This window comes from Vigna angularis, chromosome 11 (genome assembly GCF_016808095.1).
Source record: "Vigna angularis cultivar LongXiaoDou No.4 chromosome 11, ASM1680809v1, whole genome shotgun sequence".
Classification (NCBI taxonomy): Eukaryota; Viridiplantae; Streptophyta; class Magnoliopsida; order Fabales; family Fabaceae; genus Vigna; species Vigna angularis.
In genome coordinates, this window is record NC_068980.1 from 621,063 (window position 1) to 740,138 (window position 119,076).

The 119,076-nt window shown below is 34.1% G+C and overlaps 20 protein-coding genes across 30 annotated transcripts; 9 read left to right on the forward strand and 11 right to left on the reverse strand.

Annotated features, from left to right (window-relative positions):
- The first annotated feature begins 2,760 nt into the window (after positions 1 to 2,760).
- On the forward strand, positions 2,761 to 4,695 carry LOC108333183 (amino acid transporter AVT6E). Its single transcript, XM_017568548.2, has one exon. The coding sequence runs from the start codon at positions 2,920 to 2,922 to the stop codon at positions 4,471 to 4,473; it is 1,554 nt and encodes a 517-aa protein (XP_017424037.1). The 5' UTR covers positions 2,761 to 2,919; the 3' UTR covers positions 4,474 to 4,695.
- A 3,706-nt stretch (positions 4,696 to 8,401) lies between these two features.
- On the forward strand, positions 8,402 to 9,949 carry LOC108334407 (uncharacterized). Its single transcript, XM_017570240.2, has one exon. It carries the CDS (start codon positions 8,989 to 8,991, stop codon positions 9,583 to 9,585), a length of 597 nt encoding a protein of 198 aa, XP_017425729.1. The 5' UTR covers positions 8,402 to 8,988; the 3' UTR covers positions 9,586 to 9,949.
- On the reverse strand, positions 9,921 to 13,012 carry LOC108334405 (protein NUCLEAR FUSION DEFECTIVE 4). Its single transcript, XM_017570239.2, has 3 exons — positions 12,422 to 13,012; positions 11,082 to 11,980; positions 9,921 to 10,566 (listed from the first exon to the last, which is right to left on the reverse strand). The coding sequence occupies exons 1-3, from the start codon at positions 12,749 to 12,751 to the stop codon at positions 10,101 to 10,103; spliced, it is 1,695 nt and encodes a 564-aa protein (XP_017425728.1). The 5' UTR covers positions 12,752 to 13,012; the 3' UTR covers positions 9,921 to 10,100.
- A 3,722-nt stretch (positions 13,013 to 16,734) lies between these two features.
- Positions 16,735 to 17,451, reverse strand: LOC128194737 (uncharacterized). The gene has a single exon (XM_052870750.1). It carries the CDS (start codon positions 17,449 to 17,451, stop codon positions 16,735 to 16,737), a length of 717 nt encoding a protein of 238 aa, XP_052726710.1.
- Positions 17,452 to 18,680: 1,229 nt separating this feature from the next.
- On the reverse strand, positions 18,681 to 20,481 carry LOC128194738 (uncharacterized mitochondrial protein AtMg00810-like). Its single transcript, XM_052870751.1, has 3 exons — positions 20,478 to 20,481; positions 19,447 to 20,031; positions 18,681 to 18,769 (listed from the first exon to the last, which is right to left on the reverse strand). Exons 1-3 carry the CDS (start codon positions 20,479 to 20,481, stop codon positions 18,681 to 18,683), a joined length of 678 nt encoding a protein of 225 aa, XP_052726711.1.
- A 1,455-nt stretch (positions 20,482 to 21,936) lies between these two features.
- On the reverse strand, positions 21,937 to 25,700 carry LOC108332418 (uncharacterized). 4 transcript variants are annotated; one of them, XM_017567676.2, is made up of 7 exons: positions 25,530 to 25,700; positions 25,288 to 25,384; positions 24,987 to 25,111; positions 24,737 to 24,833; positions 23,148 to 23,257; positions 22,584 to 22,658; positions 21,937 to 22,500 (listed from the first exon to the last, which is right to left on the reverse strand). In XM_017567676.2, exons 2-7 carry the CDS (start codon positions 25,355 to 25,357, stop codon positions 22,450 to 22,452), a joined length of 528 nt encoding a protein of 175 aa, XP_017423165.1. In that variant the 5' UTR covers positions 25,358 to 25,384; positions 25,530 to 25,700; the 3' UTR covers positions 21,937 to 22,449. The 4 variants fall into 4 exon arrangements, with proteins under 4 accessions (XP_017423165.1, XP_052726550.1, XP_017423163.1 ...); XM_052870590.1 differs by having other exon boundaries at positions 25,288 to 25,422; XM_017567674.2 differs by having other exon boundaries at positions 25,288 to 25,427; positions 25,530 to 25,699.
- A 798-nt stretch (positions 25,701 to 26,498) lies between these two features.
- LOC108333060 (NADH dehydrogenase [ubiquinone] flavoprotein 2, mitochondrial) lies at positions 26,499 to 30,179 on the reverse strand. Its single transcript, XM_017568388.2, has 10 exons — positions 30,010 to 30,179; positions 29,877 to 29,909; positions 29,725 to 29,790; positions 28,610 to 28,726; positions 27,989 to 28,066; positions 27,795 to 27,900; positions 27,623 to 27,669; positions 27,150 to 27,227; positions 26,974 to 27,039; positions 26,499 to 26,881 (listed from the first exon to the last, which is right to left on the reverse strand). The coding sequence occupies exons 1-10, from the start codon at positions 30,064 to 30,066 to the stop codon at positions 26,774 to 26,776; spliced, it is 756 nt and encodes a 251-aa protein (XP_017423877.1). The 5' UTR covers positions 30,067 to 30,179; the 3' UTR covers positions 26,499 to 26,773.
- Positions 30,180 to 30,849: 670 nt separating this feature from the next.
- On the forward strand, positions 30,850 to 31,964 carry LOC108332983 (codeine O-demethylase-like). 2 transcript variants are annotated; one of them, XM_052870593.1, is made up of 3 exons: positions 30,850 to 31,050; positions 31,133 to 31,380; positions 31,515 to 31,964. In XM_052870593.1, the coding sequence occupies exons 2-3, from the start codon at positions 31,208 to 31,210 to the stop codon at positions 31,873 to 31,875; spliced, it is 534 nt and encodes a 177-aa protein (XP_052726553.1). In that variant the 5' UTR covers positions 30,850 to 31,050; positions 31,133 to 31,207; the 3' UTR covers positions 31,876 to 31,964. The 2 variants fall into 2 exon arrangements, with proteins under 2 accessions (XP_052726553.1, XP_052726552.1); XM_052870592.1 differs by having other exon boundaries at positions 30,850 to 31,380.
- A 1,283-nt stretch (positions 31,965 to 33,247) lies between these two features.
- Positions 33,248 to 39,866, forward strand: LOC108332500 (formamidopyrimidine-DNA glycosylase). Of its 5 annotated transcripts, XM_017567795.2 has the most exons (11): positions 33,248 to 33,612; positions 33,966 to 34,017; positions 35,187 to 35,244; positions 35,456 to 35,524; positions 35,618 to 35,743; positions 36,456 to 36,506; positions 38,061 to 38,138; positions 38,225 to 38,324; positions 38,393 to 38,479; positions 39,105 to 39,139; positions 39,233 to 39,866. In XM_017567795.2, the coding sequence occupies exons 1-11, from the start codon at positions 33,384 to 33,386 to the stop codon at positions 39,623 to 39,625; spliced, it is 1,278 nt and encodes a 425-aa protein (XP_017423284.1). In that variant the 5' UTR covers positions 33,248 to 33,383; the 3' UTR covers positions 39,626 to 39,866. The 5 variants fall into 5 exon arrangements, with proteins under 5 accessions (XP_017423284.1, XP_052726555.1, XP_017423282.1 ...); XM_017567793.2 differs by lacking the exon at positions 38,393 to 38,479 and having other exon boundaries at positions 33,250 to 33,612; XM_017567791.2 differs by lacking the exon at positions 38,225 to 38,324 and having other exon boundaries at positions 33,251 to 33,612; positions 38,377 to 38,479.
- A 1,462-nt stretch (positions 39,867 to 41,328) lies between these two features.
- On the reverse strand, positions 41,329 to 45,793 carry LOC108333267 (zinc finger BED domain-containing protein DAYSLEEPER). Its single transcript, XM_017568663.2, has 2 exons — positions 45,686 to 45,793; positions 41,329 to 43,576 (listed from the first exon to the last, which is right to left on the reverse strand). Exon 2 carries the CDS (start codon positions 43,554 to 43,556, stop codon positions 41,580 to 41,582), a length of 1,977 nt encoding a protein of 658 aa, XP_017424152.1. The 5' UTR covers positions 43,557 to 43,576; positions 45,686 to 45,793; the 3' UTR covers positions 41,329 to 41,579.
- Positions 45,794 to 57,493: 11,700 nt separating this feature from the next.
- On the forward strand, positions 57,494 to 62,048 carry LOC108334001 (PX domain-containing protein EREX). The gene is made up of 9 exons (XM_017569556.2): positions 57,494 to 57,881; positions 57,971 to 58,069; positions 58,161 to 58,247; positions 58,347 to 58,455; positions 58,615 to 59,261; positions 60,356 to 60,520; positions 60,605 to 60,847; positions 61,096 to 61,311; positions 61,667 to 62,048. The coding sequence occupies exons 1-9, from the start codon at positions 57,573 to 57,575 to the stop codon at positions 61,922 to 61,924; spliced, it is 2,133 nt and encodes a 710-aa protein (XP_017425045.1). The 5' UTR covers positions 57,494 to 57,572; the 3' UTR covers positions 61,925 to 62,048.
- A 44-nt stretch (positions 62,049 to 62,092) lies between these two features.
- On the reverse strand, positions 62,093 to 65,775 carry LOC108334002 (signal recognition particle 54 kDa protein 2-like). Its single transcript, XM_017569557.2, has 9 exons — positions 65,420 to 65,775; positions 65,210 to 65,309; positions 64,949 to 65,102; positions 63,979 to 64,129; positions 63,757 to 63,905; positions 63,276 to 63,376; positions 63,002 to 63,159; positions 62,768 to 62,882; positions 62,093 to 62,656 (listed from the first exon to the last, which is right to left on the reverse strand). The coding sequence occupies exons 1-9, from the start codon at positions 65,648 to 65,650 to the stop codon at positions 62,319 to 62,321; spliced, it is 1,497 nt and encodes a 498-aa protein (XP_017425046.1). The 5' UTR covers positions 65,651 to 65,775; the 3' UTR covers positions 62,093 to 62,318.
- Positions 65,776 to 66,198: 423 nt separating this feature from the next.
- LOC108333668 (uncharacterized) lies at positions 66,199 to 66,811 on the forward strand. Its single transcript, XM_017569143.2, has 2 exons — positions 66,199 to 66,419; positions 66,509 to 66,811. The coding sequence occupies exons 1-2, from the start codon at positions 66,234 to 66,236 to the stop codon at positions 66,692 to 66,694; spliced, it is 372 nt and encodes a 123-aa protein (XP_017424632.1). The 5' UTR covers positions 66,199 to 66,233; the 3' UTR covers positions 66,695 to 66,811.
- Positions 66,812 to 68,289: 1,478 nt separating this feature from the next.
- Positions 68,290 to 75,335, reverse strand: LOC108334425 (uncharacterized). The gene is made up of 11 exons (XM_017570264.2): positions 74,848 to 75,335; positions 74,547 to 74,615; positions 73,500 to 73,592; positions 73,151 to 73,272; positions 71,642 to 71,837; positions 71,146 to 71,321; positions 70,494 to 70,623; positions 69,747 to 69,907; positions 69,567 to 69,655; positions 69,226 to 69,343; positions 68,290 to 68,569 (listed from the first exon to the last, which is right to left on the reverse strand). The coding sequence occupies exons 1-11, from the start codon at positions 75,118 to 75,120 to the stop codon at positions 68,524 to 68,526; spliced, it is 1,473 nt and encodes a 490-aa protein (XP_017425753.1). The 5' UTR covers positions 75,121 to 75,335; the 3' UTR covers positions 68,290 to 68,523.
- A 2,717-nt stretch (positions 75,336 to 78,052) lies between these two features.
- Positions 78,053 to 80,574, reverse strand: LOC108333045 (uncharacterized). 2 transcript variants are annotated; one of them, XM_017568366.2, is made up of 6 exons: positions 80,112 to 80,574; positions 79,906 to 80,032; positions 79,445 to 79,668; positions 78,969 to 79,142; positions 78,375 to 78,469; positions 78,053 to 78,290 (listed from the first exon to the last, which is right to left on the reverse strand). In XM_017568366.2, the coding sequence occupies exons 1-5, from the start codon at positions 80,271 to 80,273 to the stop codon at positions 78,383 to 78,385; spliced, it is 774 nt and encodes a 257-aa protein (XP_017423855.1). In that variant the 5' UTR covers positions 80,274 to 80,574; the 3' UTR covers positions 78,053 to 78,290; positions 78,375 to 78,382. The 2 variants fall into 2 exon arrangements, with proteins under 2 accessions (XP_017423855.1, XP_017423854.1); XM_017568365.2 differs by having other exon boundaries at positions 78,053 to 78,273; positions 80,112 to 80,567.
- Positions 80,575 to 86,653: 6,079 nt separating this feature from the next.
- LOC108333818 (pre-mRNA-processing-splicing factor 8A) lies at positions 86,654 to 98,717 on the forward strand. The gene is made up of 26 exons (XM_017569275.1): positions 86,654 to 87,150; positions 87,792 to 87,915; positions 88,035 to 88,127; positions 88,275 to 88,665; positions 88,926 to 89,406; positions 89,537 to 90,327; positions 90,445 to 90,530; positions 91,255 to 91,437; positions 91,575 to 91,889; positions 91,981 to 92,285; positions 92,357 to 92,811; positions 92,901 to 93,027; positions 93,385 to 93,626; positions 93,698 to 93,821; positions 93,917 to 94,106; positions 94,226 to 94,333; positions 94,484 to 94,737; positions 94,859 to 95,475; positions 95,551 to 95,657; positions 95,874 to 96,128; positions 96,216 to 96,689; positions 96,832 to 96,993; positions 97,136 to 97,333; positions 97,413 to 97,691; positions 97,854 to 98,096; positions 98,227 to 98,717. Exons 1-26 carry the CDS (start codon positions 86,879 to 86,881, stop codon positions 98,419 to 98,421), a joined length of 7,071 nt encoding a protein of 2,356 aa, XP_017424764.1. The 5' UTR covers positions 86,654 to 86,878; the 3' UTR covers positions 98,422 to 98,717.
- Positions 98,718 to 99,150: 433 nt separating this feature from the next.
- On the reverse strand, positions 99,151 to 102,117 carry LOC108334401 (PTI1-like tyrosine-protein kinase At3g15890). Its single transcript, XM_017570230.2, has 4 exons — positions 101,718 to 102,117; positions 101,138 to 101,285; positions 100,137 to 100,399; positions 99,151 to 100,056 (listed from the first exon to the last, which is right to left on the reverse strand). Exons 1-4 carry the CDS (start codon positions 101,759 to 101,761, stop codon positions 99,408 to 99,410), a joined length of 1,104 nt encoding a protein of 367 aa, XP_017425719.1. The 5' UTR covers positions 101,762 to 102,117; the 3' UTR covers positions 99,151 to 99,407.
- A 3,361-nt stretch (positions 102,118 to 105,478) lies between these two features.
- On the reverse strand, positions 105,479 to 107,009 carry LOC108333395 (protein TOO MANY MOUTHS). Its single transcript, XM_017568828.2, has one exon. The coding sequence runs from the start codon at positions 107,007 to 107,009 to the stop codon at positions 105,504 to 105,506; it is 1,506 nt and encodes a 501-aa protein (XP_017424317.1). The 3' UTR covers positions 105,479 to 105,503.
- LOC108333367 (SNF1-related protein kinase regulatory subunit gamma-like PV42a) lies at positions 106,619 to 109,800 on the forward strand. 2 transcript variants are annotated; one of them, XM_052870577.1, is made up of 4 exons: positions 106,619 to 107,017; positions 108,110 to 108,577; positions 108,730 to 109,084; positions 109,206 to 109,800. In XM_052870577.1, exons 2-4 carry the CDS (start codon positions 108,126 to 108,128, stop codon positions 109,554 to 109,556), a joined length of 1,158 nt encoding a protein of 385 aa, XP_052726537.1. In that variant the 5' UTR covers positions 106,619 to 107,017; positions 108,110 to 108,125; the 3' UTR covers positions 109,557 to 109,800. The 2 variants fall into 2 exon arrangements, with proteins under 2 accessions (XP_052726537.1, XP_017424278.2); XM_017568789.2 differs by lacking the exon at positions 106,619 to 107,017 and having other exon boundaries at positions 107,987 to 108,577.
- A 4,504-nt stretch (positions 109,801 to 114,304) lies between these two features.
- On the forward strand, positions 114,305 to 115,442 carry LOC108333780 (pseudo histidine-containing phosphotransfer protein 6). The gene is made up of 5 exons (XM_017569253.2): positions 114,305 to 114,546; positions 114,683 to 114,813; positions 114,907 to 115,050; positions 115,206 to 115,278; positions 115,370 to 115,442. Exons 1-5 carry the CDS (start codon positions 114,478 to 114,480, stop codon positions 115,424 to 115,426), a joined length of 474 nt encoding a protein of 157 aa, XP_017424742.1. The 5' UTR covers positions 114,305 to 114,477; the 3' UTR covers positions 115,427 to 115,442.
- Positions 115,443 to 119,076: the final 3,634 nt, after the last annotated feature.

Here is a 119,076-nt window from a genome sequence, read left to right on the forward strand (position 1 = left end):
GACGGTGCGGCGTGACAGAGCGATGGTGCGGCGAGAGCGTAGCCGGTGGAGCAGCGATGGCGACACTGTGGGAGGCGCGACTCAGGCATGATCTCGCCTTCGTTGGCGGCGAGGCGCGGCGAGGTGCGGCAAGGACGTTCTGCAGCGTCGCCTCCGCGAGGGACTCCGGCTTCTCCGATTGCGACGACGAGGTTGAGGCGTGATCTGGTCAGAGTTCTTCATTGCACAACTCCGGGAGAGTTTCTCTTCCTCTTCTGCCATGGAACGTGCTCACGGTGCTATGGAGAGATTTTATTTCCTTCCTTTTCTCCATTCTGGTTCGTAGCGTGGTGGTCTTGCGGCGTGAAGCAGAGGAGAGTCGCGAACTGGGAATTTTGGAAATTTGGGGTTTGCTGAGTTAGGAAAATTTTGGTTGTTCCTCTGTTCTTTCTTGCAGGTCTTGGATTTATGTGGTTGAGTTTGGGGTTTGAATAAAGTTTTGTTGTTTGATTCTCAAGTTCTTGTTTATGTGAAATTGGGAAATTTTTGAATTGAGATTGGGTAACCGTTGTTCGTGTTCACAGCCACTGCTGCAAGGACCACCGCAACGACCACGTGCTTTGCTTCGAGTAAAACTGCTTTGCTTCCAGTAAAACTACGAAAAACAAAATAAGTTAAGAACCCTAATATGATTTTAGAAACCAAAACTGGCGATCACTTAAAAGAAAAGCAATGTGGAAAACAGTAACAAGGGAAGTGACATACGTGGTCTCGCTCTTTGCATATAAAAAAAACTTAACGTGGTTTAATTTCAAGAACTAAATATAAGTTTTATTAAGAGGACTAAAATGAATAAATGTTGAAGAGGAACGAAAATTAAACTCACGTAGGACTAAAAGTCCATTTAACTTTTATATATTTAGGAAAGGTGAACACATATTATATATGTGAATTTTTTGTGTGTGTTGTAGCTAGTATATATATAAAAAAGTAAATGATAGAAAGGTAAAATAATATATTTAAAATAATAAATATATAATTATTTTTATTTATATATTACTTATTTTATTCATTTCTATTCATGGTAAGATTTTTTGGTCTCAAAACTTTACAGTTATTTATGTGGTTTTTCATTAAATTTATCTTTGCATCTAAAATTAATTAGGTTGATGTGTAAGTGTTTCAGGTAACATTTGTAACATCTCATTCTTAATAGTATAATACTAGTAAAATAAAACGTTACATAGATGATAATAGAACAATTATATAAAACTAAAGCTTCCACAAGGACCATATCTATACTTACAGAACTATCTTACTTCTCATCTGTAACACTTTCACCTGTTGCTGAGGCAACTGAAAAGAACGTCTCGATAAGTTCACACCATTTAGGTGATCATCGCAAAAGAGAAACATACACAGAGACAAACAACACAAAAACAAAGATAAACTAGTGTACAAATAAAGCATCATATAATAATTTGGTTTAACAATTTACAACATTCAAGAATGACCAATTCATACAACCACAAAACCACTAAACTCACTTATCCAGATATGATGCTGATATAGACTACTGAAGGCATTGCACTCATGGTAGTATTTATACTCTACAAAGTCATAAACAAGGGTAACTCGACCTACTACCCATGAGGTTAATCTTTCACTCGTAAAACCCAAAGGGCTAGGGTGAATACCTCATTCCATTCTCTCAGCCACCCCATTCAACTCTACACGAGTTAATGATTGGTAGAATATCAGGATTACCCTCTTACTGTAGCTTCTCTATCAAGCATCGGCCACAACTCACTTAAATATAGAATCTCTCCTTGATATTCTTATCATAACACATTTTTCTCATTCTCATATCACATTTCACATATATACAAAGTACTCAGAATCCAACAATAGCAAGAAAACATGTTAATATAACTCATAAACCAATAAACTAAAAAGACACTTTAAAATCACAACTTTGAAAGAATTGATGTCAAAGATGTAGAGTTGAAACCAGAGAGTTTCACAACCTAACTTTGAATGTTTCCACAACCTGTGGATTTATCTTGAGAGAAACAAATTGAAAACCAGCAAGTTCAACAATTGAGTTGTGACTTTTTCCACAACTTTGGATTTATTTTAGGAGTGAAAAATCAAAATCAGAGAAGAGCACAAGCACATTGTGGATTTTTCCATGAGCAATGGAATTTTCAGAGCAGTTACTAACCTCTCATAGATACACTTCAATCTAGACTTGGACACTTTCCCCACACATTCTATTGATCCTTAGGATCTCCTATGCACCGAGCAACATTGAAAAACATTCTCCAATAAAAATCATAAAAATTGTCACATTTCAATTAATCTCACCATGCCCACGCTTCAATCAGATGATGCTCGCAGCTCTAAAGCTCAAGGATCTACTGTCCCATGTTAGGGGTGGCGGAGGAAGACGGACACCCTGATTCTGAATTTGTCGTCAGTTAAATATAGATGATTGCATCATATACTATTGAAATTGGTCAAAGTTATGAATCTGTCAAGTGTTTTGAAAAATTCACGGTTTTTTATAAAATGCTTATATGAATATTTGAATAAACGTAAAATACAAAAAAAAAAATTAAGTGGATATAATTTTTCATTGCTCAGAAAGTATAAACTAAAAACGTTTAGATTATCGATTTCAAATAGTTTAATTAGTAATATTACGCGTATAGAAGAATAAAATTATACAAGTATAAAGATTAGTTCAGTGGAGCACATAAAAAAGAAAAAAAAAAGTTAGGAGAAAGTGAAGGAGTGGTGGCGGAAAGAAAAGAGGTTTGTTTGGGAAGCAAAAGAATAGCCGCGACTTCCGTTTTGACATGTTATTCGGTAGAAGGTGGTGACGGAGAATTGAAGGGAATATCCATTGACCCAGAGATCTAGTTTCACCCGTTCTTTATGCACAACCACAACCAAAGATTTTTTGGTTTTGTTTTTCTATCTGGTCAGATGTGTAGATTCTTCTTCCTCGACGCCATTATTATTCTTTTTCATCTCCGAAAGTGCGGAATCATGTCTGACAGCAACCAATGTTCTTCTTCATCCATTAGCTCCAGTTTAGAATTGCAGAACAAGTCCTTAAAATCTGTAGACGGTACTGATTTTGACGAATATGATTTTGAACTGGAACCTGAAATCGAAGACGAGGATGAAGATTTCGAAACGAGCATCGATAATTACTCCTTTATTATTGAAGGGACCAACAAAGGCTCTGGGATACCTGGGGCTGTTTTCAATTTAACAACCACGGTTATTGGGGCAGGGATCATGGCCCTCCCTGCCACTATGAAAGTTCTAGGATTGATTTTGGGGATTATTTTGATAATTCTTATGGGAATTTTGTCTGAAATTAGCTTGGAACTGTTGGTGAGGTTTTCTGTTTTGTGTAAGGCATCGTCCTATGGGGAGGTTGTTCAGCATGCAATGGGAAAGCCTGTGAGGATTTTGTCTGAAATCTGCATTATTTTGAACAATGCCGGTGTTTTGGTGGTATACTTGATAATCATGGGGGATGTTATGTCTGGTTCCTCTCACCATATGGGGGTTTTTGATCAGTTAATGGGGAATGGGGCGTGGGATCAAAGGAAGATTGTGGTTTTAGTTGTCATGGTGGTTTTCCTTGCTCCCCTTTGTTCACTTGACAAGATTGATTCATTGAGCTTGACCTCGGCTGCCTCCGTGGCTCTTGCTGTTTTGTTTGTCGTTGTTGCTTTTACGGTTGCTTTCATCAAGCTCGTGGAAGGACGGATTGATTCTCCCAGATTGGCTCCTGATCTTAGCTCCAAAACTGCAATTTTGGATTTTCTTGTTGCGATACCCATCATGACCAATGCATATGTTTGCCAGTTTAATGTGCCGCCTATATATAATGAGCTTAAACAACGGTCTCCTCAGAAGATGAACACGGTTGGGAGGTACACAACAGTTTTGTGCATCCTAGTTTATGCTTCCACTTCCATATCGGGTTACCTTCTCTTTGGGAAAGACACAGAGGCTGATGTACTGACTAATTTTGATAAGGATCTTGGAATTCGGTATAGCTCGGTCTTGAACTATATTGTCCGGATTGGCTACATTCTTCATTTGATACTTGTTTTCCCTGTTATTCATTTTTCACTGCGCCAAACAGTGGACGCATCATTGTTTGGGGGATCACCTCCTCTTTCAGAAAGTAAGAAGAGATCTTTGGGGTTGACTGCGGCTCTGTTGGTCCTCATATATATTGGGTCTACTATGATTCCAAACATCTGGACAGCTTTTAAGTTCACTGGGGCAACCACGGCTGTTTCATTGGGTTTTATATTTCCTTCTCTTGTTTCTTTGAGACTAAAACATCTGGGAGATCTAAGCTACGGAGAATGGGTTTTGTCATGGTTGATGTTGGTATTAGCTGTGACTGTTAGCATAGTAGGAGTTGTTAGCAATGTTTATAGCCTTCAGAGTAAGTCTTAATTAGCCACACAACTTCATAATATGGGAAAAGTACTTTTGCCCCCGCTATGATATATAGGGTATGAGATGCACATAAACATAAGACTTAGGCTTTTGTTATTTTGTAGTGATTTGGGGGAGATGGTTTGAGAGAGATGATTTGAGTGAATTTGAGGGTAATATTTTTGTTATTTTTTTGAGTGAATTTGTAAGTAACTGAGGGTGAATTTGAAAGTAAAGTTTATGAGAATTAGTGTAGGATTTGATTGATGTGATAGATAAAAAAATTTGTTTAATTGATAGAAATTAAAGATTACCAAAATACCCATAGTTTTTAATGTAATATAAAATGATAATTGTTAATGGTATATTTAATTGTAAAAAGATTTATAAAAAGTAAAAAATTAACATTAATTTTTAAAATTAATTTTAATATTATTTTAATAAAATAATAATAATAATATATTATTATTATTATTATTGTTATTATTATTAATTCATCCCTTCTAAATATTACATTCCAACATTTTTATATAAGGGTAAAACTGACAATGAGAATAAATCTGTGTAAATTTTCGCATATGAGAGAAGATTGGAAAACTTGTTCATCCTGCAAATCAGCGGTTTTCCTCGCTTGCAAATCTTTTAAAACGAACATGCGTATAATTTCAAATTCGTCTTCGTTGATCAATGGTAACAGTAAATTCTATCAAAACGAACACAATATTAAGAATGATATAAAAACATATCACACAAAAAAAAAATATCTTATCAATCTATTTTATTTGTATATAAATCTATATTTATCTCATTTTATGTCAAACTTTTGTGTATATCTTAACAAAACTAATATTTTAATTAAAAAAAATATAATAATGAAACTCGAACTCAATCATATAAGAAATATAAGAAATTAATGTTATTATATATTGAAAACCTTAAGATAATAATTAATAAATTTTCATCTTTATAATATTTTATTTTCTTAAAATCATATTTGGAATTCTAACATCATTATCAATTTTTCACTCGTTTAATTTCAATTAAAGTTTTTGCAACTGGACAAAAGAAATAAGATGGTGAGAAAAACTTGTGATTACTATTGAATATCGATGACACATCTGATAGAATAAGATATTGAGTAGAAGTTGTGATTGGTTAGCATACGAATTTCGATAGCACATCTAGTCTTCTCTTTTAAGTGCAGTAACATGGTCTGTATCTTTATACCATTAATGTTGTGACAGAGCATCACTGGTTAAACATGTTTTCAAAGACCACTTCGTATTTCTGACACCGCGTAACTCACATGGTCCACATTTTACACTCTTCAATACATCACGCTAAGGTCATGGTTTCATCGTAGAAAACGAAATTTAGAATAAACAATACAAAGTAATACAAGACACACTTTTGAGTTTAGTAAATTATGCATAATAGATCAATGATTTCACTATAAATAAATTTATTAATCTTTTTATTCATATATTACTCATTTTATTTATTTTTATTCATTGTGAGATTTCATGGTTTCCAAAGTTCTACTCTCATTTATGTGGTTTTTCATTAAATTTATCTTTGCATCTAAAATTAATTAGGTTGATACGCAGCAGTGTTTTAGATTATGTTTAATCCCTTGTTTAGTGAGATCTAATCCTTCATTAATTAATTTATACCTTTGCATTTAATTCCTGCACCGTTTTCGCTTTTGTTTGTTTCACCACCTTCAAATTCAACCATTTTTTATATGATAATAAATACTGTGATTATTTATGTTGGGATCTAACCATATATTACTATAATAAAATGTTTCCTCACTTTTATAATAACTATTCCAAATATTATGTTTATGATAATTTTGTATTGATGGAGAGTGCAGAGCATAAAATAACTAAATTTTTTAATAAGAAAATCATAAAAATCTAACTAAAAGGAGAAAAAATTATCATATTATTTGGATTTATTTATTTTATTATTATTTATATTATTGTTATTATTTAACACTAATCACATGGGAACAGTGCTGCGATATTTAAATTGTGCTCGTGAACTTGTAATTGCATGGATCCAAAATATAATCGATAGAAGCATGTTCTTTTCGTAAAGGCAAAATAAAGACAACACAACCATTGGATAGTGTCTGAATCATATATATAAAAACAAAACAAAACAATTCCATTAACTTATAAAATATTATGTAATTGAACAATAGTAAAAGAACCAATAAATATTTTTTCTAAGAAAACTCAACTCGAATTTATCGATAACATCAAATGTTATTTTTTATAAAATAAAACCATTTTAAATTCTGTAACCATCATGATTATTTACAATAAAAAAAATTATATTTTAACACATAATTTTTTATATTTATTTAGCATTATTTATTTTAATTTATACTTTTTTTAAAATATAAAAATTTATTTTTTGATACGGGTTAAATGAATATAAAAATGTGTCCATCATTTTACTCATATATTATAACCATTTTACAATACATATTTTCTGTTCATGGGAGACAGAAAAGAGATAAAAAAAATATATTGTAACTATTCTGAGATGGTAAGAAGAAATGAAGCTACATGACAAGTCGCACAAAAACTGAAGCTACAGATCACGCAATATTAATTGTGCAACTTACAAAATACTCATAAATTAGAGGCTATTTTGATTGCCATGCCTGTTAAAATCAAAGTCAATACAACATACAAGTCAATTTCAACGTTGATAATTATTTTCAAAACTCTTTCACTTTTTTTTATATTTTTAAGTGTTTCAAGAAAAAAAAACTATTGCCTTTTATTTTAAATATTTACTTTTTTTTAGTAAGAGTATGTCAATTAGTTTAATTTTTTTAAATAATTCAAGCATCTTTAAAGTACAAAAAAACCGGTGGAAAAAGACATTAGTTTTTTTTTAAATGATCTTATAAATAACAAAAATTGGAGTATTAATTTTGGGCGTAGCGCTTGGGACAAGGTTCATATGAAGAAAATCATTACTTTCTTTTTCGTAGTTGAAAAGTCACCTCAGACTTTTGATTAATTTGTATGTTCTTTCTTTTTAAAAATTTGAATAAAAAATGTACTAAAAACAAAAAAATATAAGATATAAAGTAATAGATAATGTTAGGGGTTGGAAGGTATACAAGAGAAAGAAGAAAATATACAGAAGAAGGACACCAAACGGTGGAAGGCGGAAAGAGGTCGAGACGAATGGTGAAAGGATATAAAGAAGAAGAAGAAGGGCATCGAACGGTGAAAGGCGAGAAGAAAAATCGAGCCAAACGGATGAAGGCGGTGAGGGCTCAAGCCGAACAATGAAAAAAGATAAAGAATTAAAGTCAATCAGTTGAAGAATCATAGACGGAAAATAATTATAGTAAATATAGTTATATCATAGAAAAACATTTGGTATAAAATAATTATAGTAAATAGAACTATATTCTAAAAATATTGAGTATAAGATAAGTACACTAAATAAAGCTATATTCTATAAAAATATTTGGTATAAGATAATTACAGTGAATAGAATCATATTCTAAGATAATATTTAATATAAATAGAGATAGATTATGAGAGTTATACTTTTGATTATTGAATTTATTGAGAGACGATTACATTCCTGAGAAATAGGTTATGCTATCTTTATTTACTTTTATTTATTTTTTTACTTTTATTTATTCAAAGAATTATGTGATCGTTAACAAGAGAAATTCATTTTTTAATTATATTTTCTGGCTACTGTGATAGTGGTTAATTAGGTTTCCTCTTATCCTAACAAAAACTCTTCACCCCTTAAACCCCGGTGTTGATTGAGATCAATGTACAATCTTAAATCCACGAGCTTTTGCTGCAAAAGAATAATAATTCAATGTTTTGGTTTCAGTTTAACCGAAGTTCAAATCTACAAAACGCATAGTTTGAAACCTCTTATTCCCAACTCTGCCATGAACAAAGTACATCAAAACGAGCTGTGGGTCGTTAATTGGTCGTCGACATCGTCGAAGCCATGATTGTCGGCACAAGTTGTCCCCATGAAAACCCTTTGGTCTCACCCTTCAAAGTCTGATGAGTGATGACGCTTTGGCCTTATTCAAGGGGAAACAGTGAACATGGCTTACATGCCCCACATGGCCACATACTATTACTGTCTCAACATTCAACACCAAAGCTTTTATTTTTACAAAAAGCACAGCCATCACCTCCTTCCAAAGTCCAAAGTCACCCCTTAGATTTCTTACCTTCTTTTCCATCTCTACTTTTTTTTATCTTATTTTTGAAACATTTACTATTATCATATTAAGTATAAACTCCATTGAAGATAAGATTTTTACCTACTTTTTACCATGTAAACTCGGCCTTTTTTTTTATTATTATTTCTAGTGAATTATGAAGGATTAATCTCACCAGTAATCTGGTGGGTTTACCATCTTTGGCTTCTACTGTATGTATAAATATGAATGGTGGACGGAAGTGATGCATACTATACAGAATCGTGATCCACGAGTTCTTTTGAACTGAGTAGTGAAGAGAGATGGATTGGTTTTCGTGGCTTTCCAAAACTGGGCTTGAGCCATCTCTGGTGTACGAGTATGGCCTTACTTTTGCTCACAACGAGCTTGAAGAAGATGACATGTTTTACTTCAACCATGAGTTTCTCCAAAGCATGGGCATCTCCATAGCAAAGCACAGACTAGAGATCCTGAAGCACGCTAGAAAAGAGAAGGGAAAGAGCCCGCGCGCGGTGGCAAAGCTCGTGGTGGCAATCAAGCGGACAAAGAGGAACTTGGCTAACTATGTGAGGACGCTGATGCACAAAGAAGAATCATCATCAGCACTTGTTGTGGTGCCACCACCAAGGTCTAGTAATGGTTTAGGGACACGGTGGAAGATTGCTACGATGAAGAGGAGAAAAAAGTTGGTGGTGGCCAAGCAAGAGCCACTCTTTCTAACAAATGGAAGTCCCACAGTGGTTCCAGCTCATCCTGTTCTTGATGGTTTTTCCAGTCCTGTGGTGTATCATTTCCAGAAGGATAAGATGGATGGTGATGATGATGGAGATGGGTACTGGTCTGCTGCTGTTGAAGAGATCAAGTGGGATACCATGTTTCAGGATCTAAAGCCTAACTGAAGTTTTCTCTTTTCTTTAGAGAGTTGACTTGAAGGTTCTTTCCCTGAGAGATTTGAGTGTTTTGCTTCTTCCAGATCAGGGTAAGTTTTGCACCCTGTCTGTTCTATAGTGTTCAGCTACTCTCTTTTTCTTGTACTGTTATATATGTTCATGTCCTTTAGATTTGGTAGGGGAAAAGATGCATCCGTTTGAGTCACCTTGAGCAGAGAAATATTGAGGTAGAAATTTAGCTAGGTTGTTATACAGCAAGAAGTATATAACTTGTATTTTGAATCATAAGCAGTTGGGCATTAGTCTGCCTGACTTTACTTTAGGCACTGTATTACTCAAATGATGAAATCAAATTCAGGACTCATATATCTAATTTCTTTAGTAATTTCTTTTTATTATCTTTTTCCAATATCAATCAAGTAAACGGTGGGCTCATAAATTTTTAAGAACAACATATCAAAGTCATAAATATGCTTTGGATAGTTCCTACATATATTACTAGGCAGATCATTTTGTGTCCACCCTCAGTGACCTGAATTCTGAGATAGACGAAATGAACCTCCAGCATACAACATTTTATACACTGGTCGCATTCTAATTGTCAAAATAATACTCAAGATGGTACCAAGTCCACAGACACCAGCCAAAACCAGAAAAGTCAACCTGAAGCAATCTGCACCATAGCAGGTGGAGTTTCCTTGCTTTGCAGCTTCTGTATCGTACACGTTGCCCGCAAGAAAAACAGAGAAAATAAGGGCACCAATTGGATTGCCTAGCATCATGAAGCTACTTATAACACCGAAGTGTTTCAGACCAAAAATCTCTGAGACAGTTGGAGCCATTATAGAACATTGAACCCCGTAGCAGATACCAAGTAGAGCAGTTGCAGCATAAAGAGTGCCGTTCAGAGCAGAAGCATAAAATAAAAATGCTACGATCATGATTATTTGTGCACATGTCATCCAAAATGTTCGAGGTAGTGCTATCAACCTGTCATGATAACAACCTCATGAGTATAAGCTCAAAGCCCGAACCAAGTACAAGACAGTCACAAGTTCACAGCTATCACAACACAATTCAAATTTTGCTATAACATGATAACAAATTCACGATTCAGTTCACAAGGAAGAAAAGATTGAGGGGCAAGTCCTTACACAACTAGAAAACTACTTCGATGGGGACTGTTGGAAATAATCCAAGTATTAATCTGTCTAACGTTGGATAAAAATGACAACATTACACATCATATACAAAAAAAATATCATAAATCCAATGTCTTGGACGTTTTTAAATTAAAAGTGGTGTGAATTCCTTGTATAAGTTGGATTTAGATCATATATATAATCTCTTTCCAAGGAAGGCTCTCAAAAATAGATTGTATGAGAGTCGATCACCAGCTTAGACTACACAAGATCACCATACACTAACAGAAATATACGATATGAAAAGAACTCACTCTAGAGAAAAATTGTTGAGAATAATCCAACTATGAATAAATATAGTACCTGACAAAGTATTCAGAAACAACACCAGCGCCAAGGCGGCCAATAAATATGCAGAAGCTGAAGACTGACAATAATATGGTTGTATCTTCTACACCTAAAGCAACTCCAATTTGAGCCAAATTATTGAGAACCGTTACTCCTGAGCCAGCCCCAAGAAAATAAGCAAACCAGCAAAGCCAAAAGTCTGCTTTGATGAAAGCTTCACGGAACTTGAAATCATCTCCCCTCTTTGGTCTCCTTTTCTGTATCACTGCTCCCTGTCCTTCTGCAATGAGCATCTCAACATCCGAGACATCACCCCTTTCATGAAAACTTTCAAGAATAGCAGCTGATGAAGACGGTGTTAGCAATGGACTTGTCTGCGTTGAAATGTCACTCTCCGATGCCAAATTATCTGAAGAACCAACCAGTGAAACGTTGCACTTGGAATTAGAAGGAAATAGTGTCATTTTTATAGGAATTGCAAGGGGAGCTACCAGAAGTAAAACCATTATGGCAACCAAGAAGTAGGTTAGAGCATCATTTATAGAGACCACGTCACTCACAATTGTGGTGACAACAAGATAGGAAGCAAGTAAAACACTTGCAGCTTGGACAAAAATAAAATGCACATGCACTGAAGAGTCTTCACCAGAAGGAGTGCAAGGCCGAATGAAGAACATCATTAATAAACATACAGCAGGAAGTCCGACAGCAAGGAACAAAAGCAATTTAGAAGCAGACCCTTTCAGCACCAAGCTATATATTAAGGTGTATACTTCAGCACTAATTCCTCCATAACCATTAAGAATGCCAGAGATGGTGCCTCTACTGAGAGGAAAGTTTCTCATGTTGGTGACAAACACAGCTGTTCCAAACCATGCACTGCTGTTAGCGGCAACACATAGGGCAAGGCATATCTGTTAAGTCATCTTATAATCCGGATTTGGACCTAACTCAATCCTAAAAACTCTCACAAAGAGAAAAGTCCCTCACTTATATATACCATTTTGATCATATAATTACTGATCATATAATTAACAGATATTTTGGCTAGTTACATGATCAAAACAACGATTTTAAGCGAGGGGAAGTTATTAGTGTACGAGTCAAGTCCAAACCCAAATTGTAAGAAGTCATAGAGAAAAAAAAAGAGGTCAGAAAGTAATACACTCAACAGAAGGTGAAGTGGTAGGAAAGTTAGCAAAAGAAAACACACATATAAGTGGGTTTTTCACAATATTACTTATCTCATGACCAGTGATATATATTTTATTTGTCCATTTTTGTATTATCGAGAAAAAATTGACCAAATGTGTGAGAAAACCCATGTATGTGTGTGGAATGGAATGAGGAACTACCAGGATATAAGGGAGTTGGGAAACAGTTTGTGTAACAGTAAGGAAGATAAGGCCATAACCAAAGAAACAAAGGAGAGAACCAAGGAGAAGAAAAGCCCAAGGAGGGAAGTTGTTGGAGGCAATGCCTGGAAGCAGAGCCACGCTCTCCCCAACATCATTGGCCACTCCGAGAATAGTGATCTGTTGCTGGTTGAGAGACAAAACAGATTTGAGGGCAGAAGAATAGAGAGGGAAGTTGAATGGGTTTCCAACTGCTATTTGAATCCACACTGCAGATGCAAGACCCACCCATGGAGGTCTGCTCCCAGCTTTCACAACCAACTTCACCATTCTTTTTGAAAATGATTATCAGAACACTGAGTGTTGGGTAGGATTATATAAAGTTCCACAGGCAGAAAGGTTCGAACTTGGAAGATGACACTTACAGAATTTTATGTTTGGTTCCGACCCACCACCTTGTTTTCTGTGATTCCCATCAATGAAATCATGAAAGGTGAGAATGTAATTACTATCATAAAAAGTTTGTCCCTTTCATCACCTTCTCGTGAATCGACCTTCTTCATCTGTCAGTGAAACCAAACTGTCCAAACCTAATTGTCTCTATGGATTCACTTATGTTCTAACTTTGCTCTTCTGATTAAAACTAATAGCTAATGATTAAAGTTTTTTTTCACTAAAAAAATTCAATTTTTAGAAATATTTTGGTTATTAGAAAAAATATTTTTTATATTTATAAAAAAACAAAATTAAGAATAAAATAATAAATGTATAATTAACCTCAGTTATATGATTTAAAAAATAAAAAAACACAGCAGCTAAGTAACTATTAGTTCTATAAATATAAGTTTGCAAACTAAAATTTACTCATAACATTTAATGAGAATGATAATAAGTAGGAGTACTGAAAAGCATATAAATATAATAATTGAATTAAACTTTTCTTAATAAGTAGTTTCAATTGAATAATATAATCTATTTCGTATATAGCTTCATTAAATATGTAAAGTTTTTTCACGTGATATTTTTACGACAAAATAATTAATTAAATTTGAATCGTGCATACGATTTTAGTTTTAAAATATTTTAAATACTGATTATTAAAATCAAAAAACTGTTCATCTTTTATATCTATCTATATATATAATTCAAATTAATAATATTATTATCTCTTATTTTTAGTCAGTTTATTATTATATCTTATTTTATATATTTTGAGCTTAGTCCATATTACTTTTATTATAAATAAAAGATCTTATTTGTATATTTAAGGGAGGTTAATCTCAAATATAGTTTTTCATTATATTCAACATGGTATCTAGAGCCTAAGATTCTTTTGAGAAAAAAGTTTCTTGTGTCTCTGCCAATACATCCGTCGCTGTCGGCGATGGCGCCATATACTTGTCGTTGTCAATGATGCCATCGTCTACCGTTGTCATTATTCGAGTTCTAGTTTCGACCGATGATCACATGGTTTTGATTGTCTCGGCCAAGCAACCATCATGCCATCAATGACGCCTTCATCGAAGTTCCTACACGCTCTTAACGCCTTTTAAAGTTATGGATCTACTACTCTTTTTTCCGTCATGCATGGTGGCACGTTTCATAGTGGAGCGTCGAGGTGTCTTGATTGGAGAATCTTGAATTTTTTAAGATTTCTCTCTCCTATTCATCCATGTCTTCTTCCACGGTTGTCTCTTCTAACTTCTCTTTTGTCACCATTGTGTTTGATCCGTCCAATATATGTTTTTTTTTCCTATGAAAAAGATGGTTTTTTTGTTAATTTATTTATAATCGTAGTGGCTCTCCAACAATTACCTCTTTATCCACTAGTGACATTCCTCAACGGCGATTTGCAATAAGAGATTTACATGAAGCAACCTCTTAAATTTGTTGCTCAGGAGGGGTTTTTTGGGTTGGTATTTCGTCTTCTATGTCGTCTTTCAAATCATTAACAATTTGGTGTCACTTTATTACAAAAGCAGATATTTTTACTAAAACTTGATGAATTATATTAGTAACAAGCTTGGTAGATTTGTATGTACTAACTTGAGGGAGAGTATTAGATATATTATCTTTATTTTTTATCTTTAGTCACTTTGTTATTGTTTCTTATTTGTATATTTTAGGTTTAGTTCATATTACTTCTATTATAAATAAATGACCTTATCTTAATATTCAACACAAGAGATATTAATTCCAAATATAGTTTTTCACTATATTAAACACTTAGAAGTACTTAATACATATTTAATTATTGCACATCGTATTTCACAAAGCCTATTATGGAAAATTTGATACCAGAATAAAACTTCTGCCAAAGATTCTTCTATAATTTTAAATTATTATATTGCATATTTCTGAAGAGTTTTCAGTCTTTTGGAGCATATATTAGCCATTTGATCTATGCCATATGGTGGGTTTAAATAAAGGGTTACGTATTCAGAAATATAATAAATTGAGGAGCATAATCACAAAGAAAGACTCAATCACGCGGTAAAATATATTTAACATACTCAATTAAGCATTAGGTCATACTTATTTATTTTAAATATTATAATGTCTATACAAGTATACACAAAGATACTAGAACCTTAAATTCTCTTCTCAATTTTTGTATATTTATATAATTTTATATCACCGTGAGTTGTATTAAGATTTTTTTAATCTCATCTTTTTAATATTGAGAAAATACGAGTACTCCTAAAAACAACTGTAATAATTTAATTTTAATGTATTTATCTAGATAACTACATAATCTAGTTCACATATTACTTTACGTCTGAATATAAAAAAAATTAATAATAATTTTCACGTTGTGTATAAATAATTTTTAATTTTCTTCATAACAAGCCAACACTGTTTTAGATAGCAACATGCAAATTATCTTCACCATTTTAGCAATATTACTTTTGTTTGTATTCAGATTTTATGATAGAATTTTATTGTACTTTAATTAGGTATTAAAAAAAGATATTTAATATAATATTATTTGACAAAAATTAAGATTTTTTTCCGGTACAAAATAATCTAAGATTATTTTTAAGTGATAAACTAATAAGGAGAAATTTTAAGCTAACGTGATTAAATTTAAATATTTATTTATATTTAATCTTAAATATAACAACATTATAATAATTGTTAAAAATATTAAATTAATAATTTTATTTTAGTAATTAAATAATATATAAATAAATATTTCTTTACCTATTCATATTTCTCTTGAAGTTAAACCATCTTACTTTCCAATTTATTTTCTTTTCTTACTCTTCACTTGTTATTTCCCAATTCAAACACAACATTAGGAATAAAATTCATGATTGTGATAGGTTTAAAAAATTATTTTATAATAATTCAATATTAGAATATTAAAATAAATATACGAAAAATTATATTATTTATGTAGAAAATAATTAACTCAAAATATTAAAAAATAAATTATTGAATGAAAAAGTGAAATAAAATATATTATTATTTTATTTATATTAAATAATAAATAGATTACTTAACTGTATTGTATGACTAAACAATGTAGTTATTTTAATTTTAAATATTTGTTGTATTGATTATATTAATTAAAATTTTGTACTTTTAGAAAGAAAATAATAAAAGCATTCTCAACCTTTTATATACACCTAAAAAGAGAGAAAATAAAATTAAGAATAAATTTATGAGATAAATGGTATTATATAAGACGACAAAAATAGAATGAAAAAAAAAAGTGTTAAATAAGTTTATATGAAATGGAGGTGTATATATGTTGTTAATTATAACTAATAACCATAATAACTAAAAACAATAACGGTTACGAATATTAGAATTTAAAATTAATCCAATATTTTTACATAAATTAAAATTAGATAAAGGCATATTCGTTAAAAACATATTTAAAACAAAAATAGTTGTTTCTAGCCCTGTTCTTGGGACAGATAGATGACTCCAAACCAAAGCATGAAAATGTTCATGCTTGCTAGAATGGGAAACATATATAAAGTAGTCATATAGATGAAGACAAAAATCTTATTTAAAAAACAATCTATTTGTATAATTGCATATTCATGAAATTGCAGACGCGTTATTGTTTATATTTAAATACAAATGTATATTATAGATATAAATAAATATGTGAGACGAGATTAGTCATACATTCCTAATCCATTTTCTTTCTTTCTATCTCTCCAATTACGACTCATTAGTTTTTATTTTCATTCCTGTATGTTCCCGAAAAGAAAAAGGAAACTGCAACAGTTATTGTTGTTGAAAGAAAACCTAGAGTATTTACACACAAGTGTATTTTCCGAAAATGAAAAAGAGTATTATTGTTTATTATTGAGAATTGATTGGTCTTGGGCTTTGGACATGAGGGAGAGCCGAGTGGGCCTGGGCTGAAATGCTACACGGCGATGCAAGTAGTGTGACGACGGTCTAATCAGAGTCGTCAAGGCTCTCCGGACAATCTCCCCGTCCACTCCTCCAATCCTCCTCACCACCGAATTCTTCATCGCAGATCTCAGAAGGTTCAGTTTTCTACCGCTTAGCGGCATCGTTTGCTGCTGCCGCGGTTGCTGTTGTTGCTGCTGCTCCTGTTGCTGTCGCTGCTCCTGTTGCTGCTGCTGCCGCTGCTCCTGTTGCTGCCGCTGCTGCTGCCGCTGCTCCTGTTGCTGCCGCTGCTGCTGCCTCTCCGCTAACTGTTTGTGGTACGCGCATCGGAACGACCCAGGATGCATGGTTGGAGAACACATGCACTTCCTCTTCTCGCTCTCAGTGTTCGACGACGAGGACGCCGCCTCCTTCTTCGTCTGACTCGTCGTCGTCACCGTCATTGAGCGCCGCACTGGAGACTCCGCTCTCTGCTCCACTGCCAAGAATCTCACCGATGACGATGATGAAGATGATGGAAGGTTGCGCTGCACTCTAGCGTTCGCGGAGGAGTATGTTCCAGGAGAGAAATTCGTCGCCGACGTGGACGCAAACGCTGAGGAGTACGAGCGCGGTGACGTTTGAGTTCTTGAAGAAGGAGAAACCATTGACATTGTTTAAGCAGTGTAGAGAGAGAATGCCGAGTGAGAAAGAGAATAAAGTAGTTTTTGTTTAGAAGTTTGTTAGAGACGGTTTGCTAGGAAATTCTTTAGCACTGTGAGTGGTTACGCTAACTGAAACAAGTCCACTGAGGTTTATATAGGGAGATGACAAATGGGTAAAACAGTAATTTCAAATCCATTTTCCGTTTTTCTTACCATGTATATTTTTTTTATGACTATGATATCTTAACCAATTTTTACAATCAATTATGTGAATATTTTATTAGTATTTATATTTAAAACAGACTAATTATAAAATTATAAAAAAAATTGTTAAAAAAAAAATTTCTTTTTTATATATATAGAATTTTGTATCTTACTTATAAAAACTTCAATCCAATTCCATTTACACCAACATACACTGGTGCCAGTTGCTATTATGTGGTATACAATAATATATTATTATAAATAAAGAAATAAAAATTATGATTTGTGTTTCACGGTGGCTAGAGTTAAAGCGCTGTTGACACTCTAAAATGCAAAATTTAATAAAAAAGAGAAAACCGTCGGAGAATGTTACAATTATATAAAACTGATTTTTTTTTTTAAAATGAAAAAACTGTAGAAATGAGAAAATCAAGAAATAAATGAAGCAGTGATTTGATTTGTGGTCGTGTGGTGTGACAGAGACAGCAAACTAGTATAATTTTTCACAAACATTGGGCGGCCGTTCGCTTTTTTGTTAAGATTTCAGAATGTTGTGGGCTGCAAAAATTAAGAACAAAATAAACAACACACAATGTAATGAATAGAAGAATAGTTAAAAAAACTCAATCAGAATTAATATCTTATGATAAATTAATATAAAATTTATATTACACTCATTTAAACCGGTCATCAACATAAGTCATTAGACTTTTATAGTATGAGTAAAACAAAAGTTCAATTTACATAAAATATTACTTAATTAAAAACTTTAGAAAAATAAATTTATTGTAAAGATAATCAACATAAACATGCATATACATGTAATGATAAGATATTGTTTGGATCAAGTTTTTATGAATTTATTTTTAGTATCATTCTAAAATGTTTTTTATATTAATCAAGGTGTGTTATGGGTATATAAATTTATATTATTTTTTATTTATCTAAAACTTTTTGTTTGTATCTTAATATTTATAAGTGTTATGTTCATATCATCCCAATGTTTAAAAAGAAATATTATCGATTATATTAGTTTATACATGTTCTACAAAATCCACCCACCTCATGCTCTTGGAGAACTTTTTTATGTTCGTAGAATTAGAAGGACCGGAGAAGATGTAGCCTAGACACAAAGTTGGAAAACACCAATAAATAATACAGTGGATGCATATCAAAACAACTTTAATATTTTAAGTTATAATAGTTATTTTTATGTAATTAATCTTTTCTAAACATGCACTAGATTTGACCTTTGTTATGAGAAAAGAAAGGATAGGAATTGTATTTCTTATTCCATAAGAAGAGAGTACAATTTTACATATATATAATTGTTTGAAACAATATATAAACGGAATATAAATATAAAAATAGAATATAAATATATGAAGATAAATGCACAGATATGAACGGAAAATAAATTAAATCCAATATCCCCTCAAGCTGCAGCATATATATCCTTAATGTTCAGCTTGGACAACAAAGATTGAAATTGTGCTGGATGCAAAGCTTTAGTATGAATGTCTGCAAGTTGTGCTGAAGTAGGAATGGACAGGAGCTTAATTACACCAGCTTGAACTTTACCTCTTATGAGATGACAATCAATTTCAATATGCTTTGTTCTTTCATGCATGGCTGGATTTTGTGCAATTTGTATAGCAGATTGATTGTCACAAAACAGAAAAACTGGTTGTGGTAGAGGTTGTTTCAAATCATGGAGCAAATACAGAAGCCATTGAATTTCACATGTTGTGGAAGCTAAAGCTCTATATTCTGCTTCGGTTGATGATCTAGATATAGTACCTTGCTTCTTGGATTTCCAGCTAATTAATGATGCACCATAGAACACATTAAAACCAGTCACAGACCTTCTAGTGTCAGGGCAAGCAGCCCAATCAGAATCACTAAAAGCCTTGAGAGCATGTTCTGTGTTGGAGGGAAAGAATAATCCTTGTCCTGGATTGTTCTTGATATATCTCAGGATTCTTATTGCTGCTGCATAGTGATTTTCCAAAGGATTGGAAAGAAATTGACTGAGAGTACTAACAGCGAAACATAAATCTGGTCTTGTGTTGGTTAGATATAGTAACCTGCCAAGAAGTCTTCTATAGGCCTGCACATCTGAATAGGGTTTCCCTTCTGTCTTGGAAAATTTTGTGTCTGGCTGTATAGGAGTAGAAACAGGTTGACACCCCAACAATCCTGCATCTTCTAGTAACTCTAGAGCATACTTCCTTTGTGACAAATTAATGCCCTGTTGAGATCTTGCAATTTCTAAGCCCAGAAAATACTTGAGTTGGCCTAAGTCTTTAATCTTGAACTTTGCATTCAACAGAGCCTTCACAGTTTGGATTTCCTGGATGTCATCACCTGCCAAAACTATATCATCTACATAAACAAGTAAGATGGTAATATGAGCAGAATCACTTTTGACAAAAAAGTGAATAATCTGATTTTGATTGTGTGTAGCCCAAAGAAAGTAAAGTAGTTGTCAACTTGTAATTCCATTGTCTAGAGGCTTGTTTGAGTCCATATAAAGACTTCAACAACTTGCAAACTTGTCCTGATTTTTCAGATTTATAACCAAGAGGAAGAGACATGTATACTTCTTCATCTAGATCCCCATGTAAAAAGGCATTAGTTACATCTAGTTGATGTAAATACCAATGTTTGGAAGCTGCTAAAGTTAGAACCAATCTTACTGTTGTGAGTTTGACAACAGGTGAAAAAGTCTCAAAGTAATCTAAACCTTGTTGTTGTGTGTAGCCTTTGGCTACAAGCCTCGCCTTGTATCGTTCAATACTCCCATCAGCATGCCTCTTTATTTTGTATACCCATTTACATCCGATAGGTTGCTTTCCATTAGGTAGATCAGTCAAAACCCAAGTTTTGGTATTTTCTAAAGCTGCAATTTCTTGATCCATGGCATTTCTCCAACAATCATGTTTGATGACTTGGTTATAGGTTTTAGGTTCACTAACTTGGTTATAACTATAATATTTTAAGTTATAATAGTTATTTTTATGTAATTAATCTTTTCTAAACATGCACTAGATTTGACCTTTGAATATTAAAACGAAGGAGAGAGGATCAATTCATCTTCTTCGATGTTTCAGCATACATAAGCATTTTCGATAACAATCAATGATTATAATGTTTTATCTCATGCTTAAACTCAATTTGGATAAGTTTCTATATATAATTATAAAAAAAATTATGAATTAAAATGGATTTGTGTACGTGTTAAATTTAAAAATTCAAATATATATATATATATATATATATATATATATATATATATATATATATATATATATATATATATATATATATATATATATATATATATATATATATAATTTTTCTCTCTTACAAATATAGAAGAAAAACTCATCCAAACGAGATGAATATTGCATTTAGAGAGAAAATGGTACTATCTTTCCCAAGGCTTTTAAAAATTTCGATAGTGTTTTTATTTCTCTGTAATACATTAAAAAAATATATTTCCCCTTTTTTTTTAATTACAAAATAAAATTTCGAAGATAACTTCCTTTACTACATTCTCAAGTATATCGTTATTAAAAAAAGAAAAAGAAAATGTGTCTTAAAATGCAAAAGTAGTGATAAGTAAGAGCTAAAAAACGCTTTAAAAAGATAAAAGAACCACACAAAAGAATTACAGAAAAAAAAAATACAAAGATGTTTTTAATTTGAAATCTAAGCACATTTTAGAGATGCTTAAAGTTGCATTCCAAAAACTGCTTCCAGGAATCCCATCCATTTTGACTTTACCAAAAGCACTTTTGTCATGTCTCGCTTATCAAAAATGCAATTTCAATGTACTAACCAATAACGTTTACTCGTGGAACTTGTTAATGACATGATCGATTATTTATCCACCAACAACTGAAATCAAGCTTCCGTTTAGTTAGGATCAAGTTTTCCCGACATCAAAGTTTATGTACTTGGATGAGATTTTTCTATGGATTGATCATTGAGTTCTACAAATGAACCAATTAATTGCCATGGCATTACAAGAACATTTTGCAAGTCATTTAGTTTTCCAATACAAAAAGAAAAAAGGAAGAAATTTCTATACCCTTTTAAGTGAGAATACAATTGATTAAGATGCAAAAATTTATTTATAAATACACAATGTTAATCCTCTCAATGCATGCCAACCCTTTATTGTGGCCTCCTATATGAGTTTCCCCTTGGACAAAGCAACACTACTTTTCTGCAGATAGCTGATATTTCTTATATATTTTCTCTTTTATAAGGGTAAATGAATATTAATACATAAAGGGTACTGTACTTTTATAGAGTATCCAAATACTCCGTGAAAATTATCTTGTTTGGATGACAATCAAATCAGACTAGTATCACAAATCATGATGAAAATCACAATGTTCTAATCTAACACAGCAACAATCTTCATGCTGCTTTTGTGCGGAAGAGACAATTCCTTACTGCTGAGATTATAACACAGAAAGAAACTTGAACTTGGCAATTTCAGCAACAGTTGAAACTTCAAATAGGATAGAATTACCTAACTCTGAATCTAGGAGACTAAAATATTGCAAAAAAAACTGTCAAGGAACGTGAAAAACTGAATCAACCTCGAGCTTTTCAAATTCGCTCCAAAACAGGTAGTGGCTGAAAGGCAACGGCATTACAAGAATCCCAAGAAGAAAAGGATAAAGGTACTGTGCACTTTTCATTTCCACATGAAATATATTACAAGAATCTTATGAATAGAGTTTGCAGTTTTATCTTTCACCAGGACAGGGAAAACTGAAGCAAGTTTCAATCAACAGGGACTTCAACATCCATTTTTAGGTCATATTGACCAAGAACCTGTGACAAATTAAAATTAAAAATTAAATCAAACATAGCAGTCATCCAAAGTACAGAGGAAATACATAAGAAAATGAACAGACCTTGATGAAGTCATCCAAGGTCAAGTAGGAGTCTTTTGTGTATCCTGCTTCTTTTAGAACTTGACTGAGAGCTTCCTGCAAATCGAACAGAGAACAAAATTAGCCAAACTCCAGTTAAATTAGCCAAGCACAACTGAAAAGGTATATGGAGAAAAAAAATAGATTTTGTTAAATTGAATGCAATTAACTTATAGCATATAGGAAATACAAAAGGCAGAAACAAACTGTATCTTTCAAAAACTATAGAAATCTGTTGGTTACCATTTTAGCCATTAGCTTCCCCTTTAGAGAACTTGCAAAAGAGATGAGATCAAGGAATAAAAACTATGTAACTCAACAACCCAAATTATATAGTGACGAACTTCCAGTTGTACCAATAATGAATAATGAATATACTAATCCTATGAAACTGTATGATACTAAACTCAGACTTCAACATATCAAATTTGAAATAGGGATGCCAAACCAGTAACAAATGAAGACATACTTGGTTATTTAGCAACTAGTAGGAAAGCTACTTCATCATTAAACAACACATGGAAGTGAACAGATTGTTGGTGATACCTCTCTCTGGTCATCGGACATGAATGAACCTGACAAATCTTTTAGCACTTCCAATATATCTTTGAAAGACACCTTTCCATTACGATCTGAATCAAAGACTTTGAAAATAACTGCAAAAAGAAAGAAACTATAAGTACAATGAAGGTAGAAAAATATATTATTGTAATTTATTAAGAAAAAAATTATCAATTCCCCTGCCTACAAAGTATTCCCTCTTCAAATGATGAAAATCATTGAATAATTCAATACATTGTCGCAGCTATCAGCTCTTACAAATATATTTAACAAAAACTGTGAAGACTATGCATAGGTGTTGAAGTCATCTAAGACAGGGTTGGATCCTACTAAAAAGATACTACTTATATCATAAGTTCTAACTAATATGACTACACTTGAAAAATGGAAAATTTTATACGTTTCATTTATAAATGAATTCTTTTGCATGATGATCTCTACTTGTGTTTCATTCTATCTTAAAATCATGTGAAAGATGAAGGAGGGTGAGTCTTGAAGAAAAAAGGGAAGTTGTTGCCCTTGATCTATAGAAGTCGGGTTCCAAATCCAAGAAACAGTGTCTATGCTTGTGAGGTGACATCTACCCACCTCAATCCCCATCAAGCAGGAGCATTGTACACCGGACCACCCTTTTATTTGTGCGATGCAGAGACATCTAGTTCATTCAAATGCAAAACCTGAATCTCTTGAAGAATAATTCTGAATCAATGGAATGAGAACAACTTGACAAGTATGATCTACGTATAAAAAAACAGAGAAAATTCAGAATTGCTATGTGTTCATGTTTTTATCCTACTGACCACCCTAACATTCACTTCTCCTTTCTGTAGGATACCTATAGATACTATTAACCAAGCCTCGGGAATCCTAATAAAGATCGGTGTACAACAGTCCCTAATATAGGATTCTTGTGGCAAATTGATTAAAATCAATGACCATAGTTGGTTATGATTGGTCAGCATTAATAACTGCAAGACTGGGAGTTGTATTAATATAATAGAACATACTCAGTTGGTTGGTGATACTAATTAATAGGTTGGAGGTTATCCTTAGCTCTTCATCAAAAATGAATTTAACCAACATCGCATTCAATTGGAGTCGATAAAGTTAGATAGGTCTGCCCAAAATTTGCATAACGCGTATGGCAGCAAGTTTTCCCTCTCAACCATATTCAGGTGCTTATAAGTGAGCAGTCCAAACCTTTTCTACCTGAAATATGAAATTTAGAAACCTGCTATGTGTGGCAGACAAGAGAGTGTCACATTATTCCGTACACAACTTCGAATTTGTCCATAACTGAGCCGTCTATGGAACTGTGAGTGGAACTCCAAGAATTTAGGAGTGCGCTAAGCAACAGAAAATGTCATCTTCACTATTGAACATCCCAAAAATTCAATTAGGTCTTCCCTTCAGACCAAGGTTAGAACTTAGGAAACTCCGGTGAACAGCGAGAATGCAAAAACAATCCCTAAATTAATGGACATCTTCTAACTCACGAAGTTAAACTATAATTCGTAAAAACAACAACATCGGAGAGCATTGAATAACTGATGTACGATGTAATTAAAACGTACGCTCTATTTTTTGTTGTGCATTAGCTTTGGCACTGAATGCAGATAAGAAGGCCACAAAGTCTTTAAAATTCAAACCGTCAACCATCTTGAGCAGCCTCTGCAAACAAGCACAAAGTCCATCAACAATGGGAAAACAGATCACACGCCACACTTTAGCATGTGGTGATGGGAAAAGAAAGTACAAAAACCACGAAACAAATAAGAATAAATGTTTGGGTCGAAATGGCCATAAAGCGAAAAAACTGAGCACCTGAGAAAGCGGATTCATGGCAAACTCAGGGACGGATAAGAACTCATCCGCCGAAATAAATCCCTTGGCATTGCGGTCAAGTTGACAAAATCTTTGATACAACGACACAATTTCCTGCTGGGAAACTGAGTTTGAAACCCAATTTCAGATCTTAATTAATGTAAAAAAAAGGACAGTAATAAAGGGACAACGAGAGAGAGAGAGAGAGAGAGAGAGAGAGAGAGAGAGAGAGAGAGAGAGAGAGAGAGAGAGAGAGAGAGAGAGAGAGAGAGAGAGAGAGAGAGAGAGAGAGAGGAACTACATAAATTATTGCAGTGTTCTTGAACTTCCTCGATGTCATACTGAGTTAACATAGATGATGCAGTCCCCATCACTAGTTTTGGGATTCAAACCAAAATCTGCAGAACCATCTATTATTACTCACCTAACCACTGGACTGGACTGGAGAATAGCAAACATCAAATGATATTTTCACTGCATATAGTAGAACAAGAAATGAAAAAGAAAATACAAAATTTACAACAAAGGGAGAAGATAGAAAACCTTAAGAGCAGAGATGAAATGGTTGTTGGGCTGGATTGAACAGACACGTATCTAGCTGGCCCAGGCACGCTTCAGACCACCTGCGAATATATACACGTGTATTGCCTAGTCATCATCGACTATACCGAACGCACCAATGCCCTGTTGCGTTGCGATGCTACCCGCAGACCAGTGACCGTCTACCTTTTCACATCTATCTCTAATTAATTCTTTTCTAACTCAATTTAATAAAAAGACATAAACATTATTAAGACATTAGCTCTAAAATTAACTATATCTTTTACATAATCAATAATAACATAAATATATGTAAATATTAATAAAACACATACAATATAATCGAGTAGTGTATATATTTTTAGTACAATTTTCCTCATGATTGTACAAAAAATTTAACACAATTTTTTTTATATATTTTCTAAATTTTTAATTCCTTATTTTTCATACTTCACATATCTCACCTTAAAACAAACAAATCATTAGGAAATTTTCAACTAAAATGTTTTTTAACAGAATAAATTTAAATTTCAATTCATAAAGCATCGGTAAAGCTTGACAAAATCAGATTTATCCTCTTTCCCAAAATATTCTTCAATGCTCGATCTTTAACTTTCAGCTGTCCACAACACACGATAACAACAACGGAATTGTGACAGCGTCATCCGAGAAATCCAATGAACCAAATCCATGTATTATTCAACATTTGTTGGCAGTCATTCGTGAGTGTTAAAACCTAGCAAGAAGAATGGTGCACGTAGGTTCGCTTGGTGCCCCTTCGGACTTCCTCTAATTGTCAAAATTTGATATTAATTAAACAATAAAGTTCATTTTTCAACCTATCCTCCAGGGCATCGGAGTAACCTTCGCATTTCGTCGTTATCAAGAAAGTGAATGTTACATTAAACACGATAGTTCTTACCCCCACTATTGTTGATAAGCCCATCCCACACACCCACATGGGTAATAATGTCCTAACGAGATTCACTTCTTAACATCGGAATCTCAAATTTCATTCATGATGATTAATGTACAGAGTACAGAAAAAGCATAGCATAGATACGCTCGGAAAGTAATAAACAATCAAGAATCTGATGGCGTTTATGACACTTTTTTTAGCGTAAGCCATCCAGGCAGGTTGCTAATACAAAAATTGGTTGAGCATCTAACAATCTGACAATGTTTCATTTAAGGCAAGCTCGAAAACGTGCAAGCCATACATTATTGAAGGCAAAACGTATCACACTTCAGCAGGCATCCAGGTCACGGCAGGGAGGAGGCTTGGGCTCACCTAACAAAGTAGTATTCCCTCCTTCAGGTCCACTCCTAATCCGTAGGGGATTTTGCGTGCCGTGCTGAAAAAAAAGAAACCAGATTCATAATTTAACAAGGTATAAGTTTCTAAAACAAGGGCAGTGTTAAAATAGATCTTAGTCAATGGCCTTACCGGTGGCTTCTCACCCTTTCTCAGCTTTTCTACTATCTCAACTACTTTCTCTGGGGTTACATCTTCCTGTAATTGGCATCAATATGACATGTTAAAGAGTGTTTCAGAAGCACATAGTACCACGTCACCCCTCCCCTGGAAAAAAATATATATAGAAAAAAGGAGGAAAGACGGACATAGTAATTATATGTGTATCCCTCTGATCCATTTGAATAATCGGCCACTGTAATCATAGGAGCATTCACACAGCATCCCTGCACAACACCAATAAAGTCCGATAGTTCACCATTGGTTGGCCAACAAAATTACCCAAGAATATCAAGTGATCCCCACATTCAGTAAATACAGAAGACAGGTGTGCATCTCTTCCTCATCTTGAATTTTACTTTACTCTAAAAAAACAAAAGCTTTATACCACATTAGGTTATTCTCTTTTTCTGCTCTCATGCTAACAATGCAAGGATTTTTTCAGGATAACTTAATATTACTGGAAAAAGGTCAAACACTACTTTATAAATTCATGATGGCTATCATACACACATTGAAAATCATGACAACACTGTTAGCCAAACAGTCCAGTTTTGTATTTAATGTAATTTCTTCCTCTAAATACAACAAACTTGATAATAATACAAACTCTAAGACTCACCATGCATTCCATTTCTCCAACAGAAAACAAACCGTCTGGTGTTACTTCTGCAAATCAGAGGTGAAAGGAATCTATTTATCAGAAAATGCATATGGTTCCCATTTGCCACAAATAAGATACAATACAATAACAGCCAACAGATAATGGGAGAAATTAAGACAGGTGAACTAACCATTGCGCTTCACTCCCAAGTGTTTCAATAAGGCTTCTTCAATTCCTCGCGAACCGCGTATCATACAAGGTGTCGTTCCACAAACCAACAGATGGTACTTCCCAACCTGCAAGCAAGTTGGTCCAGCTTAGCTTTGGCCTGTATTGATGTGGATTAGGAAAACTAAAAATCATTAAAGCATAATATGATTTCACCTTGGCTCGATTGAACATGGAGTAAAATGTAGCAACCTCATAGACCCGTATAGGAGGAACCTCTATAATATTTGCTACCTAAATAATCCAAAACACTAACTGTTAATAAAGAATAACATAACTTGCTGTATTAGAAAGAAAATTAAACTACAGATTGCCAACATTATGTAAATATGGGACTTTCACTGAATCAACGGTGTCAAGTGACAAGAAGCTACAACTATAACTCAATCAAATAATGATGAGTATTTACATAGAAGAATGATATTTGAGCATAGATTTTAGGCATAGCATGTATGTCAACCACCAGAATGATATTTGAGCAAAAGAATGTACAATACAAAATATATCAAAGGCTTCACTCTGACAATTTTAACAATAATTTCAATAGGATTATCATTAATGTAAATTTATTTTTTGCCCTGTTGCAAGAATTTCAAGACTTCATGGGAACTATTACGGGTCTTATTCTACTTAACACTTACTAGGCACTATTTACTGAGCACAATAACACCTTTTCCATCCAACAGGGTACAGGAACTTCTTAGAGAACCAGATATAGTTCTTTGATATGTTTCTACATGTTCTAAGAATAATACATCAAGCAGGAGACCAACATACCGCATTCATTGCAGAAACAGGGAGCCAACCGCCATGCTGCTGCTGAGCAAGATCCAAAAGAGGAATCACTGCAGATTGCTTATAGTTGGAAGGATAGTGAGATAAAATCTCCGTAACCTGTAATTAGCACATGCTAAAACCTTTAAATGTTTATATTATTATGGGCCAGGTACCAAAAAGGATCATACATGTATCTTCATAGTTAACTAAAGATCCACAACTCTTGGAAATATTATGATAATGAACCAACCAATAAGGCATTGAATCGTATAACTCTACACGTACTCAGACTCAGAAAATGTAATTCTGCAATAGGGAATTGAATCACATCACTCAACACCAAGGTTGTCGAGTTGAGATTTGAATCATGAAGTGCTGAGCCAATTTTTGAATCGTGAATTGTAATTTTGTATAAAATCATAATATTAATGTATAACGAAAAATTACATCAAATATATCATAGAAATGGTACATGATGTTCAGTGTAATGATGTAAACAATTTTAACTAGAAATAGATGAAAAGAACGTAAGAAGATGTCTAACAAAAAAACTATTAGTGATACATATAATTTTGTCAAGTCTTTATCTTAGATGAAAGAAACAAAATCATTAAATAGCTAAATAGAGTGATTGACAAAAAAGGTGAACAATAATATAGTATAAGTTCATAAGTGTTCTTTCAAATACCTTTTCATTTAAAATTTAAGCTCAGAATTTATTTTTATTTTTTTTCATAATTGATGAGAAAGTAAAAACATATGAATCATTGAACTGTGTAAATCATGTCGACGTTGCGAAAATACATAGATTTATTCATGCTTCGTAAGATAATCATTCAAAATTCATCTTGGGATACAATGAAGTAGTTAAACAAAATGTATCAAACTGTAAGATTTGAATTGTGAATAGTAAGATTCTGAAAACCATCGCCTACACTCTTGAAAAAAGTATAAAGCGTCAAATTAATACACAACCAAGAAAGTTTGAAAAGAAAAGACACATATAATCTTCAGCAGTGCCTGTCACTATATTTTCTGTATTCTGATGGCGAACTATATAACGATAAATTATCCAAAACCATAATACGGACATTTAAAGTGCAATGAAACATTACCTTTGCTTTGTTGGGTTCGGTGAATTCCCATGGAAGGTTAGGGTTGTTGTCCGGTGAGTCAAGGTGCTATGTCAATCAAAAGTGGATATAATAAGAATCAAAATTACAAAACGGAAACTGAGAGAATTGAAGCGAAAACGAATAGCACTTACGTAGTTCAGAGCGGTTGAGAAAGCCCTCGAAGGCTGAGAAAGGGGAACCAAAAAAATAAAAATTAAAAACAAACACAAAGACGGAAATCGGAAAACAAAGTGAGAAAAATGAAAGAGGAAACCGACGGAAAACCTGACGGAAAATGTGACGGATCTCGTTGAAGCGATTCGCGGCTAAGCGTGCCAGCATGTTGGAGGAGCTGCTTGGAGCAGATCGCAGAGAGAGAGAGAGAGAGAGAGAGCGTGCCGGATAGAGAAATTAGAGAGACAGGGCGCGTGCCAGACAGAGAAATTAGAGAATGTCAAGTGAGGGGTGAAGTGTAAGAGAACATGGAAAGGTGGCACCATCCTAGCCGTTGGATCACATCAATAGATAATGTACACGTCAATGGATCGGATTTTGTTTGGGCCTTGTGGATCACTGGAGATACAAACATCTTAAGTGAAAGGGTGTTTCTTCTTGCACCCCTCACAGACTTCAGAAAATTTTTGATACGGGAATTAGGATGGGATAAGTGTTTCAGAAAGTAAAATTCGGGTGCAAGAAGAAACATATAAAGTGAAATTGGAATTCCCTCATTTTGATATATCTTTTTATTTTCAAACTCAAATAAATATAATTATTTTAACTTAATGTATTAATTTTATTTACATATTAAACTATTTCATAAGTTAGTATTTGAGTTTTAACATATCAAATAGTCTAGATATCTTGAATGTCATCCTAAAATGTTTATTAATACATAAAAGAGATTTAATTCATTTACGTCAAAATAATTATATTTGTTTATTTTCGAAGTTTGAAAATCAAATTATATACAAATTCAATTTTCTACCAAAGTTTAACGAGTTAAAAACATATTTCTAACAGTAATAATAATATTTAAATAAATATTATTAACTGATCGGGTAATATAATTAATATTGGTGATGAATGTAATCACTGTCTTCTTTGTCGGAAACACTAGTTCTTCTGAAATTATCACAATAGGGATGAAATTTTTCCACCTTATATGTTCGTAGAGATGTTAATTATACACAAATCGTGCCTTCAACGTTATGTTCACCACCCATCATTGATTTTGGGCTCGTATCTTCATCAACACCATTAACTAAAGAAAAAGAAGAGCTGCAAAAGCTAAGATCAGCTCTCTCCTCATGGGGATGCTTCCAGGTATGTACTTGACGATTTTATTTCAATTTGTAAATTTGTAGATACCACTTTCACAAGCATACCCTATGAGCTTTTTTGGAAGGCAATAAACCATGGCACATCAAGCACACTTTTGGACAAGGTTTGTGAAGTTGCAAGGGAATTTTTTAAGCAGCCAATGGAACAAAAGAAGATAATTTCAAAAGGGGTGAAAGAATTTGAAGGGTATGGTGCGGATCCAGTTCCCGAAGAAGGTCAGTTTTTAGATTGGTCAGATTGTTTGTGCCTTGATGTATACCCTGAAAATAGAAGGAAGTCAAGTTTGTGGCCAGAAAATCCATCATCTTTTAGGTAAACTGAAACTACTACTTCACTGATGAGTGAGGACTTCTTAAATCTTAATGCTAATTATGCAGACAAATGTTCAAACGGTTGGCAGGTGACATGTTTGTGTTAGCTAAGATTTGTAACACTCTTTTTCGCAGGAAAATTGTGGAAGAATACACAGCAAAGCTAAGAGAGGCAACAAATCTTATTTCTAGAGCTATTGCTAAGTCATTAGATTTAGAAGAAAATTGCTTCTTGAATCAATTTCGTGAACAAGCACTACTGCAAGTGAGGTTCAACTACTATTCCTGCTGTGCACAACCTGATATTGTGCTCGGGCTTAAACCCCATGCAGATGGATCAGGGTACACCATTATACTGCAAGATGACGTTGAGGGCCTCCATGTCCACCGTAAGGATAAGTGGTTCACAGTTCCCACAATTTCTCATGCCCTGTTTGTATTGATGGGTGATCAAACGGAGGTATGTGTTAGTAACGGTGTTTTGTACATCGACTAAAGATAATTATAGAATTGAGTTAAGGTTAAAGTATAATTTATCATACATACACTCAAATTATAGTCTATTCAGTGAAAACCTCACCTGAGTTTCGAACATAACATTTACTAAATTACCTCAAAATCTGTGAACATTTTCATTATTCAATTGATGTTACAACTTAACAAAACAACGATGAATCAAGTTCTTTTTTTTTTTCTTTCTGTATTTCAGATTGTGGTGTACCCATCCAATTTAAAAATTGTTACATTTTACTTAACTCCGAAACATGGCATGGCAGTGGATATGAGGAGCAATATAGGGGATAATAGTGATATTTTTGATATAGCAGAAAAACCGATGTTGACATCCGTGGAAGGATGTCATCTCCGTTTAAAGATTACGTTTTTTATTTTAGGGTTTTATTTCAAGGCTTATTCGAATACGAGGAAGCACGACACATACTGCATCACTTCACGCACTACACCACGAGAACGACATTGCATCACGAGAGGGAGACTGCTTGATAATTCTTTCCACCACCACCAACATTTGCAACTTGTAGTATCTCACAATGACGAAAGAAAGAGAGGAAGAAATATAATGTTAAAATGAAAGAAAAATATTTTAGTCAGGTTATTAGTAAAATAGGTTGTGAATGGATAAAATTAAAAAATAATAATTCTAAAAATAAAATTTTATTGAAGGACAAAATAGTAAAGGGAAGGTGGAGGGAGAAAGGTGTGGTGGTGGAGGAAGCAACACCCTAGACAATAAAACTAGCAAAAGCCTTTTACTACATGAACGGGCCGGCCCAAATTTTAATGGGAATGCAGGTCCAGACCAGATTTCGTTATTCCAATCCAGTTCAAATGAGATGATCTTAGGCGGTAGTTTTTTCTTGATCTTTCATATGTTTATTTTTGTGTTTATATATATATATATATATATATATATATATATATATATATATATGGTTTGCTTGTATCAAATTTTAGTTGATAAAAAAATTTCTATTAATAAAAAAAGACATACTTTAAATTCAGAAATATTTTAACAATTTTTAATTTTAATTTAAAATAAAAAATAAAAAGAAATCAGAAATTATTTAAATATTTTAAACCTTAAAACTTAGAATCTATAATATAATATGATATATTTTTCAAATAAAATTTGGTATAGGTTACATAGTTTAGCAAATTCCTGTATATATTTTATTTTTATTATTAGTATTATTTATCGGTTTTGAATTATAGAATTTAGAAGTTTTCTTTTAAAAAAAATGGTTACGGACTTGAAAGTCACCGGATTTTACAATTTTAAAAGAGCAAAAATCGGAATTTTCTTTATATGAGGTGCAGGAGTAATATATGGAGGTGTAGGAAGAAGCTTCCATCTGAGGCGTCCCCAACAAAGCCCTGCAGCCCAAAACAAAAACTCGAATTGAAAAGTGGGAGTTTGAGGTGAAGAAAGAGACCGGAAAAGAACGCGGGAAAACGGCATTGTTAGTGAGAGAGAGACACAGAGCAATGCCGGAGCTTCCAGAGGTAGAGGCGGCGAGGAGGGCCGTCGAGGAAAACTGCGTCGGCAAGAAGATAACGAAATGCATTGTCGCCGATGATTCCAAAGTCATCGACGCCGTTTCTCGCTCGGACTTCGAAGCTTCCGTTCTCGGCAAGCTCATCGTCGCTGCTCACCGGAAGGGAAAGAACATGTGGCTTCAGCTTGATTCCCCTCCTTTTCCTTCCTTCCAATTCGGTCCTCTCTCTCTCAAACCCTAACTTTGTTCTTCTCTCTTTTCGTTTTAACTCAAAACGTGAATCACGAGAAACTGTACTTTTTTTACAGTTTTCTTTTCTGCTTAGCTCGCATTACGTCTTGGCGTGGTTCTTGCATTTTTGGTGATGCATGTTAACCATACCTGTGCATGCAGCTAACGGTTTAAGCGTTTACGACAGTCGGTAACAATGTCACAAAAAACACGATAAAAGGTTCTAAAATGAAACGGTTGTAAGACGAAATATAAGAGGAGACACAAGGGATGGCTAGGTCTATTACTAAATTTATAGCTACAATTTGTTGTTACTTATGAGTTTCTGTCTCTATCTCAGGCATGGCTGGTGCTATATACATTAAAGGAGTCGCAGTAACAAAGTACAAAAGGTAAGGCCTATGGGGTATGGTTAAGTAATCTTTATTTGGCTATACTGATAAGTTATGCCGAAGTTTCACTAAAGTTTGCGTAGAATCTTTTATTAGCTTGCATTTGTTAGTTGGCAATAACGGTTTCTTACACACCCACACACTGATGCTGTTGACATATCATGACTTTCTTACCACAAATTCTGCATCCTTCTTTTACTAGGGTTTTAAAATAGGATATGTGTCGAGAAACTAACCTTGTTCCGACGCAAGGTAGGAGCAGGTTTAATGAACTGTTTATCACAGTAAACAGTTGAGAATTTGAATCTCGTAGAGTGTGAGTTGAATCTACCTTGCCTTGTCATTGTTTTTGTAAGTGTTTCACAGGCCGAATAAAAACAAATTTACCTCGAGATTCGGTTAGTTCCTCATAAACGGCTTTATCAATATCTTTAATCATTGTACTATTATTTTATTATCTGTTGGACTATTGACCCAACCCAATAACTTAAACGCTGGCCTAAGTATGGTCCAATAAAACCATTTAACCTGATTCACTATTGTTGTTGTGGTGGACCGAACAGTCTTGAATGCTAACCGTTCGGTATCTACTATATACCATACATGATACTTTTAGGATTCCAAATGTGAGTTTTTGTCTCTTGTTGAGTAAGAATAACCCATCAGAAACTTTGGTAAGATTTTACATTAAAAGATTGTAATTCGTACTATTTTTTATTTATTTTTTGACATTGACTTTATATTCCATACGTCAACAAAATGTGCAAAACTGCTTCGGATTTGTATGTATCAGTAGATGCCAACATGATATGTTATGCAAGAGTATTGAGGAGAGTTCTGTCTTATTGATAAAACCAGAACTGTTTCAGGGTGCTACAAGATCCTAACTGTATGAAAACTACAGGAGAAGCACAATGGGAAAGAAAACAGTTCTAGGCACCTTCAAATTCTCACTCCCCACCATATACTGCACACATCTGAATAATCCTTTTGCCAATTTTGCTAACTCAGTAGTTAGTTACATGGAAGACTCCTCATTTTCTATTTTATAATTCTACTCTTTTTCAAAGATATGCCTTACTATTTCGGTGTTTCTATTATTTATTGACTTATATTGTTGCAATAAATTTGGCACATATTCTGAATATAAACATGCATGTGACATGTAGGTCAGCTGTGAAGGATGAGGATGAGTGGCCCTCAAAATATTCAAAATTCTTCATTGAGGTAGGAGATGTAACCCCATTGATTAGTGGAATGCTTGAATTATTTGACCTTTTTGTCCTGTAACCTTTTATGATTCCATCCATTGACTTCGTTTGGTGACAAATTAAAATTCATTTTGTTGTGGATTCATAAGATTTGTGAAACATTAGATTCAAAGAAATTTATCTCTTACAAATATCATTATTAATCGTATTAAATCACATTTATGCAGCTAGATGATGGATTAGAGTTGTCTTTCACTGACAAGAGGCGATTTGCTAAAGTTCGTCTTCTTGAAGATGTATTGTGACTCTACTTGCCAACTATCAACCATTTTTATTTTTCTAGTAAATAACTTTTCTATTGATTGTATTTTTGTTTCCTGTGATGTTAGCCAACATCAGTGCCACCCGTATCTGAGCTTGGTCCTGATGCTCTTTTTGAACAAATGACACTTGAGAAGTTTACAGAGTCTTTGCACAAGAGGAAAACTGAAATCAAAGCTTTATTACTTGATCAAGTATTAAATTATTCCTTTATTATTTCCCATACATTGTATTTCACTCATCTTTTAATTTGTTTATTATTTGAATATATCATTCTTTTTCTGTATGTGAGTGCACTTTCCTTTTTGTATAGTTTTTGCATTTTTGTGTGCGGACTTATGTTTTCTGCTTGAGAAGTCAAGATTTGGTGTTCTTCAATCAAGTTCGTTGGGACACCTGAATTTATTGATAACTTGTGCTTGAGCATAAGTCAATATTCTATTGATGAGACAAATGGGACAGGTCAAATGGTAAGAAAAGATGCAGAGTTCATAAATTAATTATTTGTACTTTGCATGCATAAAAAAATTATTTAAATGAATTAATCATGCTAATTTGTGGTGTGGTTGAGTATTTTTTAGAGAAAAAAGGTTATGCGTTGGTAATGTGAGATAGTTTTACACAATCATCCAATCGTAATCTGTCATGTACAGTGAGTTGTTTACTTTTACAATAATGTTATTAGTCAAACCAACTGTGATTTGTGATTAAATGGTAGTGTAACATTGTTCTACACATCAGTGCATGAGAACCGAACTTTCTTTTTCTAATTCCGCACATTATATATATATAAAGATAATTTCCTTCTTCTCATGGTTTCAGTGCACAAGAATTTGATATATATTTTTTACATCTGACTGTATCATGACAATAATTATTAAAGATCCGAAATTTCAATCTTTCCAGAGGTATATTTCAGGTATTGGAAATTGGGTGGCTGATGAAGTGCTGTACCAAGTAAGTACTGTTAACTGACACAGGTAATAAATAAGATTTTCTGAAACTGAAATAGTGCTTTTTATTCACAAATTGTAAAACTGAACTACAGCAATTTAAAGAAATTTGCAGAAGCAAAAATACTACCCACATCCCGTGAAACTTGGGTGGTTTCCTAAAAATAAGGAGCTAACCGTTAGCATCCTTTATCTCAATAGAAACAGTCAACATGACCTAAATTTATGGAATCAGAAAATTAAAACAATTTAAATGCAAAACAGAATTTTAAATAACTACTAACAAGTACAACCTTCATTTTCTAAATGATTTTGAATGTTTGATGTTTCCATTTATATTTAGTGGAAGATGCTAGATTTTAAATGTAACCACAGTTTATTTATGGCTTATTAAACTTTTGGTTTAATATTCATCTCAATTTAGTCTTTTTATCAGTAATACATGGTCCTGTCGTGGATAGGGATAAAGCCTTGATCACTTCAATTTTAAGAAATGATTCTAATGATTGTAAACTTTACTTTTTAAAAGAATAATACCGTTTTCCTACTCAACTATTTATACAAGATGATCAATATGCTCTTCACACAAATCTGGCTTGATCTCATGGTTTGTACAGGGTTCTTATTAGTCCCTGTCTGTATGCATGTCATGATGTTCTCAAGTGCAGAGGGGAAATAAGGCATAATTTTAGTTTGTACATATATTCTGGAAGGGATGCCTACACAGTTTTTTTTTTTTGGTATGAAGTTTTCTTTTTAGCTATATGTGTGGGAGTATGTGTGGGAGTATGTATGTGTGTGTGTATGTGTGGGAGTATGTATGTGTGTATGTGTTAGGGATTCTGAAAAGAATTCCTAACCAATTCTATCTCTACTCAAACACCACAGTCAAGAATGGGAAAAGAAAGAAGAGTATGATTGGTATTCACAACAAAAGAATCAAGATTACACTGTATCTCAGGAACTTAACCTCCTTCACCTGGTGCTAAGACCGGTCTACACATACAAACTACTCAACTCCCCCCTGAAACATTAAAGGGTCCTAATATATAGGCCTTTTCCTGCCCCCTCACTTAACTGATTAGCAGTTAAGTGTTCTGTTTCCCTTTTCTTCTTTCCTACACTCTCTAAGTCCTAACAGTATGTGTGTGTGTTTATGCATATGTCATGGAGACATTTGTAATGGGAAACCTCCAAATAGTAATAGTTGCCACATAGATTTTTCATAAAGAAATTCGATGTAAGCTTGCCAATTCTTGAGGATGAATGATGTTTGGTTAGAATATAAAATGATGTTTTAAACTCATATGTATGGTTATGTAGAATTGAAACTGATCTAGATGAAATTAAGCTGCTCTCAAGTATTATTTTGTACTAGATTATTTTCTCTCTTTGCATTGTATATCATGAGCTTCAAAATGATTTTGAACTTGCATTTCATAGGATTTAGTATATGCTCTAACACCGTATTTTAATCAGCAGTTACTATATTAGCTCTTACCTTGGATAGAAATGGAATTATAAAACTTAGTTAAATATTATTTTCCCTTATTTCCAGGCAAAAATTCATCCACAGCAGGCAGCTTCTAGCCTGTCTGATGCAAGCTGCTCAACTTTGTACAAATGCATTAAAGAGGTGGGGATCCTGATTTCTCTTGATATGATTCTAGTTTACAGTACATCTGTACTTAATAAAAAAAGCATAGAGGATAAAACCTGTAGGTTATTCGTTTGGCTGTTGAAGTTGATGCTGACTGTAGCCGTTTTCCTCTCGAATGGTTATTTCATTTTCGATGGGGAAAAAAGCCTGGAAAAATAAGTGGTGAGAATACTTCTCTAATATGTATTAGTTGACATATAGTTGCTTTTTACAGGTCATTGAAAAAGCAGTTGAGGTTGGAGCAGATAGTAGTCAGTATCCTAACAGTTGGATATTTCATTCACGGGAAAAGAAGCCTGAAAAGGCTTTTGTTGATGGTTTGCTTCCTCACTTTGTTATAAAAATAATCATTTTTTGGTGCTACATGAATAGTAGCCGATCTTCACAAGATTTCTTACTGCATATATTTCTTACTTCCTCACTTTATTGGTTAATGTAATTTACTTTTATTGATTGGTACCCGACTCCTAGGCTTGTTTTCCATTTCTGATGAGATTGCCTATAGCTATAAGTTCTTTCATGCATTTTCATATTTGTCAACGGTCATATCCTGAGCATTTTACTATGGAGGGTACTATTAGAATATTGATATTAAGTTATTGATCTCTTCAAATTTGAAAGTTGAAAGCGTCTCCAATGCATCATATAATCCTCTACTTTTAAACTGACTGAGTTATCCTGTTAAGTCAATTATTTTAACTTTATTTTAATTCATATTTTTGGAAATTGGCTATTACTCTTAATTTTTATTCACCAGTTCTTCTGTTCTATCAATGCAAAACATATTTATCTATAATCAGTTTCTTCGATCCTTTTCACTAACTCGATATATTTTCTTCTGCTTACATATTGGATGAGTGTTTTTTGCTTACTGACCAAGAATAATAATTTAAAACTAAGTTTTTTGTCATCTTAACATTTATAATTTTTCATGTGATACAGGGAAAAAAATTGACTTCATCACTGCTGGTGGTAGGGTATGTCGTTTTGACCATTTCCAATTTGTCATTTCTTTTATTTTTATCATTATATTATGTGTATTTCTGATCTAAACATGATGTTTCCTTTAGACAACTGCTTACGTGCCAGAGTTGCAAAAGCTTAGTGGATCTATCGATGTAAAAGAAACTGGTAAGACTAAAAGGCAAGCTTCAAAGAAAGTAAGTACAGCTGATGACACTGAGAAACCAACAGATAGTAAAGAAGGGGATCTCGGAAGTGTCAAATCAAAGAAGGGGGCAAAAGCTGGAGCTAAAGGCAGGAAGCCTGCTAAAAAGAAAAAACCCGAGGAAAGTGATGAAGACAATGACAGTGATTCTGGTACGGATTGTGATACTGATCAAGTTGTAAAGAAGAATCCAGGCAACGTGACTAATAGGAAACAAGTTGGGGAAGAGAAGCTATCAAAGAAAAGAGTTCAAAGCAATCAAACTGGTAGGAGTTCGAAAAGGAAAGCTAAGTAGTATGTATGGGGGTTAGTGTTGTATTCTGCTGTGTTCACACAACATAAGGATGGTTTATTATGTGCCTGCAACTTAGGTTTGCTGTTTATACGTTGTGTTTATGATCTGTTGGTCTGTTTCTGCTTCACATATATTTAATATCCCATGTAGACCAATGGAAGGCATTAATAGGATGCCTTCAGTTTTTGTGACTATTGTTAATGCCCACTTATACAAAGCTTGGAGATATTTATGTTTTGAATCATGATGTATTTTCTTGGACGTCCATTGTTATAGTTTGTCAATGAGGTCAAAATGAGTTAGCTTCCTAGGGTTTTGGTCGGATGCCTGGAAGAGAGTCAGGTTTTCGTGACTGCTATATTATTGATAGATTCTGTGTGCGTACCTGGAAGCAATCGAGTTAGTTGAGTTATTGATAGATATTATAACATGGTTAAATATGGCACTTGTAAGTCTTTTGAGAGTCTGATTAGTTTTGCATGCTTTAAACCTGGTGGTTACGACTATGGTTGCACCGGAGACTAGATTCAATCCAGTGTTAGTGGAGAGTAGCATTCTTTTTGTGAATTAATGTATCTCAGGAGGAATAATTTTAATTATGTTCATTCATGCGATTTCCACTTCTTCAGTTTGTAACATTCTTTAAGGAACAGTTTTTTACGAATTAAAATTTTAAAAAGACCTAGTTTAAAATAAGTTTATTCGCAAGCATAATTTAGCTCATTAGATAATTGTTTTATATTAAAATTCGATTGATTTAATTTAGTTCGCAACTTTTAAGCATCTTTTCTCACAAATATGAGTCTCAAAATAACTTGAAATCTTGATTATGTTATTAATAATCTGTTCAATTAGTAATAATCCATTATTATACTCTTATTTTTTTTTTCACGTATTTTAAAATAAATTTATTATAAAGGCAGTATGATCAGTTCTCAAGTGTTAGGACGGTATCCTCCATTATTCGAATATTTAAAAACCCCAAATTTTAAAGCAAGATTTATTTGATTTTAATCATGTCTCCTTTTTTATTTTTCTATTCATGATTTTACTCACTTTTTTCTTGTAGTTTTAGCCTTCATATTTAAGAACATCTACAATTTTGACCAATCTTTAATTTCAGTTGCGTTTTATTTTTTATATTTTACATTTAACTAAAATCATTTCTTTTATCTCTTAAACGAATACAATAGATATTGGATTTAAATAGTCTAATAAAATAAGAGATTAATGTACCCAAAATTGATTATTTAAATAATTTATGAATTTTCTAAAACACAAAAACTAACATGGGGAAAATAATAGAAAGACCGAAATTCAGAATAAAACATTAAAAGAAGACATTATAATTTAGCATATTAATACATTGGATATTTAATAACTGACTGCTTAGTAGCCAAATATTTCCTCTCATACAGTAATACATGTTTATTCACCAATTACTTGGTCGTTAATCAGATATAAATTATGGTATGTTTACATGGATTCATATTTTCGTTCTTTTTCCCTGATGTAACTATATAATGTTAGTTAAGAAATTGTTTAAATTTATATACAAATAGATAAGAATTTTGTATTAGACTATATAACACAACAATGCTATTTACAGAGATTCATTATACCATTATTCACATGCATTCTATCGTTAACTTTCCAATCAAGAAAAGTATAAAGATAATATTTCAACATTGGTGTGATGACAAACTTCTTTCTCCATGGGGTTCATATATATTCAAAGGAAAAATAAAAGCAAACATTCCTGGTTTGGTTGAACCTGTAATACAATTTATATCTTGCTTGGCCAAATAATTAGAACAAAGCTAACTCTATATGCTATAAACATGTAACAAAACGGACAACTGATAAGAAAACTAATTGCCCTGAATTACAGTACTAAAAAATTCAATACCTAAAAGCTAGTTGAGAATCTATCCCTAAACGAGGAAAGCTATACCTAACACTCAACTTTGACAAGTGCATTAGGAACACTGATGGGTAATGATTTATACTGGAACCAGTCCTTGGTACAAATAAGGGCCTCAAGAGTCAAGGAATCTAATGAACTCCGGTAGTTATCCATTTTTCTAATTTCTGTATCAAAAACAGCATCTGACGAGAGGGTGGATACTGGCACACACAAAATATCTGATGCTAGTCTAGACAATGTTGGGTACTTCAATCCGTTTATTCTCCACCAGCTCAGAACATCAAATTCTTGTACTCTTGTCTCAAGAGGCTCTTCAAGATACTCATCCAATTCAGACTTATATTGCTGGTTACATGTTAGATCAGATATATAAAATTCGATGTCAGACAGTCCATCATCACCCGTAAAAAGAGATGCATCAAATGCCCCTTCTTCAAATGACTCAGTCTTTATCATAGTCTCATTCCCTTCATTATCATTTGTTGCTGTAAAAGGAAGCACTTGTATGATATTATATTCAAGGAACAGTTCATTAAGACCCTCCTCAACAAATCTTGTCCAGTACTCAGCATTCTCACCAAATATCTTAGCGAAGGTGGACTCCACGAATTTCATTTTATATCTTGGATCCATGGCTACAGCAGCAGCCAGGATGATGCAGCTTTCTCTCCAATATTGATCAAAATTCTTTTGCAAAGGCATAATCAAACACCTGCAGAAAGGATCCTGGCTTAAGGCTGCACAAGTCAACACCACCTGAAGTTTTGACACTTCAAGAAAAAATACATTTGCAGTTGGGTACGGTTGAACAGTTAAAATGTTAGCTGCATCATACAAGTAATTCAAATATCTACATAGAGTTTCCACATGCTTCCAGTCATCCATTGTTAAAGTCATTCTGAAATCAGGATCAAAGGCGTCAAAGCAAACAAAAACTTCCTTTAATTTGCAAGCAGCTACAAGCATATGGTAAATTGTGTCCCATTTATTTTGGTCATCGATAACAAGATCCATTGTACTAGGGACTTGAAGTTGTTGCCTCAGCTTCAAAAAATTTGCTTCATTTGATTTAGAAGATTTCACATACTTCACACTCTCGCGAACTTTATTAATTGTTTCTCTCATAGCTGATAACGCATCTAATGCAAGGCGGCTAAGTACACGAGCATAACAGTTCTGGCTTAAAAACTGACCATTGAGAATCACAGGGTTATTAACAGAGAGGAGACTTCTCAGATTTCCCATCAAAGTCTCAGTGGAGAAGAATTTATCAAGTGCAAGAGTAAATAGCCGACCCTTTAAATGCCAATTGCTCAGGCATTTCACTATAGCTTGATTTAAGGAACCGTCAGAATCAGGAAATGGTACCGTGAATACATTAAGAATAGGATGATGTAAGTTCCAATCACCATCAATGAAGTGACCTCGAAGAAAAACGTAGGCTGATGTTTGGTTTGAAGTCCATAAGTCCAAGGTGAGGTTGACTCGTCCAGGAATCCCATCAATAAGATTCAACAGGTTTTGCTTCTCTCTGAGGTACATAGCAACACAATCCCCTTGAATAGCATTAAGGCTCAGTGGATTGAACTGGGGTTGCAGCGCCCTTACAAAATCAATGAAACCTTGGTGTTCTACGATATGAAGTGGATAGTCATGTAAAATAATCATTTTGGCCATCTTACTGTTGCAACGCTCCTGATCAAATGAGATAGCAGCAATGTAAGGTTTTGCCCTTACTCGTTTCTTAGGTGGATCTGCATCAGTTTTGGAACATGGAATTTTTTTATTTTTCTGACAGATTCCCAGAGCAATGTGTCTCTTGAGATGACTGGTGCCAGATTGTTTTGAATCTTTGAGATAAGCAAATGACTTTTGGCATCTTTTACAGTAAGCCCTGGCACATCCAGGTCCATCAGTTTTCACAGTGAAGTGCTCCCAAACAGTAGATTTCTTTCTCCTCCTACTATTTTGATGTGTTTCTGACTCAAGGATATTTAACTCCATGACAGGACCGCAGGTTGAATCTAAAAAACAAATTAAAAGTAAAGCATTACAAGAGAGTAATCAAAATGTGGTAGAACTCGAACCAGCACTACATCACTTTTGTGTTAAGGAAAGCAGACAAGTGTATAATTCACGTGTAGTAATAGTAATATATACGTCAAAATGGAGAAGCACATAGAGAGGGTAACAAAACAAAAGAAGCCAGTGGTCTTCAGCATAGTTTCTCATTTAAAATTTTGGTTCCTAACAGTTATCGATCAATACCAAACAAGGTTATCAAATTGGATTCAAAGAGGAAATCACCAAGATAATTTTTTAATCCTGAATCATAACTTGTATTAAAATTATAAGACTCAGAAACAATGAAAAAATAACTTGAAGATATAGTGTTGAATGTAATAATTGTATACTAGAAATAGATAAAAACACCTTAACCACAAGTCTAACAACAAAACTATTAGTTATATATGAGTGAAGCCTCTATTTGGGAAGAGAATTAAAGCAAAGCAATGAAGCATCCAAATAGATTGCATACCGAGAGAAGAAGTGAAAAATAATATAGTGAAATAATCAAATACGAAACGATCAGTTGGGCTCCTTCAGTTCTTTTTCATTTAACAATATATGCTTCTATGACTTCTTAATTCTTTTATGAGAGGGAAAGACAAGTAAAAAATAAAAGAACATAATGAATCGTTGAATCATTTGATTTATAACATTGATACAAAATCTTCCTGTTTCATTAATTTATAGTAAAATTCACACTCGTTTTAAATCATGTTATGATATGAATTGATAACTTGCTAATTCGCATCAAATTGTATGATTCTGATGATGATCCCAAACATCTGATCCATAGAGCTCTGGAAGAGCAATAGTGCAAAGGAATAGCACATACTGGGATGACCCCTAGTTTAAATTTAAAAAGTATAATGCAAACTAAATAATTCATACTATGTATATAAATATTAAATAGTCAAAGAAAATCCAAAATTAAATAAATTCATGATTTTTAATAAGTCACTATCCACACACAATTACCATCATCTTAGAAGCGTTAAGAACACGGTAATGAAGTGAAAAAACGAGAGACAATGGTGAATTGAATAGGAAAAGAACTGAAAAAATTAAATACATTAAATACATATTGGCATATGTAAACATTTGAGTCTAAGAGAAGACGAAAGAACAGAACATAGGTTGTAAAAATTAACGAATATGTAAATTCCTAAAGAACGATATCAGAATGTTTCTGAAGAAACAAATGCATTAGGAAATGAGGTAAATATCAGAATTTTACCAAAAGTAAATCCTAAACAACGTTGTTATAGGGGTACAAAAACTGGGTTTTTGAAGCCTATATCATATTAGTGCTGCCATGGCGCAGAAAAATTCTGTTATTGCAGCCACTTTTTCAAAACACTCCACTGTTTGAGTCTTGGTAACGTCTTACGGCTGATTTACATCACTATATACACTATATATTTGAATAATTAATTTTAACTCTTCGTGTCCTCTTCCAAAAGGCTGTGTCGGAAGAGTAATGGTTGGTAAGCACCAAATTAACATGTCATTTTTTTTCTATCACATCATATTACATATCAGTTACTCTTGTATCTGAAAACTACTGATATACCCCAATTTGTTTCCTAAAATAACTATTATAAAATGCTACAACTTGAAAAACAAATTTGCCAAGGTACCATGTAGCTTGCTAACATACTCTTATCACAAACAAGTGGAGTACACAACAAATTATAGTGAACGTGTGATGAAAGATGAAGGATGCACGCCAATGGAGGGTCAGCAATGACTTCAACAAAACCTAATAATTTCGATTACCCATATAAAACCATAGGTGAAAACAACTCTTTCCACCAAATGCCATGCATTTTTTTAACACACATGGAATGGTTACTTGGGACAAGAAGATCCTACGAAGAGAAACAAACAAAGGTAACCATACACAGACCCGTCGAGGACGAAACCAATGGGAGACACCCAAAAACGAATTCAATCACAGTCACGCTAAAGGTAGTGCATTTATCGTCTTGAAGAAGAAAAACAACAAAAAGAGGAACAGGGACACACAAATATATGTGAAAGGCGTAGATATATAGAGAAAGAACCTTTCTTTCTGCGGCTGCGAAGGTAACAGTGAGAGAAGGCTTGAGCGTTGGCAACGAAAGATGGAGTGCAATGCAATGGAATGGAAGCGCCACTTCCTACTGAGTCTCAAGCAATGCCAATAACCCAATTAAGGGTTTCAAATGCATAATATTATACAACTTTCATTTTATTGACATGTGCTTTTTCTACTTTGTAAATAAAAACCATAAAAGATTTTGTGAGAGATTTCAATATCTTTGCGTGCAAAAAAATCCTAAATCTGAAAACAAACTATATGATTTATTTTATTCATAATTTTTGTGTCTGTTTTAACTGATTTTTTTATTTTTAAAATTACATTTTGATATATTTTTAAAAATCATCGGTAACTAAAAAAATCTAAAATATATTTGCAATTTTAGGTATAATTTAATTTACACTTATAACTATAAATTTTGGTTACATAAAAAATACTTATGTTATATGTTTTACTTTAGAGATGCTAATAAATTCTTGAGTAGAAAGGAAGAAATCTTATTTGTATTGTATATAAGTATAATATGAAAAACATATTTATACAACTATAAAGTATTTTGAAAATTTTATAAGAATCTAAATGCACGTCTTTCGTTAGATATTTAAAATGTAAAAAGAAAAAAATTATAAGTCTGTGAAAATTAGTGACAAAATATAGTTAAATATATATCATTACAAAGTTTTCCACGGACTTTGTCTCCAAAATATACCAGTTAAATGATTATTTGAATAACATTTTAATTTTGAAAACGTTTAGGGTTAAAAGATTAAAACCAGAACAGTATATGTTTTAAAAAATTTCCAGTGGAAATAATGCGGCTAAAAGTGGAAAAAGATAAATACATTAAACAACTAAATAAATTACTAATTTTAAAACGAAAATACTATATTAAAATATTTGATAACCGTTAATAAAACGAGTTGTGGGATAATCATAAAAGAATAATTTCTTCTCACTAAAAGTAATTATTAGTTATTGTTTTAGTCTTTAGATTATAATACGATTTTAAAATTTATATTTATATGAAATATTGTTCTTACTAAGTTCTTATAGAGTCCTCGTTTCTCACCTTTGCAATTATCGTCTTCCTTCCTTGACTCTTGCAGTCTCCCCATTCCTCCTCTTACTATTGTGTAATGTGGAATTTTTACATCACGTGAATTTCACTTCGATTTGCAAAATCGCAAGGGTGAAAGGAGAGAGACGGAGACCGTGGAGGGAAAAGGCCATGAAAGAGAATGAAAAATAATGAGAAAAGGAAGAAAGAGACACACATGTCGACAATCTAAAAACTATATGTACAATAAAAAAAAGGCTAGCATAACTCACCATTTGATAGGATAAAAAGGTTTAAATATTTTTTTTTCTATTTTCGTTAATGTTTCGACTGAGTCGGTGAGGACCCTGTTAAAACATACAAACTTACTTGTCGAAGACGGGCGGGTGGACGGCGAAGATGCATGAACCGGGCGGACACTGCTGAATCCCACAGACCGAAGCAAGCTGAACTGGCAGACGGTACAAAGATGGACGGACGCTGCTCCACACTCCAAACCGGGCGGACGCCCTCCTACTCCAGACGCTGCTCCATGCTCCAAGTCGGGCGGACGTCCTCCTACTCCAGGCGCTGCTCCATGCTCCAAGCCGGCCGGACGTCCTCCTACTCCAGGCGTTGCTCCGTGCTCCAAGCCGAGGGGCCGGGTACCTGCCAAAGGCACTCCGACGCTCAAGTCAGTAATATGACAGAGCAGTTTGTGATGCATGGATGCATCGTAAGGAAAAGTTGTTCAGAACTCATACCTGAGACCTTTATTTATAATGATCGTAATGGGCTTTTACCATTAATGGGCCTGATGAAGGCCCCTTTTACCTTTAGTGGGTCTGATAACGGCCCAAGTATGAACGGTTGGGAGGATGATCGGCCAGGGATGTCAACTTGTGCGGGCGACCATCTGACTTTGCTGACCGGTGACACTGGACGCTCGGTCCTTTTGCGTACCTGGGCGGACGGTCGAATCAAGTCTGGCAAACCTTGGAGGGTCGCCCGGTCTATTGAGCGACCGGGCAGCGATAACTTTGACGCTCATTCTTGGCGCTCGGCAGTGGACGTTCGGTCTTCACTGTGACTAGGGAAGGGGTGCGACCTTGGACGAACGCTCGGTCTTGTTTGTGACTTGGGGGGCGGGCGGCTTTGGACGAACGCTCGGTCTTGTTCGTGACCTGGGGGGCGGGCGGCCTGTGGTTGTCCGTACATCGCCCGGTCCTGCTGGTACATAAGTCCCCCGATCCCGAGCATAATTTTATTATGCGTAGGGGTATTGTAGATGGCCCATCATGCTGAACACTCGGTCTTGGCGCTCGGCATGGACGAACGCGTGATCCTTGATTCTGACCTGGGCGAACGGTCTTGGATAGACGCTCTGGTTGTCTTTTCGTACGGCGTCCGGTCCTATTGGTACATAAGTGATGACAAACTCCTAGCTAAGGGTCCAATCACAAGAAGCATGGCCAAACAAATTCAAGAAGGATTAAAATCATTTCCAAAAGAAGGAGCTAAACTCTTATTTACTTGGGCTATCATGAAGTATTTCTAGACCTTGTATTAAGGGTCAAGTAGTATAGGGTATATTTTTAGGCCTTGTATAATGGGCCAAGTATTGTATGGTTTGTAATATTAGCTTAAAAGAGTGTGTCCCACCATGGGACATGATGGCCACATGGCAAGCTCTTAGTGAAGACACTTCTTAAAAAGGAAGTGGCCATGTGTCACTTTCCAAGTGGAGAAACTCTTCCTAAAGTGGATTGCCACATGTCACTCTAAGAGTGGAAAGCTTTTGCAAAAGTGGATTGTCACATGGCACTTTAAGAGTGGAGGAACTTTGCAAAAGTGGATTACCACATGAGTGGAGAAGACTTTACAAAAGTGGATTGCCACATGGCACTCTAAGAGTGGAGAAACTTTGTAAAAGAGGATTGCCACATGTCTCTTTAAGAGTGGATAGTTTTTAGGGTTTCTTGTCTACTTTGGAGACACCTTTCTCTATAAATAGAAGGGTCTCCTTCCTTGTAAAATCACTTGATGAATTTGAATGTTATTATGCCAAAATGTGTGTAAACATATCTTGTCTCAAGTCAAGGCTAGAGCATCCCATGAGGTCCCTCTAACCACCCTTCTCTAGAGTTGGCCTAACCTCTCCGGAGATCCATCAAACACCTCCATCCTACCACAAATACTCACCAAAATTGTGAGCCCACCACCATATCCATCGCTTCCGCACAAATTCCACCTCCATAGCTTCATCTTCGTGCTTTGGCCCAACCTAGCTCGAGGAGGACGCTATCATTTGGTATCAAGAGCTTTGGGTCTACAAGAGCTAAGTATCTTGGTCCTTTACCTATCTTTGTGTATTTCTTGTTGTTATTGTGTTGTTCTTTATTGTCTTCCATTGTTTACATCCATATTGTTGGAGAAATTGGAAGAGAAAATGAAGAATAGAGAGTCTGTTATTATTAAACTGAAGAGTAATGTTGCTTATATACAGTGTGCATAGAATATAACCGTAAAGCAACAGACAAAATGATGAAAGTGCAAGCTATTAAAGTTGTTTGACTTGACTTTCTCAATACTCCCCTTCAAGACAAACTCACAGCACTGGTCCTAACTCCAATTTCCTTTCTTAGCCACTCAAACCTGTTAATCTTCACTGCCTTCGTAAAAATATCAGCTAGCTGGGCTTCAGTGTTGCAGTAGGTCAAGGCTATTCTTCCTTTGTTTACCATATCTCTGAGAAAGTGATATCTCACCTCAATGTACTTGCTTCTACCATGGCTCACAGGGTTTTTTGAGAGATTGATTGCAGAAACGTTGTCTATCTTCAACAGCAGAGGTGTTGTTACTGGAATCATCAACTCCTTCAATATTTCTTCCAACCAAACCCCCTGACAAGCTGCATAGCTACCCGCTATGTACTCTGCTTCACAGCTGGACAGAGCCACCACGGGTTGTTTCTTCGAACACCACGAAATGGGAGAACCATTCAGCATAAACAAATAGCCTGATGTGCTCTTCCTTTCAACACAGTCTCCACCATGATCTGAATCAGTAAACCCAATGAGTTTTAGACTTCCTCCATCAGTGTTGTGCTTCCCGAATGGAAATAATATGCCAAAATCTGCAGTGCCCTTGACATATCTCAACAGTCTTTTCGCTGCAAGCATATGCGTCTTCTTTGGCCTTCTCATGAATCTGCTTATCAACCCTACGCTGTATGAGAGATCTGGTCTACTATTACACAAAAAACGTAGTGAACCTACAATCTGCTTAAACAATGTCTCTTCTGAATCAGCTTCGTTCTCATCATCAACTAGTTTCAGGTTCACCTCCATTGGACTTCGTGTTGGGTTGCACACAGACATGTTGAATCGTTCCAGCAACTCCTTGACATACTTCCTCTGATGCAAGATCATACCCGCCTCAGTATAAGTGAACTCCATGCCCAAAAAGTAGCTCAGTTTTCCCAGATCTGTCATCTCAAATTCTAGCTGCATAACCTTCTTCAACTCATTTATGTGTGTAAGGTTTGATCCAGTGATGAGCAGATCATCTACATACAGGCAGATGATAATCAATTCTTCTCCTTTACCTCTTCTTACGTACACACCATGCTCAACAATACATCTAGTGAAGTCGAGCTTCACCAGAAACGAGTCTATTGTTAAACTCTTTGGCAAGTGCACCAAATCGTTCAAGTAATAAACCGTGGTAAGACCAGGTATCGTTTTCCCAAGAGACTCGTAATACTAAAAAATTGTGCGATTAACAACTCATATACACTCAATAACAACTCATCATTTAAGAATATGTGCAAAAAGATAAATTCACAAGTAATTACAAGGTTGGACTTTGGTATTGAAGGCACTTGGAAATGGAAAAGACTAGAAATGGTAGGAAATGACATTGTTAAGGTTAGTTTTCACCAATGCACTCTTGTTTATAACCAATTTCATCTCCTCTCTATCAATTTACTAAAGTCAATCCACTAAAACACTCTAGCCCTAATCCCTTAGGTGAAAGAGCCTAGGTTTTCCTTATCAAACTCCAATCCCTTGGACAATCTAGCAAGCAAACCCGCATTAAGAACTAGGATCTAAGACAACATGTGAATCATATCCCATCCCTGGCTCAATGACCCACAAGGACTCTTGTTTCAGTTCAAGATTTCATATCCCATCCCTGGCTCAATGAAACCCCAAAATCAAGTCATGAACGTCCCCATTACATGCAAGCTTTAAGATCAGAAACAAGAATACTAGTAATAGATAGAAAAGGCATTTATAAATACGAAACAATCATTCATTACACAAGATTTCATAGGCTACATCTAACCCTAACAAGATGAATCTGGTTCTCCATTTCCATGGAGAACCCTAAAGCTTACAAACATGGAAGATGGAAGAAGAAGGAGACCCAAAGGAAGAGGAGGAGATGTTCCCACAAGCTCCTCACGCCCTCCATGAGCTCTAGACGTGAAATCGCGCCTCCAAAGAACCAAAGACCCAAACCCCTTCGCGTTTCTGGGTTAAATAAGCTGGATCTGACACATCAGCAAAAGTCGCGCTCGGGCGCCCTCTCAGTCGCGCTCGGGCGCCCTCTCAGTCGCGCCCCGACGCGAGCCTCTCGGAAAAAGTCGCGCCTGGGCGCCCCATTTCTCACGCCCGGGCGCAAGCTTCTTGCAAAAAGTCGCGCCCGGGCGCGACCAGCACACAAAACTGGCACCTGGTCACTTTTCTGTGCAAAAACTGGCCCTGGTGCAGTCGCGCTTGGGCGCCCCTCAGCTAGGGGGGGCCCGGGCCTGACTTTTCAGCACTGCATCATTTTCACTTTTTCTGTAGATCTGCTCGCTTCTAGTGGTTGGTTCAGCCTTAGACATTGTTGGAGAGTCTTCCAAGCTCATTTTTAGCTACAAAATAAGGGATTATTGATGAAAGTACATCAAAGTAGCCAAAAACACAATTATTTAGAAAATAAGACAAAACAAGAGGATTAAGCAAGTTATAAGTAAGAAACGAGTTGATTTTGCCATTAAAATGATGCTTAAAATATGGTATAATTTAGCATTATCATCTATGCGCTTGTTCCAAGCCCTAGGGGCTTGCCTCAGTCCATATAACGCTTTCCTCAGCCTGTATACACGATGTTCCTTTCCTTTGCTAATGAATCCTGGTGGTTGCTGGATATACACCTCTTCCTCCAACGGACCATGCAGGAAGGCAGACTTCACATCTAGTTGAAACAGTGACCAACACATTGCACATGCCACTGCTATCACTAGTCGAATGGTTTCCATTCGTGCCACCGGAGCAAATACCTCAGTGAAATCCAGTCCCTGCCTCTGGAGAAAACCCTTAGCCACAAGTCTGGCCTTATATTTTGAAACCGATCCATCAGGCTTCAGTTTTCGTTTGAACACCCATTTTACTCCAATACTCTTCTTCCCAACAGGGAGATCAACAAGCTGCCAGGTTTGATTCTTCTCTATGGATTCGATTTCTTCCATCATAGCGTTCCGCCACACAGCTTCCTTCAACGCCTCCGATTCGTTTATGGGTTCTGCCCCAGCCAGCAAAGCCATGTGCACCAAATCCCCTTCATCGCCTATCTGTGCGTCTGAGTAGATCTCACAATCGTCAAACCTCTGCGGTTGCACTCGCTGCCTTCTTGGTCTATCAGATTCATCACATTGATCATGATGCCTGTCCTCCGACATTGTTGTTGATTCCACTGCGATAGGGTTGTCCTCACCTTCCGCCATTCTGGCTTTCACCAAGCTGATACGCTTGTGATTCCAGTCCCAGCATCTGTCTTCCATGATCACCACATCTCTACTCAGAGTGACTCTCTCTTCAATTGGATCAAAGAGTTTATACGCGCCAGTGGGATGATATCCGATGAGCACCATAACTCTGCTCTTATCCTCCAACTTAGATCTCTTCTGATCTGGGACATGCATATACGCAAGTGATCCGAACACCTTCAAATACCCAACTGTCGGTTTCTCACCGCTCCACACTTCAAGTGGCACTTTACCCTCTAGTTTCTTCGTGGGACACCTGTTGAGAAGGTGAACAGCTGTAGAGACTGCCTCTCCCCATAGCTTCCGTGGCAGTGATTTCTCCTTCAACATGCTTCTTGCCATGTTAAAGATTGTTCGATTCCTCCTCTCAGCAAGCCCATTATGCTGAGGAGTGTATGGGGCAGTGACCTCATGTGTAATTCCATTCAACTGACAGTGACTTTCAAAAGTCGTAGACGTGTATTCTCCTCCACCATCTGTTCTCAGTATCTTCAATAGCTGTCCGCTTTCCCTTTCAACATGTGTCTTGAAGCGTATGAATGTTTCAAGTGCATCACTCTTCGCCTTGAGTAAGTAAACCCAAATCATTCTGCTAAATTCGTCGACAAACGTGATGAAATACCTGTTCCCAGCAATTGTAGGCACTTCAATTGGACCACAAATGTCAGAATATACAACTCCCAAGCAGGCCTTTGCTCTCATCTTCAATTCCGCTTTGAAGGGCTTTCGTGTCTGTTTCCCAGCAATGCATGTTTCACACTCTCTTCTTGGTAATGCAATCTTGGGCAAACCATGAACCATTTCTTTCACGTTGAGTTGTTGTAGGCTCTTAAAGTTCAGATGGCCAAATCTTAAGTGCCACAACCAGCTTTCCTCATCGACTTTCATAGAAACCATGCACTCAGAACTTTCAACTGCTTCTAGGCTGACTTGAAAGGTTCTGTTCTTGGAGATCTTGCATCTCAAGATCAGATTCTTATCATTATCAAAGAGTTCGACTTTGTCATTCTCCATCACTACCTTGAACCCCTTTTGGATCAATTGTCCAACACTTAGGAGATTGCACCTCATGTCTGGAACAAACAGCACACCTGTGATCACAGCATGCGATCCATTCTTCCTCCTAATCACAACATCTCCCATGCCTTCAACTCTCAAGGTACTATCATCAGCGAACTTGACTTTACTTTTCTTCGAGTCATCAAAGTTGATCAGCCAGTCCAGATGACATGTCATATGGTTCGAGCACCCAGAATCAAGATACCACATGTCGTTTTGAGAGTTGGAGCCTTCACCTGACGTTGTCACCATCAGAGTTAGAGGTTCTGAATCTGAATCCTCTTGAGCGACATTTGCTTCCTTAGACTGATATTGCTTTTGTTTCCCTTCATCTGCATGGCACTCTGATGCAAAATGCCCGTACTTGTTACAGTTGAAACATTTTATGTTTCTTTTATCCCTTTTTGAATGATGGCTTTTCTCTTCCTTTCCACCTTTCTCCATTGACGTAGACCCATTCTCAGTCTTGTCTTTATCAAACTTCCAATTCCCCTTTGATCGTTTCCCTTTCCACTTCTTGGTTTTCTTCTTTTCATCATGCTTGGAGTGGTGCACTTTCAGCGCCTGTTCATCGTTCTTGGCTGGGTTTCTGTCAGCCATTCTCATTTCATGGGCTTCCAGCGAGCTTTGAAGCTCTTCAACCTTCATCTTTGAGAGATCCTTCGACTCTTCTATCGCAACCACAATATAGTCGAACTTCCGTGGCAGCGATCTCATGATCTTCTCCATAATCATCAGATCATTGATAACTTCCCCACACCCTTTCATATGGTTCGTGAGAGTGAGTACCTTATTGAAGTATTCGCCAACCCTGCCGCTGTCCTCCATCTGCAGTAACTCATACTGTCTTCTAAGGGTTTGAAGCTTCACTTTCTTGATCTTCTCCCCTCCTGTGTGACAACGTACAAGTGTACTCCAGGCTTCTCTGGCAGTACTGGCATTCTGAATCTTCTCAAAGTGGGCATCATCAACGCACTGGTGAATGATGAAGAGAGCCTTGTTATCCTTCTTTTTGAACGCAGCTTTCTGTCCTTCAGTTGCACCCTCGCTGGGCTCACGGTCATCACCTTCAATAACGTCGCTCACGTCTTGAAACTTGAACAACACCCTCATCTGTGTGCTCCATCTCGTCCAGTTCTTATCCGTGAGGATTGGAAGGTTTGCAGTGGAAAGATCACTCCCCGCCATTCTTCTTGCTTCAAGATCCAACAAACCCTACACACGCTGTGTTCTTGGTTTTCTTGAGACGCAACCTTAGGCTCCCACGTAACCTCGCTCTGGATACCAATTCTGTTGGAGAAATTGGAAGAGAAAATGAAGAATAAAGAGTCTGTTATTATTAAACTGAAGAGTAATGTTGCTTATATACAGTGTGCATAGAATATAACCGTAAAGCAACAGACAAAATGATGAAAGTGCAAGCTATTAAAGTTGTTTGACTTGACTTTCTCAATACATATATGTTATTTTTATGGTTCTAGTTTGTTCTTTTGCGGAACCATTCGGTTTTTACCACTAAGTTTCCATATACATGTGTTGTGGCGTGCTTTTATTTTTTTTTGAGTCTTTCTTCATATATTTGGTTCTGTTTTAATGTCATTTTTGGGTTATTTTTTATTTTTAATTCCATCCATGTTGTCTAGAGTCATGTGTAGTCATTTTTATGTCATTTTCTCTTAGTTCGGGCTTTGCAAAAATCATAAAAAAATATGTCCCATTGGGATTTCGAAATTACAGTATATACATCCATTTGAGTGCTTTTTTATTTCATATTTGAGTTCATGCTTGTCATTAGATCATTGTCAAGTTCTTAGAGTTAAGTTTCTCTTGTGTTTCTTTGAGTTTCATGCTCTATTTTTGATTCTAGTAAGATTTCTTCCATTTTTTTTCTTTGAGTCATGAACTTTGAGCTACCCAAACAAATTGTCCAGATCTAATTTGTGTTGAAAAACAAAAGTGTAGACAAAAGTAAAAAGCCAAAGTAAAAAAAAAAAAAAGTAAAAGTACAAGCAAAAGCAAAAGTGAAAAAAAAAAGTTACTTTGACTTGAGACTTTGACATGAGACTTTACCATGACACTTGGAGATGATACTTGGACATAATACCTTGACATGACAAGTGACACACAATTCATTTATTTTCTCAAATCATTTCAATGTTTCATAAAGTGTTAAACCTTTGGGGTTGATTTAGGTGTAATTTTTTAACTGGATTATGAAGTTAGATGAATAAATTTGTTTGTTCTTTTGATTTTTGTTGTGATTTTGTTTTATCTGTCTTTTGCTTATTAATCAAGTAAAAATAATGAATTTTAAAGTTAGCACGATATTAAATCTATTGTCAATAATATGAGTATAATATGAGTATAAGAGTTTTCAATTTTAATTGATAACTTAATTTAATTAAAGTTATAAAATTTCATATGATTAAATGATTTTTTTTTCAATAATTAAAAATGTATTTTGATTAGAGATAAAAAAGTAGATAACAAAAATAAAAACTAAATAAGTATTTAAACTTAAAAAAAGTTCAATAGAATTAGACGACAAAAACTCTATCCATACATTTTTCAAATATAGATTCAATCAAAACAAAATTTTAGATAAAAACTAAAGGAATATTTAAACTTAAAAGAAAAGTTAATACAATTAGGAAAGAATAAAAATATAATTAATCCTGTATAAAAATATAAAAAACACATTTTTTTTCCTTCAATTCAGCTGATAGAATTATAGAATTATAAATTACAAAATAAAAATATAAAAAATTGAAAAATTAGAAAAATAGAAAATTGTAAAATATTAAAGTTATAAAGATGTAAAATTATAACGTTTTAAAATCATAAAAATGTAATTTCAATGTCTATTGTAAAATAAGATATTTTATAATAACATTTAAAAACAGATAATTTAATATATAAAAAAAAACATATTAATTAGGGATGACAATGGGTCGGGTCGGAGCACAGATAGTGTCTACACACAACTCAACCCGACAAAAAAAAATTCATTCGCTATCCGACCCGCTATCCGCACGGATACCTGCTTAATTTTTTTATTTATTTTTTGGGTAGCATATATGTGCGGGTACGGATAGTCTAATACACGTACCCGACCCATTTATAAGCGGGTATTAAAAACTAGTTACCTATAACCCGCAAATACCAACTATTTGTCGCAGATTTTATCCGCGAATATCCGCTAGTGCAAACTTTTTTACCATCCCAATATTGACATAGTTATTCAGATAAAGAAATTACAAAATAATAAACACAGTTAAACCATCCTCGTGTCAACAAACTTATTTATTTTGTCATATATGAAAACATATTTATTAAACATGATGTCCCATTCAATTATATTTAATGTGAGGAGGTTTGGAAGATAAGTAAAGTGTTGTATTTGAATTTTACATCAATAAATATAAATACTTCAATCAATGATAATTATATACTGTAATGCATAATGCTCTAAATATAAATGTCAATTTTATAATAATATGAACTTTTATTTACTTAAATAATTTTTTATTTGTTTTAATTCCAAATATAGTAGATTGGAGACATCAATAAAATTATTTTAAATGATATTTAAATTAAGATACTTAATATTGTTTTATAACAAATCTCTATATTAATATTAAACTTTAAACTCTGTGTATAATAATATATTTTTATGTTTATTCTGTATGAACAAGTTGTAATTTGTTTTTAATTTTCCATTAGGATAAATGTATCAGCAACCCCAATATAGAAGCATGCTAGGTAGAAAATTACGATACCACCCAAAGGATTATAACTAGCTTTAACTTAAGAATATGTATTAAATAAATTTAGTAGTAAGTTTAATAACCTCTTGAAGAAATTAGGTAATAAATATATATTTGTAATAACGCTTTGAAGCTTCCATGGTTGGGTGAAGAGTCTCGAGTTGAAGTTGCAGCAAGAACAAAGCAGAGGATGCATTGGTTGGGTCCAGACGTACCCGTTTTCGACCCAAATTTCAGTTACAATCACAATCCCTACACTTACGACGATGATCTCTTTCGAAACGACGACGCTCAGCGTAGTCTCAACAATGCCGTTGTGGCCCATCACCACGACGGAACCTCCCCGCTCCCCCTGGGTATGGATTGGAGCCCTCCGCCGCACGAATGGGCGGGTCGAAACACTGTTTGGCCACGTCATCCTCCCACCGGTTGGAGTTTCTGCGTCACGCTTCCCTCGTGGGTTACCGTTCCCCAACCGCCACCCTCTGATCCCGTCGTTGTTAGTATCTATATTATTCCTATAAGCACTTTCTCTCTAACGTTTATTTTATTTTATTTTATTAACTTACTTAGGTTTTTTGTATGCAGTTTTTTAGGGTTCAAGTTGGTATACAATCCCCCGAAGCAATCACCACCACTCGATTGATATTACGCAGATTTAGCGACTTCGTCAGTCTTTTTTCCGAAGTATGTGTGTTTTCAAGGCTTCACTCTTTTTTTTTTTTTTTTGCTATTTCCTTCAGTTGAGTAGAAGAATTTCAATATTATTTTTTGGCAGCTGAAAAAGGAATTTGCTATGAAAAATCTGCCTCCACTTCCACCCAAAAAGATGCTCAGAATTAAAAGCCACGCTCTTTTGGAAGAGGTAGGTATATAGCTTAGTTTAGTATCATTGTAATGTTTGTCTATTTGACAAATGACTTAGTTCTGTGTAGTTTTATACTCATAAATTTTCGAATTTCAGCGACGGAGCTCACTAGCAAATTGGATCGAGAAGTTGCTATCCGACATTAATGTATCAAGAAGTGCCTCGGTGGCAATATTCCTTGAGCTAGAAGCTGCTGCTAGATCATGTGTGTCTTTTTTTCTTTCATAAACCTAAACATAGTAACGTTTTGTCATTTTATGTTCAGATTTGTAGGCATCTTTTCATTTCTTGAAAGATTATAATAAACGGTCCATCATGATGTTCCACAACCATTTCATACCCTTTTGCTGCTGATATATTGCAGCCTTCCATGAAGTCAACGAGCATCTGGATGAAACCTCTGCTAATAGAACTACACCTGCACAAATGTTCCAGGATAACTCTCCTGGTTCTGTAACAGCTCATGGTTCATCTGCTGCATCTGTTTTGGGCAATGATAAACTTTCTGAGCTGGGATCACCACAGCATGAAAGCGATAAGCATTCTGATCAAATCATGGATAATTTAACATCAGAGCATGGGTTAATTAATCAAAGTGAAACAGCTGTTGATCATGCCACATATGGCAAAGACTTTGTTAATAAGGAAAACAGTAGAGGCAAAGATGCTATAGCTCTCAACCTGGATGGAACTGTGTTTACACGCAACTTGAATGTTCATATTAAGAACCCCTCATTGGAAAGCATTGGAAATGACTTAAATTCTTTAAAGAATACTGAAACAACTACGACCACTTTGGTTCAGGATGTTGCACACGACCTCATCGAGAGCCATGATGAAGCGTCCAGAAACTTGGACTTATTGTTGACTTTTCCGTTGGATGAGCGGCACAAATTAAGCAAAATTCTTAATACCCAGAAACAGAGACTAGTGACTGCAAAAGCAGATGTTGAAGATCTTATAGCAAGATTGAATCAAGAAATGGCTGCAAGACAATATCTTGTAACAAAGGTACGCAACATATGCTTGAGAGTTTTCTTTTGTTACTGAATTTTGAAATAGAGATTTTTGTTCGTGACATACTTTTATTATTTCATCGAATGTGTTCAGGACAAATCTTTTTCCATTTGTATGACGTTTTTCTATCGCAGAATAATGTTGTTTCCCATCTCTTTAATTAAATGCTTGAATCAATGCGATCCATAGATTTATTGATGTGCTTATGGTTCATATTCAGCACATTGCCATTAGAAAATCAGAATTTCATGACTGATCTTTGTAGTTTACAGTCTGTCTAACACTCAATACTCCTCTTTGCCAGTACTGTACATCAACTCATCAAACTGCCATTACCAACCAAATTATCTTCCATGTTGGTCCTTATGGATCAAACCTCTAATATTGTGCAGCAGTAAGCAAATGAATAACATGAATCACTTATGTTAATCTTTTGTTTTATATTTGAAGTCTGAAGAATAAGTTTATTCTTTGCATAATTAGATGAGGTTTGGGAAGACTTTATGTACGAATGAGTACATCAGCGGTAAGTATCGTCCACAGGATTTTAGGAAGTTCAAAATGTATGTTAGCGGTTTTTCAATCATAGAAGTCCATGATTTCCATTATCTTTGTTTCAGTTACTGTCAAATTTAACTTTCTATCAAAAAATATAAAAGTATCTGTTGAATTTAACAACAAATCAATTAATAATGTTGTCAAGTTTCTTAATAGTTCCCATTCATTTTTCTCCGTAGATCTAACATTGGATAATGAAATTGGGAATAATGATAGTATTAAAATTAAAGGCATCATATTATATTTTCTCTGCATTGGATAAATGAATTTTTGTAGATCTGAAAATTAAGCATTGGATTTTTTTATTTTGAAATTATCTTCTTTTTGCGTGCTAATTGTGTTAAAGGAACGTATTTGCATTTAATAAAATTAATTAGGTTATATCTTTCTCCAGCTCAGGAGAGTGTTCTGGTAAATTTATGTTTATTGTATTTTTTTTAATAAATCTGACTGGTAATGAGTAGAGATTATTAGTTATTTTGGAACAAGTTCGCTCAGTGATGGAAAAATGACAATCATTTGACTTGTAGGTCAAAGATTTGGAAGTTGAACTTGAAACAACTAGACTTAACTGCCAAGAAAACATGCAGCAAGCTGTTTTAGCTGAAAAGGAAAGGTTTACACAAATGCAGTGGGATATAGAGGAACTTCGGAGGAAATGCATGGAGACAGAAATGAAATTGAAGTTAGAAGAGGTATATTGTGATAGTTTACTTTAGTCAGCATCTCTCGTCATTGCATTTTGTGGTGGGCTTTTAGTGAAAAGTTTACTGTTTTAGGATGAAAGGCTGCTAGCAGAATCTACAAAAGCTTCTGTCATTCAGGAGAAGCAAATGTTGCAGCAAGAACTAGATGTAGTTAGAGAACAACTTAAGAACTTGCTGAAACATCATGATGATTTTGAGATGAAATCAAAGACAGATATGAAGGTTCTAATCAAGGAGGTAAAATCCCTTCGAAGTGGTGAGTTAGATCTGAAGCAGCAACTCGGTGAATTGATCAAGGAGAAGTTGGATTTGGAGGTATAGTCTTTTCTGATTTTTTACGTTGCAATTAGTACTGAATGATTTTTTTTTATATACATTTAGACTAGGAAGGGGGTGAATAGACGCATTTAATAATCAATTTTGACTAGTTCCTTCCAGATTATTTTCATTTTTTCCACAAAAAAAAAATGAAATTCTTTATTTCTTATCTTTTTTAATGAAAAAGCGTTTCAAATATGTTGGGATCCAATTGTTTTCATGGTATTGCTTTTACTCTTATTCAGAGAATTCTCCAGAAGGAAAAGCAAAGAATGGAAAATTCACATAATGCTAATACAAAGTTGCTGCATGAGTGTGCAATCCTTCAGAACAGGCTTCGCGAGTGCAGTGTAAATTTCCTTGTTGAGGAGGAAGATAAGCTAAATATAGACACTTCGCCATCTGATGCTCTAGATTTATTGGCTACATCAGATAATCGGATTGGTCTCTTGCTTGCAGAGGTATGATAAGCACCTTGGGCAACAATTTTGTCATTTGATATTTACTCCTGTTCTGGTTTTTATGCTATGCGTTAATGCATTATGCTTCTGTAAGTGATCGTCATTTTAGGTAATTGCGTTTAAAATCTATAATCTGTCACACTCTTGAAAATTATTCTACCTCCCCCTTCTCTAACTTGTATGGTAGCAACATCATTCGACATTGCACTCCATTGGCATCTCTTTTCACGAGAGTCGTTAGCAATTATCATTAGGTTTATTCTTTGTGTACTGCATTTTGTCCTGCCCTACATAGCCTTCTCCCCCCTCTATACTCACTTTTTGGCTACATGATGTTTGCAAATATGGGGAACAGGCACAGCTCTTAGCACAAGATGTAGAGGATGCTGTTGTTGCTGTGGAAGAGACCCGTGATACAACTACCGACTGTATTGTGAAAACTTATGATGAATTGAGGAAGATGCTGGCACATATGTTTGTAGACAATGCCAGTTTAAGGAAACAAGTCAATTCGGTTATTCGATGTGCTCTAAATGCAAATGTCAATTCTGAAGAGGAAGGGGAAGAAATCCATTTACAAAAAACTGTTTTAAGCAAGTTCTTAGAAAAATAGTATGTCAATCCTACACAGTGTCGATTACTGAGTTACTCATGTTAGTTGTGGCCTATAATTTTTTGCACCTGTATCTTTTCATCACATTTAGTGAATAAGAAAATAAATGCTCTGCATGGTAGCACATCTATCAATCAATTATAATCTACGAATACAACTCGATCAATATAAAGAAAGCAACATAGCTTCTTTTTTTAATGATTGCTCTGTAAACTAAATAAATAATATACACAGGGGAAATAATATAATTTTACAAGAACAGTTGCAAATATGCAGATGAGACATCCAACGCTGATTGAACTGCATAACATGATCAACTAAGTCTAGTTGAAAAGAACTAAAATGTCTGACTATGGTAGGCAATGATTGTCAGCTCACAAGGCAATCGACTCAACTAATCACCGCCACCACCAAACAATCCTCCCATTCCCATCATGTCTTTGGCAGATCCCATCTGCTTCATCAAGTTTTGTAACCCGCCCATGCCACCGATTTGTTTCAGCATCTGCGGAGGGAGGACTTTGCTCATGTGCTGGGCATTCATATTTCGGGATAGGGCACTCATTTCACCTTTCTTCGGTATTTTTAGTCCTTTCATTTTGCTCCATATTTTTGCAAGACGTTTGTACTCTTCCATCATCTCCATCACTTCCCTAATTTGACGACCTGCACCTCGGGCTATCCGCATGATACGTGATTCATTCATGAGCTTTGGGTTTGAACTATCCAACTCTGAAACGAATCAGCAATTAGTGGTTAGCACGGAGCGTATGTAATTCCAATGAGAACCTAAATCATGCATGCATATAAAGTTGATCACGACAGTAAAAACATAATGCCTGCCTTCGTTTGTCATTGAATCCATCATTGTCATGTAACGCTTGATTTTTGCCTGGCTTTCTTTCTCACGGCCCTTTGGCATTAATTCGGCACTAAATCCGGGAAGCATAGAAAATACCTAAATCAACCGAGAAGTAAATTAAATAAAATAGCAACCATTATCAGTTGATTACACAGGAACGACCAAGCAAACACTCGTTAGTGTCTCTTTCATCAAATGTATTAATGAGTAACAACCTGGCTGATAGGACCCATTTTAAGTATGTTCTGAAACTGCTCATACATAATCCTCAAGGTGAAGTTTCCTTCTGACAGCTTTTGAAGTAGTTCGGGTTGTTGATCCATAGGCACAACTTCTTGAATTTTGTCCATGAACCCAGACCAGTCACCCATCCCTATTTCAAAAGCCATTTGACAAGAGTAAAGATTAAACATTTATAGAAACCCACTGCATGTTCTTGATGAATAATAATGCATTAGATGAGAAGAAAAAGAAAAAAGAAATACACACCTAATAGACGACTGACAAATGGCTTAACATCAAAAACTTCAAATTCATCCATATGTTCTCCAGTTCCAATGAATATGACAGGACTCTTTGTTGCTGCAACACTGCACATATATAAAACCAAACCAACAAGAGTAAGGTTTCCAGACCACCAGACAATACATATTCGCACTTTAACTACAAACACAACTATTTATAATATTAATTTTCCAAATCCTTTAGATGATATATAATTTAATTTCTGTTATGTATATTTTATATCACTAGGGTAGTTGAAATTTAAACTGGAAAATATGCAATGCAATACACTTGCATTTATGAATATTTGTAACGCTTTAACTTAGATAAAGTGTTCATAACGCTTAAATTTGTTCATTTATACAGAAAGTTCATTTGCATATAAGATTACTAGCTATTAAATTAACTTGTCCATAATGGCAAAAGTTGCTGGTAAATATTATACAATTGTCTTCATAACACTTACGCACTAAGAGCACCACCACCTTTTGCATGGCCATCCATTTTGGTAACTATTACAGCTCCAACTGCAACACTCTGTTTAAACGCCTGGGCTTGATCAAAAGCAGCCTGACCAATACTGCTATCCATAACAAATATAACAAGATCTGGTTTCTGAACAACAGAAAATATATTAGCATTTAATGGATTTTTGAAATAAATATCAAACACAGAAAAAAGGGAATACCGTTGCTTCTGAAACTTGACGCATTTCTTCAAAAAGAGCAGCTTCCTGCTTGTGCCTCCCACTGGTATCAACGATTATAAGATCACAGTTTTCTTCCTTGAATCTCTCCACACCTTCCACTGCAATTTTTACAGGATCAGATTCCATATAGCTGCAGAGAATGGAGGCACAACATTGAAATAATTACCAACACATTGAAATCAAAGACAACGGAAATGCAACTAATATAGAAGGTTCTGTAAACAGATAATATTATGCACAACAAATCCTCGATAACCTTCAATGACTTGAAAAAGACTAAACAGTGAGTGTGAATTCATAAGACAATTCATAAGACAACTCATAAGACAACTCATAAGACAACGTTACACAGATACAGGAAAGTGTAAAATCATAAGACAACACTACACAAATATCCTCTGGGGATGATAAGTTTGCTCTATGGTGGTAAGTTGTAATTACCCACATATTTTTAAGGGGTCAGCAATTTACTTTGTCCTTGTACCTCATACTCAAAATTGTTAAAGGTGATTTTGTTCAACAATAATCATTGATCTAACTTGTCCTCAATTAACATTTACCAAAAGAACATAAGCAAACACTGATCTTGGGACCCATTATTTAGTATAAAGGAAGATTCTTCCAAAAGAACATTCTTCTAGAACTAAGCCTTTAAATTGCATGCCAGAGAGAACCAGTCAGGTCCCTTGGAAGATTATTCCCCGTAGTTTCAGAATTTACATAAAGATTTCAATAAGCTAAGACACGGGCCATATACAGATAGAAGTTTAGTTGCACTCATTAACATCTACATAACCATGACTTTTTTTTTCATCAGGGAGAGCGTAACATAACTAACCACAAAATAGTTAATCTATAATTTATTTTGACTATCCTCCACATCAATTCTTCATCAACAAGTAAATAGTACCATATCAGAGCTACATAAATACTAACAAACAACAAGTACCTTCCATAGAAAGGGATTTTAGCTTTGGTGGCATTTTGCTTCAATTGATCAAATGCACCAGCTCTGAACGTATCCGCACATACTAGAGCTGGTTTCCAGCCTTTCTTCTGATGATAATATGCGTATTTTGTACAGGTTGTGGTTTTCCCAGAACCTGAATTGATTTGAAATTATAATACTCTTATTCTTGTTCCTTTGTTTAGAACAAAACAAGTAATCGAAGCTGAAAAAGCCTGATAGAGTTCAAATTTGGCAACAGACCTTGCAAACCAACAAACATGACAACACTTGTTTTTCCCTTTTTGGGAGTAAAAGAGGGCTTCCCAGGATCCAGTATCTTGCAGAGTTCGTTAAACACAGCCTACCAATAGAAACAGAATCCAGCAAGTGTTACTAGCTGAAGCAATAATAAGAAACACATCACCAATTACTTAATCAATTAATCAACCAGTACGATGAAAGAAAAAGTACTTGTTGAATGATCCTGCGTTTGTTGTGCCCGGCAGCCAGATCGTCGAGGTTGACAATGTTCTTGATGTTCGTCTGCATGTCGCGCACAAGCTTGAATTGCACATCGGATTGGAGAAGAGCGCGAGTGATGTCGTTGAGGCAATCGTTCAGCACCTTCTCGTCGATCACCGTCGCATTGCTCATCTGCTGGAGAGCACGCGAAATGCTCCCCCCTAACTCCGCCAGAACCATCTTGTTCTTCCCTTCAACAGTCCAATTTCCGGATTAGGGTTTCAACGCAACAGAACACGAAGCTTACGATTTCAGATTCAGATATTGCCCTGTCTCTCACACACTTTCTTTTCCACCGCCGGTAAAACGAGTGGGGCATTATAGGAAGAAAACAAACTATAACCACTAATGGGCCTGGGCTGTATTCGGCCTTCATTTTGTAGCCCATATCTCGTTTCTCTTTCCACTATTGTTTGGGAAATTTCTTTCTACACCTTTATATTTTCTTCCTACACCTCATCCTTTTTAAAATTCCTATTATATCTATACAGAATATTAATATTTCCTTCATAGTGAAAATTCACATTTACATTTTACAATTCGTATTATAAATTTATATTTTAGATTATATATTTTATAATTTAATTTCGAAATAAAATATGTAATACAAATTTATATTTTAAATCATAATATAAATAAGGATGCAAATTTTGTAAGAAAGGGTAACTGAGTCATTTCACATATAATAATAAGTGGTGCAGGAAGAAATCCTCTAAGTTATGTTTTGTTATGGCTGTTTGTGGTGAGGGAAAAGATAGCAGACATGGCAGTTTCAGGGATAGGTTGGAGTTGGAAGCTTTTATGTAACGGCCGCGGAGTTAGCAAGACAAACACGCCCTTGTTCCTCCAAATCCCAACGCAAATTGGCTTCACCAGATTTTCTTCTCGCGTTGTTGCTCGCGCTTCTAACCCCAAAACGGAGGATCAGAGCTCCACCTCTTCTTCTCAAGTAAATTAAAAAAAAAAAAAAAAAACCCTTTTTTGTGTGATTATCAGGAGTGATTAAATTAACTATCTTTCTTGCTTGATGTGAAATAGGAGGATTTAGTGTACGTGGGAAAACTGGTGGCGGGTTCTTTTGCAGGCGGTGGTGCGATCAAGTATGGGAGCGCTCTTTTTCCTGAGATAACTACTCCCAACCTTGTGCTAGCTCTAATCATCATCTCAACTCCTGTGCTTGTTGCTGTTTTTCTTTTGATCAAGGAAAGTCTTACAGACCAATAGGAACTTTATTTGTTATTTATTCATGAATCATAATCAAATTGGTAGATACTGATATACTATTTGTGTAATGAACATCCCCCAAAATGGGCATGCTGTCAAAGAAATCAAGTTGAGTCAGTATTCCGTTTTCTCAAAGGAAACTATACTTTTTCTCTTCAAAAAAGGACATTATTTTTCATCATTGATGATGGTATTGAGACTGGTTCGACATTCCAGTAACTCACCATTTTCGTTAGAACAATTTGTGTTTTTGCTGTTGTACGTGTTTTCAAAGAACTGAGCAGGATTGGTAAAACATAATTCGTGAATGCTACGTATTTGTTGACATAACTTGAATACATACAGATGACATAATTTCTATTTGTAAGTGCATGTGAGTCCACATAATTTCTACGACGGTATAAAATTAACTCTAGTAATATTAATAATAAGGCTCGTTAAAAATCAAACTATCCTATCTGACTTATTAGCGGGTTTGAATCAGTCATTAAAAACACTGTTTTAATATGTAATTTTGTACTTTATTATTATTATTATAAATAAGTCATGTAGAAAAAAATATGTTTAAGTGAATAAATTGAATTTTTTAGATAACTTGTGTGAATTATTTAGAAAATACGGTTGCAAAAAGTTATAAAAGAAATAAATTATTTGTATAACTAAGCATTTAAATAGTCATTTTTTTTATATTATAAATGATTTCACCGGAATTTAGAGTGTGGACTTGTAAACAGGTTATAAGATCTTAAACGTGGTTTTGAAAGCTTTTTGTTATCTAGCTTAATGTTAAAATGAGATGAGAGACTTATAAAAGAACTTTCCTATCCTCAAAATCAATAAGAAAATTAGGATATTTGTAAAGAATTAAAATTTTTGTAAATATATGTATAATGACAATGTAATAAATAACATGTAACAATAAGTAAATAATAACCAATACATTAAATTGTTCATGTTAGTTTATAAGGAGGGATTTAAAAGATCTTATTGAACCCTAATTTTTATTATGTCTATTAGACCATATAATAATAAAAGTGACAAAAAAAGTAGCTAAAAGTTTTATATTTTTTCACAATGATGTCTAAAATTTCATTTAAAAAAATGCATTAAGTAATGTAGAGGAGACAAAAATATTAGATTTAGGTTTTGAATTTTTAACCTGAAATAATAAAGTCAATTAATCTAGACTATAAATTTGACAAATATTATCCACTTAATATTTAAATTTGACGATCATCAGTTTTTTGGGCCCTTAATCTCATTAAATGATGCATTCTAAGAAGCTAACTGACAATTACCCAATTCAGAGTTCAAATTGATGGCTACTTAATAACTGAAATAATTTATTAGTCGATTTCAATAATTAAATATTGTTTTTTCTCATTTTAAAAGTATGAATCTAGAAACTAATTTAATGTCTTAGTTTATTCAATGTGTTAGTAGAAAATATAAAACTATGCGAAGAGTGGAACTAAACACAAGGATTCACTTACTAAAATCTATTTTTTAGGTAATTCACTCGAACAGAGGTTAGACTTCCTTTCAGATGTACACTAGCTTTCTTAGTGCAACCTGCTCATAGAGTACAATTCGACTATCCTTGAACAAGTTATTCTGTATAAATCATCTTGTTCCAAAATTTACAAGAAAAAAAACAAATAAAAGAATAAGCATCACTACTTGTTTGATTTTGCCGCGTAGCTAAATTCAGTTAAAGCATTTGAAGAAAATATTGTCTCCATTAGTTCCTTTCCTTCCAGTAACTACTGAAATCATAAGCACTGCAAACCTATCTTGAAGATTCTGCTCCATTCAACAACCCCATGGGACTAGAGATTATCTTTCAGCCACTTGAAAGCTCCATTTGCCACAGATCTGCAGGATTCATTGACGGTAAGTTTCGGACATTGCACTCAACTCACAAACACGTGAATGAAACAATTACCAAATACCAATGACCGAAAAAACTTTCAATCTAACAGTAGGACCAGTACAAACAATTTTTTTCTTCGGAAATTTAGAATCCTATAGAATCACAATAAACGGCACATTTAAAACAATCTATCAATCTGCACCGATAAGCCAGTCCAGTTCAGCATTTCTTTTCTCTTCAAAACATTTGTGAGGACTCAAACAATAGTAAAAAGCATCAACGATCAAATATAGAACCAAAAATCTCCATTCTGATGCATCAACTCAATGAGAAAGACACTCATGTACTAAGAATCATTTCTTGCATGGTCAAATAGCATTGGAGTACGGAAATAAATTGATATAGATTAAAGGGCTCATGAACTTATAAATGACAGAACTACAAGTCCTTTCAAGAGCCCGTGGTATATTAAGGAGATTCTTCAACTACGTCTCATTAAAACTGAAATGCTTTATTTGATTTTTTTAATGAAAAGAGGAATGTTTATCTGCATAATTTAGGTATTACAATCAGAATTCATGTTTTCGACTTGTGAAAATCCAAGGCTCTCCATACACATTTATGGAAAAATTAAAATAAAATATGAGAAAATTATTACCCAGCAAAGTCCTTCAATTTATTCCATACATCGTTTTCGTCTTCTGATTTCTCACTTTTTTCTTCTGATGTTACTGTTGAACTTTCATCCTTTTGAAGTGTAGGAGTTTCCGTAACACCTGATACAGAAGGTAAAAATATGGTTCACGGCTCAAATAAAGTGTGTACTCATTGCATTGTAGGATTTCTCTATTGCAACATGAAAACGTGTTGCAAAGACCTGATCGAATGTCAGGTTATATAAAAGATTAAAGCTGTCAAATGACCAAATGCTCCTATAGATTGTAGAATATGGAGGGTGGAAAACTAACAGATATGTCAATAATAAAAAAAACCACCTACTTGAAGAGTGGGTCTTAGGCCGAGATTTTAAACGTTTGCTTGCGTCACCTAGAGAACCAAGTTCTTCAAGCAACTCACGTTCCTTTGTACTAAAGATGCAGTGCAGAGACAATTGATATCAAACCTCTGATATAGATTCATCAAATGAGTATAAAAGAACAATACATGAAGACTCATTACCTAATACGTTTTGGTATTGTAACCTTAACAGTGAATAAGTGGTCACCACGTATTGATGGTTTATTTAATTTTGGTACACCTTTTCTTGCAAGGACGAGGACATCTCCGGGTTGGGTACCAGCAGGTATTTGTAGTTCCGAAATTCCTTCAACTGTTTTTACCTGTTTAGGTACCAAATTCAATCCATCGAAGGTGAGTGCACAAATTATTAACAGCTGACACCAATGATATACCAAAAGAAAAAAAACGCTACGCGAAAAATAATAAAATATCTAGTATATGTTAAACCTTGTAACTTAATATTCAATGATAAAAAGTAATAAATATCATAAAATATAAAAAAAGGGAACACTGTATATTCAGTCAATCATAATCTTATTAGCTGAACATTTTTGCAAAAATATCATTTGGTAACATCAGTTATGAATCTTTATGAGACGCACAAGGCAACAAAATTACTTTCAGGTCATGCTACAGTTTCCACCCAAAGGAAGATATGTGAGTATTATAAGAGCTGATATAGCATTATTATGGGAAAAAAAAAATACTTTAAGGTCAAGGCCTGAACAGAATACCAGAGACTATGCCAGGCGTCAAGTTTTACAAGCGGTAACATGTATAACAATAACAATGAAAATTACTAGAATAATGATATTTCCACTAAAACTAAGAGGACCAAAAGTGTCCAGCCTATGTGAAATGACCCAAGTCGAACTCAAACCAAGAGTACCAACTAAATTAATTTACCTTCACAACAGCCCCCAGTATTGCATCTAGATAACTGATTGATATTGTTGAGGAGAGATTAATGTCGTCCCTTTGAATTCCAGGTATCTCTTGCACGTCAAGATAGACATAAAGATCTCCAGGAGGTCCCCTGCTATGACAAGATATATAGCAACTTCCAGATCATGTTTTGAACAATAAAATAGTCTAAATTCACATAGAAGTAAACCACCTCCATTTAAAGAAGCATTAGGATAATTTATGACCAATATGTTGCTCTATTTACATACATTTCCCATTAGGTATTTACATATGGAGTAGGTTGTACTGCAACATTCTTCATATCCCACCCTTAAGAGTCATTTATTATAGATATGTGCTCAAGTTTTCGAAGGGGGCATTTGTCCATCCCTGGACAGCTACACTTGTGAGGATGTCTTTCCTTCGCCTATTTATGTTCTTTTAGATTAAGCAGGACATACTAATGCTCCTTTTTGAAGATCCATCCTTCCTTCGTCAGAGAGCAAGACAAACTTACTCACTGATGGAATCGTGTATCCATGTCATTTACAATACAAGCAAAACACACAAATTCTCAATATAATTATTATGAAGTAGTTGGTCAAAGACTTTCACAATACAAATGTCAGACATTAATATAAAAACAACATACCCTCTTGGTCCAGCATCACCCTCCCCAGAAACTCTTAAAATACTGCCTGAGCTAACACCAGGAGGAACTTTAACTTTAATATTTTTCTTGATCCGTATTCGTCCTTCACCATTGCATTTACGACAATATTCAGATATGACTTCTCCATCCCCTCCACAGCTTGGACATACTGAAACCTAGAATTGAGAAAGATATTAGGATGGAAAAGTACTCTCAGGCAGACGAAAAGTACAAGGTTTTTACCTTGTGCAAGAAAACTGCACAAAATGAAGATGATCGTATGAAGTAATATAACCAATTGCAAAATAAATCAATAACTCCCACAAGTAAAGCATGAGGATGTCCACAATTCATGAAAAGAAATGGAAAATTACAAAGGGACATGCAGAATGTCTGCTCCCAATGGAGAAACTTATTTGGAAGACACAACAGTACAGTATACAAAATTGAAGGGAAAAATATATATACAGATCCATGAGGAAAGAACAAAAATTACCTGTGAGAACATCCCAAAAGGTGTTTGTTCAGTCCTCATCACCTGACCCCTCCCACCACAAGTTGAACATACTCTCATCTTGGAGCCTATTTTTGCTCCGGTACCAGTGCAGACTTCACATGTTTCCAAATGAGAAAGATCGAATTCTTTCTCTGTTCCAAAAATTGCCTCAGAAAACTCCAAGGAAAAGTCATACCTGTTGACATTCGAATCACAAATCATTCCAAATCACAGTTCGGAAGATGCAACATTTCCATATGCAGAACTATCAAGTCACATGTTCTTAATGCAGAATTGATGTGATAGGATATGATATAAATATTAAATTATAGAATTTCAAATCACCAAATAACAATTGGAGAAAATAATTGTCTTTTTATTTTTAATTTTCCCTGTATTAATATTATATGTTTTAGGAGTAAGGACAATTAAAAAAACTAGTTAGTTAATTTGGGAATTAGGAAGTTAAATAACAGAATGTGAGAGGAAAGGATGCATTCTATCTTGCGAAGTTGCAGATTGAGATTTTCTATCTCAAAGGAGAAAATTGGTGTCTATGAACGGAAAATCATTGGAGAGAGATCTCTTATGTTCAATTTCAATATATCAACAAAAATCTTTGTTTTCTTTTCCCCAATTCTGTTCTTGGTTCATGTCATATATAGATGTGTTTTGAGTGTCAACTAATTGTCTCACAAACAATCGCTTCCCCTAATCAATACTCTTACCCCAACCAAAGCATTATACATTTTCCCTCTTTGTGGATTTGTACCTTTAATCCTTAAGGAGGACCATTACAAAGTAAGAAAAGAAAAAGAGAGAATATATTGTATTAGGAATATTGGTATGCCACCTACAGATGAAAAGATGACAAAATCGATTAAGTTGGTTTGGAATCACACAGACACTAATGAGGAAAGAAGGTTGAATTATTTTCAACACTGTGAAATGGGTAGAGTGTAGTGGAGATTAAAACGGAACATGAAGGAAACCTTCGCTATTGTTGTTTTGCCATGTTTTTATTTTCCTTTACCAAGTCTAGACTATCCTAGTGGAATTAGCTATATATAATCAAGTAATGTCCATTGAGCTCAACAAAAACTAAATATTCAAAAAATCAATGTAGAATAAGAACCCAAACTTCTCTTAACAAGTTGAAAAAACTAAGGATAATCTCACCAGGTAGTATTAACTATATATAAATAAAGTTATTAAGGTAATGAAATTTAAACCTAATTCAACCTTACAAAATTAATTTGGTGAAGTGAGGTTTGCACGATAAAGGGTGACATGATAGGCCCATATCTCCATTGAGATAGACTTTAAATGACTTTAATACTATATTAAGATAGTTGAATTTAAACTTAAATCAACCTCACAAACCAGCTTGGTAGAGTGAAGTTTGCTCCTACTTATGCAGTACCAATATTTACTTTAACTAGCTAAATATAGTAATCATTCACTAGACTAAAATGGTAAATAAAGAATAACGAACAGCCCACAACTCACCGAATGTCTTCACCCTTAGTAACGGTACTACGACGACGAGTTCCAAATCCAGTCGGATCCATGCCTCCAAAGCCACCCATACTTGGCCCAAAAAATGTCTCAAATAAATCAAAAGGATTTGTCTGCAAGAAATAAATTGCTAAATATAAATCTACCTTAGAGAAGTACCAAAAGTAAGGTGCAACTCTAATTGCCATGCATTTCAGTTTTTTTCCCAAAACATAAGACAACTTATGCGCATTGGAGCTATCAGTATATTAACCACAAATTCTGCTGACCAGCGAATTATTTTATGGTGATTCATCCTTTCATATATGTAGTGCTCCCGAAATTCATATAAAAAAGATACCGTGTAGGCACTTGAGCCTCCTCCAACTGCACTCTTAACTCCTGCCTCGCCATATTGATCATATAAAGCCCTCTTTTTATCATCTGATAGCACCTGACAATGTTATGATTCATAATTCAAAAACTGATATCACAAATATAATTCAAAATAACTGTGCACTCAGTGGTATACGGGCATAAGACTGGTTGATGCCATTGTTCCAGAATAATCTACAAGTTTTAAACATTTCCAAGGAATGAGCATCAAGTAAAGACTATCATAAAACTTTTGATATTGAGTCCTTTAAGACACCGCACACACAAAAAATAAAAAAGAGTATGGGCTCGAACTACACAGTATACACCTATTACTTGATGGTAATCACTTTTTTCTTATCTATGCTTTGAAATGTTGTATGTTGTGATTTGATCTGTCATCTTCTAAAAAGCATTCAAATATGTTTAGAATAATAGCCCCTTTCTCATTGAGAAAATGTAGGCGCAATTCTTTATGTACTTTTCACACTGTTTTCCAATTAGAAATGGAAACTTCTTTAATAATTTGTATAATGAATATTTGCATTAAAGGTACGCAAAGGTTACCGAAGTGAAACTCCAAATTCAAATGGAGAATTGCATCTAGGTTTGTCCCTGGCTCAAAGATGCTTTATATTGGCTGTCAATAGATTCGACAAGGCAATGCATGAAAATAGATGAAAATATTTGAAAAGTAAAAATTCATTCCGATATGAAAACCTTAGAATTAAAAGGAAATAAACGTCGGATCTAACCAGAGGCAGCTAATTCCCTACTGATTACATACAAAAACAAATTATTAAAGTTAAGTATAGACCAAAACAGTTGGGCCTCCAATGTAAAATTTACAGAAAACTAAAAGATAAAAGAAAACGGCACTCGCGTTAGGACCCTAAACAAGACATCCATTCATTTGCTAGAGCAAAATATCAGTGGACTGCTTTCAAAAGTGATACTAAACATGCATAGAGGTCCAGTAAAGAAGAGTAGCATAGCATAACACGATAGTCAGCAGTGTAGTTTCCATGCAAACCTCATACGCAGCACTAATCTCTTTGAACTTTTCAGTCGCACCGGGCTCCTTATTTACATCAGGATGATACTGAAGAGAAAACGATGAACACAAAATCAGGGTAATTACGAATATCTGAATAAACTATCAAGTGCATTGCATAGTTCAAATTCCAACAAGTAGCCACGAAATCGCAACGATTCCCATCGGATAACTGAATAACAACTCGAATTCCTTGCAATTTCTAATTCGCTACCGGAAGCTCATAATCAACTTGGGATTCGAAATGGATTTTGATAGAGAAGTAGAATTGGATACATACCTGACGAGCTAACTTTCGATAAGCAGCTTTGATTTCCTTTCCTGTGGCGGATTTGGAGATTCCGAGAGTGGAATAGTAGTCGGAGGAAGCGGCGAAGACAGTGTGGAAGCGGCGGCGCGTGGGAGCGAGGTTGGGATTGGAAACCGAGGAGAAGGAAGTTGAAAAGGAAGGAGAATGAATGGAAATGAAGCTGTTGTGAGAGCGGAGATGGACGGTGCCGCAGAAGCAGGGACACGTGGAGGGAGGAAGCAGAGAGAGGGTTGCAACGGCCATTGAAAGAATGCAAAAATGGATGGAATGAATGAGAGAATACTGATAACTAAGAAGATGAGAACGACTGCGGGGAAATTGTGTGTGTGTTTGTGTTCATGATTTTAGTTTACCCTCTCTGCGTCTACGCGCGTGTGTGGGTCGGAAATAGGCTAAGTGTGTCAAGCACAAAGGTCAGCTTGTATGGCGTTGCCATTGCTACGAACCAGAAAAAGGAGGGACCTCGTGGGACCCGCAAGATAAGTTGTGTGGTCTGATAATGTTTTTAACATGGGATCATAAAATAGGAAAGAGTTCTTTTACACTTTTTTTACAAGGTTGTTAAAAAATGTTAAATTTTATATTTGTAAAAAAAATGGTAAAGGTAAAGTATGTGTACAAATTTATTAGTTTTAATAGATATTAAAACAATAATATCTTTATAAAATATATTTTCTTTTTTGTTTTCTAACATTTATGGAGGAGAATAAAGGAGTCCTAATTTTCTATCATTTTATATTTCTATGATTTTATATTTCGGTGTATTCACTATTTCTTTATCCAGTAACCGCGGTATATAGTATTATCAAAATAGATTGTAATTCGCGAGTCATTTGACTCACCACGGGTTTAAGTCGATTTGGGTTTGAAAAAAAAGGTTACTCTCTCCACCACCAGAGTATTCTTCTACACCACTAAACCCTTATCTTTAATTTTATTTTATTCGAAAACTACCTTGGAGTAGAATTATTTTTACTTTTACCCTATTTAATATAAAATAAAACCCTAATCTTCTTTCCCTTTCTTTTGCAGCCGCTTACCCCACACATCCACAAAATCTCATTTCTCTTCATTCTTTCTTCTTCCTACTTTCTTCATCTTTCTTTGATTTTTTTTACATATGTTTCCTCCTTTCCTCCATTCGTTTTCCTTTCGTGCCTGCATCGTGTGCTTCCATTCAGCTATGTTTGAGGTTCATGAAGAGGAGTGTGAAGTGGAGTGTGGTTCGTTCTTGGTTTCCTCTCTTCAGATCGAGGTTGGTTTGTTATTTAGGTTTTGTATGTGTTGTGATTTTGTTATGCTGTGTGTAGTGTTATTGTATGTTGTCGTCTGATGTGTCCATGAAATCACTGAAATCAGAAGGCCAAAACGGATATGGAAGATCCGTTTGGCCTTTAACGGATGTTAACATCCGTTGGCAGATGTTCACATCCGGTGAAGGCGAAACAGATCTTCCATATTTGTTTTGGCCTTCTGATTTCAGTGTTTATTATTTTTTTACTTTTTAGCTTTATTTATAGAATATATTTATGTTTTTTTTGACATAATTAAGCCTGAACACGTATTGTCAATGCATTTTGAAAGTGTGAATGAGTGTTTAATTTTTTTTCCTTTATTAGTTTAATTTTTTTAACTTTATTTACAGAATATATTTATGTATTTAGTACAATAGCACATTGAAGGAGCAAAAAAATAGCAGAATGAAAGAGGAAATGTGGGGGATGCATTACATTTTATATGTGCGGGGTGCATTACCTTTTATAGTGGGATCGCTTTTAACGGGTGGTTGGACATTGGTGCAAAAGAAATTTTTTTACCAACTATTTTTAACTTTCTGAAAAAAGTAAATGATGGGTAAATGAGAAATGTGGTGGTGTAATTTTTTTATGTGGGCTAGTTTTTAACTCAGCTCACTTAACCCGACTCATGTGACTTTTATTTAGATTTGAATTAAAAAAATTGTAATTTTTTTTATTTTAAAAAAAACTTATAATTAAATGAATCAGTGGTCAACCCGTTTAACCCACCAATCCGTGATCACGGATCGGGTCGGGTTCGAATTTGTTCAACTCACTAATAAGTGAGCCGAGATAGATTGGCTCACTGAGTGACCAACCCATGGTAAGCTGGGCCAAATTAAGCCAGGTTAACCGTTTTGACAACTGTATAAGTGTTTGTTTCCACTTATGTATTATATGAAAGGAAGTGAAATAACGAATCTCGAAACCTAGGTTTTGATTGAATTCATTCATTTAAAGAGAAAAAAGATACAATCAGAAAGTTAATTGGACTAAGAAGGAGACTTTCATCACTTATAAAAGATTACAAAAGTTGATATAAACTATGAACATGAAGAAAGTCTCCTAAAGAACACATTTATATAGATACTCGATGAAAATAATATTTTTTTTTATTATAAATGGACTCATATAATTCAATCTCTTCTTAATTAGTCTTGCTTGTTATTATATCTTCCTTGCAAAGGACTAAAAGAAAAAATAATTATAACAAACCTAATAGATGACTAATTTAAAAAACTAAATATGAAATTAACAAAGTTGTTGATGCATTGACTGCGTAAAATATGTTGATTGAAAATTTGTCATGATTTAATATTTTAGTAAGTAAAATCAGATAGCTAAATATGAGAGGGATTTTATGTATGGAAAAATTGTCCATCTCAAAGCCTTTTTCATTATTTTTCAAGTTTGGATTACAATTTTATTCATACCTAGCATATAAGAGTTTGAATCAATTTGTCTCTCAAAATAGTACTTACTACAAAGAGCTCATCGACATATTTTATTCAAAACATTCCTATAGTCAACCCTCTAGATTGGTATTATGACTAATCTTAATTATCAAAGTCAAAAAATTTATTTCAAACATCTCATACAAGATTAACCACAATCAATAGATGACTTGGAAATTATGATTAGATAAAAACAATGTAATATAATGTTACTACATCGTCTTCTTTTGTATTTTCTTAATCTGGATCACAGCATTTCTATATGAAAAACAAACTCTAAGTTACACATCTACAACTAACTTTCCCAGAAAAAAAAATGTACAAAGCACAAACTCAATCATTTAACCCATCAAAACTTGGAACAAGTATATCATCTCTACATGGAAATCAATATTATCATGTATGGAATAAGGACTGCAATAGTAATAATCGAAAATAGTAAACTCAATTTAAAACATAATTGGCAGTAAACTGTTGTGGTGGTACATCAAGTGATCTTAGCATTCGTAGTAATTACAGTACACTCAAATCTCGATGCTAAAGTAGTGATAAATAATTGAATTAACTGTCGAATACTCTCATCTATAGTGTCAAATTCTATCCAAATCACCCCCGAACTGTGGGAATAGTTACCATTCCTTGACCTACAGGAGCAACACATCTGCAACAAATCAGCAACAAGCATTTTTCTCTGGGATAATTAATTAACCAAATGCAGCTATGCCTAAATTAATATTCTACATACAGATCGCTCTAGAAGGCATCAGGAGGGAAACGCCCAGGAAAAGAGTTGTACTGTTGTGCCTGATTCAAATGCATCCGCAAAGCATAGTTATTCACCTGTCAAAAAAACCACAAGACACAGCATTCATCAGCAAGCACAAAAAAGTTTTAACTGAACAAAAATGGGTCATGATTATTAATCTAAGAATTGAATCCACCATTATAACTACCAATCCCTCTGTCTATGGGTTGAAGAAATAGTATCTCCTCATATCTTAACAGTCTGAAACAATGGACAGGTTGAAGCATAGGATAAGACAAAGAAGGAGGAAGTTGGGAGATGAATAAAAGGAAAATTCTCACTTAAAAGATCTGTGGTTGATTGGAGATAGTGGAATTACTACCAAGTCTAAATCCCGCGAGGATATACACAGTAGCATATCCATGATCATCAATCAAGTCATTCCTATTTCTAAAGCAAAATGCTAACAGCATTTTCTCCTTTCCTCTTCAATTTTATAAAGGAAAGGGATTCAAAATTTATGCAGATAATAGTTCAATTTCAAACTTAAAATCCCAATGTACGACTTTGAAATCAACCTGGACAAAACTGTACCTCAAGAGTTCTGATCTGCTCCTGATATTGAGACACCAACTGCTTCAACTGCTGCAACTCTTGGGTTTTACTATCGTAATCCGAAAGGCGTTCAAGCTGGATTCTAAAAGCACTTTTAAAACAATTTTTCTCCTTAGTCAGGGCTTCAATTTGCTCCTTCAGCATCAAATTTTCCTGAAAGTGAAAACCACTCATGAGTGACAACAACCAAAACTATCACATCAGTTATTAATATAATCAAACTGATACTTCAACATGTAGCTATCCGTTGAGAACATTACTTACCTACATGCAAGATGTCAACGCATCATACACACGAAATTTAATGCATACAAGCCTCAAATGCAGGTACATCAGGCTAACTTGCTAGCATGTACCACAGACTATTATAATCTACAACAACAGCCTTCCAAATTCCCATGACCAAATTCTTAAACAAGTACAGTTAACGGAAGCAATTGAAGCACGAGACATACCCTTTGAAGGGCAGTTGTTGCCCCAGAACTGGCGTGTGCACTAATAGATTTTTCTAAAACCTCTAGCAGTCTAGCAGCTCGAGCTCTGGCATCATCAACGCTGGTAGCACATGTCATCTCTCTGACAAACAAGTCAATCCACTCAGCTCCATCAGCAGGAAAGTTGTCTGCAGCCGGCTGACCCCCAGAAGCAGATGCAGCATCCCCATTCTCTTCCAAAGCTCCTGCAAGTTTTTCAAAATCAAACCAACCAGATCATTTAATTAAGCCATACAATTTTATCAAAGAAATCAAAGCCGATAACGAGACACAACGAATATCCAATTGAAATTCAAAAACCACGGGTACGAATAATAGTAATCCAACTATAAATTAAAGAATAATAGTAATCCAACTATAAATTAAAATCGATAATCTTTAATCTTTTGGTGAGGATTTAAATAACGGTAACCTGATTATACCTGTGTCAGGGTGGGGTTGAGGAGCAGCTTGAGAATTATCATCGGTAGATCCCAGACGGAGGCCGTGGAGGCTCTTGATGGCAGCATCTAGGTCATTACCACATTCTTGGAGGGCTTTCTCGAGGATCTGTGAGAATAACAGAAAACAAAATTAGCGATGAATTTGAATTTAATTACCAAAGAAAGCATCAAAGAAAAAAGAAAACCTGATCATCCATATGAGGGAAGAGAGGGCGAAGGTGATCGATGAGGGAAGGAAGAGAGAGGCGAATTGGGGAAGATGAACAGCGGAGCCTCTTGGATACTGGCGGGGAAGGTGGAAGCTCTTCGAACAAAGATCTCTTGCTTCCGCACACCGCAGCAGACATCGTTCAATTGCAACAATTGTGCCCGCTTTTCTTCTTCTTCTTCTTATTCTATCTTTCTCTTCCCCCAAATAATAATATCAATTCTATTCTATTCAATTCAATTCCACACAAGATAGGGTTCGGTTAGGATTGAACGGGGAAGAAGGGAACAACAATGCAAAAGAACGAAAGAAGAAATGAGGGTTTATATGAATTGGTGTGGTATATGATATTCGTCTCTTGGATAGGTCAAGTTCCCAACAAACAAGTTAAGTTACGGCCTGTTCCGTCCTATTCCAAATCCAAAGTCAGGGTTACCTATCTATGCCAATGCCATCTATCCAAAATTTTCATCTTCCTTCTTTTATCTCCTAATCTCATCCTCCTAATTTTTTTATATCTAACTTAATCAAACCTAATCACTCACTAATACCTTTTAAATCCTGCGCTGAAATTATTGAAAAATGAATTACAAGACTTCAAATTAAATTTCTACCCATAAATTATATATTTATTGACTTTTTAAACATGTTTCATTTGACTATTTTTTTATTATAATCTGAAATTAAGACTTAGCAAAACCAAATATTTTGTAAGTCGTTTGTTCAATTTATTATTATTATTATTATTATTATTATTATTATTTTACGTTTTTCTAGCATGAATACAGCCAATGGTAAATCTTATATAATTTAATGCTCCATGTGCGCATATAAATTTATTAATTTGATTGATGAAGTTCTCAAATAATAATGAATAGTTGCTTGAAAATTAAAAAAAAATATTTTATCGTAATTCATTAATTTAATAAACATTTTATATTTTTAAATATATAATCATTTAAATAAATTTTATGAAAAGTGACATAACATCTAATTTCAGAAGTGTGAGGTTTAAACTATGAAGATGTTTTTAGTAGAATTATAATATTTGTACTGTATATAAAATTATTTACAATTATGCAAGAACATAAATCATAAATCATAAGTATAAACTTAATAGAGTGTTGTGTTTAAAAAGTGTTAGGAATACAATAATAATAGAATTATGATTAAAAGCAAAACTCTCTACCATATATTCAAAGTTTTAGGAAGTTGTATATAATTGTATAATATTTTTAAAAATAAATCCAATAAGAAAGGTGACTCTAAGATCCTTGAAAATATTTGTAAGTTAAAATGTAAGATCCATAAAAAAAAAATATTTATAATTGTAAATTTTAACATTTTATTAGTAATAATAATTTTAATGGATAGAAAAATGTAAATTTTTGGATATAAAGTTATAGTAATTCTAGAGGGAGAGCTTCAAATTTTTTATAACTTATTTAGGATTTTTTTTAAGAATAGTGAATAGTAAATAGTAAATAGTAAATAGTGAATAGTAAATAGTGAATAGTTAAAAAAAAATATATTAAAATAAATTGTGGAAGAGAACACTCCACGTAGAATTAATCATTCAGAGATAATAATGATGAATAAAAAATAATTTTTGAATAGTAAAAATGAATAGTAAAAGTGAATAGTAAAAATGAATAGTAAAAAATGAATAGTAAAATTTTTTGGCTATAAATAGCCAAGGGGGGGAGGCTGAAAATTTGCACCAAAATTCTAGAGAAATTGTGAGAGAAGAGAGTTGGAGGAAATTATAGTTAAAGAGGGGAAATTCTGGAAGTTTCCGGAGAACGGTTTGAGAAGAGGAAACTAAGTCTGGAATAGAGGTAAGGGAAGCTAATTTTGAGTATTTCTTTTTGTATTATCTTGAGTCTTGAATATACTATAATTTTTCTTTTGTCTGATTTTAAATCTTGAATATGGAGTATTTTGTTTCTGTATGATTTTGAATTTTAAATAAGAGTATGTTTTGTGTTAATATCCAAGTGTGATAGTTGTAAAATATGATGTTGATTATGTTATGCCAATTGTATGTTATTAGTGGTTTATTTTTGTATTTTGGAAGGATTAGAAATTTTCTAACCGGCTCTGCCAGATTCAATTTCTTATTTCCCCAAACATTTTATTGTTTTCCTTATTTATTTTTATTGTTTTTTGGAAGGATTAGAAATTGTCTAACCGGCTCTGCCAGATTCAATTTCTTGATTCCCCAAACTTTTTATTTCCTTATGTATTTATTTTATTACATTTTTGGAAGGATTAGAAGTTGTCTAACCGGCTCTGCCAGATTCAACTTCTTGTTTCCCCAAACTATTTATTTCTTTGCTTATTTATTTTATTGCATTTTTGGAAGGATTAGAAGTTGTCTAACCGGCTCTGCCAGATTCAACTTCTTATTTCCCCAGACATGTATTGTTCTTGTTATTTAATTATATTGTATTGATGGATGGATTAGAAGTTGTCTAACCGGCTCTGCCAGATTCAACTTCTTGTTTCCCCATGAATTTTTATATTAAGATTATTTTTATGATTGTCAAATATTGTATTCTTCTATGACCATTTATAGTAATGTTTTATTATTGTTAATTGTTTATAATTATCTTGTATGAATTCTATTATGGATGTTTATTGTGATGAATTTATTGAATGAGTTTGTTGGCTGAAATTAATCTTGTTGGAAGGTTTGGAATAAGGGTTCTGTAATAGCTTGTATATGGGTATTAAATATATAAACAATGTTTGAGGTTGTTGTGAGAGGAAGTAAAATTAGGCATTTTAAGATTTAGAGCATAAGAAAACAAGGCAGATAAATTAAATAAATAAATTGTTAATTATTGAAGGCCTCCCTTTGTTGGTAGGATAGAGGAACCTTAAAAACCTGAGTTGGCACATCCCTGATCATAGAGCAGCCCTGGCCTGGTCCAGTCAGTTGTGACTAGTCATATGTGCTGGCGTCGAAGGTGAGTTTGATGCGTTCAGACATTTGGGTCCTCTCCGGTGACCAATTGGGGTAAAGAAAAATCTCTACTAGGATGAAAATAAAATAAAACAAGTTGATTGTAGATGCATAATATTATCATGGTAAAAATTTCATATATATTTTATTTATCATTACATTGAGCCCAGACTTTAATATGTAGTTCCTAAGATATGTTGATATATTTTGGTTGATCCATGATCTTTGTTTGGTGAAAATATGTTGAGTTATACTCGGTATGGTCAAAATGAGTTTATAATATGAAGTATGATATCTGACAATATGTTTAATTTATTGACACCAAAATAGGTTATTGTCAAATTATGATTAGAGAATGAACAGAGTTATGCGGAGAAGAAGTTATGAATTGTTGATTTGATGAAATGTTGGAGTGGATAAGAGGATATGAAATGTTGATTTGATGAAATGTTGGAGTAGATATAAGAAATCATTGCTTATGAAATGATGTTTCCTACGGGAAGTAGTATGTTCGGTTTATACCATGGGAGCTTGATATGAGCAAAGTAACACCTGAGGTTTATGAAAGCAGGCAACAAGTGGTCTGACCATAAGGCTTTGACATAAATATGTGGTTCATAAGTTTTATAGAAGCAGGCAGAGAGAGGTCTGACCATAAGGCTTCAGAGAGTAATACATAGTATACAGGTGAGGCTTAAGGAAGCAGGCAGAGAGCGGTCTGACCATAAGGCTTCGTGAGTAAGCATGGTAAAATTGTAAGGTTTATGAAATTGAGGAAGTTGATTTTGATAATGATGAATTAATGACATCGGGGTAATGATATTTTAGTAATTGTAGAAATACATGTTTGAACTATTCTTATTACAAGTTTAATGATTGATATGATATGGTTGACTTACCCTTATTTGTTTGTTCTATGATCATATAACTCATGTTATATGTGATTAGATAATGTTGCAGATACGGTTGAAAAAGCTTAGAGATGAGAGAGATGCGGGGAAAAACTTTCAGGGATTTTTGTAAAAAGAATAAATTTGTATTGGAAAGATTATGTTGTGTAAAACTTATAAGTTGAAATTTCAATGATGAAGACTATATTGTTTAAAGTTTGTAAGTTTGGTATTGTACTTTGGAGTAATTGAAATAAAGTTTGATTGTTTATATGAGATATCAAATTAATTTAGTTTCTACTATCAGTAATACCCTTTAAAATATTTGGGTGTTACAGTGACTATCAACCTTACTTTGGTGTATGAATTTTCTTTTTTGAAACGATAGAAATTTTATATGAATGGTGCATTATTCATTAAAAGAAATATACCAGTACTTGAAATGGTAAAGACATAACATATTTGCTGTAAAAAAAGTATTTGAGATTATCTAAATATAAAAATTTTAACAACTTTACTATTCTTCTATTTACGAGATTTAAAGATCGATCATGTCATAAGGGAAAAAAATTATAGATATTATAATTTGATTATTCTTATACTTTGAAATCGTGTTAATATTCTTTATCTTTTATAATCCATATGATATAATATATTACAAGAAAAATTGATTTTATTGGTAACAGGTAATCTCTAATAGTAGTTTCACACACAAAAATATGTCCAAAAGAAAAAGGATATTGATGAGTTTTTTGGGTTTATTTTTCTTTAATACAAATCTAAATTTTTATTTATGATTCAAATATGTTAATTGAGATTTTAACTTATAGTAATTTTGATTATGATCTACACCAAAACTTATAGAAAACACAGTTTTTTAGAAGGCATTTAAAAAATAAATAAAGTCGTCTAATAGATGCAGTGTATAGACTAAAATTAATATTGTGTAATAAACTATTATATCTCAAATCATAATTTCTTTAAATAAATATTTTTAAAATAGAATGATTAATTATCACTTATTAATATCTATCAATATATAAGAATACCTCATTATATTTAATATATTTTAAATAATTACTAAGTCCTTTTATCTTTTTATTTAAAATATTTATTTAACGTTCTTTATATATTTATCTAACTATTATGATTTTTCTCTATCTTACATCTAATGAGCGTTACTTAAAATAAGTAGATAACATTTTTGTCTCATAGATAAAAAATAAATAAAACTAAATAAAGCCTACATTAAAAAACCTCTAACTTATTTATATGTTAAGTGATAGGTTTTTTTATATGTTGTGATGAATTAATTGTCTGGTTATAAAATGGCATAATGTGTTTTGTGCAATCAATTAATTTTTCAAATAGTATCTTTAGACATAATCAACTCACTAAAAAACTGTGCACAAACTTTTCTACTGTTATCATTTTTAATCAATTCATTTTGTTTAATGTTGAGCAATGTACACAATATTGAGAAGTTGTTTTAACTTTAAACCACTCGAGTTAGTTAATTTAAAACGATATAAACAATAATAATTATTATATAAATATTCAAAGTGATGATACGAGAATATAATGACCACTCATAATATTAAATTATGATATTATCAGGCTATCATTTTAACTTATGTATTGTTAGGGGTTTAATCATCATGTAAATTGAATTATTTGACATGTCAATTTTTGTTAGTCCATCAACACCTAAAAAAGTATATATATTTTTGCGTGTAAATTAATATTTTATGTCAATATATTTAATTCTTTCATAATATATTTAATTCGTGGTCAAATATATAAAACTAAATCATTGTTTATATTTTATTCTAAACTCAAATCGCTAACCTAACTTATAAGCCAAATAACTAAAAAAAATTGACATTTTTCATTATCATATTCGTGAAAAACTCTCAAAATTTATAGAAAATATTATTTTTTCCAGGGATTTTATATTCGTGAGGAAAGGAATTGCATTCCAGAACTTTTTTATGCAGTGAGAAACTGTTCATTAATTTATTTAGTGGGAAATTACTCACAGGAAATTTGGTAACATCTCTTTAATATTTGGTAATGCATTTTACTTAATAATTTGCTATAATTGTTTTCAAAAACATTTAAGAAAAACACAAGAATATTTTTCAACAAAAAAGTATTCACAATGAACTCTCATAATAATGTTTTTGTTGGGTATTCAAATGTCAGTCTAAGTCCCACATTTGATATAAATAAAAAAGTAGAGTAGTATATAAAGATGAAAGACTATTAACTTATTGTTTTAAGATTTTGGATAAAGAGTAATGGATATTTTATATAATTGAATCAGATGTTATTGGTATTTGTCTAACCCACATAGGTCACCTCCTCTCCGATAAAAACAACAGTTTTCATATCATGTAATTAAATTTTTTTATTTTTAATTGAAATTATAAATTTTAAAATAAATTAAAGATTATGCAATATATAATATTTTTAATCCATTAACAACTTCAATTTTTGAAAGCTATATACAAAAAATAGAAGACGTTATAAAATACTAAAATGAAAGTTGGGGCCATCACAATTGGGCTGAAACATGAGCCCAAGTAAAGCTAACCCAACCGTGAAGGCGGTATGAGAAAAGAGACGGCACGTGGTAGCGTCGTTACTAATAGCAATTTTCGAACACCCACTGTCGTTCCGTTTCCACCTCTCAGTCACTCAACTCTGTTTGTTTTATCTCTCACTCATAAACCCTAGAACTTACAAATCCTTCTGCAGAGAGCCCTACAAAGCTCTTAGTTTAATCCACGTACGACATGCTCTGAAACTAGTTGCAATCATTTACACTACGCTGCTTCATCCAATTTTCGAAGCTTCAAGCTCCGACAGAGTAATCATTTCAAGATGTGGAACAACGGGCAGATTGTGCCGCCAGGAACTTCCGTTCCCCCTATTCCTCCACCTCCTACCGCGCAACCCTCGTACACGGTGCTTCCACCGCCGCCTCCACCTCCCGCGCCTATGGAGACCGAGGCCGATGCGGAGGCGCGGCTCGAGGAGAAGGCTAGAAAATGGCAACAGCTCAATTCGAAGCGGTACAGTGACAAGAGGAAATTCGGATTTGTCGAGACGCAGAAAGAAGACATGCCTCCTGAACATGTCAGGAAAATCATCAGGCAAGTGTTAATTGTTTTACACGCCTCGCTGTGGATTTCTTTTTCGAAGATTGCTGCTACAAGTGTTCTGTTATTCGTAACATGAGGTTTTGGAGTTGCTCCTTAAGGAAGTGAAATAAAGTTGTCTAATGAAACTACTTATGCAGTCTTAGAATTTATAAATGAGATTGAAGTTGCTTTGTTTTGCTGGGGAGAAAGGATGCCGGGTTATAACTAATGTTAGCGCTAGCTGATAGCTGATTAGAATCCATATTTTTCCGTGTTATGAACTTTGAAATGGATAATTTTCTCTCTGCAACGTGATGCGCTTAATTGACTTTTCCGTTTTGATTCAGAAGAAATGGTGTTAAGTTACTTGGACGTTATTTTTGTGTTTAAGCTTTGTGATGATCAAGGTTAGCTTGAAGATTGATGTAGAAGGATGTTCTGATAAAAAACCATCACTGTTTTATACCAGTTGGTTGATTCCAGAACATATCATTGGATGCTTATATGTTGGCATAATTGGAATGTGTTTGAGTTTCTGACTTTGTATTGCGTAAATAACCAACTATGTTTCCCTGTGATGTTTTTTCTAATTTAATTATGGTGTTATTACCATAGTTTCCAGTAGTTATTATCTTTTCTGCTCTTTATTTCAGGGATCATGGCGACATGTCCTCAAAGAAATATCGTCATGACAAACGTGTCTATCTTGGAGCCCTTAAATTCATACCCCACGCTGTTTACAAGCTCCTGGAAAACATGCCTATGCCATGGGAGCAGGTTCTGTATATGTTCCAGTTCCTCGCGTTTGATCAATCTGGCTGTCTAGTTTTCCTCCCTTTCATTTGATTCATTGTACATAGTGATAACTTCTATAAATCTACTTTTGATAAATGTAGGTTCGAGATGTGAAGGTCTTGTACCATATTTCTGGGGCTATAACATTTGTTAATGAAATACCATGGGTTGTTGAGCCTATTTATCTTGCTCAGGTTTGTTATTCTAATATCTTTGTACTGTACACATTAGCAGCTTATCATTGATTTTGCAGTAAAAAGTAAAATCAGTTATCTTGTGTATAATCTTGGTATAGTATTTGTTTTATCTCTATAATTATGCACTAAAAAACTGTTGTGCAGTGGGGTACCATGTGGATCATGATGAGAAGAGAGAAAAGGGATCGTCGCCATTTTAAGAGGATGCGGTTTCCCCCATTTGATGATGAGGAGCCTCCTCTAGACTATGCCGATAATCTTTTAGATGTTGATCCTCTAGAGCCTATTCAACTGGAGCTAGATGAAGAGGAAGATTCTGCTGTGTATACTTGGTTTTATGACCATAAGCCCCTTGTGAAAACAAAACTTATAAATGGTCCTAGTTACCGGAAATGGCATCTCTCCCTCCCTATAATGGCAACTCTGCATCGACTAGCTGGCCAACTTCTGTCCGATTTAATTGACCGCAATTATTTCTACTTGTTTGACATGGAGTCATTTTTTACAGCAAAGGCTTTGAACATGTGCATACCTGGTACTTAGATTTCTTTCATGCCTATATTCTTTGCTATTTGTATTGAAAAGTAATTAAACTTGTTATGAACTGGGTCAGATATTGATCGTGATATCCTTCGAACATGATATTACTAAATAAAAGACTAGGTATCAAGGCAGATTATAGTAAGCTGTATAAGAAATATTAATTTATTTTGCAAATAATTTTAAGCATATTAGAATTATGTGGAGAGTAAAAATTGTGGATTGATTATTTTTCTTTTTATGTGTGCCATCCAGGTGGACCTAAATTTGAACCTCTCTACCGTGATATGGAGAAGGGAGATGAGGACTGGAATGAGTTTAATGACATCAATAAGCTCATTATAAGGTCACCTCTTCGGACAGAGTATAGAATTGCTTTTCCTCACCTTTATAACAATAGGCCTCGCAAAGTAAAGCTTTGTATCTACCATACTCCCATGATCATGTACATAAAAGCTGAAGATCCTGATCTACCTGCATTTTACTATGACCCCTTGATACACCCAATAACCAGTGCGAACAAGCGTGAGAAGAGAGTTTATGAAGAGGATGATGATGATGATTGGATATTACCAGATGGTGTGGAGCCTTTGCTTAAAGATACACAACTTTATACAGACACTACAGCTGCTGGAGTCTCCTTGCTGTTTGCTCCTCGTCCTTTTAATATGAGATCTGGTCGGATGAGGCGGTCAGAGGATATTCCTCTCGTGTCAGAGTGGTACAAGGAGCATTGGTAAGTTGTAGCTTTATCTCTCTCGTATGCTTTCTTGTGTCTTTCAATTATGCACTTGGCATTTTGACATTACATTTTTTAATAATATTCTGATACAAAAGTGAACTGTTTCGTTTTTATTGTCCAACAGTCCTCCGTCATATCCAGTCAAAGTTCGGGTTAGTTATCAAAAGTTGTTGAAATGTTTTGTGTTGAATGAGCTGCATCATAGACCTCCTAAGGCTCAAAAAAAGAAGCACTTATTTCGTTCCCTCCAAGCAACCAAGTTTTTCCAAACCACAGAACTTGATTGGGTAGAGGCAGGTCTTCAAGTTTGTAGGCAGGGGTATAACATGCTAAATCTGTTAATACACAGGAAAAATTTGAACTACCTTCACCTTGATTATAATTTTAATCTAAAGCCTGTGAAAACCTTGACTACGAAAGAGCGGAAGAAATCACGATTTGGCAATGCTTTCCATCTATGTCGTGAGATCCTCCGTCTGACTAAACTCGTGGTTGATGCCAATGTTCAGTTCCGATTGGGGAATGTGGATGCTTTCCAGCTGGCAGATGGTCTGCAGTATACTTTTTCGCATGTTGGACAATTGACTGGTATGTATCGGTATAAGTACAGGCTTATGAGGCAAATAAGAATGTGCAAGGATTTGAAGCACTTGATTTACTATCGTTTTAATACGGGGCCTGTTGGAAAGGGACCTGGATGTGGGTTTTGGGCGCCAATGTGGAGGGTTTGGCTATTTTTTCTTCGTGGTATTGTGCCTCTTCTTGAACGATGGCTGGGCAATTTACTTGCACGCCAGTTTGAGGGGCGTCACTCAAAAGGCGTGGCAAAGACTGTCACTAAACAGCGTGTTGAGAGCCACTTTGACTTGGAGCTTCGGGCAGCAGTTATGCATGATGTGCTTGATGCCATGCCAGGTAATAAATTTTTGTTTAACATATATTCTTTTGATTCAGGTTATTTTCGTGTAGTGGTCTTTATTACTTTTTCTATGGGATTTACTAAACTTATGGTGTTTTCCTTGTTGATGGTAGAGGGTATAAAGCAAAACAAGGCAAGAACCATCTTGCAGCATTTGAGTGAGGCTTGGCGATGCTGGAAGGCAAATATTCCCTGGAAGGTAAACAATTATTTGATTGTAACTCTTTTTACATGTGGCAATTTTAGCATTAATTTGGATTAGTATTGAACTAGTTTGTTTAAACTCCAAATAAGTATTTCTGAAATAAGCAATTATTTTTAAAATCACTATATTAAGAATTAGATAGAATTTGTTAATAAGAAAAAGCAGAAAACTTCTTATTTTTAAAAGAAGTAGAATAGTCAATCACATAAAAAAGTAGAAATATTTTTGTTTTATTAGAAAAACGCACTCGTTTAAAAATGAGCACAAACCAAACTTGCCCAATATCTTAGAATATAGAAAATTAGTGTTTATTTTTTAAAAATAAATTAATACAATCATTTACTAAATTTTATTAATGGGATTAATATCTGTGTTGGTGTCGTTGATACTGCTGGTGAAATAGTAAACTTAAAACATCGTTGGATTACTAATGCACTAAATTAGGTTGCTGGTTAATAGAAAAACTCAGTTCGTGTTAGGTTTGAAGAGCACTTGAAAGATGTCTAAATTGCGTGTCTATAAGCTATTGAAAGTCCTGAGCTTAGTGAGGCACAATAAGCAGCGAAAAACATCATTCTGAAAGTTATCAGGAATATGTTTTCATATTTTGTAGTCTAGAGAAGCCATTCCTTCCTTTTGCTCAAATATTTATTTCTCCTCACCCGAATTGGGTTTTTTTCTTTATAGTCTCGCTATTGATATATTTCATAATATGTAGGTTCCTGGTCTGCCTGTTCCAATTGAGAACATGATTCTTCGATATGTGAAATCAAAAGCAGACTGGTGGACAAATGTTGCACATTATAATCGAGAGCGAATAAGAAGAGGTGCAACTGTGGATAAGACTGTCTGTCGAAAGAATCTTGGAAGATTGACACGCCTCTGGCTGAAGGCGGAGCAGGTGTGTTTACTATTCTCTCTGACTGATATGATTTTTTTCTGGCTAACTATTTCAAAGAATTGTTGTTTGAATCAGTTCTATACTTTTTTTAATAAATATCTGTGGAGTCACTTCCTTGTCATTGATACTTTATGCAGGAACGTCAGCACAATTATTTGAAAGATGGTCCGTATGTTACTCCCGAAGAAGCAGTTGCAATCTATACAACAACTGTACATTGGCTGGAATCTAGGAAGTTCTCCCCTATTCCATTTCCACCTTTATCATACAAGCATGACACCAAGCTGCTTATCCTTGCACTCGAGAGGTTGAAAGAATCCTATAGTGTTGCAGTGAGGTTAAATCAACTGCAAAGAGAAGAGCTGGGGCTGATTGAACAGGCTTATGACAATCCCCACGAGGCATTATCAAGAATAAAACGGCACCTGCTCACACAGCGTGCCTTCAAAGAAGTATGTGCAAATATAATTAAAATTTGTTAGTTTTAGTATGTGCATTTCTATTACAGGATAGCACTGATATTGTTTTGTTTTGTTTTGGCAGGTTGGGATAGAGTTTATGGATTTATATAGCTACTTGATTCCAGTTTATGAGATAGAGCCTCTTGAGAAAATTACAGATGCATATCTCGATCAATACCTGTGGTATGAAGGTGACAAACGTCATCTCTTTCCGAACTGGATCAAGCCAGCAGATTCAGAGCCACCTCCCCTTTTGGTTTACAAATGGTGTCAAGGTATAAACAATTTGCAAGGTATATGGGACACAAGTGATGGTCAGTGTGTTGTGATGCTGCAAACTAAGTTTGAGAAATTCTTTGAGAAGATTGATTTAACGATGCTGAACAGGTATGTGATTTGTTGATCACTCTGTGGTTTTACTAGGCTATTTTCACTTCTAATTTTTTTTTATGTTGCAGGCTTTTGCGGCTGGTTTTGGACCATAATATTGCTGATTATGTCACTGCAAAGAACAATGTTGTGTTGTCATACAAGGATATGAGCCATACAAATTCATATGGTCTTATCCGTGGCCTTCAGTTTGCTTCATTTGTAGTTCAGTATTATGGATTGGTATTAGATCTTTTGCTTCTTGGGTTGACTCGAGCCAGCGAGATTGCTGGCCCACCACAGATGCCAAACGAATTCATTACTTACTGGGACACAAAAGTTGAGACTAGGCATCCAATCAGGCTTTATTCTAGGTATATAGATCGGGTTCATATATTATTTCGCTTCACCCATGAGGAGGCTCGAGACCTCATTCAGCGCTATCTGACTGAGCACCCTGATCCTAACAATGAGAACATGGTGGGCTACAATAATAAGAAGTGCTGGCCAAGAGATGCTAGAATGAGGCTCATGAAGCATGATGGTATAGGATTCTCCATTTTTCTTTGTGGTTTTTATTTATGTTTACATTTGATTCTTAATATGTTTGCAATTTGAATTGGTATAATTCAGTCAATCTTGGGAGGAGTGTCTTTTGGGATATGAAGAATCGTCTTCCTAGAAGTATCACAACATTGGAATGGGAGAACAGCTTTGTTTCTGTTTACAGCAAGGATAATCCAAACTTGCTTTTCAGCATGTGAGTGTTGATTTTTTTCAGCTATTCTAAATTTTTTCCTTTTCGTTGTTAAATGGAAATGGTTGCACATGTTAATTACTTTTTGCACTGCATTCAAGCCTTTGAAAATATCTAACTGGCATAGGATGTCTGATTTATGATGATTGTGATTGAAATTATGATTTTAAATGGTCTAGTTCTTTTAGTTGCTTTAATTATATGTCATTCTACTCCCCATATGTAATTTTGTATTTCTATTTGTAATTTGGTTGATGCCAATTTGTCATATCTTCATATTTTTTTGGGTTTTTAATTTTTTTTAGCCTATGCTTGTGATGAGTGAATCTATCTTTGCTTACATCTGTCAATCACCTTTAGGTGTGGGTTTGAAGTAAGGATACTTCCTAAAATTAGAATGACTCAAGAAGCATTCAGTAACACAAGAGATGGTGTCTGGAATCTCCAGAATGAACAGACGAAAGAAAGGACAGCTGTTGCTTTCTTACGGGTTGATGATGAACACATGAAAGTATTTGAGAATCGTGTGAGACAGATTCTTATGTCTTCTGGTTCCACTACATTCACAAAAATTGTAAATAAGTGGAATACAGCTTTAATTGGTAAGTGAAGCTGAATTATGGAGACTCTATGAAGAGGTTATCATCATTTTTCTCATAGTATTTGTTTTCAGGACTCATGACCTATTTTCGGGAGGCAACTGTACATACCCAAGAGCTGTTAGATTTGCTAGTTAAATGTGAAAATAAAATTCAGACTCGCATTAAGATTGGGCTGAACTCAAAGATGCCTAGCAGGTTTTTAATCCTTTTTTCTATTGTAGGTATATTAGTTGTTTCTTACTATTGTATTCATAACTATTGGGTTTAAAACTATGCTCTACTGTCATCAGGTTCCCACCTGTCATTTTCTACACTCCTAAAGAAATAGGAGGGCTTGGAATGTTGTCCATGGGTCATATTTTGATTCCACAAAGCGATCTTCGATACAGTCAGCAGACAGATGTGGGAGTAACCCACTTTAGGAGTGGAATGAGTCACGAGGAGGACCAACTGATTCCCAACCTTTATCGTTATATACAGGTGAACCTTAATTTACTTCCTCCTAAATGGATTAATATGTATGCATTTGCCTTGTCATGTGATTTGTGAAGAGTCATATTTAAATGAACTTTATCTTTATGTTCTCTTGGATTATGCAGCCTTGGGAGAGCGAGTTCATTGATTCACAGCGTGTCTGGGCTGAATATGCATTGAAAAGACAGGAAGCACAGGCACAAAACAGACGTTTGACCCTCGAAGATCTGGAAGTGAGTTTCTGATGCCTTTTTATTGATCTCAATATTTGTGTTTTGGTATACTGGTCTTGACTCTGGATAATATAGTGGCAATGTGCATCTGCTTTTCTTTGGAACACATCTACTTATTTACCTAATAAGTTATGTTGATCTGTTTTGCAGGATTCATGGGATAGAGGTATACCACGTATTAACACACTGTTTCAGAAGGATAGACACACTTTGGCTTATGATAAGGGATGGAGGGTGCGCACTGATTTCAAGCAGTACCAAGTTCTGAAACAAAACCCCTTCTGGTGGACACATCAAAGGCATGATGGGAAGTTGTGGAACTTGAACAATTACCGAACTGATGTTATTCAAGCCCTTGGAGGAGTTGAAGGAATTCTTGAACATACTTTATTCAAAGGAACATAGTAAGTCTTATACGCCCCTGAGCTTGTTTTTGCTGTTTGACTCAGTTTTAACTCTTTCTACCACGTGCCTACTATGGAAAGAGCTGTAATTAATTGATCTACTGTTACTTTTCACTGTCAGTTTTCCAACTTGGGAAGGTCTTTTCTGGGAAAAGGCATCTGGCTTTGAGGAATCTATGAAGTATAAGAAGCTCACAAATGCTCAGAGATCTGGTCTGAACCAAATACCCAACCGAAGATTTACACTATGGTGGTCGCCAACCATTAACCGAGCCAATGTTTATGTGGGTTTCCAAGTGCAGCTAGATCTGACTGGTATTTTCATGCATGGAAAGATACCAACTTTGAAGATTTCCCTTATTCAGATATTCCGAGCTCACTTGTGGCAGAAGATCCATGAGAGTGTTGTTATGGATCTCTGTCAGGTTTTGGATCAAGAGTTGGATGCTTTGGAGATTGAAACTGTTCAGAAGGAAACGATCCATCCAAGGAAAAGTTACAAAATGAACAGTTCTTGTGCTGATATTCTTCTCTTTGCTGCTCATAGATGGCCAATGTCAAAGCCTAGTCTTGTAGCTGAATCTAAGGATGTTTTTGATCAGAAGGCAAGCAATAAGTACTGGATTGATGTTCAATTACGATGGGGTGATTATGACTCTCATGATATTGAACGTTACACTAGGGCTAAGTTCATGGACTATACAACAGATAACATGTCCATATACCCATCACCAACTGGTATATCTCTATCATTTACTATTCTCCATTATATGTATTTTTGTGTGTAGAGCTGACTACATTTTTTCCATTCAGGTGTAATGATTGGCATTGATTTGGCATATAATTTGCATTCTGCATTTGGCAACTGGTTCCCTGGGTCAAAGCCACTACTTCAACAGGCCATGAACAAGATCATGAAGGTAAATAAACCGCCATACATCACATATCTGTTGCAAAATTATAAATTATAAATCACTTACATATATTAACTTCTATATTTTGGGGATAATAGTTTTGATGACCTGTTTTAATCTATATTGATTCCATCGCCACCAAGCTATGGTGTCCATAGTGTTGAACGTAAGTGTATTATGTTATCTAACAGTCGTTAAACTAATAATGTTGTGCATATGCAGTCCAATCCTGCACTGTATGTGTTGAGGGAACGAATAAGGAAAGGTTTGCAATTGTACTCTTCTGAGCCCACAGAACCATATTTATCTTCCCAAAACTATGGAGAGATATTCAGCAACCAAATCATATGGTTTGTTGATGACACAAATGTGTATCGTGTTACTATCCATAAGACTTTTGAAGGAAATCTTACAACCAAGCCCATCAATGGTGCTATTTTTATTTTCAATCCGAGGACTGGACAGTTGTTTCTTAAGGTTTGTTTACATTCTCTAGTCTTTACTGAGGTGTTTCCAACATTTGTTGTCTGGTTATTCATCTTTTATATCCTACCTGGTTTGCAGGTTATTCATACCAGTGTGTGGGCTGGTCAGAAGCGTCTTGGGCAGCTGGCAAAGTGGAAAACAGCAGAGGAAGTTGCTGCTCTAGTAAGATCTTTGCCTGTAGAAGAACAGCCAAAGCAAATCATTGTTACTCGAAAAGGAATGTTGGATCCATTGGAGGTTCATCTGTTGGATTTCCCCAACATTGTTATTAAAGGAAGTGAACTGCAACTTCCTTTCCAAGCATGTTTGAAAATTGAAAAATTTGGGGATTTAATTTTGAAGGCCACAGAACCACAAATGGTGTTGTTCAACATCTATGATGACTGGCTGAAGAGTATATCTTCATACACTGCATTCTCTAGGCTTATTCTGATTCTGCGTGCACTTCATGTGAATAATGAAAAGGCAAAAATGTTACTGAAGCCTGATAAAACCATCATCACCGAACCTCATCACATATGGCCTTCTCTAAGTGATGATCAGTGGATGAAGGTAGTTTTGGATTTTAGGCTATTAGCTGCTAAATAACCTTTTTTATTTTGAATGTTATTTGTGGAAAAGTTGTGTAGTTCCTGATTTTGCAGCTTTATAAGTTCTCTGGGTATTTATCACTTAAAACTTGATGCATTGACAGGTGGAGGTTGCGTTAAGAGATCTTATACTATCAGATTATGCCAAGAAAAATAACGTGAATACTTCAGCCTTGACTCAATCTGAAATCCGTGATATTATACTTGGAGCTGAGATTACTCCACCTTCTCAACAGCGGCAACAAATTGCAGAGATTGAGAAACAGGTTATATATTTTGTTTCTTCTTGGTTATAAAATTGAAGACTTTTTTTCACACTTTTTCATTTTTTCCCTTTTGTAAACCTGATTTTCTCCTCATCTGCAACACGAACCACTTAATCTTAGTTCTGTATTCATTATTTTACAGGCACATGAAGCAAATCAGGTGACAGCTGTAACGACAAAGACTACAAATGTTCACGGTGAAGAACTCATAGTAACTACCACTAGTCCTTATGAGCAAGCTGCTTTTGGTTCTAAGACTGACTGGCGTGTCAGGGCAATATCTGCCACAAATTTATATCTTCGTGTGAACCATATATATGTGAACTCTGAGGATATAAAGGTTTGTGCTAATTTTTCATCTTCGATGTCAATTATTATACAGTTCTTCCCCGAGCTAAATATTAGATTTTGTGTTGCAGGAAACTGGTTACACCTATATTATGCCAAAGAATATTTTGAAAAAGTTTATATGCATAGCAGATCTTCGAACGCAAATTTCTGGTTACATGTATGGCATAAGTCCTCCGGACAACCCTCAGGTTAAAGAAATTCGCTGTATTGTGATGCCACCACAATGGGGGACTCATCAACAAGTTCATCTGCCATCGGCTCTTCCAGAACATGATTTCTTGAATGATTTAGAGCCTTTGGGATGGATGCATACTCAACCAAATGAACTTCCTCAGTTGTCGCCTCAGGTTTTGCTTTTATTCGATTATAAGACTGGTTTTTAGTAATCCTTATGGAATATAGTAACGAGTTTAGAAGGATGATGATATAGTGTTGAAACAGTCGGCTTTTGCTTATCAGGGAATGTTACACGGTAACATTATCTCACTTGAAAATTGATCTTACTGCAGGATCTCACTTCACATGCCAAGATCCTAGAGAACAATAAGCAATGGGATGGGGAGAAATGTATTATCTTGACTTGCAGCTTTACTCCTGGTTCTTGTTCTTTAACTGCATATAAGCTCACTCAATCTGGTTATGAATGGGGGCGTGTTAATAAGGATACGGGAAGCAATCCACATGGTTACCTTCCCACTCATTATGAAAAAGTTCAAATGCTTCTTAGTGATCGTTTCCTTGGTTTCTACATGGTAAACCTTCATACCTGCTCAAAGTTGATTCATTATTTTTTAGAAGTGATTATAATTTTTAATTAAAATTATGAATATTAGTATCATCTTGATTTACTGATCATTACATTTTTGAAAAAAAAAATTGTAGGTTCCTGATAATGGTCCATGGAATTATAACTTCATGGGAGTGAGACACGCGTCCGGGATGAAATACGGAGTGAAGCTTGGGACTCCAAGGGAATATTACCACGAGGACCATAGACCAACTCATTTCTTAGAGTTCAGCAATATGGAGGAAGGGGAGACAATTGCCGAGGGAGATCGAGAGGATACATTCTCTTAAGAGATAAAAAAATATTTTTGTTAGAGATATATACAGTGAGACACGTCAGAATATGTTGTATTATTATTTGATGTTTGTGCATCCTACTGATTCTAGGGGTTTTGTATTAACGGTATCCATAGCTTTGTAAATAGTTAACAATTTATCTCTGCTTTGGCATTTGTTTGGCGCTTTGTATTCTTCCATGCAAATGATTTAAAACATTCGTGTTTGCTGGGGATGAATATTCCGAGGATGAAAATTCTCTCTAAGTAGTTTATTATCTTAATATTTATTGAGGATCTACTTTTCTAGCATTGTTATGAGCTAGTTTTTAGTGTTTAGATGGAACCAATAATTTTAGGACTAAAATCAAAGCATTCGTGCGTTGAGAGATAAATATGAAGGTAGTTCGAGTCGTACAATATTCTGAAGTGACTTTATATAGTCCGATCAGATGAGATGAGTCATGATAGATCAGTGATTAGTTTCAATGAGAATGAAGTGTAATTCCTCGAAGAAATTTATATGTTAATCGAACTTTATATTTAAATAAAAAGAATAAGCTAACTTAAGTGATTGAAATTTCAGTACCTTAAATATATAGTAACGTGGTCGTACGTTTCCCTTATTTTTGCTTATGGGATGACTTTTATTTTTAAGGATGACTATTACAAACAACCTATACACAACGGCTCTATACATTATACCCCCGCGAAGAAAAAAGCGTTTCCAAACAAAAGGTTAAAGTTTTTGAGAACTTCACAATGTGTATTTAACAAATTCCTAGTTTCAGATTTTCAGCAACTCTGCATGATTCATAGCTAGCCACATTCATAGTGTGGAAAGGAGAGACATGCAGCCCCCTCTCTAATAAATAGGCGCCCAGCCCAGTCTTCCCTGCACAATTAATAAAAAAAGTAATACAAAAAAAAACGGCATATTCACGCAGATTCACAATCTGTATTTAACACATCAAATTCAAAGTTCTATCTCTTTGAAATAGTTCATGGCCCAGTTTCCTCTTCCAACTCAGGTTTTGATTCTTTCTCTTCTGAAATGAAATCGGAACTTCCTTCAGCTGTAAATGTCTCATCATCAGTATGTCCTACAGCTGGAGGGCTTTTAAAGATTTCATTATTTTCCAGATGAATTAACTTATCTTTGGATTCTCCCTTCAGTAGTTCTACCACCTCTAGTATGGTGGGCCTCTTCTCTGGCTGACTCTGAGCACACAATAGCGCAATTAAAACAACTCTTTTAAGCTCTTCCTCCACATAGTTACCCTCCAGCTTTGGATCTGCTAGTTCACTAAACTTCTTTTCACAAGCCAAAGGCAGTGCCCAATCATTTATCGATCTCTTTACTGTAGGACTAAGTTTTTCAAGTGGTTTTTTGCCACTAGCAAGTTCTAGAAGAAGAATTCCAAAACTGTAGACATCACAACTCTCGTTTGCTTTACCTAGCATAGCATATTCAGGTGCAAGGTACCCTAGGGTGCCCTTAACTCTTGTAGTCACATGTGTTGCCCCATCAGGGATCAACTTCGCAAAACCAAAATCAGCAACCCGAGCCTGGAAATCTGAATCCAACAACACATTGCTTGCCTTGATATCTCTGTGGATGATGTGTGGTGTTGACTGGTGGTGAAGATATCTGAAAGGAAATAAAATTACAGTATTAATAAAGTGATAGAGGTGGAAGAACGTATGGAAAGCCACAATGGCACTACTTACGCAATTCCCTCAGCAGACCCAATTGCGATGTTCATCCGCCGGCTCCAATCAAGAAGGGATTCTGCTGAATGCTGTCCATGAAGATGAGAGAGCAAGCTCAAATTCGGCATGTAATCATACACAATTAACCGTTCCTGACCTTCAGCACAATAGCCACGTAGACTGAGAAGATTCTTGTGACGGACTCTAGCCAATATCTCAACTTCAACAGCAAATTCCATGTCTGCTTTGTTGCTCCAAACTTTCAATCTTTTCACTGCAATCTGCAAGTGTACGCACATAGACATATATAGAATTGCAAGCAGCCATCATAAGATTTTGGAAGAAGGAAACAGGTTACCAAGTCAGCCATCAGCAGAATTTACAAAAGGTTTGTTTCCAAGTACCAGTTAAAATCGTTTTAAACAGAGATTTTTGCAGCTTTGAAAGTTGATATTTTGTTACATAAAAGCATTATAGAAGCACATCCATCTAGGAGCAGAAATCACACCAGTTCACTTTTATCAGATTTAGACAATAACCATCCTACAAATTAAGGAGGGGGGATCCCACATCGAGAAGGTGGCATAATTGTTTTCCATTCACTTACAAATTATTATAAAAAATCTTCTGTACTTGCATTGAATTGCTGAAACAAATAATATCCAGCATAGATCCCAAATGTAAGTTATTTTTCCAATCTAATCATAATTTGATTGAGAGTAGAAAACTAATTCCTCATAATCTGATCCCTCTCAGTGTTACATGTTAAAACCATCTTAAATAAGTAATCTAAAATTAAAAAAGTCAAAAGAAATTTCTTTGTCAGGTCTTACAATCTGTCAAATCAGATCCCACATGCCACTAACACATCGGAGACACACTATTGAGTTAAAGTAACAGCATTAACCATTACAAAGAACACAGCAACAATAATCAAAACTAGAACGATCAAGAATAACAATAAACCGAAGCTGATTTGGAAAGATAAAACAAATCTAAAAAAAAAAGTAAACTCATACTTGTGATCCATCCCAAAGCTGGCCCCAGTACACACTGCCAAATCCCCCTTCTCCTAGCTTGTTGTCATAGTTGAAATTATTTGTAGCTGAGTGCAATTCTTTCAAAGAAAACACCCGCCATGGAGGCTGCTTCTTCCCTCTTCCTTTGCTGCATTGAAAGAGACAAATATAACCCATCCAACCAAAAAAGCATAATTCACACAAAAGTTTCAATCTAAAACCGCAAGTAAAATACTCCGCACCTAAATATGCTCATAACAAGGATAGACTTGCATGTTATGTTAACTAAGTGATAAGAACAAACTCAATCTCACAACCTTCCAATCACTATTTTCCCTTGACATTTTACCAATCACACTAACGACTTTTAGTAGTTTTGTTGCTTACAGCAGCTTGACTAATACCTAGAATCTGAGCTAAAGCAGATTCCCTCACTTTCAATTCCCTCTCTATAAATAATTTCCCCAAAAAAAGTAAAAAAATTGAAAGTGAGGTGAGTGACGCAACTATTTATATCTGATCCAAACAATAATAATGATAAAATCATTACAAACTATAGACCACTGAAACATTGTCTTACCGATCCGAACCATTTCCGCAACAAAAGATTGGGCAAAAAGCCATAACCTTCGCTCAAAGCACTCCCCACTGTCTCTGGAACTGAACCTTCTCAATCGACAAGAGAAAAATCAACAAAATCGAAACTTGAAGTTGACCCACCAAAGCAAATCAAGCGCTCTACTCAGAAAGCCGTTACTTTGTGGTATTGTGCTGCTGGTCACAAACAAGTTGGAGAGAAACCGAAGACAAGCTTTTTTCTGGGATGCTGCAAACTTTAGGTTGTGCGAAACTGAAAATCGAAAAGAAAAGGAAAAGAAAAGGAAAAGCTGAGAGCAATCGGTTATTATTGTTTGGCCGATGAGATGGTGTTGGTGTGTAAGCGAAGTCTTCTTTTTTTTTTTCTTCCAGCTGTTTGCACATTTCACATTTCAAAACAGAGAAACACGCACGTGGGGTCCATTTTTCTTTTTCTTGGAACAAAATTCGATGTAAAAATTAATTGAAACTGAAATAACAAGATTTAAAAGTATTTGAATTCATGGATTCATCAGCACTTAAAATTTATATTTAAATTAATAAATTCATTAGCATTTTTCCTTTTTATAACATAGTTTTGTCTTTTAGTTTATTACTTATTAATATGATGAGAGGGTGATGCAAATAAACTATTTCACATGGAATTCTATCACTAGTTAATTTTTATAAGATAAATATTAATGTCTAAATAACAGTTGTTTTCTTTAATAAATGTTAATTGTAAATTTTATTAATGAAGAGAGTTAAATCTATAAATTTTTTTTATCTTTTTTTTTCACGTTTTATCATTAAACGTATATTTACAAGAGGAATTTTACGAATAATATTATTATTTAAATTATAAAAAGGAATATACTCATTATAATAAAAATAATTCATAATATATATATATATATATATATATTAAATAGTAAATATTGTAGTCTAACATTTGCAATTATTTTAACTTTTTGTCTCCATCATTCCTAAATTATGCATTGTATAATTAGTTTAAATCAATGAACATTAACATGATTGCATCATATATGAAAGTAACAGGAAAGAAATATCAAAATTTGCGTTTATACTTATACTACGGAAATAAAAAAATTCCTACAATTTCTCATAAGTTATATATATAATTATTTAAATATTTACATTTCATATATATTATTTTCCTGGTACAATGTACGGGCCAATCACACTAGTTTTAATATAGTACTGTATACGAAAATTCCTTAACTTTGACATGGGCAATAAATAAATGGTAAAAGTTCCTTCCGGAGTGTACAAGACAAAAACAATGAATTTTCCGGTATGCTTGGCTTAATTTCTCTTATAATTTTTAATAAGACCATAAAAAGGTAAAAATAACGTTAAATTTCAAAAATTAAAATTAACTTATAAATAAATTAAAAATCTAAATTTAAAGAAGTTATAAAATTTCATTTTATCTTATGATAAAGTTAATTTTAATTATAATTTATCTAATGATAAGCAAGTGAAGTTGACAATACATCTAATTTTAAATTATTCTCAAGATATCAAGTTTATATGTTTTCTTTTTATATATTTTCTTATAAAAAAAAACATTGTCGGTGCTCAAAAATAACATTCGTATACACTAACTTTGAAGACCATGTGCGATATTACGTGAGATTAATTTCTTCCATTAAATCTAATACTTGCTAATTTGTATAAGTTTCTTTTACTTATATATATTGTAGGAGATAAAAAAAAATTTAAAAACTAACAAATTATACAAACATCTAATGTTCAAATTCTTGTTATTTATTATGTGGTTAAACTTTCTTATTCATGTCTAACTATCATTAACGTAAGGCTTCTTTAACTTGTATTTGTTTTCCCAAAAGTTGTTTTCGGCTGAGTGTAAATATTTTACAGAAATAATTATTGAACACCGAATTATATTGGTTAGCTTGTAAAAGATAAAAGTTTGGTATAATAATTGCATTACATAAGATTGGTATTTAGTGAATATTAAATTGCACTAGTTGGAGAGTTGGAGAGTACTTGTCTTGGTAAAGTGAAGTGACACATAATTGAGTGTGATGAGTAAGCATAAAAGGACCCAATGTTTTGGCAGCTATACTTGTCACACTTTTGCTAGAGAATAAAAACATTAATATATTGTATGGTGGTATGGTATTGATCGAGTAGCCTAGATCAACGTATTGGACATCGAATGGTTACAAAAACACTTAAAAACTTTAAATATCATTCATAATTAAGTTTAAGATAAAGTATATTTATCACGTTGGACAATGATTATTATGTTAATCAAAAGTTCATATCGAAACTTATAAATACGAGTATGAGGTAGAAGACAGATGATTCCTTTTTATTCTGAATTTAAGATTTTAATGTGTTAAGTGAACAATTAGATTACTAATTTTAGCATCGAAATATTTTTGACAGAAACAATCTTGTCTTGAAATTGAAATATAAAAGACTTAAAAAAGTAATAGTCAAAACTAAAAAAGGACCTAGAAATTTTTTGTGAAAAATGTTTTAATTGTGATTTCTAACCCTACACCCAAAATAATTATTGTAACGAATATTTTAGCAATACACTCAAAACTTAATTAAACATACGAAAGTATATTTAATTAACTTTACAAATAAAGTATATTTATCATATATTGAACTATGATTATAATTATATTAGTTAAAAGTTCATCTCGAAACCTGCAAATACGAATATGAGATAGGAGATAAATGATTTATTTTATTGTGAATTTAAAATTTTAACATGTTAACCAAATAATTTAACTACTATTTTTAACGTCGAAATATTTTTGAGAGGTAAAATCTCACACGACTTAAAAATAGAATATAAAAAACATGAAAAAATAATAACCAAAACTGATTAATTGTGATTTCTAATTGTAAAAAAAATGTTTCAATTGTGATTTCTAACCCACACCTAAAATAATTAATGTAAGAAATATTTGAGCAATACACTCAAAACTTAATTGAACATACGAAAGTATAAATATAACATAATAAATATGTATATTTCTTTCTATACATATTTGAATACTGTAAGATATACGTATTCCTTGCACTAAAGTTAACTCTCATTAGGTGGGATCCTTTACGTTCATATACTCATACTCACGTGGTTAATGTAATTTCCAAAAAGCTGCAATAAAAATATCATAGTATTCAGAAAAAAATTGTATATAGTGGCAGGGATTATTAGGTTATGTCTGTATAATATAATATGATTTTGTTAATTAGGTTGGACTATGATGATTCAATGATTGATGTGAGTCAGGGCTGCGACTTGTCCTCCAACTCATCCTCAAATGAGTTGTCATACAATTCTTTAAACTAATTAATAATGCTTCAAATTATCAACACCAACCATATTTCAAACCAAATTTTTAATCAGGTTATTTTCAGTTATAAGAATAACAAATTGTTTTCTTTTATAATTTAACGATGTATCTATACTAAAATTTAAAGAAAATATTAATAAAAATAAAAATTTCATAAGACTTATTTATTAAACTACAAACTGTAAAATCACCTTACAAGTTATTCGTTTCAATGAAATCCATAAAAATTAAACTCATTGGTGAAATAAAAATGTTGCCATTGCTATATTTAAAATTTTACATAATGTGTAGTTTAATATTTTTGGTAAGATTTTATGTTTAAAATGTGTTTGGATGAATTATTTTTTATATAATTAGCAATGTTTAACGGACTTGTAGGAGAAATATATTGCTATAGAAATTTGAAGTATAGTGCTATAATGAATTTATTTATTTACGAACAAGAAAATGATAATAAACAGTAGAAAAGTGGGAAATGGGAGTGATGGTGTAAGAGGTTTGATAGCATGTGATGTGAAATGTGATGGTGTTGGTGTTGGGAAAGACACGGAGTTTTGGGTGAGTGATGAAAGATGTTGTTGGTGTGTAGTAATGGAATCTGGAGCCGTAGATTCTGTGTCACACGAATCAATACCTAAATCAAAGGTGGAGTCCATCGTATCTCCCATACTACTGCGTGCATCGTAACAAAGCCCTGAGTTATTGTTCAGTTTCAGCTTTCTTTTCATCCTCCAAACCATTTCTCTCTCGAATGGCACCGGCCCACTAAGCCCATTATCGTTCAGCCTAAGTTCACTAAGGTTTCTCAAAGCCCCAAAACTCCTCGGAATTGACCCATTCAAGTGGTTCCCATCGAGATGAAGCACGCGAAGGTTTTGCAACTTCCCCAGTGATTCCGGCACCGGCCCATGCAAATTCATGTTCGACAAAATAACAATCATCAGGGCTTTCATACCATCAAACCCATCACTGGGTATCGTAGTCAAGCCCATTGGGTTTCCTTTGAGGATCAAAGCCTGAAGCGAACTCAGGCTTTTGATCGACTCAGGAAATGGGCCTTGCAGACGGTTGTGGCTTAAATCCAAAAGCATAAGGTCTTTCAGGATCATGGGCTTCTCCGGCAACGGGCCCACAAGCCGGTTGCGGCTGCAATCCAATTTGATGAGAGAGTGACAGTCCCATAGAGAAGAAGGAATTGGGCCCATCAGAAGATTCTGGCTGAGGTCCAACACGTTCAAAGAGGGGAATGTGAAACCGGGTATGGAATCGGTTAATTTGTTGGCGCTCAAATCCAAAGATGTTAAACCCGTGATCCGGCTCAATGAGAGGGGAATGGAGCCGTTGAGGTTGTTTTTGTGAAGGTCAAGGACCTTCAAACGTGTAAGGTTGCCTAATTCAACGGGAATGGGCCCAATGTGGCCGTTTTCTCTGAGGACCAATGTTTGCAAGGTTGGGCCCAACAGGCCCAAGAAGGATGGGATGGGCTGAGGGTTGTAACTGAAGCAACGGTAAAAGAACAAGGTCTTGAGGTGGGGGAGGCGTGTGATGGAGGGGGAGATAACGGAGCGGGTCGGGTCGCATGTCGGAAAAGCGGTGTCGTCGGAGAGTGCTCCGAACGAAAGGGACACCACGTGGAAAACGTTGGCCTTGTCGGGCATGCACTCGATGCCGTGCCAGCGACCGCGGCACACGTCGGGGATGTCGGTGGCCCAGTCGTTTCCGGTGGCTATCATGATATCGTACACCGCCTCTTGCTCTCGCCTATCCGTTCGGGCCCCGTCTTGGTTCATGGAAAACCCCGTTTGTGGACCATCTACCAGGGTTGACGGGATGCCGGAATCTGACATGATCACCGTGAACGCCGTTACATGAGACGGCAAAAACAACGTGCAACGTAGTACTTGTAGGAACAGAAGAAGACAGAGAGTCATTTTTTATGGTATGTGTGACGATGATACTGAAATTGATGTTTTTGGGTTGGTTTTTTTTATAGACGGTGGATCCATGTTAATGAATGGGGTGAGTGTGAGTAGTTATGTTTTTTACTATTTAAATGCGAAGTTGGTGATTTGCCTGGAGTGGAGTAATGCGTGCTCACGAGAAAGGACGTTAGTGTTATAAATGGTGTAGGGGATGGAGAATTTGAGCATTTATGTCGGTCACGAGATCTACACCCTTGTACTATAGGGATCTCTAATGGCTTTTAACGTTGTCCCATTCTGTTCAAGCTATGTGCTTTCTATTTCACCTTCACTTCACTTAACAAATATTGGGAATAAAACTCGAGTTCTTTACCACTGTTCTAATTTAAGACTCTGTTTTTTCACACCAACTTTGGTACACAATACTTAAGTTTTGCATGATTCGGAGGAACATATAAAGATAGACCGAATTGGTGGGATGTGTGTTTTTATCTCGTAGTTCATTATCCAAAAGAAAACAAGGAAATGATAGGATTGTATAAAAAATAATATATAGATCAAGTTATTGTAAAACTTTGGTATGTTCTGTTCTCTTTTTGCAGAGTTCATGGGATTGTTTTCTCTTGCAACATAATCTGAGTAATAAAGCTGCCATTGCATGATGTAAGAGCACAAAATGTTAATGGAAAAACAAAAATTTAAACTTTATGTTATGCCGACTAAAAGGTTGTGCACCGGAAAGCCTATGGTACGTGTTCCGTAAGAACACAAAAAATTCCATACAGGTGTCACCATTCATGGGCATTTGCTGAGTCATCTTGTATCGTATCACAGGTGGCAAGAGCAGACATGCATGCACAATATTGTGAATCTCACAGCACCACACGTATAAACGCCATCAAAACAAAAATGAATTTCACCAATAACTTCATATGTGTATATATATATATATATATATATATATATATATATATATATATATATATATATATATATATATATATATATATATATACCTAACCTACTGCTTTTAAAAAAAATCTTAAAAAAAAATCTTTGATGCTTTTTCCATATTTTCCCATTGATACCAATCTGTTGTTTTGTGGCAGAAGGAAAATCGAAGCTATGCAGGAGGTGAAAGAAGCGAAACGCGGTGGTGGAGCCACCATGCAACAAAGTGGAAGTGTGAGACTAAAGGAGAAGACGGTGAAGGACATGATGGTGGACAGGAAGAGGCTGGTGGAGGTGCCGTACACGGCGTCGCTGGCCCAAACAATGAATACTCTGGTGGCGAACAAGATTGTGGCGGTGCCGGTGGCTGCGCCGCCGGGGCAGTGGATCGGAGCCGGAGGGTCTATGATCGTTGAGTCCGATAAGCAAACCGGTGCCGTAAGGAAACATTATATAGGAATGGTGACCATGCTTGATATTGTCGCCCACATAGCTGGTGATGACCACTTGAGTGGTGGTGATAGTATCACCCAAGACCTTGATCAAAGGATGTCTGACCCTGTTTCCTCCATCATTGGTCACTCCTTTGAAGGCCTTAGCTTGTGGACTCTCAATCCTAATACCAGGTTAATTAACTTGCTAACCTTTCTTTTATCACCTCTACCAACACAAAACAAAAAACACAACCTCTGTATATTATGTGTTGTTCTGATTTAATTTTTGGGTTTGATTACTATGAAGAGTTTGATTGTTTAGTTATTCTTGCATGATGTATTAGTATGTTAGACTGTATGGAAGTGTTCAGCAAAGGGGTGCATCGTGCTATGGTACCGGTTGATGGCCAGGAAGAGAACGTGGCATCTGGGGCGGAGCTTGCAGAGTCTGCTTCTAGCTACAAAATACTGACTCAGATGGATATGCTCAAGTTCTTGCATGGTCGTGCTGCTGAACTACACAGCATTTTATCACGTTCTGTTCAGGATTTGGGGGCTGACACTGTACAGATTTATGCCATCACTGATCGCACAAAACTTGGTTATGCCATAAAGTGCTTAAAGGCAGCTATGTTAAACGCTGTTCCTATTGTTAGAGCTAGTGATGTCGGTCAAGATGATCACAAGCAGCTTATAAATGCAAGTTTAATCACTTCTCTCCGTGCCCTTTTCGTATTGTTGATATTGCTGTCTTAGAAATGACAGAAAGGGAGTTGAATGTTATGTTATTCTCATAATTTTTGTGTCATGACTTTTGCAGGGAAGATGCAGGAAGCTTATTGGTACATTTTCTGCAACTGATTTGAGGGGATGCCATATAACCTCGCTGAAATCATGGTTGGGAATAAGTGCATTAGCATTCACTGAAGAAGTTGAATCCAGTCCATTGTACAGTGAGTCAGACATGCAGAATAGAGGGTCCTCCAGAAGGGAGCTTGTGACCTGCTATGCTGAATCACCTTTGTCTGAGGTAATTGAGAAGGCAGTGACTAATCATGTTCATCGAGTTTGGGTGGTTGATCAAGAGGGTTTGCTCGTGGGGGTTGTATCCCTTACAGATGTAATTAGAGTTATAAGGCATTCTCTGCTATCAGATTCGAATGATCAGTGACTCTGCAACAAAACTGTGTCAAGTTGAAGTATTGCTCAATCAAAAACACTGTCATGAGGATTGAGCAATTTTGTACTAATTAGACTTCTTTAAGTTTTGAAAGGGTGTTTGGTTAGTCTGCAAACTAAATTTGAGAGAATTCTGGTGTGAAAGAAGAATATTTCAGGAAATTCATTGAGAAAATATTAGAGTTTGAAGAAGTAAGAATATTTAAAGAAATGAAATAATATTATCAGTAGGCAATTACATATCAACAACAATATCATGATATTCTGAAGAGGATTTGAGTTAATATATTTTAATTAGTGCCTAAAATTACATTTGTTTTTCCTAAGTAGAATCTATTATATCCCATAAAAGGAAAATTAGTGACGGATATTTAATTATAAATAAATAAAATTAGTGACTGAAATTTAATAAAAAATAATAATTCAGGAATGCAATAAAAAACAACAACTCTTAATTAAAAGATTAAGTATAACTTGAAAAATATCCGTTTTGTAAACTAGTATATTTATACAATTGTCTATATATAATGGTGTTGTGAAGGATGAGTAGTAAAAGTATTATTCTACTTTGATGTGATCATATTTCTGTTCATCAATTTTCTTTGTAATTTTCAATTTAACCAGGTTATGTAGGATTTGTTTATCAAAATTTTGTTTAGTTTTCTTTATATTTTATTTTTCATATTTTGAATTTTTATCAAGACTTCATTTATTGTAATTTAGAATTAGAAAGTAGAATTCATGTTTTTCACAATTTGTATTCATTGTAGACACATGTTCTTCACGATTTGTAATTGAAAATTTGAAGTTTATACTATTGTAATATAAACACATAAAACACCTTTAAAACGTAACTAACCCGTGTGAATATGTGGTATTTAATTCTGACAATCTTTTTGCATTCTTATTGTTATGCAAATAAAGTTTAATAATGTACGATTAACTTTATATTTGAGCAGAAATAAACACATAAAAAGCTTGAGATCTAATATTTAAACATCATAGAATTAAGGAAACATTACGATGAATGAACACGCGCAGGAGGGTCTAAATTAGCAACAGAATAATCTCGGAAGAAGCAAACAGAAAGTGAAAGAAAGGGAGTGGGTATCTATCTGTGTGAAAAAGGTAAACAAGAGAACAGCATGAAGTTAAAAACATTGAAGACAACAACAACCTCGAGCTTTGAAACAACCTTTTTTTCATTATCTTTCTTTCCAAAACTTAATCACCATAACCTAATGCTGTGGCATAAATTATTTGAAAATGAACAGAGTGAAAAAATGCAGTATTTTTTAACTCCAGCTCCTAGAGAACAAAGAACTCGTTTAGCATTTCGAAACCAAAAAGGAAATGAAACAAAAATGATAAGAAGAAAGGCAAAAGACAGATATTGGTTGTTGCAATAATGGTCACTGTAAATAAGCACGGGAGAGCAAAAAGTTAACACGATTATGAAGTCTATGAACTGAGGTTAACCATTGTTTATCATTTTAATATCACACTGCAACACACCTCAAAAGTACTACTTCCCGTAAACAGTTTTTAAGAGTTTTTTTTTTTTTTTTCCTTCCTGTTATCTATCAGTCCGCTTACCTCAAATCCAAGCATGCTTTCCATCTAAAAACAACTTTTTAGATAATAATTTTATAAGGCTTATATGGAACTTTGTGATTATTTCGTTTTAAATATACGGACTAATAAAACAGTGACACTTAATTTATTATCAATGGTCCATTAGAAAATGATATATTTTTAATCTTTTAATTTTAATTTTTAGTAAAAGGTAAAATTAATTTATTTTTAAAATTTTAATTCAATTTAGTTTTCCAACACTAGAAATATGTAAATTTAGTTATTTAAACTAAATTTTATTAGTTTTATTTGATGTTTTAAATGTGTTTAATAATAATATTTCGATTGTTTATATTGTTTGACACATTTTTATTTTAATATTAACTGTGAAACGTATTTAAAACATTAAATAAATTTAACAAAACTTAGTTAAAATAACTAAATTTATGTGTCATTCTAAAAATGAGAAAATAAATGGATAGAAAAGATTAATTTTAACTTTTACTAAAAGTGAAAAAATCAAAACATATTTAATTCTTTTAATATTTTCAATATTGATGTGATGGTTTAAAGATATCACTGGACCCATATAGTTTTATAAGAATAAAATCATAATAAAATTCAATTTTAAGAGACAAAATTTTAAATAGTCATTAATTCTAACTATATCATTAACTTTTGAAGTTTTAGTTTTAAAAGAGATAATACTTTAAATAATAATTAATCTTAATTATATCACCTGATCAACTTTTGAGATCTCGTTCCAACTAAAAACAGTAATCAATACATGAAGGTATGCTAAATCACATAATATAGAACTCGGATATTTTGGAATATACTCGTTTCCACCGCTATATAATCATAGCCACGTGGATATAATGAACCAGTAGTCTTCTAATTATGACTTAATAGAAATTAGTATTAATAATTAAAAAGGTTGCTCTTTCACCATGGTTTTCTTGACCATATAATTATGAAAGTTTGTTTTGATGGGAAAAGAAATTATCAGTAACGATGTATGAGCTAATTAATATAATTGGGAAAAGAGTTCTGAAAACGAACAACATAAATTATTTGGTGCATGTTACTATATATAATCTACTGCAAACAACATGAGATAAAGACTTTATTGGGCAATTAAGTAGGAGTTGTTTGCTTACGTCAGTTGATTATGAACAAAGTATGCCTTTCGAGGAATCTATAAATAATAGAAACGAACATGCATGATTCTCAGTATAGCACTATAAAACAAGGTTAAAGTAGGCCTTAACCCATGCCGAAGATTGGTAGTAGTAATTTGTATTCACACTGTACGGTTATTAAAGTGCATGTGTGAGACAAAAAAAATAAAAGGTGTACATAAAAAGTATGCTATGCTCTTCACTCGTGTTTCACCTTTAAGCTCAAAATTACTGAAATGCTAGACACAAAGCCATACAAGAACTGCAAATTCTCTAAATAATTGATTAATAGTCATATTTTTTACAATACAAGTATCTTTAGATGAAGATGATTATGTTTAAATTGGATATGTAAACTTAAAGCTGAAAAAAGAAATAATGATTAATCTCTAGTTATTGTTGCTGTCACCGTAATCCTCTGATTTGTTTTTCAGATTTAAACTCTCACTTTCTTAAGTTATGTAAAGAAAACATATCTAATTATTTAAAACATATAATACAAGTTGTTTTTGGATGGAGATTATGTCTTTTTCACAAATTATTTATAAGTTTCAAGTTTAAGTCAAAATTTGGTCTTCAGTTATTGTATCGAGTCAGATATTACTTACAAAAAATACTAATGTTAAAGTTAGTGTTTTTCTAAATTTTATGACAATAAATGCATAATAAAAATAATTAACTACTCAAGATGAGCTTCTTATTAATACTAGCTTAACTGCAATCCAAACATTAATGATTTAGTTTAGGATTAATGTAATTATTTTCATTGTTAATATCTGTCGTTCGAACTACTTATTTCGCACGGGATTAAAAGGTTCGTGTGACTAAGCAGGAGAGGTTATACTGTATATAAATGAAATTTATAGAGTTATATTTATTACAGAGTAATTGTTATAATAAATTGTAAGTAAATTATAATAAAAAAAATAAAACAAAAGATTTGTTTACTATATTTCTTACTATTGTAAGTAAAAATAATTATTGAATGGAGAAGAGCTAATAATAAGTGTGGTACTAATAGTGATTGGGTGATAAAATAATAAGAGCAGAACCTATAATCTTGTGCTTGATTCCCAGGCGTGTGAAGTGGGTGTCAGAAGAAGGAGTATAGTTTGGTGTTTAGGCCATGACGAGAGAAAAGTCTATACATTCATTCATGCTGTGTTTGCTATGCACTGCATATACAGTAAGGATTATATTAACCATTTTTTTAATAGACACTGCAAAAATAGCCTAATACTAACCTCAATCTTTTGAACTTTGATTAAAAAATTCAAGTTAAAAAATGTCACTAACACAAATCAGTATAATTAAAGAAAATTTTCTTTTAACCATTTTTTTGATAATTTTTTTATAACAATTTTTGTGATTGGTTCGTTTTATATATAGAAACAAATAAAATAATATGAATAATTTACAGTTAAACGATTGTTAAAAAAAAGTTGTTAACTGAATCCACAGTTAAAATAGTGACAGCAACGAAGTTATAGCAGGTGGAGCAGCAGGCAGGTGTCAGGTGAATGGAGCATTTTAGTGGAAAGATGTGAAGTGAGGTGAGAAGGGAACAGAAGGAGAAGAATTGCACTTTGAAACACTGGCTGGGGCAATGGCCTTGAATTGGTAGGGTAGATACCCCACATTCATCTCGATTACTCCAATTCACCTCCATGCCTTCCTTCCTTTCTATATTTTAATTAACACCCACACCCCAAAACAACTTAACTAATCAATGCCATCATTAATTACTACTTTCATAGGACTATTAAAACAAGTTTTAAATAATTTCAAAAATGGTTAAAGATATTATTTAAGGAATTAGAAAGCATGTTTTATATTATATGTATTGATTTCTTAACCAATATATTCTAATCATAATATACTAATGAGAAACAACTTTCCACAATACATTTATTTATAATCTCTTAATGATTCACAGTTATTACTAATTTTGTGGTAGAAGAACGTTTGCCTTTAAATAGGAGTATTGGCATTCCCGTGACAACAATAGAAGCTGGAGTGTGTGAGTGAGTATTTGTGTCCCTTGTTCTTCTTGGTCTTGGTGTCAATAAGTTATACTGTTACAGTGCTGCCTGCTGCTTAATCTTCCATTGCATACGGTGGTTTAATCAATTCGCCAAAACGGGTCTCCCTCTGTGGATGCTTGGTTTCGGTGCGGACCTCTTGTGGGCCGACATGAACCGTCTTCTTGCTTTTCTTTTCCACCAGGTATATATCATATATGCTTCCTACACATACAACATTAAAAACATTCTATTACATGTGTTAATTAAAAGTCTTATGATAAGATCAATTTACAAATGTTTGGTCTGATTCGATTCCGTGTATGCATGTATACATGCAGGGAGTGTTGGATGAGCAATTTTTGCAGCTTCAACAGCTTCAAGATGAGGCCTCCCCAAACTTCGTCTCTGAGGTTGTCAACATTTATTTTCACGAATCCGAGAAGCTGCTCAACAATCTCAGAGGATTGCTGTATGTAATTAATCTTCTTCTTCTTCTTCTTTGCTCGTTTGGATTAGTTATGTTATGAACTCTCCTTGTTAAATTGATTTCTGCATGTCGCAGAATGGAAAGGGAGTTATCAGATTACAAGAAAATGGGAATCCATTTGAATCAGTTCATGGGAAGCAGCTCAAGCATCGGTGCCAAGAGAGTCACAAACATTTGCGTTGCCTTTCGTGCTGCTACAGACCAGAGCAACCGTGCAGGGTACATACATACACCTAACTCTTCCTCTCAAGATTCGTGTTCTTTTTCTCTACCCGATAAATAATCAAGTCTTGAATAAACAATTGCATTAAATTTAAATAAACTCTGATTGTTGATATATAGTTTATTGAAACTGCCCACGTGCCATATTGCAGATGCTTGCGAGCGTTGGAGATGCTGGAGCATGAATACTGCTATCTCAAGAACAAGTTGCATGAATTGTTCCAAGTAAGTTGCATTGCATTCGAAGGTTTTAATGCTACGACTGAGATTTGATACTAAGTTACACTGTACCCTATATTTCTATGGTTTCATGCAGATAGAGCAGCAACGTGCTTTGGTAGCTGGAGTGAGATACCCTGTGCAGAACCAATAATTCAACTGAATTGGTGGAACAAATATATATATATATATATATATATATATATATATATATATATATATATATATATATATATATATATATATATATATATATATATCTGAATGATTTTGTCTTCCCTTTTGGCCTTTGCTTTGCTTTATCTTCTCTTTTGTAGCTTTGCAAGGCTAAAGGCACGCCTTTCTAGCTAGTTGTTTTAGAGACAAACCACGAGACAGTTAAATATCTATCTATCTATATATATATATATATATATATATATATATATATATATATATATATAACTAGGTTATGTGGGGAATAGGAAGAAACTATAAGGATGATCATGACCTTGGGTATTTGAATTTTCTTGTACATAAATGGTGGTATCATGCAAGCTCTTGTAGTTTACGTCGTTTAACTTTTGAATGAAAATTCATTAGTGAAATTCGATTAATTTTATGTTAACTTTTTATACATGAATTTGATCTAATTGTATAAAAAGAAAAATTTATTTCGTAATTAAAGTCTTTCATTTTCCCTTGCAATCCCTTCAATTATTTTCTTTTAGTAAAGAATTTTGTAATGTGAGAGAAGCAAAATAGCTTAGGGAATGTACATCAATTCTCTTAGCTTGGTTCTTGAGAAGAAAATGAACATATATACGTTTTAAAATTTGTTAAATTTAAAGGAAAAAACATGAGAATTTTTTAAGTCGCGTTTGATTTACTAAATTATTTTTATTTATTTATTTTTATCTTTTGAAAACGGTTCTATTTGGTTTCATCTATTATTTTTGTTTGAATTACAAGTCTTTCTTTTCACATCGTCCTAAGTTTGGTATGATTTTCAACTGCAAGACCAAAATCATCGTTATGTATTTTGTCAATGTAGAAAAATAACGTGAAATGACATTAACAAGTTTTAAGATTGGAAAATCGATTGATGAGTTTGGAAAAAGTGATAGTTTGGTGGGATCAAACAACGGAAAATAAAGGACTCTAATAGTTGCTTCTTATGAAAACATATAAATAAAATAGAAAATGAAACTGAGTAATTTTGTTTCCAAAATTTGTCTTATTTTTAAATCATTTACATATAAAGTGTTTTTCAATTTTCAACCAAACATTAAAATTAAAAGTGAAAGCATTCCTACCATTTTTCAGTTTTTCTATTTTCTCATTTCATATTTAATTTATAACGTCTATATCTGTTTTTCTTTTCTTATTTACACTAATAAAATTCATACGCTGAAAAAAAAATTAATAAATTAATTATATTTAAACTTGCCATCAAACACAAAAGTTGATGTCTCATGGAGCCCAGCAAGTAGGCCCATCACCAACAACTCCGTGTTTGGATTACACGACACACCACCTTTTTTTGTCCACACCACACTTTCCGTAACCGACCCAATACCAAAGAAAAATCAACTTTTTGACTTAAAGATACCTCAAATAAACAAATATTAATACCTTTAAATGTGGCAAATATTTGTTCACTCATCTCAATATAGTTTCAAAAAAGGAAAATAGTTATTAAACATTTAAATTAAATAATTTGCGTGTTTTACTAAAAATAAACTTACTTTTGGAAAGCTTTACTAATTTACCAGTGGTTTTCAGATACGATTTTGCTTGACTTGAAGAGTATGAATCGAATGAAAATAGTTATATTCGATTATCGTGCCAAATAAATTCGTAAGAATCGTATCACGAATCAATCCTAGAAAGAAAAAGAATGATATACGTTTTTTTTTATTTTAATATTATAAGTAAGTCGATTACTAATAAAAATATACGTAAAAGACATCTATCTTCTGTTTATAAAGATGGGAGGAAACTTGGTTAGCCAATTGAAAGCCGCCACGTAAAGATAGGTTAAGTTATGATACTAAAAATATATTAAAATCAATTAACCAATTAGAAGCCAACACGTCAAATGAAGTTAGTAAAAATACAGGTTACTAACTTTTGAAACAGATATTTTCTAGAAAAAAAAAAGTTAGATGTAATGATTCAATGTTTTTCACATATTTTTGGTAAGGTATGTGCATGATATTGGGCATTTTTGTAGTAATAAAAAAAAATTAATTTGTCATCTTATAAATGTGTGGGGTAGAGAATCATATTCAAATACTCTTTCATATTTTTCTTTGAGATATTTAGTGTTATTTTGGATATTTTTAGTCAAATTCTTTTAGGTTTTTAATGTTTGTGCTTCAAAATGTGCAGACGGATAATTATGAAAGACAGTTCAATGGATGATTGTGAAAGACAGTTTGATGCTCAAGTTAATTAGTAATTTAGTCGATCAATTATCACACTAAAATTTTAAATTTATAACAAAAGCAATCAGTTACCTCCTTATTTCATATTTGTATTTATAGATTTCGAAATAGACAATTATCTTTATTAGTGACCGATGGTCTCAATGTTGATTCATACTTTGTCTTAGTATTGACCGATGCGGATATATGACACATAAGGGATTACTCAATCCTAGTTCATCATTCAAATCTGAAAGTATTTTTTTATTACATCATAAACATTTAAATAATTTAATTTAGTTTTTAAACAAAATATGAAGTAATTTAAAAGGAAGAAAAATCATGAAATATATTTTACTTATAAATGTTTTCAGTATTTTTTTTCCCTCGTTTGAGTCAAATTGCGGCGTGTAGTGGGCGCGTGTGAATGGATAATGTAAGGCTGAAATTCCACTCTCAAGTTTCAAACCAACTTAATTGAGAGTGGGTAAAGTAAAACCATTAATATGAAATAAGAATTAAATAAAATTAATATGTAAAATCCATTGAGGGTGACGTTTAGCAAATTGTGAGGGTGAAAACAGCAGAGATTTACAACACCTCCTTATAAATTCTGGCTTTTGACTTTGGGAAAAGATAATGTTGGGCGTGGCCTATGTACACATTGTGTGGGATTCCATGATAGACTACTTTCAATGCTTTACATTTGAATTTTCGCTTTGCATTAATGCTACTTGAATCGATTTTAAATAATGATAAAAATATTATTCCGCTCCGTTGAATAATTTCGTATCATTTAAGATTTAAAGTTAATAACAATCCAAAAATATATCTTTTTTTAATAATAAAATGATGATAAAAGTTTGAACTAAAAAATAAACAATAATGTTATTTTAATAGACTTTAATACGATAACAAATGAAGATTAAATTAACCTTGACATTGAATTATGGGACTTTGAACTCGTATATAAATAAAAATTGCCTTAAAATTTTAAGTTGAAAATAGTGTTTTGATATTTTACATATATTGCATTCGAATAGCCTTATTTCCTATTCATTAATTATTCCAAACTTAATATATATATATATATATATATATATATATATATATATATATATATATATATATATATATATATATATATATATATATATATATGTGTGTGTGTGTGTGTGTGTTAGATAACCTCAACATTGGTTGATTTTGGCAGTATACCTTATAGGATGGACTCTTGCATAGAGCCTCTACAACCAGAGAAATGGGGATTAAGTGGTCCCAAAAATTATTTAATCGAGTTAGGTTATTTAATTATATCATTTATTTTATTTTTCTTAAAGTGGACATATTTTTTTTTTAATTTTTATATTTTCTTTTTAGTCTTTCTGCTGGTACT

Excerpts from the sequence above, each read along its gene's own strand:
- LOC108333367 (XM_017568789.2), top strand. The coding sequence starts at position 108,060 with ATGCTTTTTCCATATTTTCCCATTGATACCAATCTGTTGTTTTGTGGC. Across the intron at positions 108,578-108,729 it reads ACTCTCAATCCTAATACCAG|TATGTTAGACTGTATGGAAG; the intron begins GTTAATTAACTT and ends ATGATGTATTAG. Across the intron at positions 109,085-109,205 it reads ATCACAAGCAGCTTATAAAT|GGAAGATGCAGGAAGCTTAT; the intron begins GCAAGTTTAATC and ends TGACTTTTGCAG.
- LOC108333818 (XM_017569275.1), top strand. The coding sequence starts at position 86,879 with ATGTGGAACAACGGGCAGATTGTGCCGCCAGGAACTTCCGTTCCCCCT. Across the intron at positions 88,128-88,274 it reads AGCCTATTTATCTTGCTCAG|TGGGGTACCATGTGGATCAT; the intron begins GTTTGTTATTCT and ends ACTGTTGTGCAG. Across the intron at positions 97,692-97,853 it reads TTCCTCAGTTGTCGCCTCAG|GATCTCACTTCACATGCCAA; the intron begins GTTTTGCTTTTA and ends ATCTTACTGCAG.
- LOC108333060 (XM_017568388.2), bottom strand. The coding sequence starts at position 30,066 with ATGCTGGCACGCTTAGCCGCGAATCGCTTCAACGAGATCCGTCACATT. Across the intron at positions 27,901-27,988 it reads CCATGTTCAATCGAGCCAAG|GTTGGGAAGTACCATCTGTT; the intron begins GTGAAATCATAT and ends ACTTGCTTGCAG. Across the intron at positions 27,670-27,794 it reads CTTGGGAGTGAAGCGCAATG|AAGTAACACCAGACGGTTTG; the intron begins GTTAGTTCACCT and ends TCTGATTTGCAG.
- LOC108334401 (XM_017570230.2), bottom strand. The coding sequence starts at position 101,761 with ATGGCTTTTTGCCCAATCTTTTGTTGCGGAAATGGTTCGGATCG. Across the intron at positions 100,400-101,137 it reads AGCTTTGGGATGGATCACAA|ATTGCAGTGAAAAGATTGAA; the intron begins GTATGAGTTTAC and ends GTACACTTGCAG. Across the intron at positions 100,057-100,136 it reads GGGTCTGCTGAGGGAATTGC|ATATCTTCACCACCAGTCAA; the intron begins GTAAGTAGTGCC and ends ATTTCCTTTCAG.
- LOC108332418 (XM_017567676.2), bottom strand. The coding sequence starts at position 25,357 with ATGGGGACTGCATCATCTATGTTAACTCAGTATGACATCGAGGAAGTT. Across the intron at positions 24,834-24,986 it reads CCATGAATCCGCTTTCTCAG|AGGCTGCTCAAGATGGTTGA; the intron begins GTGCTCAGTTTT and ends GCTTGTTTGCAG. Across the intron at positions 22,501-22,583 it reads CCTTGGATGACTTCATCAAG|GTTCTTGGTCAATATGACCT; the intron begins GTCTGTTCATTT and ends AATTTGTCACAG.
- LOC108333780 (XM_017569253.2), top strand. The coding sequence starts at position 114,478 with ATGCTTGGTTTCGGTGCGGACCTCTTGTGGGCCGACATGAACCGTCTT. Across the intron at positions 114,547-114,682 it reads TTGCTTTTCTTTTCCACCAG|GGAGTGTTGGATGAGCAATT; the intron begins GTATATATCATA and ends GTATACATGCAG. Across the intron at positions 115,279-115,369 it reads AGTTGCATGAATTGTTCCAA|ATAGAGCAGCAACGTGCTTT; the intron begins GTAAGTTGCATT and ends GGTTTCATGCAG.
- LOC108333668 (XM_017569143.2), top strand. The coding sequence starts at position 66,234 with ATGGCAGTTTCAGGGATAGGTTGGAGTTGGAAGCTTTTATGTAACGGC. Across the intron at positions 66,420-66,508 it reads GCTCCACCTCTTCTTCTCAA|GAGGATTTAGTGTACGTGGG; the intron begins GTAAATTAAAAA and ends GATGTGAAATAG.
- LOC108334001 (XM_017569556.2), top strand. The coding sequence starts at position 57,573 with ATGCATTGGTTGGGTCCAGACGTACCCGTTTTCGACCCAAATTTCAGT. Across the intron at positions 59,262-60,355 it reads GACAATATCTTGTAACAAAG|GTCAAAGATTTGGAAGTTGA; the intron begins GTACGCAACATA and ends TTTGACTTGTAG. Across the intron at positions 61,312-61,666 it reads TTGGTCTCTTGCTTGCAGAG|GCACAGCTCTTAGCACAAGA; the intron begins GTATGATAAGCA and ends TATGGGGAACAG.
- LOC108334405 (XM_017570239.2), bottom strand. The coding sequence starts at position 12,751 with ATGGTGAAGTTGGTTGTGAAAGCTGGGAGCAGACCTCCATGGGTGGGT. Across the intron at positions 11,981-12,421 it reads CCCAACTCCCTTATATCCTG|ATATGCCTTGCCCTATGTGT; the intron begins GTAGTTCCTCAT and ends ATGACTTAACAG. Across the intron at positions 10,567-11,081 it reads GTTTCTGAATACTTTGTCAG|GTTGATAGCACTACCTCGAA; the intron begins GTACTATATTTA and ends TTATCATGACAG.
- LOC108333267 (XM_017568663.2), bottom strand. The coding sequence starts at position 43,556 with ATGGAGTTAAATATCCTTGAGTCAGAAACACATCAAAATAGTAGGAGG.
- LOC108332983 (XM_052870592.1), top strand. The coding sequence starts at position 31,208 with ATGGAACAAAAGAAGATAATTTCAAAAGGGGTGAAAGAATTTGAAGGG. Across the intron at positions 31,381-31,514 it reads GAAAATCCATCATCTTTTAG|GAAAATTGTGGAAGAATACA; the intron begins GTAAACTGAAAC and ends TCTTTTTCGCAG.
- LOC128194737 (XM_052870750.1), bottom strand. The coding sequence starts at position 17,451 with ATGTCAATGGTTTCTCCTTCTTCAAGAACTCAAACGTCACCGCGCTCG.
- LOC108334002 (XM_017569557.2), bottom strand. The coding sequence starts at position 65,650 with ATGGTTCTGGCGGAGTTAGGGGGGAGCATTTCGCGTGCTCTCCAGCAG. Across the intron at positions 65,310-65,419 it reads AACGCAGGATCATTCAACAA|GCTGTGTTTAACGAACTCTG; the intron begins GTACTTTTTCTT and ends TTCTATTGGTAG. Across the intron at positions 63,906-63,978 it reads GTCAAGTTTCAGAAGCAACG|AAACCAGATCTTGTTATATT; the intron begins GTATTCCCTTTT and ends TCTGTTGTTCAG.
- LOC108333183 (XM_017568548.2), top strand. The coding sequence starts at position 2,920 with ATGCACAACCACAACCAAAGATTTTTTGGTTTTGTTTTTCTATCTGGT.
- LOC128194738 (XM_052870751.1), bottom strand. Across the intron at positions 18,770-19,446 it reads CTGGAAATCCAAGAAGCAAG|GCTACATCTTCTCCGGTCCT; the intron begins GTACTATATCTA and ends CTTTGTGTCTAG.
- LOC108334425 (XM_017570264.2), bottom strand. The coding sequence starts at position 75,120 with ATGGCCGTTGCAACCCTCTCTCTGCTTCCTCCCTCCACGTGTCCCTGC. Across the intron at positions 73,593-74,546 it reads AGATTAGTGCTGCGTATGAG|GTGCTATCAGATGATAAAAA; the intron begins GTTTGCATGGAA and ends TAACATTGTCAG. Across the intron at positions 71,322-71,641 it reads CTTTTGGGATGTTCTCACAG|GTTTCAGTATGTCCAAGCTG; the intron begins GTAATTTTTGTT and ends TCTCAATTCTAG.
- LOC108332500 (XM_017567795.2), top strand. The coding sequence starts at position 33,384 with ATGCCGGAGCTTCCAGAGGTAGAGGCGGCGAGGAGGGCCGTCGAGGAA. Across the intron at positions 34,018-35,186 it reads GCAGTAACAAAGTACAAAAG|GTCAGCTGTGAAGGATGAGG; the intron begins GTAAGGCCTATG and ends TGTGACATGTAG. Across the intron at positions 36,507-38,060 it reads CTGATGAAGTGCTGTACCAA|GCAAAAATTCATCCACAGCA; the intron begins GTAAGTACTGTT and ends CCTTATTTCCAG.
- LOC108334407 (XM_017570240.2), top strand. The coding sequence starts at position 8,989 with ATGGATTGGTTTTCGTGGCTTTCCAAAACTGGGCTTGAGCCATCTCTG.
- LOC108333045 (XM_017568366.2), bottom strand. The coding sequence starts at position 80,273 with ATGTCTGCTGCGGTGTGCGGAAGCAAGAGATCTTTGTTCGAAGAGCTT. Across the intron at positions 80,033-80,111 it reads TCCCTCATATGGATGATCAG|ATCCTCGAGAAAGCCCTCCA; the intron begins GTTTTCTTTTTT and ends TTATTCTCACAG. Across the intron at positions 79,669-79,905 it reads TCAACCCCACCCTGACACAG|GAGCTTTGGAAGAGAATGGG; the intron begins GTATAATCAGGT and ends AAAAACTTGCAG.
- LOC108333395 (XM_017568828.2), bottom strand. The coding sequence starts at position 107,009 with ATGACTCTCTGTCTTCTTCTGTTCCTACAAGTACTACGTTGCACGTTG.